The following is a 144,179-nucleotide window of genomic DNA, read 5'->3' as shown; positions in this document are numbered from 1 at the left end:
TGGTGAGGTGGATGGACCTAGAGTCTGTCATACAGAGTGAAGTATGTCAGAAAGAGAAAAACAAATACCGTATGCTAACACATATATATGGAATCTAAAAAAAAAGAAGAAAGAAGAAAGAAAAATGGTCATGAAGAACTGAGGGGCAAGACGGGAATAAAGACACAGACCTACTAGAGCATGGACTTGAGGATACGGGGAGGGGGAAGGGTAAGCTGGGGCAAAGTGAGAGAGTGGCATGGACATATATACACTACCAAACATAAAATAGATAGCTAGTGGGAAGCAGTTGCATAGCACAGGGAGATCAGCTCGGTGGTTTGTGACCACCTAGAGGGGTGGGATAGGGAGGGTGGGAGTGAGGGAGACACAAGAGGGAAGAGATATGGGGACATATGTATAACTGATTCACTTTGTTATAAAGCAGAAACTAACACACCATTGTAAAGCAATTATACTCCAATAAAGATGTTTAAAATATATATATATATATATATATATATATCTCCACATCACCAAAAATAGGTTATACAATTAGTAGGATTTCAATACATTTTTAGTAACATAAAAATAAATAAATAAATAAATAAATAAATAAATATAAATATATATATATATAAGATTAGTCCTCTAAAAAAGCACACTTTTCTATAATGGGCCAGATAGTAAATAATTAGGTTTTCTGGGCCATGTGGTCTCTATTGCAATTACTCTGCTCTGCACTGTAATGGGACAGAAACCAGAAACAATGTCTAAATAAGTGAGCATGGCTGTGTTCCAATAAACTTTATTTATGGACACTGAATTTAAATTTCATATAATATTTATGTGTCATGAATGATTCCTCTTCTTTTTTAACTATTTTATAATGTAAAAATCCTTCTTAACTCATGTGGTCATATAAAAACAGATGGCAAGAAAGATATGGCCCATGGACCATAATATGCTGACTAGAACTCAAAATTTACCACATTAACAACTGCCATCCCACTTAGCCAAATGCAACTTCTCCTTGTAATTTTTTCAGTATAAGTAGGAAAAAAAAGGAGAAGAAGAAGGAGATTTTATATATATATATATATATATATATATAGAGAGAGAGAGAGAGAGAGAGAGAGAGAGAGAGAGAGAGAGAGGAGGATAAGAGGAAGAAGAAGAGAAAGGGAGAAGGAAGGAAGGAAGAAAGGAAGGAAGGAAGGAGGGAAGGAAGGAAGGAAGGAAAAGTGGAGAGAAGAGAAGGTAAGGGAAGGAAAGTAAGGGAAAGAGAGGGAAGGGGGGAAAATACTCCAGAGAGCAAGAAAGTTACTCACATTTCTTCTCTTGGTCATGGGAACTTGTCCTGGTTTTGATCACTAGTTGCACAACTAGTTATACTAGTTGATACTCTGGTAGATGAGTTTAATCTACTGCTCTTTTCCAGTCTTTGTATCAAAAAATTGCACTTATATTTGCTATTCCAACTGAAACACTCACTGCCCATTGAAAGCCACTGACCTCCTGCTAAGTGAAGTAATCTGCGATAACTTGGCATGGTGTGACAGGTTGGTTCAGATGTTAGTTCAGCTGACCACTAGCTGAACTATCTTGAGTCAGGTCATTAATCTCTAGATAGTTCTCATTTTAGAGATAGGATAGTGATGCTCAAAACAATCCATGTAACCATACTAGGGTGGACCAGCTGAATCTCAGCCCTGTTAATTCTCTAATTAAAAAAAAAATTACAGTGATAATTAAATGAAAGAATTGTATAGTAAAATTTCTAGAAAAGTAGAGTTGTTTAATAAATTAGTGTCATCGTACTGTCCTGTTAAAAGAACACATAAAAGTATGATATTCTACAAGCAAGGATATAATAGAAGGGAAATTCTTGTAACCAGAGAGGGTATTGAATATTGTTTAGGTCGACTGTTAAGCTAGCCAATAAGCAGAGTAAACTCCTATTTCTCAAAACAGTGTTAATGTTAATAATGGTGTTTTCAGAAACGGAGAAGTGAATTATACAGAGCCATATTGGAGGGTCATTTTCATAAGACGTGCAGAGGAGAAAGGAAATATCAATGCCTGCCAATTGCTTTGGATTTTTATTAAAATTGGCAAGGAATTCTTATTTGAAAAGAAAAAAGACATAGCATCAAGTAAATTTGTGGTTTTAAAGAGAGAGAAGAACAGTGAAGACAATCTTGTTCATTTTCCCGGAAGCATTATAACTAATTTGGCTCTTGGTTTGTATTAGAAAAAAAGTACTAAACACAAGGTAGTTCATATCTGTGAGTCATAGGAAGTTCTGTAGTTCAGGGAAATTGTATCAAGTAATTTTATGATCTGCTGGGCAGTAATTCCATTTAATAAAGACACAGATGTATGCTTTGCCACACAGAAAAAAGTTTTCAAGTGTTTTCATCATAACTTTGGTTGGTGTTTAGATTTTAGTTCTTCTGGCCTATTTTTCATTTATTCCTACAGCAAATTAAACTTTTATAGGATAAAAAAATAACCTTTATGGAAAAGCCACTTCACTTAGTTACCCAAATTTGTAACCACATCCCAGAGCTATAATCCAAGCCAGGGAATCATATCCATTGACGGGTTGTTTAACAACTTGGAAAACATCTTGCATATAAGTACTTCAGTTCAAAGAAAAGCAATGCCCAGGTATACCATTTGGGAAAGAAAGCAGTGTCTTCTTTACTAAAAATCATAAAACCAAATAAAACATCTAGTAAAAAAATTATATTACACAGTGACTCTAATGCCTTAGGATAAATAATACTTACCTCAGGGAATAAAAACACACTACTCATCATTACAATGTTATACCAAAGACAATAAATGAGCAATTAAACCTGTATGACCACAACGACCAGTTTTACCTACAGCATAAAAAGAGCTTGGAAGTTGTCACTCCCATCCTTACAACAATTAAAAGGTAAACAGACTGAAAACCAATGTCTTTTCTTGGATGCATAAGACAAGTTTCATGGCAAACTGCCACCACAAAAGCTGGAGAAACAGGTGACTGCAGATAATTAACATCTGACATCTGCTTGCCCTGAGCAGAAGTCTCTGGAAGCTAAATGTAGACTAGCATGAAAGAGCCAACTCCTGGAAGCCAGTCTTAGGGGATGCCACACTTTCCTGGGCTTTATTTTCAAGACACACATAAGGTTCTCAATGTGAAAATCCAAGAAAGATGGCTATATCAGAGGTCAAGAAAGAATAAACATTGTGAAATGCACCCAGGACCTTGTCCATAACAAGGCCTATTCTCCAGAAGGAAAAACATTACCAGAGCCTTATCCCCTGTAGAGTAAGGTCATTTCTCTGATTCAAGCCTCCTCTAGACTTACTCTCTAAACTAAAGCGGAAGAAGCTAAGGAACACGTGTGAAGGTCACAGCCCAAGGAGACAGGCCAATGAAAAGACTGAGATTTAATCATAAGATTATAGAGTGCTTCCTTTCCCCCATACCTTACACAATACCAGTAAGTCTCTAGTATAATGGCAGTGACATGGTAGTATAATACAACTCAAAGGGCACTAAGACACAGACTTTATCTAAGGTAGAGTTCTTAGGGAAACCCAGAGAAAACAAGGGAGACACAAACAAGGACTCTGAATCCTCTGACACCAACAGTTAAAGAAAATATTAAACACAACCCAATGCATACCCAGATTAACATAAAAGCTCACACTAGAGGCCTAGTTACCTCAGTTTTGATTACTAGACAAATTTCTGGCTTTCAACAAAAAATTAGAAAGCATGTTAAAAGGTAAGAAGAGACAGAGTCAGAAGAGAAAATGCATGCATTAGAATCAGATTCGGACATGACTCAGATTTTGGAATTATTACATAGGGAATTTAAAATAATTATGATAAAAGTAGACAACAGGTAGGAACCGATAGGTAACAGAGAGATGGAAACTCTAAAAAAGAATCAAAGGGAATACTAGACATCACAAAAACTCTACCTAAATGAAGAATATTTTTCATGGGCTGATTGGTAGACTACACACAGCAGAGGATAGAATCACTGAGCTTAAAGATAGATCAATAGAAACTTCCTAAACTGAAATGTAAAGAAAGAAGAAAAAATAGAATATCAAAGAATGGAGAGGTATTTCATGTTCGTGGACTGATAGACTCAATAGTATTAAAATGTCAGTTCTTCTCAACATCATCAATAGATTCAACACAATCCCAATCCTAGAAAATTGTATTTTAGCTATCAACAAACTGATTTTAAAGTTTATACGGAAAGGCAAAAGGCATAAAATAACCAACATAGTTCTTAAAAAAAAAAAAAGTTGAAAGACACACATGAGCCTATTTCAAAAGTTACTATAAAGCTACAATAGGGCTTCCCTGGTGGCACAGTGGTTGAGAGTCCGCCTGCCGATGCAGGGGACACGGGTTCGTGCCCCGGTCCGGGAAGATCCCACATGCCGCGGAGCGGCTGGGCCCGTGAGCCATGGCCTCTGAGCCTGCGCGTCCAGAGCCTGTGCTCTGCAATGGGAGAGGCCACAACAGTGAGAGGCCCGCGTACCGAAAAAAAAAAAAAGCTACAGTAATAAAGACAATGTGGTATCTGCTGAAAAAAGACAGATCACTGAAACAGAATAAAGAGAGCAAAGATAGGCCACACAAATATAGTTAATCTTTGATGAAGGTACAAAGGCAGTTCAATGGAGAAAAGATGCTTTCAACGAAGGTTGCTCGAACAACTGGACATCCATATGCAAAAAGTTTAAAAAAAAGAAACATAGACAAAAAAACCTTACGCCTTCTCACAAAAATTTACTCAGATGGATCACAGATCTGAATGTAAAATTCAAAACTACAAAATGTCTAGAAGAAAACATAGAAGAAAGTATAAGTGGTCCTTGAGTTTAGTGATTTTTAGGTACAAAATAAGGAAGTGTGGTCCATGAAAGAAAAAATTGATAAGTTGGACTTCATTAAAATTAGAATCATCTGCTCTGTGTAATACAATGTTAAGAGAATGAAAATACAAACCACCAACTGGGAGAAAAAATATTTTCAAAACACATATCTGATAAAGTACTCGAAGCCAAAATATGCATAGAACTGTTAAAATCAACAATAAGAAAATAAACAACCCAATTTAAAAATGGACAAAAGATCTGAACAGGCATCTCACCAAAAAAAATATACAGATGGCAAAAAAGTATATTAAAGATGCTGAATGTCATTTTTCATTAGGAAATTCAAAATAAAACAACACACCTATTAGAATGGCTAAATTTTAAAATAATGAAAATACCAATTTCTGGCAAAATGTGGAGCAATAGAGACTCATTCATTGTTTTGGGGAATGCAAAATGGTACAGCCGATTTGGAAGTCAGTTTGGTAGTTTCTTATAAAGCAAAACATAGTCTTACCATATAATCCAGCAATTGCACTCAAAGGTATTTATTTACGCAACTGATTTTAAAACATGTGCCCACACAAAGACCCCCGCATGAATGTTTATAGCAGTTTTATTTGTAATTGCCCCAAACTAGAAGCAACTAATATGCTCTTCAGTAGGTGAAAGGATAAACAAACTGTAGTGAATCTCTACAATGGAATTATATTCAGTAACAAAAAGGAATGACCTACGTGTTTTAAAATGTAGGCTTTATTATTATTCAGGTATGGCAAGGCCAACAGAGCTGGAAATGATTGCCATTTAAAAGATAGTCTGGGGCTTCCCTGGTGGCGCAGTGGTTGAGAATCCGCCTGCCGATGCAGGGGACGCAGGTTCGTGCCCCGGTCCGGGAAGATCCCACATGACGTGGAGCGGCTGGGCCTGTGAGCCATGGCCGCTGAGCCTGCGCGTCCGGAGCCTGTGCTCCGCAACGGGAGAGGCCACAACAGTGAGAGGCCCACGTACCGCAAAAAAAAAAAAAAAAATAGTCTGTTATACAGATATCATGTCATGGCATATCGTGGGGGGCCACATAGATAAGTTAGGAGGCCAAGGAGCAAGGGGCAAATGTGGACAAGAGCCTTTATTGTGATTTTCACAGGAAGGAATCAGTAGGCAGGGTAAGCAGGCTAAGCAGGTTTAAGATTAGTTTGAATAATGTCAGCAGCCTCTGGGCTGGAAGGCTGTCCCTAATTTTCTGGTACCTGGCCCTGTGTGATTAGGGCGAGGAGATAGTGGTCTAAAATGTGACAGCCCAACAAAGAAGACAGTTGGGGGTGTGGGCTTTGGATTGGTTAGTTTACATATGAAAGGTATGTTCAAAGGTGATTTGTTTGCTCTCTCTAGGAACTAGCTAATCCTGGGAGGGGCAATCCCTCCAGGGTCAGCAAGGACCCAAGGTGTCAAAGCATCAAGTGGAGAAACTAGGAAACCTGGTCATCACACTATGAAGTCCTGCAAAGTCATGGATGACTCTTTTTTTTTTTTTTCGGTATGCGGGCCTCTCACTGCTGTGGCCTCTCCCGTTGCGGAGCACAGGCTCCGGACGCGCAGGCTCAGCGGCCATGGCTCACGGGCCCAGCCGCTCCGTGGCATGTGGGATCTTCCCGGACCGGGGCACGAACCCGTGTCCCCTGCATCGGCAGGCGGACTCTCAACCACTGCGCCACCAGGGAAGCCCGGATGACTCTTAAATTTATGTTACTGAGTGAAACAAATCAGTCTGAAAAGGCCGTACAATTCAATTTATATGACATTCTGGAAAAGGCAAACTAGAGAGACAGTTAACAGATCAGTGGTTGGCAGAAGTTTCTGAATAGGTGAGACACAGGAGATTTTTGCCATGGCAGTGAAACTATTTGTTTTGTCTAATGGTCTGATACCATAATTGTGAATACACAACACTATGCATTTGTCAAAATCCACTGACCTGGGCTTCCCTGGTGGCGCAGTGGTTGAGAGTCTGCCTGCCGATGCAGGGGACACGGGTTCGAGCCCTGGTCTGGGAGGATCCCACATGCCGCGGAGCAGCTGGGCCCGTGAGCCATGGCCGCTGAGCCTGCGCATCTGGAGCCTGTGCTCCGCAACGGGAGAGGCCACAACGGGAGAGGCCACAACAGTGAGAGACCCATGTCCCTCAAAAAAAAAAAAAAAAATCCACTGACCTTTATAACACAAAGAGTAAATCTTGATGTGTGTAAACATTTAAAAATCATTTAGGATGTTGGGGAACTTTAGGTTGGAAGGCAGACTGTGACAAAAGAATCTAAATGTATTACAAACGTATGAAATAATTCCTTCCTTCATTGAAGGGAGTTGCAGGGGTAGGGAGGTGCTGACCTAAGTAACTGTAAGACTAAAACAAAAGAAAGTGTATATAAGCGTTGTACGTTAGTTGATAAATTTATCTCCCATGGAAATACGGGTTAGCAATTCTCAAACCACTACATGTTTTAGTCTGCTCAGGCTTTTATAACAAAATATCTGAGTGGCTTAAACAACGGAAAGATATTTTTTTCTAGAATATTATTAATTTATTAATATTTTACCAATAGGTTATTAGTTTTTGATTATTATTAGTTTATTAGTTCTAGAAGCTAGAAGTCTAAGATCAAGGTGCCAGAAGGGTTGATTTCTGTTGAGGCCTCTCTGGCCAGCAGCTCATTGTATGCTCACATGATTTCTTCTCTGTGTGTGTGCATGGGGTTGAGGGGAGATGGGGGTCTGAGATCTCTGGCATCTCTTCATCTTTTTATAAGGGCACCAATCCTATTAAATTAGGGTCTCATCCTTATGACTTCGTTTAACATTAATTATCACCTTAAAGTCTCAATCTCCAAATACAGTCACACGGGGGATTAGAGTTTCAACATGAATTTTTTTGACGAGGGGGCAAAAACATTCAGTCTACAACACTTACATGCTAAGATAGAATAATTGGGTAAATATAGGACAAACGGTAGAAGTAAGGTTTCTCATATTTGGAGTGGGAGTTTACAGAAAAGCAGGGGAAGAAAGCTAAAATGATCCATGTGATAATAGATTGCAATTCATTAGTATGAACGCGGCTTAATATAGAAGCAGATGGTTACATATAGAAATATTTATGAATATGTGTATATACACAGTTTGGTACACACACACATATATTTTGCTCTGTCATCTGAGAGCCTAGAAACAATGACACTATAGAAGCATTGATTGAGTACACCTAGTACCCAGATCTTGGTTTCTAATACCATTCTCCAATAAAAGAAACCAAGGCCTTGGGGAAATGTCTGATTCTAGGCCTGAGGCAAGAAATATACAAGATGAGCCTGGAGCCTCTTGTAATGACAGAAAATGAGAAAGTATTCAAAAAATTCACAATGATTATGGTATGTCAAAGAAACACAGAGACAAACTCAAAGAGCTCCTAAGGACCAAAGAGGAAACAATTTGAACAACAAAATATAGTATTGGATTATAACACAAATTACAAAATAAATAATCATGACCCTATATGTAGTTCAATCAAAACTGAGTAAATAAATAAATGGGGGAGGAGAGAGAAATCTCCCATGCAGAAGAATTCCAAATAATTTATCATTTCACCCACAAGTGAGGAGCATAACTCTGTACATCTTAAATGTGGGCTCTGCATGGAGACTTCCCTTCCCAAGAATACAGCCTGGAAAGGTGGTAAAGGACTAACTTTATAGGGGGGAACCTGAAAGACATTCCTTCAGTCAGATGATGAAGGTTAATGTCGACGGTGATAAATCATGTTGATGTTTGTGTATCTTCTTGAGAAGATGTGATGAGAATGACATTTTACCGCTATGGTCCTCCTCCCAAGAACACGTAACTCCAACATATCTATAAGAAAAATATCTGACAAATTCCTGTGTAAGGGCATTCTACAAAATACCTGAGCAATATGCCTCAAAACGTTCAGGGTCACCAAAAACAGACTGAGAAGCTGTCATAGCCAGGAGGAGACTAAGGAGAAATGACAACTAAATGTAATACTGGATCCTGTATGGGATCCTAGAACAGAAAAGTGACATTAGGTAAAAAACTAAGGAAATATTTAAAAATATGGACATTAGCTAATAATAATGTATCAGCATTGGTTCACTATTTATGACAAATGTACCATACTAATGGGACATACTAATAATAGAAGAAACTGTATGTGGGGTATCTCTAAACTATATTCACATCTTTTGTGTAAATCTAAAACTATTCTAAAGTTTATTTGATCACATCCATTCCCTATAATAAATAAAACTTTCAATTTAAAGAAAAACTGAGTAATTTATCTGGGTACATAAGGGTATCAGGGTTTATATAAACAATCATATATATTTAATCCGTATCTTCTTCTACCTATTCATACAAGTGAACATTTGTCGCATTTACAATTATTGGTTCATTCTTTGTTCAAGTATTAATTCAACCAATTTATCGTGTGACTGCATGCTCAGGGTTTAGAAGGAGTGTACAGACCCACTGGTTCTCTTTGTTATTCATCTGCATCTTTAAAAATGCTCTAAGGTTTTTAGTTGATAAGAAACTAAAAAAACAATCATAATAAAAGAACAACTTTCAAAAGTGATCAGAAAAAGCAATGTGTGTGCCACTGACAAAGAAAAAGCTGACTAGCTATTTTTCCAAAGCCTTCACAGGTATCCATATCCTGCTGAATTTTTAAAATCCAGTCTTGTCCTTCCGTCGAAACTTAGAAGATTTTCTATTTGTCAGTACACTGAGTGGGGCACAGCATAAGAAAAGGCTGTGCAACCAGTCCAGGCTGCCAAGCCAACTGCTGTCAGGCTGTATGATCCAGCAGATATGATGGTGCTTGAAATATCTGAAGCAGACAGGCATGAAGCAAAGAGCTTTGGGCAGGATTCCAGGTGAATTACAGTGCAGATTTCTAGGATTATGGAGCAAAGCTATGCCATCCTCTATCAATAACTCCTATTTTGAGGAACGGCTTCTGGCTTACTGCTGGACCCTGGTATAGACTGAATGCTTAATCACGGGCCATTAAGTTACCGTGTGACTTGAGCTACCCATCGTTGGTTGGGGCTGTCTGACCTACAAGGCCAGAACGTCTGCACGGTAGCATTCTATAACCAAATGAAAGTGATATAAAAGAGGAAATGTAAGCAGATTCTGAAGGCATAGATTAAAAAAGGTGGCCAGACATATCTTGTTCATGGACAGTGATTAATGGTTTAACTGGATCCTTAGGGGCTTGGAAGGAACAAAACTGAAAAATTGGGCTTCCCTGGTGGCGCAGTGGTTGAGAATCCGCCTGCCGATGCAGGAGACACGGGTTCGTGCCCTGGTCCGGGAAGATCCCGCATGCCGCGGAGCAACTAAGCCCGTGAGCCATGGCCGCTGAGCCTGTGCGTCCGGAGCCTGTGCTCCGCAACGGGAGAGGCCACAGCAGTGAGAGGCCCGCGTACCGCAAAAAAAAAAAAAAAAAAAAAAAAAAAAAACTGAAAAATTGTCCATAAGGAGATCTTGGGAAGAGGTATGTGGAGAGAAGACCCTAAATGGGGGGTAGTATAGAGATATTTGTGTCCTATATGAATGCTCATCAATGGATGCCCTCAACAGAGGAGGACCTTGATGATCAGGTGGATAAAACTACCCTTTTTTTCTGGACACCAAGCAGACTCTTTTCCCAACTACCACTTTCATTGCCCAGTGGACTGATAAAGTGGTTATGGCAGCATGATATACATCATGCATGTGCTTAACGATGTGGACTTCCACTCACTGGAAAAGTTATTTTATGTGTCAATTTGACTGGCTCATTCAGTGCCCAGATATTTGGCCAGACATTTCTGGGTGTGTCCCTGAGGGTACTTCTGGTTGAAATTAGCATTGGAAATGGTGAACTGAGTAAAGCAGACGGTGGTCCCCAGCATGGCTGTTCATCATTCTATTCCTTAAGGGCATGAATAGAACAAAAAGTTGAAGGAAGGAAGCCTCTGGCTCCTCCTGCCTGATTGCAGGAGCTGAGACATCAATCTTCTCCTGTCCTCATTGCTCCCGGTTTTCAGGCCTTCAGACTCAGGCGTTGAATTATACCACCAGCTTTCCTGGATCTCCAGCTTGCAGATGGCAGATTCTGGAACTTCTCTGTCTCCACAATTGCATGACCATTTCCTTATAATAAATCTCTTTCCACATAGGTATACTATTGGTTCTGTTTCTCAGAAGAACTCTGACGAACACATTCACCAAGGCTGATCTGATAACAGTGCCGAAACTGCCAACACCATAGACCAATAATATCCTTGATCCTGCCAATCTTCCCTTTCTGGTGGTCTGAGTCTTGCATCAAGAACATGCACAGCCCATGGCAACAGGTTTCAGTTTCTTTTCCAGGTCATCCATGCGAGCGGTTCCAGGTGATGAGAGACAGATATAGGTTTCAGTTTGTTCTTATGCGTTCATCCTTTCTGGTTCCAGGTTTCCTTGTTTCTCTACATGTCCAGCTCTTCTTCCTACCTCTCAGTCTGGTTGACTCATAAAGGTTTCAACATCAACCCAGACTCAGAGACAGCAGCCTTGTACAGACACCTCCACCAGCACCCACCACTGAATAAGGTCTAAACCTTATTATAATAAATCTCTTACCCTTTATCACTTATAGTTCTACTTCTCTGAATGAACCCTAATTGATACATTATGTCTTATTCTTCAGTCTGAAAGGAGGAAGGTAATAATCAAATACCAAAAAAAGAAAAAAAAATCATATATAGAGTGAACATGAATTTAACTACTATTGTAAAATGACATTTCTGGTTTTTTTTCATGGCCTAGAAATAAAATTTTAATCATTTTTTTCTTAATACAGCTCCTGCTAAAACCACATGGTATGCTGGAAGTTTCCAGCCAAAAGGAGAGAACAAGCTGGGACTAGTTTTAGGTGAAACCAGGACACATTTACTAGGAAGAAAGGATTGTCCCCATCCGGGAAAAGAACATCAGTCCAAATCAACCAAACATGAACCTTATCTGGAATAAGCATCTATTGGGCTCACTGAAGGACTTGTCCAGGATTAGGCAACAAAGGCTGCTGGTCATCTGGCAACATTGGTAACATCAGCAGATGCTTTATTTATAGATTAAGGAGGCCAGTCTTGTCTAGACATGGAGAAGAATCAAACCCTTTTGTGTCTATTAGCTGCAAGACTTCAATAGTGTCCATATCTTATTCATCTTTGCATTCTTTGCACCAGCAATGTAGTAGGTACTTAGTCATATTGTTGAATGAAAAAACAAATGAATGATTTTCACCAGACAGGCTAGGGACAGGCAGGAATTGACAATATTAAAGACTGTTGTCATAAATACCTGCTATTGAGTAGGGTGACTTAAAATGTGTTTCTTAAATAATGTGATATCATTCTCTCTCTACATATATTTTTTCCATACACATATGTTTACATATAAAGATATATTTATAACTCTTATATGTATGAAATTTTTAAGTTTATAAAACTAATAGGTATCAGTAAGATTTCTTCTAGCTCTACATTTCTAGACATCTAGCTCTAGATCTCTCTCTCTCTCTCTCTCTCTATATATATATATATACACACATATATCTACATATCTACATATATATGTACACACATATACATTTATCTCTATATATAGATATATAAATAGATAGATATAGATAGATAGATATAACAGGTATAATTCTCTCTATATATCTATACAGACATATATAGAAAGAGATCCCAAGTCATAAATGTTTACAGCTAGAAGAGACCCTACCTGTATTTATTAATTTAACCCCTCTGTAAGATAGATAAAAGGAAGTTTTATTTTTCACAGGAAATTATTACCAGCAAAATGAAATCTAAGCAAAAACTAGAAAGTAGAAAGGGAGCATAGATAATAGACATGAGGAAAATTAGATATTCAGGTAGGACCCTTTGTTTGCTCTTGTGGCACGAGCACTAAAAGTCACCTTCTGACTGCCTCACCTCCTCATTGGCAGGCCCAGCCCAGGTTAGTTTCTAAGCTTATCTAAAAAATAGAAGGACAGTATATCAGCAGTGGACACTGGAAGTAATCTCACCCACATAAAATAGTATCTAATATGTCTGGGGAGTTTTAATCATATTTGTGAATTCTTCCCTTCCTTCAGTCCCATTGTATATACATAGCCTTCTCCTATCCCTAGACCCCACTGTGCTGGTCCAACCTTGGATATTTTGCTTTTGATTCCCTGACTCCAGCTTACCTAGTCTTGACACCCTTGAGAGCCTCCATGTAGACCTGGCCTTGCTCCCCAGATCTTCAGTTGCTCACCATCTCACTTCGGATGTGCCTGTCTGTCCCCTGGACTTTAATGCTAGTCCCAACCTGCTGGATTAAGCACTCTCAGATACAGATGTCTGCTGATACTATGCAGTTTGCCCACTTAGCTTTGAATTTCCTGACTGCGCACAAGGTGCCAGCTGCATGGTTTGGTCTGTTTCTTCTCTCAGTGGTCTGATTATACACTCCCCAGCATGCATCCCACCTGAACATGAAGTGAAAAATGACACCAACCAGATGAATTTCAATAGGTTATTAAACAATAAATGCCAGGGTGAATGAATGATAAATCAGATTCACCACAGCAGTTTCCGTGTTCTTCTGGCGAAACAGGCTCCATCCCTTCAGGTGATTTTCAATTCACATGCTGCTGCTCTACACCCTCACCTCTACAACTTACATTCTGGAAGAGACATGGGTTTATCCTTTTACCACCAAATTTATACTGTACCAGGGTTCCAAGACATCTGCAAACATAATCATCTTGATCTATCCTCCATGAGAAACTATTTTCAAATAGCCTAATACTCACACATGAATTCTATTACAAGACTATTGCAATTGGCTTTCTCATTACTGTGCCTCAGGAAGAGACAGACCAGGTTAATTTAACATGCCCAAAAGAAGAAAAAGAATTAGGGGAGGGAGGAAGGAAAAAGGAGCAAATAGTTCATAATCTGACAATAGGCAAAATCACCTGAAACCAGTCCTAAAATTATATGGTGGTCCTTTCCTTCTTAGTCAACATCTATCTGTTTTAGATGATGAGTAATTAAATACATCTCATGAATAAATCTCATGCCACAAAGGCACTAAAAATGACAATCAGTCCTCTAGGGTTAAGAAGGATTGGAAATTTATTTTCCAACTACCCAAAAGTAGATTATTAAAATTTATATTTAAAAAGTGCTACTTCCAAAACATATTTAGATCAAATTCAAGGAAAAGTAAAATAATGATTTACTCCATAATATCAAAAAATAAAGAAGAAAATTGGTAGCTCAAGAAAGAAAATAGCACCATGTTTTTTTCTGTTAGTAAATTGCAAATAATGAGTAAACGGTGAAGACAGGAGTATCTTGTTACATTGAGTAATAAAGACTTAGAATATTATAACGAATGTATTTACTAGGAAGTCATTACAGGGCTTGCTAATTGCTCTATTAGGGTCCTGAACATTTCATACATACCCCTAATACTACAGATAAAAAGTACAGTTAATTATTTGCATGTCTATATTCCCAACCAGAAACTAACATTCACAAAAGTAGAAAACATATACTAATAATCATCCTTATAGTCTCATTAATTAGCACAGTGTATACCAAATAACAAGTACCCAGTACATCTTGATGGACTAAAGGAAGTGTTTAGTTGATATAGTATCTGAAATGTCTCATAATATGTAACCCCAGAAGGTTTTGAACTTGCTCAGAATTGTTCTATTTCCCACTTGGGGTGCAGACCCTTCCCATCCTTTTCCTTCTAAGTCATATCTAGGCTAAAATAACTTAGGAGGTGCAGAAATGAGGGCCAAGAGCATCAGAACTATGAACAACAGAAGAGTATAGTCCACATTTACAACTACCAGATAAGTCTTACCAGACATAGTACACATGGGATCAGACTAAAACCAAGAGCTCGGTGACAACTTTGTTCTGTCATTTAGCTAGAGACATCTTGATATTTACCTGCCCAGACTTTCTAATTGCTTCCATCCCTGCATGCAACCCCACATTAAAATGTCAACCTGGCTTGTTTTCTTGTCTCTCTCTTAGTGTTCTACCCACTGCCACTCTTTTATTTTAATCTTGAAATATAATAAGGTCTAAGCTGTGCCAAAACCCTCTCAGCCTCCCTCCTTCTCAGCCTTAAGCTAGGATTTGACAGGAAAATACTCCTTTAGAAAATCACGGAGAATAGAGCAGGAAATGTCTCTTAATCAAAATCCATTAATATGAATAGGAAATGGTAAGTATCAAGAGCAGTTTTAGCAGAATAAGTTTAAATATGTGCTTGTGGGAAAAAATGAAAAGTAAAAACAAGGCAGAAAATTTTCCTCTTACATTTACAAGTTTTTATAAGTTTAGAGGAAATAATGTTGAAAGATTCAGAAACTTTATTTTAATAAAAGCCATAATGAATGATGACTTCCAAAGTCTCAACTCACAAGTAAAATGTACATAAAGTACTAAAATGTGTAAAACATATTTTTTAAAGTTAGAATTTATCCCCTTGGAATCCTAGTACAAAGACAATATGAATAACATTGAGACTTTGTAAGTATAATAAAAAGTACTTAAGGAAGTGACTTCTGCTCCCAGTTACGACAGAGTAATAGAGACCAGATTTATATACCTGTCTAAAAAAAGTCAAAATATATAAATATAAACTGCTATAAATAACAGCTTTCGGACATTGGACAACAGATAAAATCATGACAATGATTTTTTGACTCAAACTACTAAACCAAACTAAGAGTCCTATGATTACCCCAGATTACTGCCTGGAGCGAGTTTTACTATCTGGCCCTTGAGAGGAAAATGTTTGCCAACTCTAGAGTAAAGACCGCAAAAGTGTATTGCTTCACTAGTTGGGACAAATTAACTCTACACAAAAAGCTGCTCTTAATCCACATAACAAAGGTAAAAACAAACTTCTAAGTAATGTACCTAATGTAATGTCCCAGAATATAGATCAAATAAATATATTTAAGAAAGTAAAAGAAAATCTGAAGTCCAAACATAAAAATAACAATAATTGAAATACAGTTATACTTTATCAGTCATGAAACGAAGCAGAAAAAATATAACTAATAATAAGGAGAAAAGTTAGTCAACAGGGACAGACTCAGAAAGAACACAAATGATAAATTAGTGAATAAAGATGTTAAAATAGTTACTGTAAATATAACTCAATATGTTCAAGAAGATGGAGGAAAGCATGAGCATGATAAAAAGATTGATGGAAGATTTTAAGACATGAATTTAACTTCTGGAAATAAAAATATAAAGTTTAGCATAAAAGCACCCTGACATGATATTATGAAGAAGAAAATAAACTTAGAACTTAGAAACATAGCAAGAGAAATTATCCGAAATAAAACACAGAGAAAAAAGACTGAAAAATAAACAGAGTAACAATGAGCTATGGGCAATATCAAACAGTGTAACAAATACATGATTGGAATCCTAGAAGAAAAGGAGCAAGAAGTGAGACAGAAAAAAATTTTTGAAGAAATAATTGCTAAAATTCTCAAAAATTTGAAGGAAACTATAATCCCACAGAACTAAGAAGCTCAAAAAACCCCAGCAGAATAAACATGAAGAAAATCACCAGAAGACACATCATAACTCAATTATTGCCAAACAAAAATAAAGTAAAATTGTTAAAAACAGCCATGGAAAAAAGACACAGAACACACAAAACCACAAAGTTAAAAATGATGATAAACTCCTAAGCAAAAACAGCACAAGCCAGAATGCAGTGAAGCAACAGTGTTGAAGTACTAGAAAACAAAGTCAACCTATAATTCTATGCCCAGCAATATATCTTACTATCTTATGATATGCATGGAGCAGTATAACATTATTAAAATGAAGACTGTTATAAATTAAAAATTATATGTATATGTAAATGCTAGATTAAAAAGGCAACAAAGGAAATAAAAATCAAGTTATGAAAAATATTAAATTGATCCAAAAGAAAGCAAAAAAGGAGAAAAACAAAGGACTTACATATGGGACAAATAAATAACAAGATGGTAGATTTAAAGCCATGCATATAAACAATTACATTGGATTAAAGTTTTACTGAGCTCTGCCCATCAGAGCAACAGCCAGCTCTACCCACCACCAGGCCCTCCCATCAGGAAACTTCCACAAGCCTCTTAGATAGCCTCATCCACCAGAGGACAGACAGCAGAAGCAAGAAGAACTACAATCCTGCAGCCTGTGGAACAAAAACAACATTCACAGAAAGATAGACAAGATGAAAAGGCAGAGAGCTATGTACCAGATGAAGGAACAAGATAAAATCCCAGAAAAACAACTAAAAGAAATGGAGATAGGAAATCTTCTAGAAAAAGAATTCAGAATAATGATACTGAAGATGATCCAGGACCTTGGAAAAAGAATGGAGGCAAAGATGGAGAAGATGCAAAAAATATTTAATAAAGATCTAGAAGAATTAAAGAACAAACAAGCAGAGATGAACAATACAATAACTGAAATGAAAAATACACTAGAAGGAATCAATAGCAGAATAACTGAGGCAGAAGAATGGATAAGTGACCTGGAAGACAGAATGGTGGAATTCACTGCTGTGGAATAGAATAAAGAAAAAACAATGAAAAGAAATGAAGACAGCCTAAGAGACCTCTGGGACAATATTAAACGCAACAACATTCTCATTATAAGGGTCCCAGAAGGAGAAGAGAGAGAAAGGACTCAAGAAAATATTTGAAGAGATTATAGTCAAGAACTTCCCTAACATGGGAAAGGAAAGAGCCACCCAAGTCCAGGAAGCGCAGAGTCCCATACAGGATAAAGCCAAGGAGAAACATGCTGAGACACATAGTAATCAAATTGCCAAAAATTAAAGACACAGAAAAATTATTGAAAGCAGCAAGGGAAAAAGGACAAATAACATACAAGGGAACTCCCATAAGGTTAACAGCTGATTTCTCAGCAGAAACTCTACAAGCCAGAAGGGAGTGGCATGATACACTTAAAGTGAGGAAAGGGAAGAACCTACAACAAGATTACCCTACCCAGCAAGGATCTCATTCAGATTTGATGGAGAAATCAAAATCTGTACAGACAAGCAAAAGCTAAGAGAATTCAGCACCACCAAACCATCTCTACAACAAATGCTAAAGGAAATTCTCTAAGTGGGAAACACAAGAAAGGAAAAGGACCTACAGAAACAACACCCCCCCAAATTAAGAAAATGGTAATATGGACATACATATCGATAATGACCTTAAAAGTGAATGGATTAAATGCTCCAACCAAAAGACACAGACTTGCTGAATGGATACAAAAACGAGACCCATATATATGCTGTCTATGAGAGACCCACTTCAGACCTAGGAGCACATACACACTGAAAGTGAGGGGATGGAAAAAGATATTCCATGCAAATGGAAATCAAAAGAAAACTGGAGTATCAATACTCATATCAGATAAAATAGACTTTAAAATAAAGAATGTTACAAGAGACAAGGAAGGACACTACATAATGATCAAGGGATCAACGCAAGAAGAAGATACAACAATTATAAATATATATGCACCCAACATAGGAGCACCACAATACATAAGGCAACTGCTAACAGCTCTAAAAGAGGAAATCAACAGTGACGCAATAATAGTGGGGGACTTTAACACGTCACTTACACCAATGGGCAGATCACACAAACAGAAAATTAATATGGATTCACAAGCTTTAAATGACACAATAGACCAGATAGATTTGATATTTATAGGACATTCCATCCAAAAACAGAAGATTACACTTTCTTCTCAAGTGCGCATGGAACATTCTCCAGGATATATCACATCTTGGGTCACAAATCAAGCCTCAGTAAACTTAAGAAAATTGAAATCATATGAAGCATCTTTCCTGACCACATCGCTATGAGATTAGAAATGAATTACAGGGAAAAAATGTAAAAAACACAAACACATAGAGGCTAAGTAATACTTTACTAAATAACCAAGAGATCACTGAAGAAATCAAAGAAGAAATCAAAAAATACCTAGAGACAAATGACAATGAAAACACGATGATTCAAAACCTATGGGATGTAGCAAAAATAGCTATAGAAGCCTACCTCAAGAAACAAGAAACATCTCAAATAAACAATCTAACCTTATACCTAAAGGAACTAGAGAAAGAAGAACAAACAAAACCCAAAGTTAGCAGAAGGAAAGAAACCATAAAGATCAGAGCAGAAATAAATGAAATAGAAACAAAGAAAACAATAGCAAAGATCAATAAAACTAAAAGCTGGTTCTTTGAGAAGATAAACAAAATTGATAAACCATTAGCCAGTCTCATCAAGAAAAAGAGGGAGAGGACTCAAATCAATAAAATTAGAAATGAAAAAGGAGAAGTTACAACAGACACTGCAGAAATACAAAGCATCCTAAGAGACTACTACAAGCAACTCTATGCCAATAAAATGGACAAGCTGGAAGAAATGGACAAATTCTTAGAAAGTTATAACCTTCCAAGACTGAACCAGGAAGAAATAGAAAATATGAACAGAACAATCACAAGTAATGAAATTGAAACTGTGATTAAAAATGTTCCAACAAACAAAAGTCCAGGACCAGATGGCTTCACAGTTGAATTCTATCAAACATTTAGAGAAGAGCTAACACCCACCCTTCTCAAACTCTTCCAAAAAATTGCAGAGGAAGGAAAACTCCCAAACTCATTCTATGAGGCCACCATCACCCTGATGCACTGTTGGTGGGAATGTAAACTGATGCAGCCACTATGGAGAACAGTATGGAGGTTCCTTAAAAAACTAAAAATAGAACTACCATATGACCCAGCAATCCCACTACTGGGCATACACCCTGAGAAAACCATAATTCAAAAAGACACATGCACCGCAATATTCACTGCAGCACTATTTACAATAGCCAGGTCATGGAAGCAACCTAAATGCCCATCGACAGATGAATGGATAAAGAAGATGTGGCACATATATACAATGGAATATTACTCAGCCACAGAAAGGAATGAAATTGGGTCATTTGTAGAGATGTGGATGGATCTAGAGACTGTCATACAGAGTGAAGTAAGTCAGAAAGAGAAAAACAAATATCGTATATTAATGCATATATGTGGAACCTAGAAAATGGTACAGATGATCCTGTTTGCAGGACAGAAATTGAGACACAGATGTAGAGAGCAAACCTATGGACACCAAGGGGAGAAAGCGGCGGGTGGTGGAGGGGTGGTTTGATGAACTGGGCGATTGAGATTGACATGTATACACTGATATGTATAAAATGGATGACTTATAAGAAAATACATAAATAAATAAATATTTTTTTTAATTACATTAAATGAGAATTATAAAAATATACCAATTGAAAGGCAGAGTTATACAGATTAGATGAAAAAGGACAGTCAAACTACATTCTATGTATGAGAAGTTAACATTAAATATAAAGGCTTACATAGGTTAAAAATATAAAAATTATATCATGCATGTATACTCACACTCACACATACATACACACAAACAGGAGTAGCTACATCAATATCACACTAAGTAGGTACAGAACAACCAAAAAATATTACCACTGACAGAGATGGTCATTGCAAAATGATAAAGGAATCATTTAGTTAATAAAGAAGAAATAAGCAACCTAAAAATGTATTCACTTATTAACATGGCTTTAAATACATCAAATAAAAACAGTGAGTACTAAAAGGAAAAAAATAATCCACAATTACTGTTGGAGATTTCAAATTCTTCTGTCAATAATTGATAGAAAGGAAGTGAGTGAAAAGTCAGGAAAGTTATAGATAAGTTGAATAATACTATCAAGCAACTTGACTTGATGTTTAGAGACCATTCCACACCGCCACAACCAGAAGAATGCATATTCTTTTATGGAATATGGAATTTTTCCAAGATAAACCATATTCTTGTCTACAAAACAAGTCTCCATAAAGTAAATAAGTCTCAATAAATGCAAAATTTTATCATTAAAATTTTACAAACATAATTGAACACAATAGAATTAAATTAGAATTCACAACAAAAAGAAATCTGAAAAATATTCATGTATTTGGAAATCTAACATCCAATTTCTAAAGGAAATTGGGTCAAGGAATTACCACAAGGGAAATTAGAAAATATTGTGAACTAATGAAAAGGAACACAATACAGCAAAATCTGTCAGATCAAGGTAAAGCAATGTTTAGAGAGAATAGGTGACGTTAAATGCTTATGTTAGAAAAACTGAATAGATTAAAATCAATGATCTAGGCAATTAATCTTTGCTAAAGGAGGCAAGAATATACAATGGAGAAAAGATACTCTCTTCAATAAGTGGTGTTGGGAGAACTGTACAGCTACACGTAAAAGAATGAAATTAGAACATTTGCTAACACTATATACAAAAATAAACTCAAAATGGATTAAAGACCTAAATATAAGACCAGATACTATAAAATTCCTAGGGGAAAACATAGGCAGAACACGCTTTGATATAAATCACAACAATATTTTTTTTGATCTGTCTCCTAAAGTAAAGGAAATAAAAGCAAAAATAAACAAATGCGACATAATTAAACTTAAAAGCTTTTGCACAGCAAAGGAAACCACTGACAAAATGAAAAGGCAACCTACTGAATGGGAGAAAATATTTGTAAATGATATGACCAATAAGGGATTAATATCCAACATATATGAACAGCTTAAACAACTCAACATCAAAATAAACCAAACTACCTGATTAAAAAAGGGGCAGCAGAACTGAATATACATTTTTCCAAAGAGAACATGCAAATGGCCAACAGGCACATGAAAATATGCTCAATATCGCTAATTATCAGGGAAATGTAAATCAAAAGCACAATGAGATATCACCTCACACTTGTCAGAATGGCTATTATCAAAAAGAACACAAATAACAAACGTTGGCAAGGATGTGGAGAAAAGGGAACCCTTGTACACTGTTGGTGGGAATATAAATTGGTGCAGCCTCTGTGAAAAACAGTATGGAGGTTTCTCAAAACTAAAAATAGAACTACCATATAAACTAGCTATCTCACTTCTGGGTATATAGCTGAAGGAAATGAAACCCCTCTCTCAAAGAGATATCTGCACCCTCACGTTTGATGTATCATTATTCGAAATATCCAAGACATGAAAGCAATCTAAGTGTCCACGGATGGATGAATGGGTGAAGATAATGTGACATGCACAATGGAATATTACTCAGCCACGAGAAAGAAGGAAATCTACCACTTGCAACAACATGCATGAGTCTTGAGAACATTAAGTTAAGTGAAATAAGTCAAATAGAGAAATACAAGTACTGAATGAGTTCACTTATACGTAGAATCTAAAAAAGCCAAACTCATGGAAACAGTGAGTAGATTGGTGGTTGCCAAAGGCTGGGGCATCAGAAAAATATGGGCATGCTAGTCAAAGAGTAAAAAATTCGAGTTATAAGATGAATACATTCTGGGGATGTAAGGTACTGCATGTGAATATAGTTAAAAACATTTGTTTTTAAGTGTTTAAGTGTTTTTAAGCGTATAGTTAAAATACTTGTAAATTGCTAAGAGGGTAGATCTTAAGTCTTCTCCCCCCCCCCACACGCGCGCGCACACACACACACACACACACACACACACACACACACAGGTAATTATGTGTGGTGATGGATATGTTAACTAATTTAATTGTCAAAATCATTTCATAATATACATGTGTATCAAATAATCACATTGTATACGTTAAACTTTCATCATGTTATGTGTCAATTGCATCTCCATAAAGCTGGGGAAATAAAGAATGATCAAACTTGAAATTCATAGAATAGAATTGAAGTTTGAACAGAGTTTACTGAAAACTCTAAACCCATATTCTGTCAATAAGTCTGGATGACACAAAAAAATCTCCACGGGGCACTTGCACATGAAGATATTTGGAACTCCTGCGTAAAGAGTTCCGCTCCATGGTTATCATTCAATTCTCCATTCCTTTAGAAAGTAGGCAGAGAAGGTGGGTGGGAGAGAGAGGTACAAGTTCTTTTATTTTTATTTTTTTTTGCACTATGCAGGCCTCTCACCGTCGTGGCCTCTCCCGTCGCGGAGCACAGGCTCCGGACGCGCAGGCTCAGCGGCCACGGCCCACGGGCCCAGTCGCTCCGCGGCATGTGGGATCCTCCCGGACCGGGGCACGAACCCGCGTCCCCCGCATCGGCAGGCGGACTCCCAACCGCTGCGCCACCAGGGAAGCCCACAAGTTCTTTTAAAAGAAACTCTGAAAAACCTAATTTTAAGTTCCCAAACCTTTCACAAACAAGCCTCCTTTCAGGTCCACGAGTATTTTAAAAACTTCAGCCTCAGCAGCAAGAGAAATTTAAGACTTTGCTGTGTTCCTAATATACTGGACAGTTTCCATAATCAGTGGAAGATTTTTCTGCTCCATGCATGTTGGTTCATTGCATCTAATTAGATTTCTGCTTTCTAATTCTTACCTGGCACTGAAGGTTCCTGCTGGGCCTGGAGATCTATCTGCATCTCCAGCTGGGTTGAATATTGCTTGGACTCCCTACCACACTGTCTTATCAGTGCCTTTCTCTAGAAGGCTGGTACTTGCTTCCTAACATTTTAGCTTTTCCCTGATGCTGCTGCAAGCATTCTAAGTACCTGGAAACCAATGGTGCCATATATCCAATTAAAAGTATTACTAATATGATAAATGTCTTTTTGTCTTATAGCCCATGTTAGATGATGCCACCTTAGATGTCTACTCAAGCCAGAATAAAACCATACATTTGTCATGATTCTTTGTTGACTATATTGGCCAAAGATAGATAACCTTTGGAGACAAGTCCTATATCCTTATAAATGTTTCCACCCCTTCTCCACCTAATCTCTTTTCTTTTCCTCCCATTAGTCAATATCAAGCATCCAGAATAGTTTGAGGTTGAGATTATTTATACATGGAACTCTCTATTAAACTCTTCTTTCCCTGATCCCAGATATTCATCAACTGCCTTCTAACCTGATTGTAGTTTCACACATATGACTGTGATGGGAAAAATATTTTCTGGCTCTAAAGTAGTCCTTTAGCTTCCTGGTTTAAAAAAAAAATTCTTTCACAGAGGGGTCTAGATACTGTAATAGGTTGACTATAATGGTTTCACAGTTTAGAAATTATAAAGCCAAGTTTTGCAATTCGGAGTCCCTTTCTAAAGATCTCACCTACACTGTGTGTGACCCTTTACTTCACCACACGAGTCTGGCTCATTACCCCAATCTTGAGGGAACCATTTTCCTAAGCAGGGGTAAAATACAGTCCAATGATAAAGACATATTAGTGTACAGATTAAGTTCCTTTGCCACTCACTATAAGACTCCCCAAATTATTGCCTGAAGGCAAAAAACTTCTGATAGACCTTAAGAGCAGAGCCACTAGTGTTCCAAATTTTCCATTGAGTTCTTTTCTCATTATATGGGTAACTTTACGTATTGCGGTATAGTTTTTTTTGCACAGAGGTGCATATTATAATCTAGGGACTTTCATTCATCAACACAATGCTAGGCATCCTGCCAAAATGATGCTCTGCTCAAAGAAATCCTGTCTGATTGATCACCAAAAGGGAAGACAATCTACCTAGGAAAAAAAAAATATTTTGACATTTGTGACACTCGGTCCCCTGATAGCATGATGAAGAAGTAGGCAAATGGGTGGAAAAACTTCAAGATTGCAATAGTCTCTCTGTCCTCCAAATGTTGTGATTCTGCTTTGTAAGTTTTGACAATTTTATAAGGAAACAGTCCACATAGATATTGACCATAGACTAACCAAAACCTATGCTTGCTGCGTAGATTTATTCTAAGGACATCCCAGATTCATCTTCTCCATACTCAATTTTTTGGGGGGTGGACAGAGAATATAAGGGAGAGCTCCAAATTCTTGAACTCATCCCCAGCCTATGCTAATATTAACTAGAGTCAATTAGATGACCTCATCACTGAGTTCAAACACTAGCTTTTACTAAACCAAACAATTAGGGAGATGGGCACTCTCCCAGGGCCAACACATGTAAAGTGTTTGATCCCAGGGCTAAGGCTAGCATAGCAACAGCTCACAGAGTAAAAATGTTCTCTGGCATGGTGTTAAGGAAAAACTACTTCCAGCCATCAGATAGTGGCTGAGCAGGATTTCTTTCTTTTTTCCTTCCTTTTCTTTTTTTTTTCCCCCCCAGTTCTAGGAATTCTGGCTACTTAAGAAAGATAGTGATGTGACAGTGCTCATATCTAAAATGATCACAGTAAAAAGGAAACTGCTGTTTCACCATAGTTTCTCGTGTTTTTAACATTGCACTTTCTGTATGAAACCAAGAATCGTGTTGCAAATTGTGCTTTTCGACATGAAAAAATGGGACAACAGCATCACCTATAGTTGTTCTGAGGATCAAATGAAGTAAAATACACATAAATATTTCTGCCACTGCATCTAATGTAAACTCCCTTTTGTTTCAAATTAGGAGTTAGATACGATTCCTTTCAATGAATGTAGTATTCCTGCCTGATTTCACTCGCTGCTGTTGCCCCAGCTTCTCAGTGCTCTGTTTGCTGACCTTCTACCATAAATCTTAGCCTCTCCCTGGTCCTTAGCGTATCTTCAAGCTCCTCCTGGTTCACCATCACTGCAGGCTCAGTTCATCTAATTAGGCTTTAGTCTTAGCCTCCATTGCAAGTCTCTATTCCAATTCCTTTCTATTCATCCCTTTCCTATTTGAGTATTATGCTCATTTCATGTCCCTACAAGGATCTGCTCCTATCACCTTGTGAACTTGAGTACTACCTCACTCTCAATGCCAACCTCGTGTCTAAGACCTAGCTATCTATGGACTTACACCTTCTCCTTTGGTCCATTTTACATTGTTTTTTATAAAAATCAAAGAGGAGAAAGAGCCACCTTAAAGAGTTCTGATGCTTGATGCTGGCCCCAGACCAAGGAGGAACACTTCTCTTCATACCCTTCTTTAGCCTCATTGATCCGAGGTCTGCCCCTAGTGACTGAGGCCTGAGGCCAAGGAGAAAAGAGGGTAGATTTGGGACTGGGTAGGAGTGGTGACAGAGGGGAACAGATGGCTTAAGACACTCTGGAGTCCATTGAGGAAGGGAATTCCACAGATGAGAGGCTTCATTTCTGGAGAGAAGGGTGACCTGTTGATAAGGTATAGATGGGAGGTTCTAATGGGTTAAAGGAACACTATCAATTCCCCATTAAATAAAACAGAGACTGTCTTATATTGTTGCTTAAATTAAGTGAAATAAGATGACTAAAAGTCTTAGCACAAAGATTAGCACATTGTAGGCAATCAGAAAATGAGAGCTGCTGTGATGATGATAATGATGTTGGTGATATGACGATGACGATGACGATGATGATGATGTTGATAAGGGGCACATCCATGTAACTTCATGCACAAGAGAAAAGAAGCACATTTCCCACTCTCCAACTCCCAGAGAAATGACAGTTCTCAAGGACAAAATATTAATATTTAGCACCGTGGACAGAAATATGTATGATTTGACTTCACTCAACCAAAAAGCTTGGTCATTCTAATCTATATAAGGAAGGACATACAAGGTAACTTGTTGAAGTGTTTATTTGCTATTATAATCCTCATTCCTAACTATAAGATAGTATGTATATCTTTGCTGTTGCTCTAGGATTTCTTTCATATGTGGATTTCTTCCATATATACACACATTTATATTCCACAGATATTTGTAAAGAAACCTCCATGAACTAGGCATTGTGCTAGGGATACATAATTCTACAAGATGGACACAGTTTATGCTCCCAGAGAGCCTATAATATAACTGGGAAGACACAAAATTAAACAACTAATTATAATAAAATGCAATAAGCATCAGAACAGAAGTTCATGGTACTATGGAGACACATAGCTAGGGAGATTTTACTATTTTATAGAGAGACTACAAGATCTCCTGGAAGTAATAACGTTTACACACATTCTTGAAGTTAGTTGAGTAAGAAGATGGAGGAAGCATTTTCCTGGCAGAGAAAATACAATAATGTAAAGGTATCTTGAGTGAGCGAGCACAGCATGTTGGGGTAAGTGAAGGCATATGGAGAAGCAAAGAAGAGAAAGAACATGGGGTCTTCTCAGAAATGTTAAATTGTCATTGTTTCCTAAAGGCAAAAAAAAATCATTGAAGCATATTTAAGAAGGATGACATGATCAGATCTACAATTATGGTCACTCAGATTGATGCCTCTTCGACTTTTTTTAAATATCAGAAGGTTTATAGATTATAGTTCCCAATTTGTGACACTTTCCTAATCGAAATCCTTTGGTAGCTCCCCATGGTGCACTGAATAAAATCCACCTCCTTGTTTGATATTCAAGGCTTTTCACTACCTGGCCTCAAATACCTTTTGAGATCTATCTTCCTGTACTCCTCTTCATACATTCTATTACCTGGCAAATCATTTCCAAAACTCAGCCTGGGCTTTCGGACTTTGCCTTTGATTTTATTATTCGCTGAGACTAGAAGATTCTTCCGTGTTGTTTTTACTTGCCTATATCATTCAAGGTCCCATTCAAATGTCTTCTTTCCCCTAAAGTGTTTCTTGATTCCCTGAGGTGGTATTAGTCTCTTTCCACAGAACGTCAATACTTCTTTAGTCTTTTATCCTTTCCTACTAAATATTTGAATCGTATAAGTTTATGTCATATATTTCAATCTCACATATGTGAAGGTACTTGATCTAAGGCACTTGATAGCAAAGGGTAAACTTTATTAATTTTAGTGTCTTCTGCGGGTCTAAAGCCTGTTCCTTAATGATGATAGCAGCACAATTAATTAGTGAATAAATGGGTGAACAATCGCTTTACCATTAAAAGAAGAGAATATGTTTCTGTTTCAAATCTATACACGGCATTATAATTTATGGTTTCACTTTCCCAGAACCTTGTAATCGAGTTTCTGTATTATGAAATGTCACAAAATGCTTGAATTTATATCTATTTTTAGAATATTTATGAGTTATTAAGATAATAATAGAGGAAAAGTCTCAAGAGTTGGATTATTGTGAGAAGCAGTGGAGAAACTGAAGCATTTTTATAAGTATTAAGTGTATAAAAATATGAACATTTAGTATACATTTAAACAATATTTTAATATCATTTCTTGTATTGCATATTGGCTGCCTGATAACACCACCTATGAATAGATTATGCATTAGATCTGTTCCAGATAAATCATATGTACATCTTTTTGTTGTTATTAATTATATAGCTTACAAAATGAGCCTTGGTATAATGAAAAGAATATGGAACCTTGAGTCAGGAAAATTGATTTTAATAATGAACCTATATATTACTTCTTACTTATGTGCTGTTGGGCAAATAATAAACTCTCTGGGCTTCGATTTTCCTATAATGAGGACGATAAACCTACCACCTCATAATATGTTAAGAAATAAGTGAGATAATAACTATAATAGTGTCTGTGTAAAAAGGAGCATTCTTTGCAAATGTTAAGTTTATTATTTCCACTGATTCATTGAAGGTCTTAACACAAATAAGCTATGCTACAAAACTTAGATCAAAAGTAGAAAATATCTCCCCCAATATATCTATTGTATCAAATGAGGCCTTTATATTTTGGCTCTGTTTCTTGAAAAGTACAGTTGGCATACCTGGAATGGTTTTTAAGGTTGAGGTGGGCAAAACACGAGATGTATAATGGACTTAAATGTTTCTTGATAAGAACAATAGAAAGGATAGCTATAGCTGGGACATGAAATAAATATTTCTCAGAGTATTATATATTTCTAACCATAAAATTTCCACCAATATTACATTTTAGTCAAAGCTCCATTACATTCTGATTTTAGAGAGCCAACATAAGCAAATTAGCTATGATATATTTATTCTATAGATTTTTATTGAAAGCCAACATGGGCCCCCTCAAGTATGCTGGATACCTGAGAAATAATGATAAGGTGTGGTTCTTTCTCTTAAGAATATTGTGAATACAAAAATGTAAAATACAATTTTCCAAGTGTCCAAATAAAGGTCTACATAGAGTGTTGTTATAAGAGTATGAAGGAAGACCAACTCTGGAGATAGAATGGGAAAAGCTTTAGAATACAATAAAACATTTCCTATGTCTTAAAGAATAAATAGGAATTTTCTAATCAAATGGGTCAAAGGGTAGATGAGAGGAGATTCCAAGCCGAAGAATTAGCATGTGGAATCAAATCCCAATATATGTGAGGAAATGGAAATTCTTTCCTCTAACAGGAGTGGAAAGCTACTAAGTGGTGATTATGGCATAGACAGACATAGTCCTCTTTCATCCTTCATTTTATTTAACATTCAGTACTTAAATCTTCCTACCATCCTTAAAAGGGAGAATGACTCAATATGACAGAATTGATGCTGACACATATGCTTTGCTTTAATAACAAGCTAATTACTACAGCACTTACTAATTACCTATATTACATGTAAACTTGACATGTGCAACAGGATATCAAACGAGATGTTTTCTCATCATGTTAATATTGGTTGGTTCCCCAAACCTGAAACCAAAACATAATGAGTAGCCAAAGTTCTAAAGGGAGATACCAGATCATCTAACAGGTAGTCCGGCAAACAGGCTTCGCACACAACCAGGAATGCTTGACAACTGGGGAAGAGGTGTTGGAGAGTAAGCATTTCCTTAGCAAGAGCATTTCAAGATGCTATGTTTCCTTTCTCCCACCTCATCCCCATCCAAATAAAATGAGTTTCAGAATTCTTGACGCAGGTTCTCTAAAGTTTGGGGGAGGGGGCTGGTACCTGACTTATAACCACCTCCACAATGACAACAACAACAAAAACTTCTAAAGGAAAGAAGCGGTTTAGAGCAGCTTGGCATGACAGAGAATAGATGGGGTCCTGTTAAGAACATCTTTCACCTTGAGAATTTCTCGAGTTTCAAGGACAAGAAGAGACATAGGCACTGGGGAGGGGAACCGGACATGAGTCAACTCAAAAGGAACCCTGCCCAAAAGGTAGGCTTGGAGGGATAAGTCACCTTCAAGAAAGTTATTTTGAGTAGATAGAAATGGGCTGAAGGAACTCTTAAGCAACCAGCCATGAAGACATAGGGAAGAGCAGAGGGAAGATTCCCAGAAACAAGATCCTCTGAGAAACAAAAAAAGAGCACAAGAGAGAAAAGGCCAGCATTTTCCTCTGCTACACTAGAAAGGCACCAATACCAAGTAAACCTATGCTAGCAAGAAAGAGCTTCTCTGTCTTTTGTGGTCTCCCCATCTCCAGGCTTCACCCTGCAAGAGCAGAGGCAGTGTGGTGAATGAGGGAAGGAAGTGGAAAAGAACAATGCGGGGCAATGTTGAACAAGTTTCCCAGAACCTTCTCCCAACCACGGTTTTTCTAATCCGAGGCAACGTCAAGCTGGACACAGGAAAAAGATCAGAATTAAATGAGAAATGAAAGTTTTGACATTAAAATGGGTTGGACTTTTTAACACCTGAAAAATGAGACTATATGCTAACACTTAAGAATGATCAGAAAACACGTTTATCTGTTTGAGATTTCAATCAGGGGAAATGAAGGAGTCAGCAGAGCAATTATAAAGAAACGATGGAAACAAAGAAGGAATTAAGTGGCCTTCTGCTCATATTCTATTGAGTCCCTAATGCTCAATAAATCAAATATATATGATATCTCATGTAATTGTCATGAAATCCTATGAGTAACGAATGCATCATTATTCTGATTCTGTAGATGATAAAACTAAGTCTTGCATAGATAAGGTAAACTGTTGAGAATCAGCACCTGTAAGGGTGGATTTAAACACAGGCTTGCCTAACTCTAAATCTGGCATTTAACATCTAAGCTATTCTGCCTTCTCATCATATACATTATAAACTTAAGTTCTCAATACCATTAAACATACCTGTCTGTGAAGGTTATTAATATTCTACTTAAAACCCACGTTCCAGAAAAGGATTATAGAGATATGGGAAAAAAGGACTAGAGATAGCTAAGAGGTAAATAAAACATATGTATATTTGGGCTAGAAGTACCTTCACAAAATCCTCCTGTTTATTATTTAAGATGCAGATCGAGTATATTGATTTAACAAATATTCATTGAGTTCTTCCTATGTGCTGGGTATATATGTGACACAAAAATGAACACGGTTTCCACCCACATGCAAATACAGAAACAGTGAGTATTACAGACAAACAGCCAGTATGTTATTTTACTATAATGTAAATGTACAAGCACCCAGGAGGGGAGCTGACCTTGACTTGGTTATCAGAGAAAGCTTCCTGGAGGAAGTGACTTGTAAGCTGAGACCTGAAGACCTGAAGGCAAAGCAAAGAGGGTGTAGAAGGGTTTTCACAGCAGAGGAAAGAGCACTTGTGAAGGTCTAGATGTAGGGGAAGATATGACAGGTTCAAAGAACTGAATAAAGCTGAGAAGTGCTGAGTCACATAGGGTGAGGGGAAGATGGTGAGAGATGTGGCTAGAAAAGGAGAGACTTTATGGGCCATGTTAAAAGCATTTGGACTTTATTCTAAAAGAAGTGTGAAGAAAAGTCTACAGCAAACAACTCATGGGTTTACACAAATTCCTGAAATCATATAAACAATTCAACTTCTGAAAAACCTCTTCCTCTGAACTCAATCCAAACCACAGCTCTCATCCAAAAAATGGGGAAAATCGGTGGAATGCAATGAACTGAATTTAATCACTCATTTCATAAAAGCTGTTCTTTTTTTCCAGTCTGCACCTCATGCTGGCACATGCTCAGGGAAAGGTTCAGTTCCATTGAAAGGACCATACTACAACTGATCCATGAATTTAGGCATCCAGATAGATACAGATAAACCACAACAAAAACAAGACAAAAAAAATCTTGTCATTAAAATTTCTAAAGTTGTTGGAATTAAAATTGAGAAGCACTTTCCACTGTGAATCACAGACATAATTTTGTCATGTTGATTACGATACACACTTATTGATTATTATTATTATTAAGTATTCTGCCATGGTACAAAGCCTTTTGTGTGTGCTTCTGTTTGTTTGTTGTTGGTATTTGCTTTGTTTCGTGTAGAAACAGAAAATTGCTGAACAGAAACACAGATCCAGGACTCTGTCTAATTATCAGTTCAAAGTCAAAACAGCTAGTCTCTTGTTATTCCTAAACTGCTTCCCTTTCATTCTTTTCCTTACTTTTTCAGGCACCAAAGGAAAAGAAATCAGCTACGGGAATGTGCATTTATTTATACATAATAAGTTTTTAAAACAGTAAAAAAAAACCTCTCATTTATTGAGCTACTACTCAGTAAGAGGCACAATACTGGATGTTTTGTATATATTATCTCATTTAATCCTCTCAAAAATCCTAGGACATAGGTAATAGTATCTTTATTTAATAGATGAGGAACTAAGGTTCAGGAAGATTTACTTAGAGGTCGCTCTGACTTTACGGGCATCATACATTCTTAGTTACTCTGGAATAGTCAGAAATAAACTTCAGTTCCTTCACAATTTTATTCAAGGCTAGTCTTGGGTAGATTGGAGAGGGATAAAATAAGGGTATTCTTCAAGACGTGGAATGTGTTAACTTTAGAGAATATCTGCAATATTCAAGAAAAATATGCAAAACTACAACCTTATTCTTAATCCGTATCGTTAATTTTGATAAAGGAGAAAATAAAAATGTTCTTTCAACTCTGCAAATCTATTTTTCATTAAAAGCAGACATTCCCTGAAGTAATATTAAATATTGGGCAGGCAACCAAAATATATTGCCAAATTCCATTCTTAATTTGGTTGTGTGAAGCTATTTCTAATTTTCTCTGACAGCAAGTTTTCCAGGCTGACAATTGCTCAGCAAAATTGCATTATGATAAATCCTCCAACCTTAAGAGATTTTGCAATAGCAAAATTAGAAATTTCAGAGCTAAATCTCATGAAAGATTTCATTTTAAGATGAGACACATGCAAATAACTACTATAAAAACACATAGTGAAGTGTCCATAACATTTGCCTTTCCAGTGATAATTATCAAATATTCAGGTTTTGCTTTAGAGATGTCTCAGTGTATATAAATGGCCTCAGAACAGAGAACTTTTTGTAAGATACATGTCACTTTGAGTGTAAGGAGACAGCTAGATGTAGATAAACTGAAATTCATTGTTTTGTGGGTTGTAATCTCTAGCATTGATGGGGTTGCTTTGTTAATCTCTAAAATTTTAAAATACACTGAGAGTATGATATTCATCAAATAACCTGAAAAGCTTCAAACCTGGGATTTAACCTAGAGACTGGGGAAAAAATAAACAGATTTAAGGATCTAGATGGAAATCTGAGCACACAGGATTAAAACCACCCTCCTCTCTGTTTGTTTCCAATTTTTTCTACAGTAGACAAAGGAAATAAAGGGAAATCTATATGATTACAGAAAATGAGAGGACTATACACCAAATAAAAGCAGAGATGGAGAGTTGTCCAATTTCAGATTAATCGTAAAGGAGGGCTAACCATCCACTGGGAAATAGATGGAATAAACCACCAGTCTTTGCTACCCTAAATTTAGAGTGATATGTTTATGGGATAGCTGTTTAGGGCAAGTGTTGGGATTTCTAAGGTCTTAAAGACATATCAGAGAAACTAGAGTTTTGACAAAGCAAACTTCCTATTCCAAGGATTACTTCTAGCTTACCCTAGGTGTGGATGGGTTGCTTGCTAAATATGACAGGGGGGTGTCATGGCTATGTCATAACAAGAGAGTTATGGCATTTAGAGAAGGTTGCCACCACAAACCCGTTAAAGGAATAATTTGCCCCAAAGATAAAGATTTATACTTAGATATTGCTAGTTATAGCTTCCTCTTTACTCTATAACAGTAACTATATTTCATAGCTGTATACAATATACTTATATGTACCTATATTCCAGCAAAGTAAAGACAAATTTTATCTGACAGATTCCAATAATGAATCACCTAATTGCTGACAGAACTCTCTCAATAAGCAATTAGACCAGCTTAGACCCCCTTTGTCAGGATGAGTCAAGCATAAGAAAAGAGTGTTGCATTTTTAACTAAAGGACCAATCTAAAAAATTAGAAATAGTATTTCTTTTCATTAAATAGTTGCTTTAAAAAGATAACTTGTTAGAACATCTTTAATTTTTTATTTTTAATTAAATTCAAGAAAGTATTAAAATTCTTAAGCAGATGGAAACACTGACTTAAATGAAAAAATCATTAGACCAAGAAATATGTCTTTTGGAAATTTAACAAAAATTAAGATTACTTAATTTTGAAAGTATAATTGGGACAATTAAAAGCTGATTAATTATTACAGAAATTGTACTTATGAATAAAGAGAAAAACTTGAGTTTCTCTTTGAAATAATAGGAAAGGATAAAGATGAAAATGATATGAGTCACTCAAGAAAGAGAAGCTCCTCTTCGCCCTCAGCCATGCTAAGTAGCAGAAGCTTTACTCACAATAAGTGTCAATGGTTTAACTTGCAAATAAAGACCTTAAAAGTCATCACTCCTGTCCTTACAATAAGAGCAGGGTGGACAAAATAAAAATCCTAATAACTTTTCTTGAACCCATCAGGGATTTAAAGTTGCAGGGAAAACCATCACCTCAAAATCTTGAAGGAGAAGTATATCCAGAGAGCCACATCTGAAATCTGTTTACTTGCAGCAGAAGATGCTGGAACCATAACCTGGTAGGAACCCTTAAGTGGTAATTCAGATGAATTGTTGGAGCCTGAATGTGGGCTACTGTGAGAGTAAGAAAACTACTAGGGAATGCAGTATTAGGAGACCCCTCACACACACACACACACACACAAAATTTCATGGGTTTTACTACCAGGAACACCTCCTCCTTGTGGTTCTGATGGGAGAACGGAAGGATAAGCACTGTAAAATGTGCCCGGTTCCCTCTTCATAACATAGCCCTACTCTCCAGTTAAGAAACTTTTCCAGAGCCTTATCCCAGATGGACTACTGGACATTCCTCCTGCTCTAGCCTCCTTTAGCCTTCCTATCTCACATAAGTGGCAAAAACAGAGTTAACATGCCTCAGGGCTTCCAGGAATTAGATTGGGAGTTCTGCAGCCATAGAAGGGAAAAATAATGTCTTGGAATTTCCCAAAATTAATGACAGACATCAAACCACAGATCCAGGAAGCTCAGAGAACATTAAGCAGAATAAACACCAAAAATTCTATATTTAGGCAAACTGTATTCAAACTACAGGAAGACAAAGACAAAATATTTAAAGAAGGCAAGGGTGGAGTGGAAACTTACTTCTAGAGGAAACGGGACAGGAACTACAGTGGACTTCTCATCAAAAACCATGCAAGCAAGAAGTGAATGGGATGAACTATTTTAAATATTTTTAAAAGAAAACCAACCTAAACTTCTATATCCAGCAAAATTACCTATCAAAAACAAAGGAAATATAAAGACTTTTTCAGAAAAACAAATTCTGAGGTAATTCATTGCTGTCACATCTGCTCTGCAAACAAATGTTAAAACAAGTTTTGAGGCCAGAAGGAAAATGATATAAGTCAAATATTGGGTCCATGTAAAGAAAAGAAAAGCATTGGAGAAAGAATAAATGAGAGTAAAATAAAATTTTTATTTCTCCTATTGTTAATTAATCTAAAAGATAAGTAATTATCTAATTAATGATTAGGTTCTCAGTGATGTCAGCATCACAGTGACATAAGATTTTTAGGTGATAGTTTTCTCTGCAACTTTAAATCCCTAATGGGTTCAAGAAAAGTCATTAGAACTTTTATTTCAACCAACATGCTCTTTGTCCCCATTTTTAACAACTAACTAGGCATCCGTTCATGAACAGAAGTGCTTTTGTGAGAGCTGTGGAACCCAGCACCATAATCTGACAGACCAGGGAGGAATCTTGCCCACCTGTGCATCCAGTAGTAGACAGACAGGCCTCCATTCAGGTTATGGAATGAGGAGGAACTGGCAAACCCACCCCAACCCTTCTCACCCACAGTCAGGGAAATTTTGAAGAGTGCTGACTTAAAAAGATACTTATTGATGAGAGAGATTTTGCAGAAGTCCATTCTTCTAGAGGGAATATTCCAGCATGCCACTGGAACCATATATATATATATATATATATAATATATATATATTATATATTATATATATATATATAAGCAACATGTTCAGGATGCTGCTGGAGAAACATGTTTCTCTCCAGCAGTACCCAGAACACTGAGGTGGGAACTCCATGGCTGGGGGAAGGGGGATATTGGAAAAGAAGCAGATAAGAAGATCAAAAGGCATTAAAGAGATGCAGTTCTCACTGGTTGTACTCAGGACTTCAGCAGGAAGCGCACCCACAAGCCTCTGGGAGAACCTCCCCCAAGGACCCCTCCCCACCAGGTCTGCAGACACACCCCAAAGTGCCAAACCTACACCTCCTCCCACTCTGCAGCTGGCTACCTGGGCACACTCCCTAGTGCAGCAGTAAGAGAGAGCACCTGTAACAAAGTGCTTTCAGAAAAACACACCAGATCGGTGGGCAAGAGAGGAACCACAGATTTAAGCTATAGCTTCACTTTCTGGGAAACAAAAGAAAGGTTTCTAACAGCTAGCCTGGTGAGTTGAAAGAAACAAAAGACATAAGAACTTAAGAATTCCTCCACAAGAGGGAGCAATAAGTGTAGAGCAGGTGTATCCATACAAGGTTGGAGAAAATTCCAGATATAATAGGACAAATAACAGTTAATTATTAAAGGCAACTAGTAATGATTTGACAATCCACCACAGAATCTTTCCTAAATTTAACATCTGTATATACTGAGTTATCCATCTTTCATTTCTAGCTTATTTCCTTTCTTCTATTATACAGACTATAAAAACTAAAACTCCATTTCCAGCCTTTCTGTGTACATGAGACACAATTCTGGCTAATGAGATGTACACAGACATCTGATGGTGTTACCTCTTCTGCTTCATTTTTTTCCTGCCTGAAGTATGAACCCAGGATAGGAAACTAAAGCAGTCATCTGGCAACCGTAAATTAGCATAAAAACAACAGCCCTTGTGTTAAAAATGATAGAACAGAAAAAGTGGAAAGGACCCTGGAGTTCCACCACCAGCCCCAGACTATATATCCCTAAACATCCTGTGATACAGCAGAGCAAGGGTCTGCTTAGTCAGTCTTTGTCAGATTTTCTCTTAACACAGAAAAACTTTCTAAGTAACGCACTGAGCCTGGTAAAACCCAAAAGGTAAAAAGTCTGAGTGATGGATTTTACCTGAAAAGAATTTAAACTTTCTGAATATTAGAAGACACCATAAAGTCAAAAGATGAGTGAAAAGTCTGAGAAAAAAAATAATCAACAAACAACACAAGCTTAAGAACCTAAAAATATATAAAAGCACTCATACAAATTTAAAAAAATTGCTAACAGCCAAGTAAAAAAAAAGAAAAAGAATATGACCAAGAACACTCACAGGAGAAATGTAAGTGGACAAGGTATGTTTGCCTGTTTTGCTTACTGCTGTATTTCTGGTGTTAGCACAGGATGGGCAACTAATAATGGTTGAAAAAAATGAGAAGTGAATGGAGGCAGTTGAAAGAATTGTCAATATTATTTGTAAGCTAGGGGAAAAAACAAGTTTTAAAAATGAGGTATTTTCTCCCATCCAATTATCTTTCCTTCACAATATATAGAAAATAAATATGAGATGTATCATAGACACAAAGTTTAAGTATAAAACAACATAGTTTCTAGAAGAAAACATTGTAGAATATCTTCATGAACTTGAGAGAAGCAAAGATAAAGTACTAACCATATAAGAAAAATTGATAAATTGAGATTCATTAAACTTAAGAATCTTCATTCATCAAAAACATGATTAAGTGAGAAAAACAGGTAAGCCATAGGCTGGGAGAAGATATTTGCAATACATACTCTAACACAGTATTTATAGCCATGACATAAAAGGACTCCCATGAATTAACAAGGAAAAGACAAAGAACTAAACATAAAAATGTTTAAACATAAGCACAAAAGAGAATTTCTAACTGGCCAATGGGTGTATGAAAAGGTACTCAATATTGGTACTGATCAGGAAAGTGCAAATTTAAACCACAATGAGAAACCTCTACAAACAGAGTGCCCCAAATTTAAAAAGACTGACAATGGCATAAGATGATGAGAAAGTAGAACAATTAGAACAATTGTTTGACAGCACCCACTAAAGCCAGAAGCACGTATACCCTATGACCTGGAAATTCTGCTCATATATACAGAAACTAGTGAGCATGTCCACCAAAAGACATGTTCATAGAAGTTTTTTTTTATAATAGCCAAAAACTTGAAAAAACTGAAATATTCATCAATAGTAGTAAGCATTTTAAAATTATAATATATTCATACTATAGAGTATAATGAAATATTGTGGAACAATAAAAAAGGAAAAAAACTATGAATTCAAGCAACCGTGTTGACAAATGTCACAGATATAATGCTGAGTAGGAAATCCAGGCACAAATGTCAATATATAGTAAGACTCTATACAAAGTTCAAGAACATCCAAAACTAACCTCTGGTGATAAAAGTCAGAACAGTGGTTACTTTTGTGAGGGTCAGTGTGGGAGAAGGAAAGGAAATATCAACTCAAAAGCTATATGATGGAGCTTTCTGGGCTGTGGAAGTATTCTGTACTTTAATTTGGATGATGGTTACAGGATATATGAAAATTTTTTCCTTGATCTGTACGCTTAAGATTTGTGTATTTTATATACTATGTTTTGTATATTTTAGACTAATAAAAAGAATAATCAATAATGAAATAATACTGTTATTTTCATTTTAAAATGCATACAATACTCTTGAAATCAGAATATTCTTTAGAAAATTAAACTGCACACATAGCTCCAGGATTATAAAAAGAAGAACATTTGTGTTCCAAAGATATGGACTGCAGAATTAGTTCTTAGTAGGCAAGTGACTTTGAGAAAGCCACTCACTTCTCTTTGTCCTAACTTCTATATCTATGCAGTGAGGTAATAAATCTAGCACTGACATTGTGCAAATCAGGCAGGATAATGGGTGTGGCAGTGTTTTGTATATTCTAAAACTTTATTAACATATATTTTTGTTGTTGCTTATGCATTTCAGAAGTTCATCACTGACCAAAAAAGCAGAGCAGTAAAACAGATTCTGATTTTAAACATGAAATGTTATCTTGGTCTTTCTTTAAAGGAATTATAACAGGTGATTTCTAATACGTCCCTGTATTTAAATGTTATAAAGCAGGAAATAAGCCCCATATAAAGTCATATATTATTACTGGCATAAATTCTGTTTTTAGTCCACATATTAAAGTGTGAGCTATTTGAGGAAAGAAACTGTATTTTATTAATATTATATTTCCACACAATGCTTAACACAGTGCCTGGTATTCAATCAGACCTCAGTTAATTGTTGGATAATGAATAAAAGAATTTTTAAAAATGAATGAACCACTTCTACCTGCCTTTGACTTTCTTAATTAATCTACATGTTCTCAGACATCTTTCTAACTCCACCTTTATTTTTCAAATTACTTTTTAGTCTATCTTCCTTTTTCTTTAAGGCACTCTTGCCCTTCTCATTTTCACAATTAACTTAAATCAGCTAGGACAATTTAGGATGCTTGTCTGTTTGATTTTTCTTAAGACTGCTTAGTAATATCACTAAGATTCAAGAGCTTCTTTCAAAATATCTCCATAAAAATATTGAGTTAGAAATTCAGCACCAATTTAAAAGAAAACAAACTTAGCTTTTTCCCCATAAAATTATCCTTCATTTATGTTATGAAGTCAAACACTGACCTTATGAACAATGAAGTCTGGTAAGGCCAGTTTGGGTAAGGGTTTAGGGTCTGGTATTATAATAAGGAGGAACGAATCTGACTCCATATTGGATCTGTTCTTTTTACTTCAATCTTTGTACTTTGTTGCCTGTGCTTAGTCATGGCTGGTCTGCATCTTTTGTAAAAGAATTCTGCCTGTAGCCTGAAATATAGAGGATGGCTTATTCTCAGGGCTCTGACGTTTAAGAGTCCATTCATATAGAGATAAGTTGAAGAACAGAGAATAATATTTGTCTTGTTGGAGGTTTACAGGAACATTGTGACCTTACTTACCTACGTAAACAGCTGTAAGAACATAGGATTCCGACACCAAGAAGTTTGCAACAACTAACTACATCCCTTCCTCACCTTGCCTTTAAAAATGCCTTGCTGAAACCCTTCAAAGAGTTTGGGAGTTTTGGGGTACTAGCCACCCATCTCCTTGTATGGCCCTGCAATAACCCTTTCTCTGCTCCAAACTCCAACGTTTTGGTTTGTTTGGCCTGACTGTGCATCAGGCACATGACCTTGTATTTGGTAATAGTAGGTTGAGATGATCAAAGTACACACTTGAGGTTCACTTTAATATCTCTTGAAGTAAACACCTATTGAACCAAAACACTTATTAGTGATGACCTGGCTTCCTTCAAGTAACCTGGTTGGATTCTAGGTTCCAACCTAGAATCCAACCAGGATTCTAGGCTTATATCTTTGATTTCTCTTTCATTCTCCTCCCCACAACCACACACACCTGCAGATACACATACTCTACTTTGTGTATCTACACATATGATGCTGGGCACAAGGTGAGTGAATGCTTCTTGACTTTTCTGCTGCCCTCTCATTTTTCTAAAATAAATTTACTTATTTTATTTATTTATTTTTGGCTGTGTTGGGTCTTCATTGCCGCACGTGGGCTTTCTCTAGTTGTGGCGAGTGGGGGCTACTCCTCATTGTCGTGCGAGAGCTTCTCATTGCGGTGGCTTCTCTTGTTGCGAAGCAAAGGCTCTAGGTGTACAGGCTCCAGTAGTTGTGGTACACAGGTTCAGTAGTTGTGGCACAGGGGCTTAGTTGTTCTGTGCCATGTGGGATCTTCCCAGACCAGGGCCCAAATCTGTGTCCCCTGCACTGGCAGGTGGATTCTTAACCACTGGGACACCAGGGAAGTCCCTGCCTTCTCATTTAATGCTGTGCAGCTCAACTTAGCTTTCTGTTACTTACAAAGAATTATCCTTATTTTTAAATTTCTATGGCTCTATTGCACATGCTTATTTTGGTAAAATACCCCTTAAGATTAAAAAAAAAAAACTTTGTGGATACTGCTGATGTTAACAAGGAGGTGGATATTTTCAAAGCCAAAATTTTAGGTGTGTTGGTGGTATCCACATGAATTTAATCTTAGAGTTTTATGGATACCTATTCATAAATGGGTTTGGAAATGACCCCAGAAAGAAGAAACAAAAGTTGCATGTAGATATCATCACATGTTAAATGAAAAGCTTGGATTACGTGATCTCTAAGCAACAATCCAGCTTCAATAATGTACCAATCTAGATAGCATAGCTGTGAACTGATGACTTATTTTATTCTGGAAGAGAGTATGGAAGGGAAGGAAATGTTTATTGATGCAAGCAGATCTTTTTACAAGCCAGGGCAATGGAAAGACCAAAGATTGTCCATGTTAGATGCTGTGCCAACTCATTCTATATAGAAAATTTAACTTTTCATTGGTGTGAAAAGGAGACATTTTATAACAATAGAAAATGTCTTTGAAGTTATAGTCCTTAATTTTTAAGGAGAAAGTTAAAAATTATATTTCCAACATTCTTAATTTAGCTGATTTCTTCACTTAGGCAACTCAAGACTCACTTGGTTACAAATGAGTAACAGAAAATAGTGTCAAACATATTCTCTAACTAAGAACATAATTTTTATCTTAAGAAAGGTGGAGAGTTATGCAATTTTTTAAAAAGCACACCACATAATTTCCAAAATGACTGCATCTATAGTTATTTAACCCCATTAATAGTAAGTATCAAGCACAAAATAAATCAAAAGATGCTTTTGAGCATTGTAAATCTGTTCTAATGATCTGGCATATTACAAATGAAGGTGATTAAACTTGAAAAACTGCTATAAACTTCCTGAAGGTTAATGGAAAGTTAACAGCCACTTTGTCTTCCTGCTTGTGCGCTGGGCAAAATTAAATTCACAGAAGAGTCTAGGATCCCTTTAAATTCCAGCTAGTTATATTCTAGGAAGGCATACGGATGCTTGAACCCCTCCTACCCTGTCAACCTCCCTTCCCCCCAGCCTTTGATGTGCTCCCAGCAATAAAGGATTAGAAGTTCTCAGGCTGCTTCGTGCTACCCCTCCCCCAAGCATCTGACTTGTTTGTGCCTTTCTTTCCCTGCGATTTCACTGTGTGTTTAGCCCTCCCAGAGCAGCAGTTTCCTTAGCAACAGGCTTGCCCTTTTAGAGGCTCAAATGATGACAGCGGTTTATGGGCCTGCGTTCTCCCAGGCCTCCTTGCGGCCTTGCTCCTCTGTCTCCCTCATGAATGCTCAAAGGTCAAAAAGTAAAGTCCGTGTTGTTTCACTCTTTTCAAACAAAGGGCAGGAAGCTACAACAGGTTGGGAAAACATTTTCACTAGGATATCTCATGTACAAGTCATATTCTAAGGTTTAGATGAAAAAGAACTATTTTCTCCACACATGAGGACAGAGAGGTGGCAACAGAGATTACAAAGGATCGAACTGGAGGGCTGGCTACGTGGGGAGATACGGATTGGGAACACAGGATGAGTTTGTGGGAAAACAACGTAATCTGTTTCCCCCTTTCTATTGATCTTAGAGTCACAGAAATAGAAGCAATATTGGGGACCAGTGCAAGACCTGGTACAGAATCGGCTCTGCAATTTGGGGGCTTTGTGCCTTAGGCTCTGAAACTTTTTATTTAAAATTCACCTTTTAGGTATGAATTTTGGATATTTAAAAACTGTAATAAAAGAAACACTCAATGAGCCATTTACTGAATTTTAATAAAAAGCCTGGAGACCATTATGGGTTGTTAGATCGATATTATATTTCTTTGTATACAATTTGTAATTTATTCACATAGTCATCAAATATTCATTAAGGGCCCACTACATGCCAGGGAATCTTCTAAGCTTTGGGGAACATCACTGACCAATACAGACCTTTAATTTTTTTTTTCTTTCCTTAATAATATATTTCAATTTATATTTTTGCAAATGTGTCAAGATTGCAGCTTTGTACTTGTCTTTAAAAATCACAGATGGAATTGTTCAGGTGGGAATACCACTAACTTAACCTGTGCTTATGAACCAGGCAAATGGCAGGGAGCCTTCTTTCCATTTGCTCAGTAGTTATTCCTGCCCATGGTAGTGGACAGAATCAGGTGAGCAATAACAAATCTTCTCAATTATTTTCATGATGCCATTCTCCATTCACAGACCGGTGATTTCTAAATCTCCACCTGGATCCTTGAGTTCTACATCCATGTACCCTAATCTTTACTAGACACCTCCACGTGGGTGTCCCACAGGAACCTTGAATTTAACCTGCCCCAAACTGAACTCAGCACCTTCTTTTCTGATCTGTCCTTTCTCCTGGGGTCACCATGACAATAAACTGTACCATTATTCACTCACTGTACCAACACTGAAACCTAAAGTCATTCTGAATTCTTCTCTCTGCCCCATCTCCAATGTATCACCACTTCCTGTAGATTCTACTTCTTTAAGCTTTCTCGAATTTGTCCACTTCCCCTCATTTGGCCATGCTGCAACCCCTAATTGGTCATCCTGCTTCCCTTCTGGCCTTCTCTCCCCAGTCCATTCTTCAGCTGAAGCTAAATGAGGCTTATAAAATGCAGATCTGATTATGCCCTCCCCTGTGGTTATAGTCCTTAGGTCTTAGGTGACTCCTTACTCCCCTCAGGACAAATATCTTAATTTGACTTATAGGACTTCATGGTCATTATCCTCTCTCATTAAATCATACTCACTACTAGAAGTTTTCTTAATACCCCATGGACTTCTTATGGGGCCCTTATATATGCTCTTTCTTTGTCTTAAAGTCATACATATCTCATCCACCACTGCTGTGTTCTTTAGATTTCCAGGTGAGCTTCCTCCGAGATGTATTCCCTAACCTACAAAAACTAGATTGAACATGGTCCCCATGTGTGCTAAAGAACAACTACTAACTACCTACATCACATCGATGATGTACCATTTCTCCCACCACACTGGAAATTACTTGGGGGCAAGGAACATGTATCTTGATCACTCGTGAATCCCTAGTACCTAACTGATATTTTTAGCATAAAATTTGTTCACTGATTTGTTGATTGAATGAATTAATGCATTCTAGATGTTTAGAGTTGTTAATTTGACTTGAATGATATTGAGCTCATGGATTATTCCCATATGAGCTTCTCAGCATTGAATTCTTTAAATAAAGGACAAATCTAAAAAAAAAAAAAAACCTTCATTTTCATACCTAGTCTTATAGAGAAACTGGCATCTTAAAGAACTTAGTTACTGTTGTTATTTGTGTCTTCCAAATTCACTTCATCTGAGGTAAGTTTACAGATCAATCATAACAACTAAGAGTAACCTGAATGAAGTGTTTCTTAAGGAAACAGAAGGAAGGGTGTTTTTTTATTTTTTATTTTTATTTATTTTTTTTTTTGCGGTATGCGGGCCTCTCACGGTTGTGGCCTCTCCCGTTGCGGAGCACAGGCTCCGGACGCGCAGGCCTAGCGGCCATGGCTCACGGGCTTAGTTGCTCCACGGCATGTGGGATCTTCCCGGACCAGGGCACGAACCCGTGTCCCCTGCATCGGCAGGCGGATTCTCAACCACTGCGCCACCAGGGAAGCCCGAAGGGTGTTTTTTTAGACTCCAAAAGGGAAAGCCTTAAATAGTTAGATGTTAGGTAATACAGAGCTAAATATGTTCACTTTTTGGTTAAATGGTATATTATACTACACAGTTTTTATATCCTGAGAAAAGAATTCTTTCCAATCTGCAGAAAATATAATGAGATAATAAACACTTTTAATTAAATTCAAGAAAATACTTACCCCCTGAGTGTCTTGGTACCTATGTCATGTACAATAGCTTCAGCTAGTTTTTCAAAATATACCCAAAGCATTCAATAAAATATTCTTATATTGTCCTTCAATAAATGTCAATGACACAAAATTACATTACAATGCAAACCTTATGGTACCTGGATAAAGAAACGTGATTCAAATGTGTGACAGCAGAATGAGAATAGAGTGACAATAAATAATTCTAACTCATCATTTAGGGGAAAACAAGGTAGGCTAGCTCTTTATTTCACCCAATATAACATAAACCTTCTAGATGTATAAAAGATTAAACTTGGAGAGAGAGAGAGAAGAATTGAAAAAATATAAGTGAATATATACTCAGTGGTTTTGATTTGATTACATAAAATAACATGTTTGTTTAGATTTTTTGAGTTTTTTAAAATTCAGGACATCAAAAAATGTGAATGAGGAGTGAAAACTCAGTAGCATCTTGAAAAAATATTTGCAACATAAATAATGGTCACAAGATTAAGTAAAGAACTCTAGCACATCAACATTGAAAAATCAGAAATGAAAACTAAGCAAACCAGAAACAGAACTCTGAAAATCAAACACTGAAACAAGCTAACCATTCATGGCTTTAAGTTCTACCATAGTCCAAAAGGGAAAATAAAAGCCACTCTAGGTATCTCAAACTGAGAGCATTTAATACAGGAAATTGGTTGCATAATGATGGAAGAGTTGAAAAGCCAAAGGAGGGGTGGTGACATAATGAAGACATTGTAACCCAGTCAACAGTTGTGACCAACCTTAGAATCGGAGGGACTCAGGGCAGAGATAGTATTACCATAACAGATAAGCCGGGGCTGCCTGGGGAAAGTGGTATCACAAGAAAACTACCTGGTAATAGCTCAGACCATAGAGATGGAGAGGAGTACTCCTTCCCTCAAGTTGCACTTATTTCAAGTCCTCAGACGTGTTATGATCTCTATTCTCTGGAACAGTTTCTCTGCCTAGTACTCTTCCACCCTCTGACAGTTCTGGCTAACTCCTAATCAATCTTCAGGAGTCTGCTCAACTCATCGTTCACTCTTTCTAGGACACCTTCCTTCATTCTCTAGCCTAAATAAACTCCCTCTGTAAATACTTCATGTTAATCCTCTATTGCAACACTTAATATTGCTGTAATTATAATGGAATTGTCCACCTGCCTGGACAGACTGTAAGCTCCATAAGAACACAAACTTAAAAACTTTGATTTGTCTTGTTCCCTGCTGTATGCTTAGTGCATAAAGCAATTTGGCACACAGCATGGGGATCAAAAAATAATGATTAGTCAAATGAATTTCCAATAAAAGAGATTTGATGCATTCTCAATTTTGCTTTGAAAACTCACTCTTACACTCAATCCATATGGATTGGGTATATCTGACTCTACTGTTCACCACTGAAGGAGCACATACATTTTCACGTGTGGCCAATCAATTCCATCACCGTGACGAACGTGGGAATGGGCAAATAACCACATTGGCTTAAATGGACTCAATCTCGTGGCTTCCTCTGAGTTAATACTTGAGAGATGTTCTTCTGCTGAGATTGCTGAGCTGAAAGATGTAAGCCTGGAGCTGATGGCAACTATTTTGCCACCAAGAGGGTAGAATCTGCACCAAATAAGAAAAAGAGCTTTGATCTCAGTGAGAAAAGTGAATGACTGAGTTCTAATGGTGACATCATTTGAACCTCTCAATCCATTCATATCTAAAGCCAGGCATACACCTGAATTTTTAGCTACATGATTCAACAAATTCTTCTCCAGGTTTAGCCTGTAAAGTTTCTGTCATTTGGAAGTGAAGAGCCCTCTCTGATTCTTTTATCAAGCACCAGGAAGAACTCTGACCTCTTCTCATGTATTCTGATCTTATTCCTCCACCACTATTTAGACTTAGGCTCTGTCTTATATTCTCTGTGACTTAGATACCACGACCAAGGAACTTATTTCTTCAATACTTATTGGCATCTACAGGCAATATAATAGACTCCAGTGATACATAGGAACCAAGATATTTACAGACCCTAGATGTTAGTGAGTAAGGCAGAGGCTCTCCAACATGCAGGGCAAAAGCAGCACCTGTGGAGCTAGCTAAAAATTAAAAATAAAAAAAAAAATGCTATTTCATCTTCAGATCCCAGTACAGTACTTGTGAAGGTGGAGTTTGAGGATTTAAATTTTTTTTTAGTAAAAAATCACAAATGATCTTGATCAGGGCTGTCTTCAGAAGAGTTTACTTTATAAACACCAGAAGGAAAAGGAGATATTAAATTACTAATGACCAAGGAAATGTGAGTGTTTTGGGAGCTGGTGCTAGTCTGGAGAATCACAAGCCTCTCCCTGAGGCCTGAATTGTGCTTAGGAAGAAAGCTTGGCAGAAAGAGAAGAGAGAGTGGATGGGACAGAAGGCCTGCATGTGTAAGTCTCACTGAGCAAGAATGATGAGGGCACATCTGGCTTGCTGACAGATGACCGGAATGGCTGGAGGATGGAGCATAGAGGAGAGTGGCTGGCCATCAGTCAGGAGAAGTGGGCAGGGACCACCTCCTGGAGAGCCTTGTAGGCTGTATGAAGGTGTTTGGACTTCAGAGTAAGAAAAGCCAGTGGGGAACTTCCCTGGTGGCACAGTGGTTAAGAATCCGCCTGCCAATGCAGGGGACACAGGTTCAAGCCCTTGTCCGGGAAGATCCCACATGCCACGGAGCAACAAAGCCCGTGCGCCACAACTACTGAGCCTGCGCTCTAGACCCCACGAGCCACAACTACTGAGTCCGTGTGCCACAACTACTGAAGCCCCCATGCCTAGAGCCCATGCTCTGCAATAAGAGAAGCCACCGCAATTAGAAGCCCGCACACCGCAACGAAGAGTAGCCCCCGCTTGCTGCAACTAGAGAAAGCCTGCGTGCAGCAATGAGGACCCAACGCAGCCAAAAATAAATAAATAAATAAATTTATTTTTTTAAAAAAAGAAAAGCCAGTGAAAGGCATTAGGCAGAGAATGATTTGTGTTGTATAAATTGCTTTGAAATAATATTGGGTATTTTCCTTTTGGTTTGTTCATTCTTTTCCAGTGCCCTTATGCTGCTTGGAGCTATTTCCTGCCCGACCTTTTCACTTTTCATTACACTTTCAGTTCGCTCATTCACTTAACCAATTGCTTTGAGTACATTCTCCCTACTAGCCATTGTTCTACATATTTGAGAAAGAACGGTAAAAAAGCAAAAACAATCACTCATAGAGCTTATATTCCACTGGCAGGTATGGGGCTGAATACAAGCAAAGAAACAAAACACACTAATCACGTGAGGTGGTTTCAAATTGGGATAAGTGCCCTAAAGAGAAGAAAACAAAATGACAGCATAGACAAGAAATTGTGAAGGAGCTTTAGAGGTGGGTCAGCTACTTACCTATGATGGTCAGGGAAGACCTCTCTGAGGAACTTGCATTTAGCTGAAATCTGGGCAAAGAACATTTAAGCAGAGGGAATGAGTACAAAAGCCTACAGGATACCAGATTAAGGAGGATGAAGGGCTCTGGGAAGGAAGTATCTTCAAGAGGCTTCATTAGGATGATCAACAAAACGATGTATTTGAAAAATGTTCAGGTTATGATGATGCCATATGACATAATTTTTAAAAACTAAGAAAAAATAAAATCTAAAAAGGAAATAAAATTATGGCATACTAGTTATCTCTGCAGTGAATATTTACATGGTAGCAATAGTTGAACATTGCCACTGATTTAAACAAAAATGTCAAGACCAGGAGAACAGTGTGTGCAAAAAGAGATCCTAGGGAATCCCTGGTTGTCCAGTGGTTAGGACTTCATGCTTCCACTGCAGGGGTCCCGGGCTCCATCCCTGGTCAAGGAACTAAGATCCCACAAGCCACGGTATGGCCGAAAATTAAAAATTAAAAAAAAAAAAAATTTAAAACCAAAACAACAGATCCTGGAGAGGGAGCATTTACGTGCAAGTAATTCATCGAAGACGTGCCTCTATGGAGAAACCACGAAGAGAAAGAAGGAAGCAGGATACGGATGGTTTCAGGCCCAGTCTCCACTGAGCATGACTTAGGTCTGAAGGAGGAAAAGAAGCTGGGCTTTCATAATCCCTACATATGGCCACCTGGGGTGGGACATTAAATTCCAGGGACTTTTGGACTCTCTGGGTGGCAGGAAAGCTAAGTAGCTCAAGTGACCAGAGTCCAGTGGAGAGTGGGCAGTGTGACTAACAGTACAAAAAGCACACAGAAGCCTTTAGGGAGCTGCACGAGAGTGGGGAGGGATGGGAAAGGGAAAAGAAGTAAATGTGATCTTACTTTGTCACCATAACAACACGGCATTTGCCATGTACCTAATAATGCCAGACTCTGTTAGGATTGGCTCTCATATGTATTAACTATTTAGTCCTGAAAATAACTCAAACCCTTTCCCCCTCTTAAATTCCATTTCCAAACTTAGCTGTTTCATTTGGAACTATGCTCAGAACTTGTCATATGTTCTTGTGAGTATCATCGCGATTTTCAGAAACAGTCTAAATCCATTCAAGGCTGGATTTTCTAATGTTTTATGCAATCGAACTCAGTTAAAAATTAAGTGGACTTTTAATATGCTAGCACTAGTTTCACTAGGTAACTAGTGATGAATTTTAAGGACAATTCAAAAGTAGAATTGATAAAAAATTGTCCTGAGCAATGACAGTATTACTGGTATAAATGCATTGCATTCGAAGGGGCCTCCCTTAAAGGAGACTGCATGCGCTCACACAGCATATTCGTTTATTGTGAGAAAACAAAGGCCCTTCATTCATAGTCATGCCTCGGTGGTATCCCTTTAACCAAAGATGCAGATAGAATGTAGGTGATCAGTTGCACAGCCTGGAATGTTCTCTCCAGCCTGCTAATTAGGTCAATCTAGCATGATCAATGATTAAAAAATGAAAACAGTCACCAATTATTCTGACGTCATTTTATCAATGTTCTGTTACTACCTAGTTTAAAAAAAAGGTGGGGAGAGGAAAGGGATCATAAAGACTTTTTTTTATTCTTACTTTGCCTTTGTAATTATAGTCTCGATAAAAGGTGGGAAAGTGGGAAAGCAACACACTTTACCTCAAATGGCCCCAACATACTGTGTGGTGCTTGTTAATGAGGGGATTCTTTAACTGAGGAAATAATTAACTTTGGCAATGAGAAAATGGTGGAATAACAAAGGTATGGGTCAAATAAAATCAGAAACTTGGAATTAAAACCCCAGTGCCCAATTTGCCAATTTTCTGTTTTGAACCAATCTGCTTCACACTTTCAGGAATAATTGATTATGGCTTCAAGGTGAAGTTTTGCTAAAGCCGAGTTAAACATGTTCCAGGACTAGCCTGGGGCTATTCAAGGCTAAGAAAAAAAAGAACAGTTAGACTCATAAAAAACTACTCTCAGGACCCAAATGACTCCATTTAATTCCAAACACAGTATTCAATTACCTTAGTCTCACTAAATATATCATTATTAATAATTATTAGCAATACTTTAATGAGAGCAAAAATGCTTCTAGTATCATTAATAAATTATAGTTAAATAAATTTTAATGTTTTCATCTTTATCTCATAATACTTTATTTGAATTTTTATCTTTGAATATATTTTTCAAAGATGATCAAGACACTCGTACATGTATATTACTTATGAATTATGCTGAACAGCTGAGTTACTGTTCTGGATCACCTCAGTCATGATGCGAATGAAGATGGCTCCTCTTCCATGACCAGAAGCTACTCCAGCCTTTCCCATGGGAACCCAGTGAGGCTTTCCCTTCGACAAAAATCCAGAAATTGACCAAGAGAGCCCAGAAACAGTATGCTGATTAATTGTATTTGTCAGCGTGACTGGGCTAAGTGATGCCCAGATAGCTGGTAAAACACTATTTTGAGGTGTGCTTGTGGGAGTGTTTCTGGAAAAGATTAGCATTTAAATCAGTGGACTGAGTAAAGATCGCCCTTATCAATGCAAGTGGGCATCATCCAGTCCATTAAATGCCCAAATAGAACAACAATGGCAGAGGAAGAGAGAATTTGATCTTTCTGCTTACTCTGAGACATTCATCTTCTCCTGCCTCGGACATTGGCCCCCTCGGTTCTCATGCCTTTGGACTCCAAGCAGGACTTATACAAGCAGACTCTCATTCTCAGGCCTTCAGACTCAGGCTGAATTACACCATCAGCTCTTCTGGTTCTTCCACTGGTCCTAGTTCTCTGAAGTACCTTAACTAATACAAATGGTTCATGCTCTGACCAGATAAAGAAAAATCCCACCTTTCAACATCTGTAAATCCACAGAAGGAGAGACACTGAGCATCCTCCAGAGTAAGGGAGAAGCTTCTCACTCGGTACAGGAGGCAGTGGTGGGGAGGTGACAGTGCTGAACTATCAGCACAAGATTCCTCAGAGGTGAGACGGAAGTTAAAATACCAACATGTTATTTGAGTGATTGAAAATAAATGTGGAAATTAGAAAAATGAGATCAGAAATATTCTTAACTTGCTCTGTGTTATGAGAGTCCCTGAATACCAGGGCTCCTCCACAGTGGGGCACCAAACCTCGAAAGGGCTTCAGTATCCCTCCCCACTAACAGGTCTACTATTTCATCACGATGACCTACTCTCTCACATGGTCCCTCTAAGGTTGTATCAGAACTCCTCTCTCTCCTCAAACTTTCCAGAATCCATCCCCCAAAATGTACACTTACTCTCAGATGATGACCTCACTTTTTACTCCACTGTTGAAGAAGATAATGAAGGAAAACTGCATCCAGTTCTCTTAACCAAAAATATAAACACGCGTGCACACAGCCCTCTCTTCCCCTCCTTCTCTGTTATTACGTTGAAAGAAAGGTCCTGCTCTGATTGAAGGCATTTTTTTCCACCTGAGATCTGGAAACCATCATCTCTTGCTTTCTCAAAGACTCAGCCTCTTCCTTTATCCCTTCTCTACACCCTGTGTAATCAGTGTCTCCCTCTCTATTGGGCCATTACCATTGGATACAATATGTTTCAATATCTGTCACTAAAAAACACAGCAAAAATTAAAAAACCCTTAACCCTCACATCTCCTACCATTGGCTGCTCAGTTTCTTCAATGAATTCATAGCCAAATTTAACAGTTGTCTCTATTATCTCTGTCCACTTCCTCAAGTCTCCCTTTACGCTATTTCATTCTGGCCTGTGTTGTCTGGTGACCTCATGTTTCCACATCCAATGAATACTCTTCTGTTCTCATCTGACTTCTTCTTTGGCAGTATATAAATCCTGTTTACTATGCTTGCCTCTTGAAACATTCTTCTGTTTTCTTCTTCTGCAGTGGATGTCTACTGAATTTCCTCCACAGGGATCTACTTTTTCTCCTGGTAACAACATTATTTTGTCCTCCTCTTTTTCCATTGGTCCTATCATATCAGCTGGGAATGACCCTCTACCTCAGCCCCAGACAATCAAATAATAATAGTGCATTGTATTTACTGTGTGCAAGACATGTATTGTGCTAAACATATTAAGAATATTAATTCACTTAATATTTATAATAATTTAATGAGGTAAATACATTAGCCAATTCTGGCAATAACAAAATTGAACCACAGAATAGCTGAGTAAGTCCAAGTTCGCTCAGCTTATAAATGGTGGTGCTGAGTTGAATCCCATACTCTGAATCACTGTACTATCCTCTTTCTCACATTCTTTGACCACAGTCCTTGATTCAGCATGGGCATTGGGAAAGAGAAACTCTCTTGCCATTGGAATTTGTAAGTCAGAGGAACATATTGTGACCATGCATGAGTCTGCCTAAGAATAAGGTGAAAAAAGAGGAAAATAGAGCCAAAAAATAATAAATGACATCATTTGAGCCCTTGGATCTAACCATGACTGAAACTGGCTAATCTTAGAGCTTGCGATTTCACAGTTCAATAAATTCTTTCTTTTACCTAATCCAGCTAAGATTTATTTTAGTCATCACTTGCCTCCAAAATGCATTTATCAATACAGTCTCCACGACAGGACACACCCCAATTTTTTCCTACCTCTCAAGCCCTTCTTTCTCAGTCTCCACAGCGGATTGCTCCTTTTCGAACTGATCATTAAATGCCTGTGTTTGTTGAGTATTAGTGCACAAACCTCTCCTCCTTTTTTTCTCTACCCTCTTCCTAGGTGAGCTAATCTAGCTTCATAATTCTAAAGGTCAACTATATGTTGGTAATTCCTAAAGTCACTTGTCAAATTTAGTTCTCTCATGATTTCTAGACTCATCTACCAAATGCTACTTAATACCTCTAGCTGGATGTCTAACAGACATCACAAACAAACTCAATTTGTCCAAACTCTTTCTCCTCCAGTCTTTACTGTCTCAGGAAATGGCACCACCATCTGCCTGGTTGCTCACACCAAGTATCTAAATCACCCTTTTGTCCTCCATTTCTTTCACCTTCTTATCAAATCATGACCCTTGGGTTCCGTTTCTAGATTTTTTTTTTCAAATATCAAACTCATTTCTTTATTTCCATCCCCACTGCCACCACCCTTGTGCACTCTTGCCCCTCTTCTAATTCATTCAGCCCACAGAAGCCAGAGTGATTTTTTTTAAAATAACATTCTCTTGCTTAAAATTCTTTCATTAATCCCCTTTGTTCTTGGAATAGCTGCCAAACCCTCTCTCTGTTCTTTGAGTCTCTACCTGATCTGGATTATCATACCTATGAACATCATAGACAACATTCTCCTAACTCTCAGTACGTAGCTACATTGGCCTGTCTTTCAGTCCAAACACACCAATTCTTTCGTACATCTTGGAATTTCCACTTGCAGTTTCCTCTGTCAGGAATGCACCTCTTATAGCTCTTCATATGGTGGCATCATTTTCATTCTTCACATATCTACTCAAACCCCATCTTCTGGAAGCTGTGACAGACTTCGTCATTCCCACCCATGTCCTCTCACCTCTACCTTGCAGGCCTGACTTCCAACCGCTTGCACTTGCATTTCTTTAGCTGAGGGTTTTTCCCTGGGAACATGTGCAGCAGGGTGGAAATGCCAAGGAATGCCCTCGTTAGTGTCCTCCACCCCCAGCCATTCTCAACCAATAACTGACAGTAGTTATTTTGTAAATATCCCAAATCTCGCTCTCCTGGAATGGTATAACTCAGAGACCATGTTCAACATCATTTCCAAGAGTTCCCAGGGAGATTCAGCTGCAGTTGCCCAAGTGATATAACATGATCAATAAATCATCCTTGATTGGCTCCTTTCCCTCTGTCTCACCCACTGTCTTTCCAGTGATTCTTGGGATTACCTCCCAAATAAACTACTTGTGCTCAAATTCTTATCTCAGAGTCTGTTTCTGGAATAACCAAACTGGCTTTTCATGGCCACTCTCTCTACAGAGGTTACCCTCAGTTACTCAAATTCATTACCTACTTTATTTCTTTCATAAAACTTATCACGACCTCTAAAATCTTATCTGTTTTTTGTTTACTTGTTTTCTACTTGTTTTCCTGAGACTTTGTCTATCTTCTCAACTTCTGTGTCCCCTTACCTAGCTCAGTGCCTGACAGATTAATAGATACTCAATAAATATTTGTTAAATGAATAACCAAACGATTGAAACAGTATACTACTTCTTCCCTGTCATGCCATGATTATGAAGTAACTATATTTTTATTAAAAGACAGGTAAATTGTCTTAATGAAGACTTTTATGCTACTTCCAGTCATGTCAGGTAACCAGAACACTGAAATATTCTGAAGTGTTCTGAGAGTATTAAGGGAACAATACAGAGAGGGATTGCAATCCAGATTTTCTAAATCCAAGCCTAGTGGGAGTTTTACTGCCCTTCACCATTACTAATTTTGTATAGATCCAAGTTTTCTTTTCAGGTATTGAGATGAATCTGTATCAAAACATTCACAGCTCTGGCTTGCCTGACTTTCCTTGTGTCAAAAGTTATTCAATGTCAAGTGGTTGTCCAAGGCCAGGGATGCAGCTGTGTCCAAAAAAAATACCAAAGCATTTATTATGGAAGACTAACTGGACCGAATGACACCTGAACCCTTGACCATGGCTTTGCTAAAATATCCTTCAAAGGGGCTGCAACCAAAATCTGCAATCCTTATCTTTTTATTTCTTCCCTCCACTTGGCTTAAACACACTTTGCATTTCTAGCCTAAAGAGCCCTTCACAAAATATTCTGTCCCTCTTATAGCTGTGAATTTTATTTCCTCCCACAGTCAGATTCATATATTCATTGTCTCCAGGGCTCACAATTCATTATAATCGGTCTATTTTTCTCACCTCTCCTGAGGAAGAAGTCCCCCACTAATCTCCAAATTGAAGTATCCTTCCATATTAAAATGCCTGCCTACCCCTGTTTTCCTGATATTTTTCTTTTTGATTACACTGCCAAGGTGAGCACATTGTAAATATTCAATAAGTACCTGTAGTCTGGCTATGAGAAGGCTCCTGCCTCTGAGGCTATTTCTCTGTCTCCTTTACTGTATTCCCATCCTTATAGAAACATTTCCCAAGACTGTGTCCTTGGTCAGAACCTTTTAAGCAGTGACCAAGGAACCACCTATGGGTACTTTGGCTATAACATATGCTATATGGAGAGATGTTTATAGGAGATATGGATGAAATGGCTGATGAATAGAAAGCCTGAAATATTAGGCCATCAAAGGTGGCCTTGATTGTATAAGCAAGAGGGGTTGCTGATGGTTCCCCATGTACATAACACTCTCCTGAATGTTATAGGGATCTAAACAGATACAAAGCTATGTTTCACACCCCATGTATGCACACACCCTCACAAACATCTATCTACTGGAGAATCTTTATTATACTGTCTTTTCAACTTCTTCAAAATTTTTGAATCAAACTCCCATTGTCACATAGAAAACAATGTTGTACTAAGACAATCTAAATCATACAGGTGGGGAAAATGCATATTTATATTCTTCTTTAAGCAGAGGATTTATAATTATATCAGTTTCTCATTTCATTAGCATACAATGTGATAAATATCAAAGGCTATTTCTAAATCACTCAGTGTTTTGCAATTCTGCATGAAATGGTTATCTCAGGTAAGACCTTTTTACTTAGTGAAGAGCTAGGTAGGGTTAAGAACACAAATCCCAATGTTAGACCAAGGTAGTTTCTGTCCTGAATCTGCCACATCCTACATATATAACACTAAACAAGCCATTTAATTTCACAAAGGCTCACTATACAAACAAGAAGAGGTGTTTGTAGAAACTGGAATTCTAGGTCTTTTTTTGTAACTTTACTGAGATATATTTCACATATTGTAAAATTCACCCACTTCACATGTACAGTTGAGTAGTTTTTCCTATATTAACAGAGTTATGCAACCATAACCACATCCTAATTTCAGAACATTTTCAATAGATCAAAAAGAAACCTCATGCACATTAGCAGTCACACTGTATTCCTGTTCCCCGACCCCATTCCAACCCAAGACGACCCTGAATCTACTTTCTGTCTCCATGTATTTGCCTATTCTACACATTTCACATTAATGGAATCATATACTAAGTGATCTTTTGTGACTGACTTCTTTCACTTAGCAAGATGATGTCAAGGTTCATTTATGTTGTAACATATTAGTATATTTTTTAATTGCTGAAAAAACTCCATTGTATGAATATACCAATTTTGTTTATCCATTTATCAGTGCATGGATGTTTAGGTGTTTCTACTTTTTGGCTATCATGAATAAATCTGCTGTGAATGTTTATATACAAGTTTTTACGGACATATATTTTCATTCCTTTTGAATATATACCTGGGAGTGGAATTGCTGGATCATATAAAAACTCTATATTTAGCATTTTGAAGAACTTTCAAACTATTTTCCAAAGTGGCTTCACCATTTTACATTCCCACCAGCAGTGTATGAGTGTTCCAATTTCTCTACATTCTTGCCAACACATTATTTTCCATCTCTTTTTATTTTAACAATCATCATTGGGTATGAAGTGGTATCTCACTGTGATTTGATTTGCATTTCCCTAATGACTAAGAGTGCATGTATCTTTTGGCAATTTGCGTATCTTCTTTGGCTAAGTGTTTATTCAAATCCTTTACCTACTTTTAAATTTGGTGATGTGTGTTTCTATTGTTGCATTATAAGAGTTCTTTATATATTCTGGATACAAATTCCTTATTAGATATATGATTTCTGAATATTTTTCCTATTTTGGGTATTTCACTTTCTTGTTAATAGAAGCCCCAAGTTTCTACTGGGCTGAAGCCCCAAAATTTCAATTTTGATTAAGTCAGATGTATCATTTTTTCTTTTGTCACTTGTGCTTATGGTTTCATATCTATGAAATCATTGTCTAACTGAAGGTCACAAAGACTTACACCTATGTTTTCTCCTAGGAATTTTATAGTTTTAGCTCTTACATTTAGATCTATGATACATTTTGAATAATATTTGTGTTTAGTGTGATGTAGGGAACCAAATTCATTCTTTTGCGTGTGACTATCCAGTTATCCAAGCACCATTTGGTGAAAAGAATATTCTGTTCCCCATTCATTTTCTAGACACCCTTGTCAAAAACCAACTGACCATAAATGTAAGGGTTTATTTCTGGACTCTCAATACTCTTCCATTGGTGAATACATATATCCTTATGCCACTACCACACTGTCTTGATTACTATAGGTTTTTTTTTTTTAACATCTTTATGTCATACATCTTTACGTAATATAATTGCTTTACAATGGTGTGTTAGTTTCTGCTTTATAACAAAGTGAATCAGTTATATATATACATATATCCCCATATCCCCTCCCTCTTGCATCTCCCTCTCACCCTCCCTATCCCACCCCTCTAGGTGGTCACAAAGCACCGAGCTGATCTCACTGTGCTATGTGGCTTCTTCCCACTAGCTCTCTAGTTTACATTTGGTAATGTATATGTGTCAACGAGGAAGCAGGATATTTTGAACTATTCCTTGGGGTTTCCTTCCCCATCCCCCCAAATCTTGATTCAGTGAGTCATGGTCACTGTCAGTAATCAGGAACTCTGCTCTGAGTTGGTCTTTGATCTTAGGTTCCTCTCTTCCTATCTGCTTAGGCTTTAGGCTTTTAAGGTCTCCTATGATCTGTCCAAGTCATAGGGCAGATGTGGATTTGTGGGGTAAGGCTCCTGCTGCTTCCTAAGTTCTAAAAAAGGCAAAGAGGTGCAGTTGACAGCTCTCCAGAAATAATTCTAACAACTAATGACATATTCTAACCTCTAAACAAAAATTCACTAAAAAAAAAAAAAAAAAAAAAAAATTCACTCAAAAATTGAGATACTATGGTATGCCAGGCTTTGAACACAAGGGGTATAAAGTGAATCCCTGCCTTCAAACAGTTCCCAATCTGGAGTTGTAAAGGTAACTTTTTAAACTGTATGAGGTGTTCCACTTGGGTGTACTCAAAGCCCTATAGTATGAACAAGTTGGAAAGGATTGTCAGCTTCATTTTATAGAGAAGGCACTTGGACCTTGGAGATATTGTCTTAAGTGGCAGAACTGGGGCCAGCACTCAGGTCTCCTGACTCCAAGGCAGAACCCTTTGGCTCTACCACACTTGAAGCTCTAACTCAACCTAACCAGAATTCTTACTGTTGCACATGATTACTAAAGTTTTGTGGTAGGTTTTGAAGTAGCAAAGAGTGAGTTCTCCAACTTCATTCTTTTTCAAGATTGATTTGACTATTCTTGGTCCCTTTCATTTCCATATGAAATTTAGGATCAGCTTGCCAATATCTGCAAAAAAAAAAACCCAAAAGCAAAACAAAACTTGGATTTTGATAAGATTGTGTTGAATCTGTAGATCGGTTTGGGGACTGTTGTCATCCTAACAATTAAGTCTTCCAATTCATGAACACAGATGTCTTCCTTTTATTCATTTATCTTTGCTTTTTTACTTAGATCTTCCTTATTTCTAGCAATGTACTTCTCATTGTACAAGTCTTGCACATATTTTGTTGAACTTATTTCTAAATATTTCCCTTTTTGACGCTATTGTAAATGGAATTGTTTTTAAATTTTATTTTTAAATTGTTCCTCATCAGTGTACATAAACATAATTTCTTGTATATTGAACCTGTATCCTGCTACATTGCTGAACTTGTTTATTAGTTCAAATATTTTTAGTGGTTCCTTATGAATTTCTATATATGAAATTATATACAAAATCATTTGGAAATAGAGATCATTGTGCTTCCTCCTTTTCAAATTGAATGCCTTTTATTTCTTTTTCTTCACTAATTGCCCTGGCTAAAACTATTAGTACAAGTTTTTATAGAAATGGCAAAAGCAGCATCCTTGTCTTATTCTTGATCTTAGGACAAAGGAATAGTATTCCATCTTTCACCATTAAGTATGATGTTAGCTGTGGGTCTTTCATAGATGCCCCTTATCAAGTTGAGTGATTCTTACTTGTCAAATGTTTTTAATCATGAAAGAGTATTAGATTTTATTAAATGCTTTTTCTGCTTCTGTTAAGATGCCCATGTGTTTTGTCTTGATTTAGTTTATTGCATTGATTTTCAAATGTTGAACCACTCTTTCATTTCTAGGATAAATACTACATGGTCATGGTGTATACTTTTTTATATGTTGCTGGATTTGGTTTGCTAGCATTTTTTTGAGGGTTTTTGCATCGACATTCATAATGAATATTGGTATATGATTTTATTGTGATAGCCTTGTCTAGTTTTGGTAAAAGGGTAATACTGGCCTTATAGTTGGGGAATATTACCTCCTCATATTTTCTTGGAAGGGTCTGTAAGGGATTAGTATTAATTCTTCTTTAAATGTTTGGTAGAATTCACAAGTGAAGCCATCTTGTGCCTGGTCTTTTCTTCGTTGGAAGGGCAATTAATTACTAATTCAACTTTGCTTGTTATAGGTCAATTCAGATTTTTATTTATTAAGTCAGTTTCAGTAGTTTCTGTTATTTTAGGAATTTATCTATTTCTCTAACTTATTCAATTTGTTGGCATACTGTTACTTACAGTATTCCCTTATAAATCATTTTATTTTTAAAAGGTCAATAGTGATGCCCTCTCTTTCACTCCTGGTTTAATCATTTCAGTCTTTTTTTCTTCTATCAGTCTATTTAAAAGTTTATCAATTTTGTTGACCTTTACAAAAAACCAACTTTTGGTTTTATTGATTTTCTCTATTGTTTTTCTATTCCCTATTTCATTTATTTCTGATGTACTATTTATTATTTCCTTCTTCCTGCTTCCTTTGAGTTAGTTTTTATGTCTGCCCTTCTAGCTTCTTAAGATAAATGGTTCATTTATTGACTCAAGGACTTCTTTTTTAATATGTTTGTTAACAACCATAAGTTTCCCTCTAAACACTGCTTTAGATTCACTCCATATGCTTTGGTATGTTGTGTTTTTGTTTTCATTTGTCTCAAAGTATTTTCTAATTTCTATTTCAATGTCTTCTTGACCTATTATTTATTTAGAAGAGTATTACTTAATTTCAACATATTTTTTTAATTTCCCAAATGTTTTTCTATAATTAATTTCTAATTTAGTTCTATTTTGGTTGGAAAACATATTTTGTATGATTCCAAACCTTTTAAGTACATTCAGGCTTGTTTTATGGACCAGAATAGAATCTATTGCAGAGAATGTTCCATGTATACTTGAGAAGAATGTGCATTCTGACATTGTAAAGTGACATTTTCTATAGATGTCTGTTAGGTCTAGTTCTTCAAATCTTTCATTTCCATGTTGACTTTCTGCTTAGTTGTTTTACCCATATTGAAATATCTAAATATTATTATTAAATTTTCTATGTCTCCCTTGAATTTCATCAGTTTTTTCTTCCTGTATTTAGGGGCTATGTTTTAGGTGTTTATGTTTATAATCATTACATCTTCCTGAAGGACTGACATTCTTATAAAATACCATTTTTTGTCTATAATAACACTTTTTGTCTAAAGTTTATTTAGGATAGCCACTTCACCTCTTTTTTGGGGTGCTATCTGCATGTTATGTCTTTTTCCATCCTTTTACTTACAACTTATGTTTTTGAATCTAAAGTGTTGCTTGTAGATAGCATAAAGTTGCATCATGTTTTCTTTCTTAAATCCATTTTTCCAGTCTCTATCTTTTGACTGGTGTATGTAATCCATTCACATTTAATATAATTGCTGATAAAGTAGAATTTAAGGCTGTTATTTTGCTTTTTTCTGCATATGTCATTTCTTTTTTCTCTATTCCTCCATTTCTGTCTATTTTTGTGTTAAATAGATATTGTCTAATGTACCATTTTAATTCCCTTGTCAGTTCTTTTACTGCATACTTTAAAAAATTATTTTCTTAGTGATTGCCTTGGGGATAACTATTTACATCTTAACCTTTAAAAATTTAGTCAAATTAATACCAACAAAATTTCAATATTACACAAAACCTTTGCTCTTCTATAGCTCCATCCCCTCTGTTGTGCTATTATTGTCAAATACATTATGTCTTTATACATGGATGGGCTTACAACAAATACTTTTATAATTATTACTTTATGCAGAAAACGTGTGGAAGAAGAAATAGTTGCAATCAAAAATATATTTATACTGTCTTTTATGATATCTGTCATTTATCTTTACTGGTGCTCTTTATTTCTTTATATGGATTTGAGTTACTGTCTAGTGTACTTTTACTTCAGCCTGAAGGATTTTCTTTAGTATCCCTGTAGGGCAGGTCTGTAAGTAACATTTTCTCTCTCTCTCCCTCTCTACTTCTCCTGGTTTAAAAATATCTTAATTTTTCTTTAGAAAAAACAAAAAGAAGAAATTATCCAGATTCAGGATTCTTTGTTGGCAATCTTTGACTTTCATCAATTTGACTATAATTGATATGTCCATGTGTAGATAGATATCTTTAAGTTTATCAAGCTTCCTGAATGTGTAGATTAATATATTTCATCAAGTTTGAGAAATATTTGGTCATTATTACTTCATTTAGTTAATATTTTTCTGCCATTTCTTTCTCTTACTGTTTTGGGATTCCCATTATGTATATCTTTATGGTTTCCCACATCTCTGAGACTGTTTATTTTTCCTTATTCTTTTTTCTTTCTGTTCCTCAAACTAGGTAATCTCTATTGAAAGGCTGTGAAGTTCATTGTTCCTTTCTTCTGCCAGCTCAGATCTGCTATTCCCCTACAGTAATTTAAAAAAATTTCTTGTTATTATATTTTCAATGGCAGGATTTTTTTTTGATTTGAGTATTTTATTTATAAATGTGCATTTACTATAAAAGCAGTTGCATTTTAGACAACTTTTTAATGTTTATTTTTTACTATTTCTCAGAGGCATTTTAGAATAAATATTTTAAATGAAGTTTAGTGTAACTGATATAGAACATTGGCCCACCCAGAACAGTAACATCTTTTGGATGGACTCACATATGAGGTGGATCATTTCAGCCTGTTAAGTCTTACACTGTGTATAGATAACTATAATATGTATTGCATTATAACACTACATAGAAAGAATGAACACATGTCATGAAAGTTTGCAAGTGACAAACAAAGAGCTACCCATTTTTTTACTTAAGAAAGAGAAGGGACAAGTTTTTGAAGTATAAGAAAAAAAAGGATATACTTCCTCAGGAACAATAAATCGTTCACTTGCCTCATCTGTTTTTTAAACAAACACATTTACATTGTAGCTCAACAGAGCAGAGCACTTTTTTCCCCCCCTGGGATCTCAAAGATTATTTGAAAAGAAATAGATCATACTCATTATGCTGCATTGGAAAATACAAGATCTAGTCTGCCTGAGCTGTCATGTAACAGACTCCAAATGAAATATAAATCAAATATAAATAGAAACAGTTGGCAATTAGAATTTAGAAAATGTTGGAGATTATTCTGTACTGGTGACTATTGTTCATTATGGAAAAGCACACTTTGCAGTTGGAGAATGGGGCTTTAATTTTTCTTGACTTGATTCTAGCTTCAATACATGTACATTGAGTCTCACTAAGAAATATGTATAGGGCTTCCCTGGTGGCGCAGTGGTTGAGGATCTGCCTGCCGATGCAGGGGACACGGGTTCGTGCCCCGGTCCGGGAAGATCCCACATGCCATGGAATGGCTGGGCCCGTGAGCCATGGCCACTGAGCCTGTGCTCCACAACGGGAGAGGACACAACAGTGAGACACCTGCGTACCACAAAAAAAAAAAAAAAAAAAAAGAAATATGTATAGATGAGTTTGTGAAACCAGAAGAGAACGTGCAATATTCATATAATCCTTACATAACAGATGGAGTTCCACATGTAAAAAGTATTCTATAAAAGTCAGTTATGAATAATCTTATTATACATGTTTGTGCATTACTGGTGGTAAAGTACTCTACTAATATGCAAAGTGTAAACATCCACATTATCAAAATATGTAATAAAACATGCAGGTAGTTAATCAAAATATTGGACTTAATCTGTACATTTTCAAAACTTTCTTTTTTTAAATTTTTCTATTTTTCTTTTTCTTTTTTAAAATTTTTTCCCCTATAAAACAGCAAACACCTCCATGAGAAGTCTTGAGAACTTGGAGGTGACTTCATCTCTCTTCATTGTATATATCCTTAATTCATCACTGACTATGTGCAACAGCTTCTATTGGGTTATTTTTTATAATGTTTAACAGTTTAATAATATCTTCTATTTAATGTGACATTATTGTCATCTTTTTTTTTTTTAATTTTTTTTTTTGTGTGTGTGGTATGCGGGCCTCTCACTGTTGTGGCCTCTCCCGTTGCGGAGCACAGGCTCCGGACGCGCAGGCCTAGCGGCCATAGCTCACGGGCTTAGTTGCTCCGCGGCATGTGGGATCTTCCCGGACCAGGGCACGAACCCGTGTCTCCTGCATCGGCAGGCAGATTCTCAACCACTGCGCCACCAGGGAAGCCCATGTCATCTTTTCCTTTAATTTTTGAAACGTAGTTTCCTTTAGTTCTTTGAGCATATTAAAAATAGCTGATTTAAAGTCTTTGTCTAGTAAGTCCAACATCTGGTTTCCTCAGGGACTTACTAGACAAAGACTTCATTTTTTGTTTAAATTGGATTTCCTAAATAATATATTGTAACAACTATGATATCAGTTTCCTCCACTCGCTGAACCCCAAGTTTTCTTGTTGTTACTCTTATTTTTTTCTTTTTTCTGATTATTGTTTAGCAACTTTGCTAGATTCTGTATTCCCTGAAGTGTGTGACCTCTGAGTTCTCTGCTAGTTTTTTTTTTTTAAGTTCTTGTTTTTATTTTTAAGTCTGACTTCCTAGGTGTCACACCTGGTTCAGTATAATTTAGTGGTCAACAAATAGTTGGTCAGAAAGTTTTATTAACTCTTTTGTATTTAAAACCTCCAACCTTTTTCAAGGGGATCTGTGTAAAACTTCAAGCTTTAAAATTTGAGGCAGTTTACAAAATAGTCTTACTTTTACGTCCTACTTGCTTAGGGCTTCAAGGTCATCCAGAAGTGAGTGACTGGTACCTCTTCCTTTCCCAGGTCTTTCCTGGGCATTTGCACATGTGCAGCCTTTTAGATTTCCAGGAATATGTCTGAGTTTTTCAATGCTTGTTGTGATTTTCAAGTTCTGCAGGATTTGCTTTTAAAACAAGTCAGGCTCTTGTTTGCCCAACTGAAATCACAACCTTAGCCAACTGACACTTTGCCAGCAGCTTGCTATTGTTTCGATAAAGGCCTGAGGTAGGCTTCTCTCTCCACACACAGACACACACACACACACACACACACACACACACACACACACATACACACACTGAGAAAGCAAATAACCACTACACTCTGAGAACAGAGGTGTCCCATGGTTGATGTTTGGACAAAATATTGACTGTGCTCTGGGGATGGTGCTTTTAGCAAATCTCAAAAAGCAGTCAGATCTTTCCATTATTTGCAATGTTACCAAATTTTGGTTACCATACTACTGAACTGGGGAAGGTGAGGGAAAAGAAATAGCTCCAAGTTCAAATGTCACAGACCCCACTGTCTCACTGAGTTTCAATAGTTTCTCTTGGATAGATGATTTCCAGTTTGCCCTATGGCTTTGATTATTACCAGATTTCTTCACTTAATTTTGGATTATTGATTTTAGTTGTTTTTGCCATAATTCTGTTGTTTTACAGGAATAGAAAATTCACTGAGATCTTTACTCTGCCATTTCAGAAGTTCACTCTCTAATTCATTTTTCTTTCAACTGTTAAAAAATTTTGTTTTGTTGTACTGTTTCACCAACTAAGGCAGATTTTCTCTCTGTGCTATTTCTTTCACCCATAGTGCATGCCTGACAAATGCTATACATTGTAAAGGACCACAGAAAAAGTAAGTATAAAAAAGTCTAGGGCTTCCCTGGTGGCGCAGTGGTTGAGAATCCGCCTGCCAATGCAGGAGACACGGGTTCGTGCCCTGGTCCGGGAAGATCCCACATGCCGCGGAGCAGCTAAGCCCGTGAGCCATGGCCGCTGGGCCTGCGCGTCCGGAGCCTGTGCTCCGCAACGGGAGAGGCCACAACAGTGAGAGGCCCGCATACCACAAAAAAAAAAAAAAAAAAAAAAAAAAAAGTCTAGAGAATTGTGCTAAGTTTGTGCGTAAACACACACACACACATATATATGTAGGTAGGTATGCTTTCCTTTCTTTGTTCTAAAAAATGATTTAAAAGAATAAAATTTATTTTATCATGATGCCTTCCACTGACAAAATTGGCTGGAATAATTTGGCAGCTGATAGCAAAGTTGGGTCAAAATGCTACATGATTTTTCAAAGTTTTAAGACTTATGGAGATAATCACAAAGTAACTTTATTTTTTCTTCCACTGTTTCTTTAATGGTATTCAGTAATTTTACAGGTTTTTTTCTGCCCTTGTATGAAAATTCAGTTAGCTCCTCTAGATTCTTTATGGTAATAAAAAGGTTTACCATCAGTTTGAGTCACAAACACTCTCTCAATTCAGTAATCAAAGTTATCCAGCCTAAAAATTTATACTGATTAAAAGTAGGACTTATTCCCATACCCTTCCCAAGCTAACCCTTATTGAAATCAGGGTATCTGCCTTTAGGAAAGGGATTTCAGGTAACTTTTTCTCCCTCATTTCTATCCTTTACACACCAGCTGCTAATTCTAATCCCCTCTTCTGAGGTTGGAGGAAAGGAAGATAAAAGAAGTGATATGAACAAAAACAATGTTACCTGACTATCATCATCATAAGCCACCTTCTGGCCAAAATATAGTTAAATCTGAGTCTTTTTCCTATGAGGTTTCCAAGTTTGTTTGGGGTTTTTTTTGTGATACCCTCAATGCTTATCCTCAATAGCTAGCTGTTCCTATGACCTTTTGCTAAAGACGCCAGCTTTGCAATAAAATCCCTTGATAGGCCACTTGCACTTCTATGGCTGTACCACCCCAAATGCTCCCATTTGCCTAATCTTACAAGCCAGCTGTTATGGATAACCAGCTTATATTACTACCTTTCCCTGCTATTTAACTATTCAGGCATCATTTCTTGACCTATGAATCAGACCCTAAGCTTCTTACAGTCAGAAATGATGTCCTTATGACCTTGAATCATCTTTATTGCTATCAGCATTTGAATAAATATATGCAAAAATATACACCAACGAAATGCTAGCTGATGTAACAATAACTAATAGTCGCTAACATTTACTGAGCACTTATTAGGTATTGCCCAAGAATATATTTATTTACTTCACATTTATTGATAATTTACATATATTATCATATGTAATCACTTTATAGGGTAAGAAAAGCAAACCTTTAGAGTAGGTAATATCTCCATGCTGTACATGAGGAAGATGAGTTCCAGGAAGATTAGGCAAATTATTCAAGAATATATAGCTAATGGGTGGCAGAACCAAAGAGTCCAGCTCCAAAATCCATATACCTATACCCTTTGGTATTTGGTATCCCTAATATCCTACTGGCTCTGACACTAACTTTTTGTGTGGTCTTGAAACAGCTGTCTCATCTCTTTCATCCTCTTTTACAGAGTTGTCCTCTCTATAAAAGGAGGAGGACAGACTGATCATCAAGGCCCACACTCTTGCTCTGTCATTCTATGGTTCAATGAAGATACCTCTAATCACAAACTCTCTATAAAGCTCTGCCCATTCAAACTGTCACACACAATTTGGCTTGAACAACAATATGAAAAACAATCTCTTCTCTCCATGCCCATCACCTTACTTCATCTTTACAGCATTTCTCAGTGATACTGAATCTCTAGGAATAGAGCCTCAAACACAGGTGCAAACACAGGTGCAAAACTAACAAAAAAAACAAACAAAAATGCTGCATTCTGACTCAAAAACTTCAATACTTTAGTGTTTCCTTGACCTTGAGATACTTGAATTCAGCACATGAACTTATCTGGCCTTGCAAACCTAACAGTAGGATCAGAATAAATAAGAAGCACACCAAAAAAAAGTGTAGAACACCATTATCTTCTAACCCTTAAAAAGAAAATTCCTCCCTATCACTTTCTGCAGGATGAATTTTCTTAGTGGTTATATTTGCTCTGCCCTTCTCCCATCCATCATTCTTCTCTCTCTTTGGTTTTCCAAGTTCCTCCATTCTTGATAAATAAGCAGGTTTGCATTATCCTTTAAAACACACATCTTATTGTGCTGGTCTGAACTTGACACAAGACCCTTGTTTGTGAGCTGTCTGAAGAGGACCAACAGAGGTCTTGTCAATAAATAATAAAAGCTCAGCACATGCAAGTTTGAATTTTATGTGAAGTATCCAGAAAAATTTCTCAAGTGTGAACAATGCAGGCTTATTTCCCTAGAAAACATGAATTAATCTCATCAAATTATCACTTGACCATAGGTTATAAATCAACTATGGAGAAGCAGAGGAGAGGCTTGGATCTGATGCCATCTTCAAAGTCAACATTCAGCCTAGAATGACAGGCAGCACAAAATCAGCTCTATAGCTCACTATCATTAGAGTTCCATTAATGGGATTTGTGCATCTGTTCAGTATCTTGCACCCATCTCAACAGCTTCTGGCATGGATATCCATAATAAGTTGATATGCAGCAAGGCCAATAAACACAGCTGGTGGAGGTTTAGGGATAACAAGTACATGAAATGTGTCCATGTGAGACAAAGAGCTTTACTTGGCTCCAGAGATCCAGTCCGTATCTTGACCAGCTATGCCTGTGTATTATTAGCATTGAAGGTCAGGGGCCTTCATAATCTACAATGAGAAAATAGTACTGGGTTTGCATAATATGATAAGCAAGACAAGTTTGAGTCTATAGTCAACTCCAATGATTCATGACAACCAGGGCCTGCTGTGATTATCCAAAAATCAGTTCAATTTGGCTTTGGACTATGTCATCTAGAAAGTGGATAAAGCAAATGTACTTAAGAGGTCCACAGTTGTGCAGGTAGTCAATGATGGCCCTGAATCCAGAAAACAGGTCTTCCGACTTCCATTAAGATGATCTTGTATTTTTATCAGATTACTTTCAATTTGTCAGCAAACTCTAGCATTTGACAGAATAAGAAATAAAATAGATATGGCTCCAAAGAAAGGAAGAAGAAATATACCTAGGGTTCTCAAAAAAGTTAGATCCATTGAAGACAATAATAGAGGAGAATAAGAAAATCAGCTAGCATGTTCCATGCAGAAGGAATCAAACACATCTACTAATTGTTTTAGTTATTATTTAGCTATATTATTATTGAACATTAATCACTTGCACGATTGTAGGACTTGGCAAATCAGTTTATTTCTTAAAATTCTGTAAGTCAATGAGTCCTACATATGCCATTCCTGTTTATTATCGCCTAAGAAACTTAAGTCTGAATGTGGCATTCTGTCACAAAAGTTCATATAAGCCAACCCTTCAACTGTGCCTTTTTCCTTTGAAACAGCAGATACAGCTGAATTGTTGTGGCTGGAAGTCTAAAGCACTTCATGGAAGACTTTGAGGTCAGCAGAAAACTTTATCACCATGTTTCTTTTCTAAAGCTTTCTCTACTCTTGAGAATAATAAAGGCCAGAATAATTAGATCACATTTAATAGTAATGCATGCATTAAAAACTCAATATAGTGTGAATGATAGCTGATATTTATATCTTAATAATTATAAAATAATTTCTCCACCTCCTCCCATTTGATGAGCTTCTTCCTCACATATCCATTAGTTATCAGTTTCTGACAAGTGCTGCTGTGGAAAAGAAAAAAAGGAAAGAGACAGAGAAAAAAAAAAGACCTCTTCTCAAAGTTTGAGATATTTAGTAACAACAACAAATTTCACGCCTGATGGGTTTTTTTTTCTCACATAAGTATTAAATTTCAGTGGAATTTATTAACTCAGTTCAAAAATGTTTCCAGGGACACAGCTTCTTCCCATCTTCTGGCATTGCATCTTTGATCTGTTTTCTTTCAACTTCATGCTTGTTCCTCATCATCACAAGTTAGCTGCTGCAGTTCCATGCATCACAGGAGTCACAAAAAGATTGAGCAATAGAATAAAAATAGTTCCTCCATTGTCAATATTTACCAGTGAGAAAAAGCTTGCAAAAAATCCTTCAACAGACTTCCTCTCATATCTCATCTGCCAAAATTACATTAAATGTCAATGTTTACATCAGTCACAGTCAAGGAAAATGAAATTACCTATGATTGGTTAAAACTCATCAAAATACACCCCCTCCTTGCTGCGATAAAGCCAAGCTTGCAACCCTGCCTGTGTTCAAAGGAATAAAAAGAACAACCAATAGCATCTGCTCATTTGATGAAGGCAGGATAAAAACTCCAAAGAGCGAAACAAGATGAAAATCCAAGAGATTAGGAATCACAGAAAATGGGTAAGATTTGAAATATGGAATAGGAGTTACAATTGCAAAGTATGAATAATTAAAGCCAGCAGCTGCAGAAGTTTTTTAAGGTTATATAGGAAACACAGATATGGCTAACCTGAGACCAGATACTACTGGCAATTTACTAGTGTGGAAATGTTACCATGTGACTGTGTTTAAATAAGTTAAAAACATACACCTTCCATCACACGTCCCTCTCCACTCCCTCAGAAAAGACTCAAACTAGATTTTCCATGTGCCACCACTTCTAAGAACATTATGATACTTGGTGCCAATTTTCATTATTATGAGATGACGTTACATTGAAAACGGTGCTAAATGTCACTTAAACAGTGTTTTTTAAATAAAATTGACATTCACTAGAGTGATCACCAACTGCCACAGAGGCTCCAAACCATGGATCAGACATTTAACTTGGAGCAAAAAAGAAAGAAATAAAAAGAACAAGAAAGAAAGTAAAAACATTAAGATAATCAGAACGACATTTGGGAACCTATCAACAATACGTTTATCCACATAGGCACTGTAGGCATCCAGTGTAGGCTTCGGAAAGTGAATTGTAAATTTAATGGAGGTTTTGGGATAGGCTGTTTGTGACGGTTGAAAGAACTTTAGGTTTAGAATCAGACAAACTTAGGCTTACTCCCCGGCTTTACTGATCACTAACTTTAGACACATTCTGTACTCTTCGTGATCATCAGTGTACTCATGCAGCAGGAGGACAATAATGCAGGAGTCTTGGATGATGGGAAGAGATGTAGAGACAATGTCCAGCACAATACTGATCATAACAGCCAAGAGTGAGAGCAGTAATGGAAACGGAAGTAGTGTTGGTGGTGGCAGTGGTTGGTGGCAGTGGTTGTGTACTGCTAGAGGTGGTGGCAGTGGAAGTGTCGTAATGCCATGTTAGCAACCATACAGGGCATCTGTTTACATATCATTGACTATACAGAAGTAATATACTATTGACTGCAGAATAGTCTCCCTATATCAATGAGAATCATCCTATCAATAAAATGTTCTCCTTGAGAAATGCCATGAAATAGTAAAGGGAGAGGAGAATAACCTGCACGGCCACTCAGATGGTTCCATCAAAGAGGTGATAGACCATTTCTATCAAGCAACACCTATGGAGTGAGGTCACTGAGCAGGTCATGGAAATATTAATTAAGGCTTAAGAAGCAGTACAAATTGTGACATGAGGGATGAATCAGAGATATATTTAAACAAGAGAGAAATCTGATATGCAGTGCAGTAGAGGGATGAAAGAAGAGAGCATGAAACTAAGAAATATTTGTTCTTCGAAATAATGCCATTTACAGCAACATGGATGAAACTAGAGATTCTCATACTAAGCGAAATAAGAGAAAGACAAATACCATATGATATCACTCATATGTGGAATCTAAAATGTAACACAAATGAACCTATCTATGAAAGGGAAACAGAATCACAGATATAGAGAAGAGACAGGTGGTTGCCAAGGGGGAGGGGTTTTGGGGGAGGAAGGGAGTGGGAGTTTGGGATTAGCAGATGTAAACTATTATATATAGGATGGGTAAACAACAAAGTCCTACTGTATGGCACAGAGAACTATATTCAATATCCTGTGAGAAATCATAATGGAAAAGAATATATAAAGAGAATGTATGTAAATGTATAACTGAATCACTTTGCTGTACAGCAGAAATTAACATAACATTGTAAATCAACTCTACTTTAACAAAAATAAAGAAGAGGAATATTTGTTCTTCTTTTTCAAGCAAATTTTTCTCAAGTCTAAAAATGATATTCTCCACTAGACTCATTATTACTTTTTCAATAACTTATTAAATTCTCTGCCTCCCAGCTCTGCTTTCCTCACTCCAGTAATTCATTAACAGTTATTAGATGCAAGGTTTATGAAAGCAGAGCTGCTTTTGGAATGCTGTATAACAAATCACCATTACCTAAAAGAATGGGATGGAATAGCATAAAAGGACAAAGCTGTAGAAATACAATTTGTAAAATAATGAGACGGTGTTCTGCAAAAACCATTGTGCTTAATTTTACAAAAGTATTATGCCAACCTCTCCAAATTTATATTCTAACATTTGTAACTCAAGTCCCTCATTCTAGTCAAGCTCATTTTCACCAGACTACTTCTACCAAATCCCAGAGTTGCCATCTTGCTCATTCTTGTTTAGTTAATAAAATTCTTTTGGTAAATCCTTCTTTTGAGTTCCATCCTCTTCATGGAGCTTTTCTTGGTCACTTCAATCCATGCTGATCTCCTCTTAGTTTATTTTATACTTGGTATCTGTTCTGGCCATTAGACTTTTACCACATATATTTCTTTGCTCTCTTACAGTTACTTTTTATTTAAATATGTTCCATATTCTCAAGTAAACACCTAAGGATGGGGTGTATGTCTTAGTATTGCTGGTATCCATCACAGTATGCCTTTCCAAATGGTATAGTGGGGATGAATCTGAATCTAGAAACAAATTTTGATTTAAACTTTTGTACAAGACAAAGAACAGAATAATTGAAATGGAAATTTATGTTGTAAGAGTCTTAAACCTTCCATGAAATGGTAGTCTGTGATAAGTTAAAGATTCATTGTAAACTTCAGAACAAATGCTCAAAAAATAAAACAAGAGATATCACTAAAAGACAGAGTGGAGATAAAGTGAAATTATATCCAATACTGAATTAGTCCAAAAGAAGTGGGGGGAAAAAAGAAAAATGGGACAGAGAACAGATGAAACAAATAGAAAAGAATTAGTAAGATGCTAAATAAAAACCAAACTATATCAGTAATTATGTTAATATAAATATCCTAAACACTCCAATTTAAATACAGTACTTTTCAGACTGGCGAGAAAAGGAAAACCCAACTATATGTTGTCTAGAAGCATCTCACTTTAAATATAAAAACACAGATCAATTACGAGTAAAGGGAGGGAAAGGGGACGCAAATACTAATCAAAAGAAAGCTGGGGACTTCCCTAGCGGCCTAGTGGTTAAGACTTCGCCGTCCAACGCAGGGTGTGCAGGTTCGATCCCTGGCTGGCGAGCCAGGATCCCACATGCCTCACGGCCAAAAAACCAAAACACAAAACAGAAGCAATATTGTAACAAACTCAATAAAGACTTTAAAAATGGTCCACGTTTATGGGCTTCCCTGGTGGCTCAGTGGTTGAGAGTCCGTCTGCCAAGGCAGGGGACAGGGGTTCGTACCCCGGTCCGGGAAGATCCCACGTGCCGCGGAGCAGCTGGGCCCGTAAGCCATGGCTGCTGAGCCTGCACGTCCGGAGCCTGTGTTCTGCAACGGAAGAGGCCGCGATAATGAGAGGCCCGCGCACAGCGATGAAGAGTGGGCCCCCCTCACCGCAGCTAGAGAAAGCCCTCGCACAGAAACGAAGACCCAACCCAACACAGCCATAAATAAATAAAATTTTTTTTAAAGTCCACGTTTAAAAAAAAAAACTGCAATGACTACATTAATATCAAAAAAGTAAACTTAAAGCAGGAAATATTACCAGGTATGTAAAAAATTATTATTTTAATGAGTTATGTGAATCTCTCTATAGATTCAATAATTCCCATCCAAAATCTCAATGGGTGTTTTGTCAAAATTGACAGCTGACTCAAAATTTTAGATGGAAATTGCTGGGTTCTAAGGAAAATATTAACCTTAGATTGGAAGAGAAAATGTTATTAACTAAAACAAAAAGAGGATATTAGGACAAATGCACAAAAATAAACTGTGGAGCATGGAAAAAATTAGTCACGAATCCCACATGGTGGCTGTAGGCAATGAGGTCATCAGCTGAATAAGCAATTGGACAGTAGCCTGAAATTTTTAAAGAGGGGGTTAATATGTTGGTATATCCTCTGAGTTAATGGTAGAATAAGTAGGCTAAGGGCACATAAAAGGATTTTGAAGTGAAGTCTGAGACCTGGAGTCAGGTGGGAAACATGTATTTGTAGAAGAACCACTTTGGTAATTTATCTCCAGCAGTTCTGAGAGGCTAGGGTATTGGATGGTTTACATGACGGTAAATTTGGGGATTTATAGAAAGATTGTACACTCCAAGGTCCCAGTGGACATGCTATAGTGATCAAGAAGTTGGTAGATGATGACAGCAAAGTCAAGGGAGTGTGAAAAGTATATATAGCAGAATGAATGGGCATCCAAAAGTATTTGTATTTTCTTTTCATGAGCTTGAAGTAGACAGAAAAATGCTAACTTCTATATATGGATCTCTCTCTGTCTCTTTCTCTCTCTCTCTCAAACAAAGACACACATGCACACATGCATAGGCAGACATGACACTGATTTAAGACTTAATAGATCTAAGAAACCTTACTTTGGAATGGAATCAGCTAGAGAGTCCTATTGCTAGATGTCAAGCCTCTTTATAGGACATACCAGCACATAATATTAGAAATACAGAACAATTTGGAGTCCACGGAAATTAACCTTTCATATTTACAAATGAGAAAGTTATATTCAAAGAAATTTTCCACCATGCATATAAAGCCATCTATCAACAGTAGTAGAAGTAAACAGCACCAGTTTTTGGAATCTCTTGGATCTATTCAAAATAATTACTTGTATTTGGGTTTTTGTAAAAACATGAGCAAATAGAATTCTAGCTTGGGATTTGTTTCAGCTTGAGATATAATTGCTTTCACCCTTACAACAATGACAACCAAAAAAAAACACCAAAAAACAAGCAAACTGTAAATTCACAACTTTTCATAAGTCCATCACAGAGCTAAGGTTTTAGGACAATGACTAACAAGAAATCTAAAGAAGGGCAGGCACTTAAAAGGCATTTGCAGGGAGACACAGAACTGTAGCTCTACTTACCTAGGGCAGATGTAGCCAGAAATATTTAAGAAAAATTCAGACAAAGTTGTCAATGTTAGGGTCAAGTGTGAGCTATCAAGAAAATATAGAATCGGTGGAGGCTGAAGATATAAGATTTACTTTAACTTCCGAGCTCTTCTCCACTCTCCAGAAATCCCGTCCAAAAGAAATAGAAACTTATGTTTACCGCCCTATCTATATGAGATTGTTTATAGCAGGTTTATTATCAATTGCCAAAAACTAGAAATAACAACACCCAAACAATGGAAGACTATTTAACAATAAAAAGGAACAAACTGCTGATACAACATGATAAATTTCATATGCATTTTTCTAAGTGAAAGAAGGAGGGATAAACCAAAAGGCTGCATACCGCATGATTCCCTTAATATGACATCTGGAAAAGCCAAAGTTATAGGAATGGAGAAGAGATCAATGTTTGCCAAGAGCTGGGTAGGGAGAGAAGTTGACTATAAAACAGCAGTATTGAGACTGTTCTGTAACTTGCTCAAACTTTTACATAGAATACGGGTCACCATTCCCAACAAACTCATATTCCATTGAATCATTTTGGAAGATACTGGTGTGATAAAGAGAAAATTGGCTTTGGAGGTCCAAGGTACTCAAGTTAGAATCTCTAGTTCTTGCAGAAATATGACCTTGAGTGAGTTATTAAACATTTCTGAGTCTCAGTTTCCTCATCTATTAAATAAGAGATGTCATCAGGATTAACTGAACAATTGAAGGAAAATACTTAAAAAAATATTGATTCATTTCCTTTCTTTCCCTTGCTTGTTTTGAAAGGTCACTCCTAATGTCAGCAAATCCTGGCATTATGAGCCATCCCCTGTCCTTTCAAAAATCTAATTTGCTGTTTCCATGCAGTGTGCAAAGCCAGGTAAGAACACACGTTAGGATGTGTCTAATACATTATCACCTATGTTTAGATTGAAGGTCCGAGGGTCTCCTCAATGAATAAATTATGCATTCTTTTCTGGGATTTATGTTTTGTGGAAGCCATCAATGGATTTAGCTCTGAGGCACTTCTGAAGCAAGAAGCAGGGGAAATGAGCAGGAACTGAAAAATCTTGGATATTAAAAATAAGCCCCCAGAAGGCAAAATGACCTCCGTTTGTTTATGCTCTCAAGCCCACGCTGAACAACCTGCCACCAAGAGCTTTATTATACAACTGCAGAGCAAGATGATTTCCCCCACATATTTAATAATGACTTGGAAATTAGAAAATGAGAAAGAAAAGTTAAGGGCAATTTCTCACAGTATCCTTGAGTCTCACACAGAGAGAAAAGTAAGTCAGGAGGAAGCTACTGCTGCAGCATAGGTGACAGTCAGTGAAGAGCTAAACTAGAAAGGAGGGAGTGAGCCAGCACAAGGGCATAACCGACAGGGAACCAGCGGGGAAGCATCCTCAGTGCTGGCACTGCCTTAATCCTGCCTTCACCTTGATCCCGTGCATTAAAGATGATTCTGTTATTTCAAGTGTGGCACCCTCAACAGAAATGGAAAAGTTGGGAGGAAGGGTTGAATGAGGGAAAAATTGAGGAAGTTTTTTCAAGCAGGTTAAGTTTAAGGTACAAGTGGGATGGCCAGGTGGAGATTCCAGAGGACAGTTAGAAATAGAGACTGGGGGCTCTGATGAAGACCTGTGCTTGAGAGATACACATGAGAGAAATTCCCTTAGATACAGTAGTTGGAGCCCTGGATGCGGCTGAAATCACCAAAACAGAGAGAACAGAAAAACAGTCGAGGGCAGGAAAAGAGAACAGGAAGAGAAGCTCGCAAAGGACAAAGAGCAGAGGTCAGGGTGGAAGCTAAGAGAGGGCAAATTTCAAAAAGGCAGCACTAATCAACAGGATCGAGGTGAGGCTACACCGAGCACCTGTGCTTGTTTCTCTGATTCCATATAAAGCCTAGAGACTGAGGAAGGCACTAAAAATGGCCACCCATGACTCTCTTTCCTTGGGTTACTCACTCTAGCATAATGAGCAGAGGATGAAGCTATCCCCAAGATGGAACCTGGGTCTCACACACAATAGAAAGCGTATGACAACTGCTGAGGTTAAGTACAAAAGGAAAATCGAGCCAGGCAAGAAAAGGACAAGAAATCTCTGCTTCTTCCACTTTCTTTTTTTTTTTTTAACATCTTTATTGGAGTATAACTGCTTTACAACGGTGTGTTAGTTTCTGCTTTACAACAAAGTGAATCAGCTATACATATACATATGTTCCCATATCTCTTCCAGCATTTCACCCGAGAGAGTTTGTTACCACCTCTCGGGCAGATGTGGAAAAAAGCATCCGATCTTACTAATTTGATTCAAAAGATGGTATAGTTTACTCACTAAATGCAAGGCCGTCTGCTGGGTTCTAAAGCAGCAGTTCTCAAACTTAAGCTGGCCTCAAAATCACTTGGAGGTCTTGTGAAAACACAGATGGCTGGGTTCCACCTCCAGAACTTCTGTTTCAGTAGGTCTGGGTTGGGACCTGAGAATAATGATTCTTAACCAATTCCCCGGTGTTGCTGCTGCCGATGCGGGTCCACGAACCATACTTGAGAATGTTGGACCTAATGGCTCATCATCAGTGGAGGGGCATTTTTAATTCAGAAAGAAAAGTAAAGAAAAAATGTTGCCATATAGCATGATGGTGAGATGGATCCATTTCAAACTTAGTAAGCTCAACATTCTTTTTTTTTTTTTTTTTTTCGGTACTCGGGCCTCTCACTGTTGCGGCCTCTCCCGTTGCGGAGCACAGGCTCCGGACGCGCAGGCTCGGCGACCACGGCTCACGGGCCCAGCCGCTCCGCGGCACGTGGGATCCTCCTGGACCGGGGCACGAACCCGCGTCCCCTGCATCGGCAGGCGGACTCTCAACCACTGTGCCACCAGGGAAGCCCAACATTCTTGAAATAAACATCACAATCGACTCTCTTCATCAGAGTTCACATACTTCTCACTTTAGAGACAAGGGCTGGGAAAAAATCCACTCATATCACATACAGATGAAAAGCCACTCATCTTACCTACAGAGGAAAATGCACTCATATCACCTGTAAACTAAAAAATAAAACAAATAAATTGCACCTAAATCTCCTTATCTAACACTTCCTGGATCTCCAGAAAGAAACGAAAAGATCTCTGCTTTGTTGGTTAATTCTTTTTCTCCCAATGCAGTATAACCAGATCTAATTCATTGAACTATTTCTCACATTTTTACTCAGCCTTTTTTTCTAACTCACTTTGGATAGTGAATTTCTTGAGAGCAAGGATCTCATTTATTTAACTTTATCCACCCAGTAGCAGGCATAGGATGTAGCCCAATGTGTAACTGAGGAAGGAAGGAAGGAAGAAAGAAAAGAGGGAAGGAAGGAAGGAAGGAAAGGAAGGAAGCAGGGAAAGGAGGGAGGGAGGGAGGGGGGGAAAGAGGGAGAGAAGAAAGGAAGAAGAGAGATAAAGAAGAGAGTGTAGAAGGGAGGGAAGGCAGAGAAACAGGAAACAGGAAGGAAGGAAAGAAAGAAAGAATAGAAGGGGAAGGAATCTGATTTAGTTCCTGGACCCTCTCCTCCAGTGACCACGGCTGACTAGGTAGTTCATCTTTGACACTGTTCTTCTCTCTCTGATCATCAGGCCTTGCCATTGGACATTTCTCCTCTGGGCCGGTCTGTTTTCTTCCTTCAGCTTTTCCTTGACTTCTCCATCATCCTTTCTCCAGTGTGACAGCTGTCCTGGCATGAGCTCTCTCCCAGCCCGCCCCTGCTTGGTGGTTTTGTCATTGAGCAATCCTAGTCAGTACCAGTGCCATACTTGCAAATTGCCTATCACTCCCCCTACCACTCAGGCCCCAATCCCAGCTATCTTTAAGTTCTCCATCTCTTCTATGGCATATTCCCAGGCAGTCTCCAAAGCCTCTTCATTCTTCTTTCACGTTATTTCTCGTTGGTTTCTTCTTTCCCAGCCCCATTAGTACTACATTCACGGCTAGACTGTTCAAACGACCTTGTAACTGGGCTCTCTATTCCACTACTTCCCTCTTCCAACTAACCCTACCCACGATTGCCACAATAATCTTCCTTAAATACCATTTTCATTATCATAGTAGCAGTTATTCTTCATTAAGCACTTAATATGTGTCCAATTAATGCCAGACATTTTCTATGTATTAAGTCATTTCATGCTCACCTCATGAGATGTGTATTATTATCCCCATTTTAGAGATGAGGTAACTAAGGCTTACTCATCCATAAAGGCTGGCTTAAAGCACTGTTTCAGGCCTTCCACAATTTAACCTGCATTCCTAATACTTTCTCTCACCCTTCTCTTCAAAACCTCTGTTCCAGTCAAACTGGTCTACTGATGCTTCCAGACATTCGCTCACCTCCCCACCTCTATTATTGAGTGCATCTCACAGAGCCAACACAGACGGCCAGCCACCCAAGTGCAGGGCCTGCTGAAGATTCACAAGCCCAATCCTACTGTATAAAACATATTCTGCTTGCAAGAAAGCTCTGAGCACTACTGACGCATGGAACTTGACCACTTGTAGCCATTCAAACAAACCCAGCTCAGGCTTAGTGAGTAATGTTCTCCTATTCCTTGGCTGCTGAAGCTTCTCCGCCCCTGGTTCCCGCTTCAGAGCATTCCTGACGCTCTGGAGGAGGATTCAATAAATCCTATGAATATATTATACTTGCACCGTCATCTGGGCTGAATGGCCATCCAGCTCACCAAGCATTCAAACAGGCAGAAACTCAAAAACTATAACAATATACTTTTGATTGATAGATAGATGATAGGATATAGAGATATGTAGATGATAGATGATATGTGGCAGAGGATAGATAGATAATAGATAAATAGATAGAAAGATAGATTAGCTAGATAGAGATATAGAGAGAGATACAGAGGTAGATAGATAAAATATTACTGCTCTCTAGGGAAACAGAACATTTATATGTGTGTATATATATATATGTATATGTATATATATATATACACACATATATGTATATATATACATACATATACATATATGTGTGTGTGTATATATATATATATATATATATACACACACACATATAAAGGAGATTTATTATGAGAAAATGGCTAATGTGATTGATTACGGAGGCTGAGAAATCCCAGGATCTGCTGTCTGCAAGCTGGAGACCCAGGACAGCTAGTGGTGTAATTCAGTCCAAGTCTCCCTTGAGAACCAGGGGAGTCACCAGTGTAAATCTCAATTGGAGAGTAGGAGAACATGAGAAAAAAAATGTCCCAGCTTAAACAGTGAAGCAGCAAAAAAAGGGTGAATTCTTCCTCCTCCTTTTGTTCTATTCATGCCCTCAGTGGACTGGTTGAAGCCACCCACATTTGGGGGGGCAATCTACTTTACTGAGCCCATCAATTCAAATGCTAATCTCTCCGGAAACACCCTCACTGACACACCCAGAAATAAGGTTTCATCTGGGCACCCCATGGCCAGTCAACTTGATACATTAAATTAACCATCACAGATAGATTAAAAAAGTATATAATCCCTTCTTTTTTAAAAAATATTTATTTATTTATTTTTGTACAACTTGGGGAATATAGCAAATATTTTATAATATATTTTATAATAGCTATAAGTGAAGTATAACCTTTAAAAATTTTGAATCACTACATTGTACCCCTGTAACTTATATAATATAGTACATCAACTATACTTCAAGACAATTTAAAAAAAAACAAAAACAGAAAACTAAAACAAAAAAGAAAAAAACAAAACAAAAAATAATAAAAAATAGGGCTTCCCTGGTGGCGCAGTGGTTGAGAATCCGCCTGCCGATGCAGGAGACACGAATTCGTGCCCCGGTCCGGGAAGATCCCACATGCCGCGGAGCGGCTGGGCCCATGAGCCATGGCCACTGAACCTGCACGTCCGGAGCCTGTGCCCCGCAACGGGAGAGGCCACAACAGTGAGAGGCCCGTGTACTGCAAAAATAAATAAATAAATAAATAAATAAATAAATAATAAATAAAAGGCCCTCAATAAATATTTGTGAGGATTGTTCACAGAGGGGAAGATGATTATAAAGTAATAAGAAGGAATAAAGCCTTATTTATTTTTGGCTGTGTTGGGTCGTTGCTGCACGTGGGCTTTCTGTAGTTGCCGCTAGAGGGGGCTGCTCTTCGTTGTGGTGCACGGGCTTCTCATTGCGGTGGCTTCTCTTGTTGCAGAGCATGGGGTCTAGGCACAGGGGCTTCAGTAGTTGTGGCACGCAGGCTCAGTAGTTGTGGCTTATCTTAATTCAAATGTATGTACAGTATGAGGTTTTCAATTATATAGAAATGAGTGAGACTGTTAAGAATAACATCCCTGTCTTTTCCAATTTTTCAGTCAGTGTGCATTTAACCTGTTCCAGCTCCACTGTTCACCTGGTAGCGTATAACCAAAGTGTAGCTATAATTTCTAATTTCTTGTAACAAGGAAGAGCTTCTGTAAGATTGTCTGGCCATTTGAAACCTGCTTAATGTACAGACTGGAACAGATGTCCAGGTATCAAAGGATGGTGACGAGACATGTGCCTGTCCTATTTCATGCCTGTTGGTAGGAGATGTTTTTTAAGTAGATAATAAAGGGAAATAGAAAATTGAAGGGGAAAACAGAGGCTGAAAAGTAAGCACAAATGATTCAAATTTCCTCAGAAAACAATGGAGTTTTCTTAAGGATCTGCCTGATTTCAAGATAAAGCTGAGCTTTGCATGTCACACTCTCCCCAGGCCATAACCACCAGTGTATTCCCGTATTTTCTTTATACGCCCATGTGGCAAAGTGTTACCGTTTCAAGATATAATGATGACAAAATAATTGGTGGTGATGCACCCTATCCTGAGCACGAGACAGCTGTGCAAACCTTCAGACAGACCCAAGGGACGCTCAGGGCTTCAGTGTTTCCGAGCAAACCAGGACACTCTTTAATCAACCCCAGGAAGCCAACACCCACCCTCTTCGACATCGTGCTCCCAGGAAAACCACAGACAGATCCATGTCAGGAACATGCTAGCCAAGGTCCATGGTGAATAAATGGAGAAAAGCAAGAGAAAGCCCTGATGAAATAGCAATGGGGAACTGGCCGCCAAATACAACTGCCCCTTTCTTAAAGGGTGTTTGTGCAGATGTGAGGTCAGCCAGTTCTGAAAGGGGGACTTCCCTCGGGCCCACCCTGGCCACATACAGTGTGGCCTCGATGCACCATGGCTTAGCCAAAAACAGGCATGCTGGGGAAGCCTACTTCCTTACCTTAAAATTAAGATTTCTCCACTGTTTGTAACATTGCTCTGTGTTTTGTTTAGTTTGTTTCTTACTTTGTGATACTTTGGGAAAAAAAAAAACAACTGAGGTTTTTTTTTTTGTTTTTTTTTTTGCTTTTTCCTCTCACCTTTGTTGTTTATAGAATGAAGCCTTTGAAAGTTACCAAGGCAACAGAAATGCAAGCAAATAGAGAATGGTGTGTAGTGAAGCTAAAACAAATCCAATCAATCATTGATTTGGCACCTACTACATTCAAGGAACATAGTAAATGGACACTTAGAATGATGGAACAAAAATAATCATAGCAATTAGGACCTTTTCTCAATTAGGTATTTTTGAAATTTCTTCTACCACCTAGAAATCAAATAATGACAATTAAAACTTTTAAAAGGACATATCTTCTTTAAAATTAACATTCCAATGAAAATTAGAATAAAGATGTTCCAGAAAAAAAACAATTCCATACACTGTTTCTATCTTCTGTTTGCCCCATCTAGATCCACTTTTCATCCTTCCTCCTTCTACTTTGTGCCCTAAGACGCTGGTCTCTAAGGAGTCTAATTATAATTAGTCATCTTTTGTCCATTGGCTTCTGGTTGTGTGTGGCCTATGGAAGTCTCTGGCAGGAAACTGGAGGGAGAAAAACAAGGTTGGGATATTTATTGCTTAGAAATCTTCCTATAGAGTCAACTAGGACTAGCTCTGTCCCTTGACCAACTCCTCTGAAGTTGACCCTACCCATATAACTCTTTTCTGGGTTCCAGTAACTGCTCAGTTCCCTCGCCCCTCAGCCCTATGTGTCTACTGGGCTTGTAGTTTCCCTGCAGTCTGCTCATAGCTTTGCAAATACAGCTGACCCTTGAGCAACACAGGTTTGAACTGCACAGGTCCACTTATATGCAGATTTTTTTCAATAAATGCGTACTACAGTACTACAAGATCCATGGTTGGTTGAATCTATGGATGTGGAACCTGGAATCTGGAGGGCCCACTTTAAAGTTGCAGGTGAATTTTTGACTGTGCAGAGGGTAGGTGCTCCTAGCCTCCCTAAGTTGTTCAAAGGTCCACTGTACTCTCTTAATTAAACTCTCTCCAAATTGCCCTGTCTGCTTCTGCTAGGACCATGGCTAATGCATATCTCAAGCCTGGTAACAGAAGATGTGGATCACAGTGAGGAGAAGGAACGAGTGGAGCTAGGAAGACAGAAAATATGGAAGACAAAGCAAGAAGTGTGTGATGCGATCCTTATCTTGGACTAGAGAGAAGAGTGTGAGTCCAGAATCCAGACATAAGAATGAGTCTTGAGCAGAGCCATCATCTTCTTGGACTGCAGGAGAAGAGACTACAGTAGTTGCAGATATGTCTATTTGTCAGTGTGGGCAGAAGATTAATTTATACCTTATAGTCATGATTTTCTTAGTGACGTAGGAGTTAAAGTCATTTGCTAAGAGCAAAGGAGATAGGAGGAAGGTAAAGGACTTGAGGATTGTAAAGAAAGTTTGGAATTGCCACTGCAGAAAGGGAAAGAGTTTTCTGATAAGGTGCATGTAAACTGCATTAACAGAAAAGCCCAGGTGATTCTGCAGACCATGATTCTGTCATCGTACCAAGCACCGTGGTGATTTTTCTCCAGCAGCAATCAGAAGTCCTGATATAAGTGTAGAAAAAGGAGATGACGAAAATGATCCAAGGGGCAATTGCAAGGCAGGTAAGAGGAAACAGCTGAGATGTCAGCACAATGATTTAAAAGAGTAGTGGTTCTGGAGCTAAACAGAAACTCATAGTATAACTCTTCCCAGCCAGGTCACCAGATGCAAGGTATCTTACCTTTCTCAGTCATAGTTTATTCATCTATAAATTAAAGATAATGGAAGTATCTAACCATAGAGCTTTTTATTTAAAGAATGACATATCATCTATGTAAAGTGGTCAGTAACATACCTACCACCTAAACATGCTAATAAATGTCACCTTTTTTTTCCTTTCATTTATTTTATTTATTTATTTATTTTTGCGGTGCGCGGGCCTCTCCCTGTTGTGGCCTCTCCCGTTGCGGAGCACAGGCTCCGGACGCGCAGGCGCAGCGGCCATGGCTCACGGGCTCAGCCGCTCCGGGGCATGTGGGAATCTTCCCGGACCGGGGCACGAACCCGTGTCCCCTGCATCGGCAGGCGGATTCTCAACCACTGCGCCACCAGGGAAGCCCAATGTCATCTTTTGATACTACTAATAAAGTATTGAGAATGATAGAAAAAACTACTAGTTAAATAATACGATGAAGGTCTAGGCTAGACGGGGAAGAAGTCAAACCATGAAGGAGGCTTATGGACCAAGAGAATAAAAGGAAATAAGCTATTTGAGATCAATCATAGTGAAGTCCGATCCCAGTGTACTTGGGGTAAGTAGAAGGACTACAGGCATAGAGAGTTGCGGGTAGAGAGCAGTTATTGGAGTTTACGATTTCAGAGGCAATGCAGAGCTGCTCCAAGCTAGTATTGTCAAACATGTAAGATACATTGCTCCCCTCCACAGCCTGAAGAGGGCAAGCAACCTTTATAGCACACAATCCTGTCGAAGATGGAAGAAGACAGTGAGTCAGGTGGCAACGCCCTTAACTAATAAAGGAGAATTCCCGAAATTCACACAATTGTGGTCAGATTGGCCAAGGGAAGGAAGAAATTGTTGATGGCATATTTGTGCCATCACAAATATGAGGGGACAGCTGTCTCTACTCAAGAGAGCTGCAAGAAGACAGCATCCTTATGAGAAGAGCTAAGTTTCAGTTAAAATGGAAAGTGAAGTAATTCTGAACATTAGACCATAAAGTGTTTTCTTGATGAAGCAAATATGATTAAATTTCAACTTAGTTTCTAAAATAGATGTGTTTTAATTCACAGTAAAATAAAAAGTAGGCTTCATTTTTTTCAATGGGAACAGTTAAAATGTACATATGATAAACTATTTAAATATGTATAGGTAATAATCTCTATTATTTATATATATATGTAAATTTCTATTTTTCTCTTTCTTGGCTGGAGAATCCAATGTAAAATTGTATTTTAATGAAATGTATAATATGAACTTCAAAAGTATGCTGACACAAGCAAAACATTTTACTTGAAGGCACTTCTTTATCCCATACCATTCAAAAATAAGCAAATTCTAAACTCAAAAAATTAACTTATTTACAAAAGAGAAATGAGTCACAGATGTAGAAAACAAACTTATGGTTATCGGGGGAAGTGTGGGGAGGGGACAGGAATAAATTGAGAGACTGAGATTGACATATACACACGACTATATATAAAATAGATTAACTAATAAGGACCTACTGTATAGCACAGGGAACTCCACTCAGTAGTCTATAACGGCCTATAAGGGAAAAGAATCTAAAAAAGAGTGGATATATTTGTACGTATAACTGATTCACTCTGCTGTACAAAAGAAGCTAACATAACATTTTAAATCAACTATACTCCAATTTAAAAAAATTTTTTTAAAGATGACGCAAAAGGACCAAAAGAATTATGAAATATTTTAAAGGGGGATCATACGTTTTAAAATATAGTCAGGTTAAGCAAAGTTAAACAAAGGTGTTAGGAAGAATTTTGTAAAGATGTGAAGACAAAGAAAAGCTTGTTAATCATGTCATTCTACCAGGAATGGTGAGCAAGAGGGCAGCAAAGAGAAGAGTGATGTAGCAGTTAGCTTGGGGGTGAGAAGAGTACGAAGTGGGAAGATAGGGGCCTGGAGAGGCTGCATTGTAGATGACATGATGACAGAGATGAAAAGCGACGTTGGGACTGGCAGGACTCAAGTATTCACTGGTGGCAGGCAGAGTCTTCCAGAGGACAAGAGGCATAATGAATTCATAGAGTGTGGCCTGGCTAATAGACAACAAATTTTATTTGTTCTGGAATCCATACAAAACCCTGGTGAGATGTTATTTTGGTGGCCCTAAGGAGGGACACTGGAGATTGCAGTAAGAGTGAGAAACCACCACGCATGAAGGCAGACTCTGCACTGCTAGTGGATATAGCTTCAGGGACCATCACCTTCTAGAATTCACTGTGGCTGCAGTGATTTGGAGGTCTGAGATTCACATCACGGCCCTAGAAAGTGTCTAAAGGGACAGGAGGCCCTGGGCTCCAAAGAGGATGCCTCTGGCCACAGGTTAAACAGAGGAGATTAAAAACAAAGATCAGGGCTTCCCTGGTGGCGCAGTGGTTGAGAATCCACCTGCCAATGCAGGGGACAAGGGTTTGTGCCCCGGTCCGGGAAGATCCCATATGTTGCGGAGTGGCTAGGCAAGCCCATGAACCATGGCCGCTGAGCCTGCGCGTCCGGAGCCTGTGCTCCGCAATGGGAGAGGCCACAACAGTGAGAGGCCCGCATACCACAAAAAAAAAAAGAAAAAAAAAACAAAAAAAAAAAACAAAGATCAACTTTCAATGTCTTTCAAATCTCTATGAAAAACAAGGAAAGGGGTTTTTTTTAAGGCATAAATCTACAAGGACAAAAAAAATAGAAATATATAATTCTCCTCCCCATCCCCCCAAAAGAAACCAGAAGACTGGCAGCTTCTTAGGCAGTGGCGTAAGAATGTCTTAAAGGAACACCAGGCTCAGCTGAGGACCAGAGTCCTACATAGGGATTACAGGAAAGTAAACATACTGAACAGTGAGACTCACTGTTCCATCCCTTATTTGACTCCTAGAATAAAAACAGCCAGCTTATAAGCCCCCAACAGAAGATTAAAAGACTCTTTTCTGGAGAAATTGACCAGCCTAGTGAAACAGCCTGCCCCGGTCATCCTACAGTGAACACACCAGTTGACAAGCCTCACACAGAGGGTTACCTTTTAAAATTTCACTCCCAAATATTAAATACTGCCGTGGATCATCAGATATTTGAGGAAAGCCAGAGACCAAAACAAACAAAAGGTTCTGAAGGAAAAAGAGGAAAAAATGTTTTTCAATTATTGATTAATTGTGCAATGTACAGTCTGTGCCACTTATAGTAGCTCTGCCTGAAAATGATGTAAGTAGGTAGAGGTGACGTCTGGGCTATCGCCTTATGGAAGCCACTAGCTTCCCCATAGCCACAGGAGGAAGGGATAGGCCCAATATCTAACCCTATGTAGCATGGGCACAAACCAATCTTTACCTACTCCAGCACTTGATTGATAGTTTGCTTGAATAAAGAATTCTTGGTTGAAATTGATTTTCCCCAAGAATTTTAAAGGCTGTGCTCCATAGGCTGTGCTTCTAGTATGCAGGATTCCTCTCTAAAAGACTGGTGTATTTTGATTCTTGATTCTTTGTATAAGTTTTAACTTTTTAGATAGTTTTAGGATCTTTGGTCCTGACGCTATTAAATTTTCTAGATTCTGAGTTGTCCTCTCTCCTGGGGTACTTCTTTATTTTGGCAGACGGCATTACTCAGCAGCTTGGGAGGTCAATTACCCAACACACTTCATGTCTGAAAGTATCTTTATCTTCGTTCCTAGTTTGGTATTTTGGCTAGGTATAGAATTCTAGGTAAAAATTATTTTCTCTCAGAATTTGGAAGGAATTGATTCATGGCCTCATAACTTCCAGAGTTGCCATCGAGTAGGCCATTGTTATTCTGATTTCTATTCCTTGATGTGATTCGTATTTTCCCTTGGAAAATGTTTTGGTTCTTTTTATCCTGGGAGTTCTTGAATTTCATAATGAGATGCTCAGGGGTGACTGTTTTAAAGATATTTATTATGATGAATGCTTGGTAGGTCCTTTCAATCTGGAAACTCATGCTCTGTAGTTCTGTGAATCTTTTGTATTACTAATAAATTAATTCTTCTTTCTGGGTACCAACATATTTGGATATTGAACATACTGATCCTTCAACTTTCATAGTTTTTTAGCTTCTGTTTTTTAATCTCTTTGTTTATGTAGAAGATGGAATTTACATAAAGCAGGATGTCAGTGATACTCTCCGGAGCTGTTCAGTTTGGGAACTGGTTGCAATCACAGCCAAGCATGAAAAGATAAGCGTGTAGCAGTTTAGGTTTGCACAAGCCTGCAAAATGATATTCAGTATCATACGTTTGGGAAAGAGCCAGACAGCAATCTGCCACTTAATAAATAAGTTCAATTATCATAAACATAATGCTGTGGATCTATGCCTGCTGACTATTTCAACATATACGTGCTGATGATATTTTCCCCTTTTTACAGTCTATCAATTCTAAATAAATGTGGAAAGAGTGTGTAAGCAAAGGTTTTAGATGCTTCAAAGAATTATCCATTCTGGATTTTAAAACATCACCCAAACTGTTATCTATAATTCATTAGTAAAAGCACATACTATGATCTCTTTGGGTGGGGTAGGGATAAAAGAATGAAGTACAATGTAGGATTCACTGGATTGCATTTCAGTGGAAACCTCTCTGGGCTTGATGGCTAAGTTAGCCAATCTGTAATTTAAAACCACAAAGCAAGGCACACACCAATTAAAATTCAAAAGAAAAGCAAATAGAAGATATTTCATCAGAAAATTTCAAAACATCAAAAGATATTACAAACTGAATATCAGGATATTCAAAGGCCTCTCAACCAGATAAGAATTTATAATATGACAGTTATTTTAAACAGCATTCAAATACCACCAAGGTTATGCATTTTTTCCATTATTCAAATCTCCTAAATGTATCTTGCCTATTTCACGCTCTCCACCTTTACATAAATCCTACCCTTCACCTGAAGTATCTTCCCTCCCACCCGGATCCTACCCAACCTTCAGAGCCAAGTGAAAAATGTCAGTATCTCCACCTAACCCCTTCCTGATCTCCCTGTCCCATAATTTTTGCTCTTATATCCTGTAGCATCATTTATTTGGGTATTAAGGCATATCTAATGATGCAGAAGGTCTTATTTCTTCAAGTAGGTTTTAAGCTTCTTGAGAGCACAGACCTGACCTTGACCTCCATGCATCCAACAGTACTTAGCTGAGTGCTGGAATAGAGTAGGCACTCAGTAGATCCTCACCAGTTATTTTTTTATGTGATAAAAGAGAAAAAGAATGTTCCCTTCTTTGCATCTGAGGAAAGTATTTCTTTAATTCAGATATCATGAACAACCATTGATTATTTAAAACCTTGGCTAAAGTAGCTCTGACCGAAAAAGAAACAGAAAACTCAATAACCTTATTTTTACATACATTTACATCATTTTTCGATGATAGCATTTTATAACAATATAAAAAGTGTCTAAAGCATGGCTATAGTTTTACCAACTACAGAAGCAGCATTTGAAACTTCATCTTGACACACTTCCGGTTTTCTGTGATATTACACTCTCTTAGCTTTCCTCCTACCCCTCTAGTTATTCCTCTTCTGTTTTAGTTAGGAGCTCTTCATCCACTTGATCTTAAAAAGTGGGAGTTCCTCTAGGGTCATTTTTAAATTCATTTTTACTCCACACTACTTTCTAGGCCACCTTTTACCTAAGCCCATGGTCTCGTATACCATGACCTTTCTAAAATTTACCTCTGCAGCCCAGACATCTTTTCTGAGCTTGAAAATTATACATCCAACTAGCTCCACTGTTTGCATGCCTTACAAGCACTTCAGTTTAACTTACCCTAAATTGAACTGAAGATCTATTCTTCTTCTCAAAATAAAAGAAGCTCAGTGAATGACCTTACCATCCTCCTAGTACTATAAGCCAGGAACTCTGTGATTATACTTGAATCTCTCTATCATTCAGTCTCCCATAACCAATCTGTTGTCAGATCCTCTTTTCCATAACTAACCTGATGCACACTTTCATCTCTTCTGCCATCATACAGTCCAACCTATCTTTATCTTTTACCTGAATTGCTGCCATAGCCTTGTAGCTGGTATTTCTGGAGCCAAACCTGCCACCCTTCCAATCTATCCCTCTACGCAACAGCCAATATAACCTTTTTACACAAATATGACATTACTTACAGGTTGAAAACCTTCCACTGCTTTCTAACCAGACTTAGAATCATATCTGGAGTGAATGCCATCGTGTGCACCAAGGTTTTCCCACTCAGGACCAAGACGCACATTCCCCTGGCTTCTGGCATGTAGCAGCTGATAGCTCTCAGCTGAATCGCTCTCCAGGATTTGCCCTCAGAGAAAGAAAGCTACCTCAACCATGATCACACACCCTTTCTCAGGGAAGCTCCCATTCAACCAGTGGTCAACTGGCACTTGAGAAATTATAAAGACCTAGCCTTCTTACCTAAACTTGTAACAACTCTGAAGGGCTCTCGCAGTTCCCTCTAGGATGGACTGATAAGTTACTTGTGACTGTATTATAGTCCAGCTTATGTCTCTGCCCAGACAGTCTTACTTTCTCCACCTGCCCATAGATACTGATCCTTAGAGTACTCACCAGGAAACTTCCTCCCTGCTAATCTGCATCTCAGAGTCTGCTTCCTCGAGAGTCCAACTTGTGATAGTATCCTTAACATGATCTAGAAGATCGTATGTGACCGGACCTCGGCTGACTCCTATCACATACTTCCCCAAGCTCTCTATACTCCTGCCACCCTGTCTTTCTTTCAGTTCCTTGAATATGGCATTTTTCTTCCTATCTCGGGATCTTCATATGTCTTAGGCCCTCCCTGGAACATTTAATGCCAACTCACATCTACTGCCCAATTCTTTTTTCACCGTAACTTCACCTCTTTGCCTTATCTATTCTTACTCTGTATTCAAATCTCAACTCCAGCTCAAAGAAGTCTTTCCTTTCCCCCAAGACATGTTAGTTGCCCTTTATCATCCTCCAGCCTACTATACTTCTCTCTCAAGGTAACTTAAAGGAACTAGAATGAAATATTCTGTAATAAATTGTGAAATATTTGTCTCCATTGATATAACATCAGATCCACGTTTCTCTTATTTGCTACTTTAGTTCTAGCACAGAACTTTGCACATAGTAGACATTCAAAAAGTACTAAATCATCATATGTAACATGTTCAATAATCAGTGATATCACTGGAGCTATATCATCCAATCCTCTTACAGTAACAGTAAATAAATGAAGGGATACAAAGCCAACACCAGAGTCATATTCATATATGTATATACACAGAAAGGATGTGTCTATAGCTTAGTCCAATTCCTGGTCCTCCTGGTAACAAAAGAACCCATCTCTCCCAACATTCCAACAAAGAATTCCAGAAGTTACATGAGAAAGTATAATTGCCAAACAAAATTGCCAAACCCCATCTTTTAGAGGTAAAAAGAAGAAGGAGGTCAGTATTCAGTATGGGTGAGGAAGGAGATTGGCTAACCCAAAATAGAACAAAGACCCTGAATAGTAGGAAATGTCCCAGGTTGAAAACAGTTGAGAAAACTAGGGATAAAGATGCTTAAGTGTGTTAAGAGTTGCTGTGAAAGAAAGTGTCTTTTGTAGGTATATATAATCCACTTTTTGTTTTTATAATATGGTAGATGACCAGCTTGAATGTGTCTGCTTCACCTGTCTATACCTAGGGTATAGACACAGAAGACAATAATAAATCAGTTAACTGTATGGCAAGTCTGATCTTAAAATTGTTGCAATCACTAAACATGTCAATTTTCAGATTCTTCTAAAATGTGGTTTTGTACATTGAGGTTGAAGACAGAGTTGGTCGACATGGACAAAGCTTTCATCTAAGTCTTCACACAGTACAACTCTGGGAAGCACCATTCACGTTGCACCCTTTGTGAACTGAGTGCCCTGCAGTTGTGCATTGTGGCAGCCCTGGTCTTGGAATGTGGCTGATTAATTCCAGCAGAAGTTATCATAATTATAGCTTTGGGATTCCACGATGAGTCAGCAAATAGATGTACTGCAGTAACTGTTTCACCACCTGCCCTGCAGTCAAGTTTCACAGTGAGTAACCTTAAGAAGAGCTGGAGTCAGGAGCCAATTTACGTAGAAAATCTGGAATCAACCAAGACTAACCCTGGGACAGTACATGTGAAGCAGATAAGAAATGATGCATCAGCATTCCGGAAGGAAAGAGAGTTCCTGTTAAGGTTTTGAATGCAACTATGAAGTCAGTACAAGGGATGGATAGGGAGAAATATATGAAACCGGAAGCTGAATGTCAAACACAGAAACCAGAGATGAACTGCACGTAATTCCAGAATAGACCTTAGTTAATTTTGTTAGTGCTGTACTTAGAAGCCAGTGGACTGGGGGCTGTGAGGCCTCAGAGGGGCTGCATTAGAGGCTTTGCTGCGAGGCGCTCCTGGAACTGTCCTTCCAGCCCTTTACAGCGTTGTGCCTTTTCGAGGCCAGAGAACAATGTGGGCAGCTGATAAAAGCAAATATATGTCTTGAGCATCAATTATACTCATTCATTGAAACAGGCATCTTGGCTCATTCACATCCAAAATCACCTTCTTTTTTGACAGGGAAGTTGACTATGGCAATTTTTTCTTTAACCCAAATAACTTGAAGAATGGCCTCAACTTTTCTCTCCCTTTGTGCCAAAGGCAGACCGAATGCAAGAAAAGCATCTGTGACTAATCAAAACAGGTGATGGAGCCTAAACCTCATTACAGAGGGTTTATCCAAGGCCTCCAGGAAGAGGAAAATGACCCATGGCCACTTCAAGAGAGCACAAGTGGACAGACAGTAAACCCCAAATAAACAGCACTCTTTCAAGGCACTCATCTTCAATGTTGGGTCCACATAAAACTTTGAAAAGGTGGAAAAGGAATTGATGTTTGAGTATACATACTCTTCGGAGATCAAGTCTCCTCTGCATTTATTTTAAACTTAATACAATAGGATGAGCCCTACAGTGTTACAGATGACAAAGAGAATTAAGAAATCTAGGGTTTGAGAAAAGCAAATACTAGATGGGAAGATATGAAGAAATACCACTGGTCCATCTCCTTCAAAGGCCAAGGCCCATATACACACTCTCACAGAAAGTTCTCTATGCATCTTACATTTTCAGCAGAGTGCCAAGCTGAGCTTGCTCTCCCAGCTATCCGATTCCAAAGGCTGAGTTTTGTTTTGAGCCAAGCTTCCCCTCAGTAATGACACCACAAGGATGGGAAGGATCCCAGAAGCAGTTCCTGGCTCCAAGCCATTTCTTTTATTACTTATTAACTTATTTTATATAGCCTTCAGCATGGCAAGAAAAGCTTCCTTTAATTATCAACAGGAATGAAGAAGCCACAAGGGGAAAATCAGAGCCAGAGAACTGCGGCTGCGCTGATTACACCCGGGCTCTTATCAAAGCTGATACAGGGGCCAGGCTGTGCAGACAGCATGCCGGGAGCCGTGGGCTGTGCGTGGGAGGCAGCGCTCGGTGCCGGGTAACTGTGCCGGAATGAATTCTCAACCAGGAGGGTTCTTCAGTTCTTCTTCTTTCCTCTTCTTCCAGTTCAGGGAAGTTGAACACCACAGTTGCCAGAGACAAGACAGGGAAGATACAACCTTTATGTGCAAGGGGACCAAGCTGGCAGAGCAGAATGGAGCTTTGAGGTGGTGATGAGGTAAATGGAGGCACTGGCTAAAAGGCAGCCTCAAGACTTTGCATAGGGCTTCCCTGGTGGCGCAGTGGTTGGGAATCCGCCTGCCGATGCAGGAGACACGGGTTCGTGCCCTGGTCCGGGAGGATCCCACATGCCGCGGAGCAACTAAGCCCGTGAGCCATGGCCGCTGCGCCTGCGCGTCTGGAGCCTGTGCTCCGTAAAGGGAGAGGCCACAGCAGTGAGAGGCCCGCATACCGCAAAAAAAAAAAAAAAGACTTTGCATAAGTACTGAAAATTACCGTCAGAGCCATCTTATGAGCAAGCAGAGAAGGTGAGAAATGTAAGGGCCTGGAGAACACCTAGGAAACCCTGCCCCGGCCCAAACATGTCTCTTCCTTGGAGATTCATGGTGTCTAAGAAATCATCATGGGAGGATCACATCCAGCACTGCCTTCTCCCTAAAGCTACTGACGCCTTCTCATGAATGTCTTTGCCCCAGTTCTAACAGCAAGAGCCCTTTGGGGAGAGATGTGGAAAGAGGCACAACAGAATCTCAGAAAGAGATGTTGGGAGTACTGACAACAAACCACCCACTCCCTGATTTCCCAGCGCCACGAAATTCCCAGAATGTTAACATCAAGGCAATCTTCTGATTTTGTGCAACGGTACAAGTCTCTTGTGAAACATTTCTTAGGCCACGCTTCCAGTTAGCCTCCACGAAGAAGACATACCTAATGCAAGGCAAGGGGAGTGGAGGAGGAGAAGCAAATGCAGGGCAATGTTGAGAAGGACCTGTCTCCATGGGCGCCTGCAGAAAGAGAGTTAGCTCTCCCATTCGCAGGAAACCCCGGCACACATGAAAAAGGCCTCGAGGACCTGAAAAACGCTCACCCCGCAAAACTGAGATGTTGTCGTGGTAGAAAAAACACTCTGCCGAGAGTCAGGTCAGCCCACCTCACGTGATGGTGAGCACGATAAAAGGCTAGATGGTGTGGGGAGTGTGCTATGCATCACACGGCTGGGGAGAACTTACGCCACTCCGGAGACGGAGAAAGGTCCCTGCCTAAAGTCCGCTTGTAGAGAAGAGGTGAACTATAAAATTTTGACAGTGAAAAATTTGGAGAAACAGAGCAACATTTTAGGCTAGAACAACTTTGTGGGGCTGTGTTGAAAGAAAATGACCGACGGGGTCGGGGGCTGACATGTTCATGATCTCTGACAGGACAGATGCTGAAACCCATAGGCATGTGTAGAACAGGAACTGTAAGAGGAGAAGGTATTAGGGGAAAGAGAGAAAGAAGAGGTGAGAAAAGAAAATGTGCATTTTTTCAATTTTGATAAGAACCTAAAACGTAATTGTAAAAATGTTTGCCTTGCTGGACAGAGGGAAAGACCTACAAATTTGTATGGCATGTAAGTGTATTTAGAATAGGAAATACGTGTGAAATCAAGTACTTTGAAGCACTTTGACAAAATGTTACATATGTTATTAATACAACTGAATGTGTCCCCCTCATTTTAAATTTTTCTTTTTTTTTAACCCTTTTTTGGGGGAGCTTCTTTCCATTTTCAAACATGTTCTGAACTTCCCTATATTAAAAAGGACCTCCAAAAAAAAGCTTTATTTTAGTGTTTTCTCCTTTTCTACCAGCTCATCTTTCACTCTCCTAGCATAGCTGAAAAAGCTTTGCACACATGGTCATCATGTGCTACCTTCAGTTTCTCTGCAAATCCTCCTTCCTTCTTTTCCTTATTTCCTAATCCCCAGCAATCTGGCTTTTCCCTCCCGGCTGCTACTTAAATGTATTTGTATTGAACTTGCATGAGGTAGTGGCCTCCTTCCAACTAACCCCACACTCCTTTTCAGCCTTCGTTTTTTTTTTAGTTTCTCTACCACATTTTAAACTGTTGAAAGCCCCATCCTTCTTGATGGCATTCAATTCTTCCCTTTCTCCTTTGTTGCCAGTACTACATGGATTTTTTTTTTTTTTTCGGTCATAAATAACTACAGTTGTGTGTGACAGGGATGGGGGATTGTTGAATCTGCAGATGCAGAACCACAGATATGGAGAAACCGCTTATAAGAAGGGGCCGACCATAATTAATACGCGGATTGTTGCTAAGCAATGGGTGGACGCCCCAACCCTTGTGTTGTTCACTGGCCAACTGTATAGCAAACCAAGGCTGTTCCTCAGAGCCTTATGCTTTGGAGATACATTTCGGTTGTTTCTGACCCAGACAAAACATTTAAGGACACGGATCTAGGTCAGCGTCCTGGGAAATTCCTACATTTCCACATTGCTGTTGTTTTCCTTAGCTTTACCAGGACAGATATAGATCACCAAAACCTAAAAGATACATTCACTCTGATCAGCCGTGATTCTTTTCTGTCTCAACTTTGTCTCCACAAATAGTGTGGCTTTGTCAATAGTGTAATGGATGGCTGGGAGGAAAGCAGGAGACTAGGTTTTCTGTGTTGCCCCTACTTTCTTTTCCCTGAATTTTGAAACAAGCCCTGAGTTTTAGTCACCAGCTTCTATACCAAATGTAGGACAGACCATCAGTATACATGTAGGATAGACCATCAGCATACATCAGTATGATGTATACTATATACTGTACACAAAACAAAACCACCAAGCAAACAAAAATATTTTTGACGGTAAATGCCTCTAGGGAAGAAAATTGGGAAGCTCAGTAAAAGGCACGGGAGAGAGATCTGCTTTTCACTGAAGCTTCTGTAACTTTTCGCCTGTGAGCTGTGTGCACGTAGTCTATGTTCAAAAGTCATTTTTATAGAGAAGATGTGTAAAATACTTGTTAGACACTGCCAATCTAAAGAAGTGAAGATTCCTGGTCCCAAGAAATTTACAATATTATTAGGGAGACAGAACATTATTTTAAAAGAAAAGGACAATCGATATTTTTATACTGGCCCCTCCACTAACTGGCTGTCTAATATTAGCCAAGTTATTTAACTATTTTGACTTCAGTTTCTTTACTTGTGGAATGGGGAGAGTGCATAAAATCATCACCTATTACATTCCATTCATTCATTCATTTTATTTATCTATTCAGGAAATTTTTAGTGAGCACCGTATTAGTTGGCTTTTGCTTTATAACCACCCCAAATTTAGTACTTTAAAACACCTTAGCTCACAGTCTGTCAGAGTGGCAATTTGGTCAGGGCTCAGCTGTGTGGTTTTTCTGCTAATCTCCATTGGGGGTCTTTCCTGTGTCTTTGGTCAGCTGTCAGCTAAAGTGGCTCTGCTTCTGGGGTTTGGCTGGCTATCAGCTGGAGCAACAGAGGCATCTGAGCTGCGCGGCTCTCGTGTGGTCAGCTAGCCTGGACTGGTTCACATGGCAGCTCCAGATTGCCAGAGTAGCAGGAGGGCAAAGTCCCAGTGAAGATGTACGCTTCAAGTCTCTGCTTGCATCACGTTAAGTAATGTCCCACTGACAAAAATCAAGTTCAGCCCACGTTTAAGGAGTGGAGAAAGAGACTCCAAATGTGACAAGACCTATAAAATCAATCACAAGGGGCTGTAGAAGAGGAAGAAGAATCATTGGTGGCCATGTTTGCAATCTACTACAATCACCTTCTTTGCACCACATCCTTACCCTCATGGAGCTCACATTTTATCCTCTCTGCCACTAAGTTTCTACTGCTAGCAAATGATAACTAGGAAACTCTGGGATGAGATAGGTGAGATGGATCATGGGGCAAATCTTGGAAAAGAAATGATTAAGGGTATAAAATTATTAAGGTTAGGTAAACAAAACCTTTCTGAGAGAACTATCTGAGCCAGACTTTCCCAAATGTGTATTCAGATTTTTTGGTTAAATTTTTGACTAAAAAAATCTATTTACAGACCAAAATGTCAGCATTGCTGTGCTTGAACTCCTTAAGAGTTAAAGGGAAGCAGCAACTGTGAACTGATTTCCCTTATTGGGGCTCATGGATTTTTTAAACTGCAGCTTGCAGAACAATAAGACATACGACCACTGGGAATGACATAATCAATCAATTAACAATGGGTTCTAAACACATGCAATGTCTGCTGGCCAGACACTGCGGGGAGAAAATGAGGCAAAATACTATTCCTTCCATCTGGAAGCTTGGCACGCAGTTGGGGGGTGGGGGGAAAGCTAATACATCCAAAGAAAGGTAACAAACAATACCAGGTAACAAATGAAATGAAGACATTGAATCCACAGTTCCCTCCAAGTATAAAGTTTCTCCAGGTGTTCCAGCTGTTCTTACACTATCTACTCCTCCATTTCCTGCTGTGTCAAGTGTCCCATAGTAAATTACCCTGTGGGGAGGAAATGTTACTCAGCCTGACATCACTGTGCTCCATCACACCCTCTCACACACCTGCTCACAACCTCACATTCCTCACACACCTGTCATCACCCACCAAACACTCCTCTCCTCTAGCCTATACATCAGCCTATACATTCACATCTTCATCTTTCCATGTGGATAGGACATTCCTCCCAAACATGCAAACCCAGAATGAGGAGGCGATGTCACTTTGTAAAATAAAAGGACTTGTGGGAAATATGTCCAAGCAAAAGTTTCTACCTTTTCTCCTTTTTTTTTTGATTTTTTTAATTTTTTTTAAAAAAATTTTTTAACATCTTTATTAGAGTATAATTGCTTTACAATGGTGTGTTAGTTTCTGCTTTATAACAAAGTGAATCAGCTATACATATACATATGTCCCCGTATCTCTTCCCTCTTGCATCTCCCTCCCTTCCACCCCTCTAGGTTGGTCACAAACCACCGAGCTGATCTCCCTGTGCTATGCAGCTGCTTCCCACTAGCTGTCTATTTTACGTTTGGTAGTGTATATATGTCCATGCCACTCTCTCACTTTGTCCCAGCTTACACTTCCCCCTCCCCGTAGCCTCCAGTCCACTCTCTAGTAGGACTGCATCTTTATTCCCATCTTGACCCTAGGTTCTTCTGACCATTTTCTTTCTCTCTCTCTTTTTTTGTTAGATTCCATATATATGTGTTAACATACAGTATTTGTTTTTCTCTTTCTGACGTACTTCACTCTGTACCTTTTCTCCTTTATAGTAACTCTGGAGAGAAACCAGAGTGCATGTGGATAATGACACAAAAGGCAGAAGAACCTTGAGAAGGGAGCGTTGCCTAATGCAGAGAACGTTTTCCTGGGGATCAGAGGCCCTGAGTTCTAAAGAGGACATTGATATTTTCTGATGGTATAATTTGGGGCATGGTCACTGTGACTTTGAGCTTTCTTATCTTTCAAACGAAAGTAACGTCTATTATTGATACACCTCCCCCATCTACCTCATAGCGTTGTTATACTTTTCCAATGTAACAAGTATGTAAAATCATTCTATAAAATGTAAATGACTATAGCCATGGGTGAACAGCTCTATCTAAAACCGGCGATGCTACTCAAAATATTTATTGACTGATGCGACATAGGCATGGACTCATCAAAGAGGACTCCTAGCCATCAGAATAAACACTGACCAGCAGAATATCAGCCTCGTCTCAGCAGATCTACAGGTAATATAGTGGGAGGAAGTGCTATAACCAGTAAGATACGTACATGGACAAAGTCTTCTGTGGGGCCTGCCCCCCTTCAAAAACAAATATATATCAAGGCCTATGTAGGTTCCTAATGGTAATATAATTTTTTTAACTCTGAAACTTAAAAAATTTTAAAGCATGAGGATAATAAAAACTAACAAGATGAATAAAAATGTGATTTCAATAGTCACACATCAGGACTTCCCTCGTGGTTCAGTGGTTAAGAATCAGCCTGCCAGTGCAGGGGACATGGGTTCGAGCCCTGGTCCAGGAAGATCCCACATGCCACGGAGCAACTAAGCCCATGCGCCACAACTACTGAGCCTGCGCTCTAGAGCCCGCGAGCCACAACTATTGAGCCCATAAGCCACAACTACTGAAGCCCCCGCGCCTAGAGCCCATGCTCCGCAACAAGAGAAGCCACCGAGATGAGAAGCCCGTGCACTGCAACGAAGAGTAGCCCCCGCTCACAGCAACTAGAGAAGGCCTGCCCACAGCAAGGAAGACCAAACACAGCCAAAAATAAAAAATTAAACTAAAAGCAAACAGTCTTTGAAAAAACTTTTACAAGAAAGGAGTTTAGGGCTTCCCTGGTGGTGCAGTGGTTGAGATCCGCCTGCCGATGCAGGGGACACGGGTTCGTGCCCCGGTCCGGGAAGATCCCACATGCCGCGGAGCGGCTGGGCCCGTGAACCATGGCCACTGAGCTTGTGCGTCCAGAGCCTGTGCTCCGCAACGGGAGAGGCCACAACAGTGAGAGGCCCACGTACCACAAACACACACACACACACACACACACACACACACACACACACACACACAAGTAAGGAGTTTTAAAAAAAAAATAGTCACATTTCCACATACTTTTAAGCGTTGTTCACTACGTAAAAGCATAATGACTGTCCAGGAGACTTCATACTTTCACCTCCAAACCAGCTAAATAGCAAATGGCTAGCAACTGCCACATAAGTGCTTTGTCTTAGCTGATGCCAGTTGAAATTTTGTTTCCTTCAGACTAATGATCAAAGAGGTTTCAGAAAACAAACCTACCCATCAGCAGATCCCATCTTTTTGCATGTTACTATGAATCAGATATGTGGCAAGCTAAACCAGTAGACTTCTGAGTAACTAATATGTGAGATGCATTCTCATATGAAAAAGTCTGAACTTGGGCCCCATAATCGCCTAAAAGCCCCACTGTTAGGACTGATGCATATCTAGGCATGTCTGGCAAACCAATGTGCTACACTTGCCAAATGTCTATTTGAATGAAGGATGAAGAAACCTCCCAGGGGAGAATTCATTCCAAGGGAAAAGAAGGTCAAACAGATAAGCATGTCCAGTGGGGTCAGGGAAGGGACAATCCTCGTGTTGGCATGGTATTTGTCACTAGGCTTTGCATTCTGTGAATGTGATGGGGGTAGATGACTGTAGGAGGGGGAATTTGGAGTTTTCAGCTGTTAAATTTGGGGCCAGAAGCCGTACTGCTTTGGGAAACCTGTATGCCCCTACATACACACCACCACCATTCCACCCACTTCTGAGACCTCACGTACCCCGGACAGCAACAGCTCTGCAGGAGACAGCATCATGGCATCCAGAGAGTGCAGCTGTACCAGGAGAAGCCTCATGAGTGCCCAGCAGATGGCAGTGGTGCCTGGCTCAGGTAGTGGAGTCTGCGAATGTCCTGCACGGCAGAAGAAAATTGCTTGGCGTCCAGCAGACACCGCATGGCAGCTGATTGATTCCGGAAGCTGGACTGGAAGTGGCTTGCAGGGAAGGGAAGCCCAAGGATCCGGAATACAAATTGATTATTGAGAATGTTGGATTGGCCCCCTTAACTCAAGGGCTCAGACGTGGGACTTTGTCTCTTTTTCCATCTCCTCCCATTTTTAGGTCCATCTCAATGCCAATGACTTCAGTGTTGTATCTCCACCCCCAAAGCTTTCTACTGCCCTCCAGACTCATATATCTAACCGGCTGCTCGGTATCTCCATGTGGATACCAAATGGAAAATATCCAGAACTGAACTCCTAATCTTCTCCCCTCAAACACATCTTCAACCTGCAGCCTTCCTTATCCCAGCTGGTGGGGCCATCAGCCACCCAACTTATCAGGCCAAAATTCTTGCAATCATTTTTAACTCCTTTCTTTTCCTTACCTTTACATCCAATCCATCGGCAAACACTAGAATCTAATAACTTCCGGTCTCTGCAGTTTCTACTTTGATCTAAGACACTGCATCTCTTGCCTGATCACTTCAGTACATTAAAGCATGGAATTGGAACTCAAATGCTTCTCTAGCCAGTAACTTGGTTTCAATTAAAACCCTGAAATTTGAAAACTCATGAAGTGTCCTCTCTAAGGATGTGCATGTTCAATACCCCTCAAGTAGAATTAATGACACAGGGTCGCTCATCAAAATCCCGCCATTGCTTTTAGGGCTCAGCACACTGCTGTCCTCACCTGTGGTCTTTCTTAACAACACTAACCTTTTCTGGCCCTGAAACACTGCAGAACCTAGAGGACATATATTTTGGGGCTTCCCTGGTGGCGCAGTGGTTGGGAGTCCGCCTGCCGATGCAGGGGACGCGGGTTCGTGCCCCGGTCCGGGAGGATCCCACATGCCGCGGAGCGGCTGGGCCCGTGAGCCATGGCCGCTGAGCCTGCGCGTCCGGAGCCTGTGCTCCGCAACGGGAGAGGCCACAACAGTGAGAGGCCCGTGTACCACAAAAAAAAAAAAAAAAAGAGGACATATATTTTGTCTAGCATTTGATTAACTGGATTTTTCAAAAGTAGAAATAAGTAGCATGGGTCCCTATTGAATCAGGGATATCAGAAGTCAAAATGGGGGTCAGGTCCAATTTCTAGCAGTGGAGCTGGGAAAGTCATCTAACCTCACTGAGCTTTCGTTTTCCTTAAAATAAAAAGATAGTAATTTCTAGTCTGACTTCTTTGAGGGTTGTCAGGGTAAATAACTGAGAGCATGTAGGTGAAAATGCATTTCAAACTATAATGCACTATGAACTTAAAATATTATTATTCATATAATAATGTTTCTAGGAGACTTCCCTGGTGGTCCAGTGCTTAATACTCTGCATTTCCAATGCAGGGGGCACAGGTTCGACCCCTGGTCTGGGAACTAGGATCCCACATACCCCATGGCACGGCCGAAAAATAAAAACAAAACAGAACAAAACAAAAGAAAAAAAATGTTCCTATATGTATAACCTAAAATTGAAGATTGAGACACTCATTGGAATTTTTCTAATTTTACCTCATTAGGTAAATATTTACCTCATTAGCTAAATAACAAAATATAGTTGATTAATCATCCAATTCACCTTGCATCACTGAAATTTAAAAGAAGTCCTAAGAAATAAGCTCTTGGTCTTATCAGGTGTCTAAGGCCAGTTACCTATTATTGAAATGCACCCCCCCGCCAAATTCCCTCAGCTCTGCTAGCACATCTCCCCTCTATTGGACTCAGACCTGAACCCTCAGGCTGAGTATCTTTCACATCAAACTCTGAGGGAGAAAATCACAATTTGGAGGTTACCTTATTACCTATAAAATGAAAGATATCCTTGTAAGTTATCTTGTAAAATATCCTCCTTAGAGTCTCAATTACAGATGATGCTTTGTAACCTGCAAACATGTTCATGTCACTGGGCCTCTTATTCTATTCTCATGTGTCAGTCTCCCAATATGACACCTAGAGGGCTTTGCTCAGGACCTTCCTTCCCTGATACTGATGTCTTCCAACAGGAGAGACAGCATGTCTTAAGCTTCCATTCCTTAGGGAAGAGATGGCCTAATGGCTTTTCCTAATATTATATTTATCCCAGTTTCCAACCTAGGGAAATTAACCACATCTCCTACTTTGGTTCTGACACTACATAAATAACAGACTAATACTCTGTTCCCATCAGGCATTTTTTTCTTTTTTTTTTTTGTTGTCTGACCAGGTCATTCAATTTGTGGCATAATCTCACAGACATTACAAAGGTCTGGAAAAAGTACATTCCTCCTTATATCGACTTTTAATTTTTATTTCTTTCTTCATTGGTATATAATTAAAAAGCAATAAAATACACAGATCATAAGAGATTTTAGAGTTTTGACAAGTGAATTCACCACATAACCAGCTGAAAGGAGATGTCAAATTATGGGTATTAGAGACACCCATTGCAACACTGATGACAAAATGGTCAATCTGGGTTTTCCACAGCTTTTGTCTGCATTAGCTTTTATGGCACACAGAGTGGATTTCCCGAGCCAATGAGATTCGAGTAGGTTTGTAGAGTAAAGACTCTCAACACTGATACTGTCCAATTCTGAAGCCAATTTGGGGTTCAAACATTGAAGAAATTTGTACACATCTGTAGATATTTTCTGATTATAAAGGTAGCTCATGGTTATTGTAAAAAAAAAAATCAGAAAATACAAAAATCTAAAAAATGAACACAAATGGCTATTTTATAAAATCAAAATATTATTTCTTTGTAAGAAAAAAATAATCCATAATCCTATCACCCAGACAAAACCAGTATTAGCTCTGTGTCTTACAATCTTCCTTTAAACAAATATTTTATAGATAGATAGATAGGTGTGTATGTACTTTTTCAAAAAAGTAAGATCTTACTATGTATACTGTTTTATGTTGTTAGGTGAAATAAGGAGTTTCTGACCTGAAGTTCAGCACCCACTGTCCAGCCTATATGTCTTTCTCTGCAGAGACTCTGGCTCCTTGGAGAAGCCAGGCTTACAGTGGATCTCAAGGCCACCTAGCCCAGGACCCAACCTCAGGAGAGGTCTGTAGCTAAAGCCTGTCCAGCATCTTGTAAACTGTCTGGGAAACTGACAAGAACATTCTGAATGTCAAATTCAAGACCTGTAAACCATTGCAGGAAATTTAGACATCAGTATGCATAAGTCTCTGTCTTCTGGCCAGTTACTGAGCTCCCTATGTGAACAAATGCTTCTCAGCAGTTCCTGGCACAAGTCGCCTGGAGCTGATGCCATAGACGCCCGCCTGTGAAGATCAGCGTGGAGTTCTGCAAATACTTCTAATCCTGTCATCAAAACTCAGTGTGATTATGAGGCTGTGCACTGAGAGATTCCATTTCCACGACAAAACAGCTAGAGCATAAACCAACAAGATGAATTTCTATGGGCAAATTTATCGAGGTCACTGTTTTTTCTGTATCTTTGGTTAATGTTTCCACAGACCTTCAAACTCCATGTTTCCAATTTTCTTCACCTTCACTGTGAAATGCCTTTTTACAGTCTTACAAAGAAACATTAGCTTTTTAATCTTCAAGTAGCAGTCCCCCAAATATATATATATGTATATATCTATATATATATTCTCCCTCTTGAGTAAAGCATAGATCCCAAGAAAAATGAAGTAACAAGAGATTCTCTCCAGGCAATATGGAAGCCAGGGGCTGTGTTGACAAAGGGTGGGGAGGGAGAAAAGAAAAAAGAAAGGAGAAATTTATTCCAAGTGAATTCAGCAAAAGAAAGCCCTGTGATTCAGCAAAAAAAAAAAAAAAAGCCATAGACGATTTTGTTTAGCTGGTAGACACACATATAACTGCAGCTGGGAAAATACTGCACCCTAATCTCAGCTTTCTCAGCCTGCCAGAATTAAGGAACATTTCTCATAAGCTATTCTTTCTTTCTTTTTTGGAAAGCAGCTCCAAGGGAAGATCTCATGCTGTCTAAAAGAAGCTACCTATGAAGAAAAATGAGAACAATTAAGCCCTAAATCTGTACAAGAAACTTTAACAGCTGAGACTCTAAAACGAAAATGGAGGTAATGCTAATGATTATGTTTTATAGCCCCAACATGCCTTACATCTGGAAGAGTTCCAAAGCCCTCAGCAGGTTGTCACATTGATAGAAGGGGCCCCTGCTGAGACGCAGCTGCTTCTGGGGAAGAGTGGGCATCTGGAGAACAGCTGCATATCAATCCCCGAAACACACAGAGCAGGAAGGCAAGAGAAGCCGCCCACAAGGGCACCCCTTCCACCTGGAGCCTCCCTCCTGGCTCCCAGGATTCAGACAGGCTGAGGCATCACATTTCCTAACTAATGGAAATGCAGTAAAAGCTTAACCATCTGTAAACTGGGCAGGAGCCAGACAGGACAGTCAAGCTTTCTAGTTGGTTGAAGGGTTTTGACACTTTTAAGCACCAACTTTTTGTTTAACCATTAGATGAACATTTTTCTAAAAGGTATCCCTGGATTCCCTTTCTCAAGTCAAATTAACCATACATTCCTAACATTACACCTTCAATTCATCCATTATCCATTAGCGTGAAAAGATTTCTGGTGTGTCATCAGTGGGAGTTTGTTAGAGAGAGGCTTCCAAAGCATCCTCTATGTACACCGTGGTACGCATACTTGCATACACACGTGCACACCCTCACCTGTTCGTACACACATACTCATACTCAGGCTTTGGGAGAAGGAGGGAGGGAGGAACGGAGGGAGGGAGGGAGAGAGAAATGACATCGTAACAGAAATTTGCAGACTACTAGCTCCACCCTTCCATTAAATAGCAGTATGACCTTGAGTTAGTCACATCAACTTCCTGCACTAAAATGAGGGAGGATCTCTAGATGTTCTTTAAGGTCTGATCCAATTTTAATCTTGGTGATTCTTTATGCATTATATTACTCCAAATTCGTCCCTTCCGTCTCCCTCCTTCTCTTTCTATTCTTTCTCTTTTTGTCTTTCCTTCCTCCCTCTCTGCCTTCCTTCTTTCCCTCCTTCCTTCCTTCACAATTAATATCTCTCTCTCTCTCCCTCCCTCCCTCTCTCCCTCTCTCCCTCCCTCCCTCTCCCTCCCTCTCTCTCCCTCCCTCTCTCTCCCTCCCTCTCTCTCTCTCTCTCTCTCTCTCTCTCCCCCTACCCTCACCCTCCTACCCCGCAGTTTTCATTATTTGAAGTTTTACAACAAATGAGCCAGGTAAACCTGAAATGCAACATGCTTAAATGAACTCCAAGGTGTAAGATTTGTGCCTGACACTGAGGGTCACACTTTCAATTAGGTGGCATGTTAACTGCCCTCAGGGATCTTAAATCTTGTCATAACACTGTTGTAACACCTTTTAATGATCACATTTCCTCTGTTTCCCCTGGTCTTCTGGAACTACGTGTGTTGGGAAGACAGGAAGGGGAGAGAACCCACCATGGGCCAAACTAGCCTGAGAAGGCTTCTTGGAAGCAGTGTAGGACATACGTAAGATTCGGATTGGAAGAAAAGGGTGAGGAAGATACACTAGCTGGGGCTGCAATACACAAGGCAAAGCCATAGGGTTAGAACGTATCTGGGCTTCACAGGGCACGAGAAGACCCAGAGCGGGAATCACACACTTGGATGCCCACAGGCACCGCAGGCAAGAGCAGCGTAGACTATAGTGAACTCGAGGGCCGGAGCCCAGCTTCAGGACTTCAGCTGAAATTTTCTAAAATATTAAATATCTATTGAGCAAAACAAGTAGGTCTCCAGGCAAGATAGGCCCATAGGATCACAGTTTGTGACCTGGCATAATTATTTAAATTGCTTGCTGCTTTATTTTTTTTTTAAAAAAGAACTAAAAGGAATCCAAATTACATGGCTTTCATAAAAAAAAGTCCACTTAAGGTCTTGATGAATAAAATGTGATGAGGTTAATTTCAAATTCTTTTTATGTTATCTGTCTCCTGGAGAAATTCCCATTGTCCTTGTACAATAATGCGAGTTATCACATAGATTTTTTTGGTTCCTCTATAAATAGCTCCTTCACCCTTAACCCAGGGATGAGAGCCTAGTTTTATTATTTAAGCATGTCTCCAGCTGTGAAAAAAACAGTTCCAGGAAGTCCAAACTGCCACAGCAATATTGCTGTCAGCCCGAGATGCTATGCTGGGCAAATGTTGCTGTAGAGAAAGCGTCTTCTCTGAGGCTTTTTCCGATTCAGCAAAAGAAGGAAAAACGAGAAAGAACACTGGCACCATACAGCTAGGAAGAAATCTTCACAGCCAGTGCTAAGGGTAATTACCCAAATCAGGAGCCAGAAGGGTTCATTTTTTCTTCAGAGGGTCCCCAGGACTCAAGAAGGGCCAAGAGAGAAACCAAACCATATTTCAAAGATCCCTATTGATAAACTACGTTCCAAGTTAAAGTTACCTTCATCTGTGAATTTGATTTGTCCCTCTGTGAGAAACCTGGTCTAAGAAAGAGGAAGCTTTAGCCATCAGAAGTTCAAGATTTCCATTCTAGAGTGAAGTTATCACTAAGATAGAGCTGGAAGCAAAGAACAGTAGGCTGTCAGGATTGAACATTTCCAGTTGTGTTGGTGAGGCCAGGGCACGCTCTGAGGCTTAGGTACAGCCCTCCAGCACCCCACTGGTGGCTGCATACCCTGCGTCATGTTTTTTGTTTTTTTTTTTTGCGGTATGCGGGCCTCTCACCGTTGTGGCCTCTCCCGTTGCGGAGCACAGGCTCCGGACGCGCAGGCCCAGCGGCCATGGCTCACGGGCTTAGGTGCTCCGCGGCATGTGGGATCTTCCCGGACCAGGGCACGAACCCGTGTCTCCTGCATCGGCAGGCGGATTCCCAACCACTGCGCCACCAGGGAAGCCCCCTGCGTCATGTTTGACTACACAAGATCCCAACAGACCAAGCTCAAGAATGGCCCCACCACTGAGAAGGGCTTGCGACTAGTTACAAATATGGACTCCCAGAAATCTTGGATTCGATTGTGCACTTAGGTCAGCCTTGAGAAACCAGGCATCTGAGCACCAACGTGCTGTCTGAGACGATCTTCACAGGCAAGATCGGTCCCCTTCGTCCTGTCCGGGGAATCTGTTGCCAACAGCATCAAGACAGACCACTTCTCCCTGGAGCCTGCCCCCAAATTAAAACTAAACTAAAACTGGGACTTCCCTGGTGGTCCACTCAGTGGTTAAGACTCCACACTTCCAGTGCTTCCACTTCTGGCGGCCGCGGGTTTGATCCCTGCTCAGGGAACTAGGATCCCATATGCCGTGCAGCACAGCCAAAAACATTTTTTTTTTAAACATCAAATAAATAAATAAATAATAAGCTAAAACTGAGAATACACAATTAATCCAGAATGAAGTTACCTCCCTTCAGGGAGACTGGCTTCTCTACATCTACCAGAGAGGAGGAATCCCTTATAAATGCAATTAATGCAGGTCTTCACTGGCTCATTCTGAAGCTACTTTCAAATTTTCTCTCCCACGGTTTGGGAGTTGAGACCTCAGACTCTAGAGTCGCAAGGTCCGGGGTAAAACCCTGTTCTGCTCGTGGCGAACTGTAATGGCGCAATTCATTTCTGCCTCGGTTTCCCCATGTGCAAAAAAAAAAAAAAAAGATGACGTCATCCTAGTACCTCCTCATAGAGCTGTCCTGAGAGCAAACTGAGGTCAGTCATATGAAGGACCCAGAGAAGGGCGTGGCATATAAAGTGCTCAGTAACAACTGGCTCTTCTTCTTTTCATCATCTTTCAGGGGACTGCCAGGACTTTTTCTTTCAGAGACTGCGGCCCCGCTGCACTCACAATGTCTCACAGCCCTGGTTATAACCACACACACTGTCCTCTCCAGCACTTCATCCAACATAGCCACGCGTTCCTGCTCCTCTGACCATGCTGCCAAGCCTCTCTTCCCTTCCAGAACTTTCTGCCACGCCCTCTACAATTCCTCTTCTGTGGGATCATTTTTCTCCCAATCGCACATCTGCCATCAGCTCAGATGACTTAAACATCTCTATGAACCATAGTACTGCATTGGCCAAAACATCTTGCGGAACAATTTATGGAAAAACCCGAACGACGTTTTGGCCAACCCAATACATCCAAATGTCAAATCTAGGATGCAAACTCACATGGCAACAAGAACAAGGCAGAAAGTGTGGTTGAGCAAAGTAAGCCAATCGGACAGTGTACATGAGACAAGTCGCGACGACGGCAGTGGAGTTAACTGAAAGTGTCAGGGAGGGGGATAAACGAGAGCAAAGACCCTTCAGAAGAAGGCAGCCCGTCTCAGCACCAGCAGGATGTGCCATGTGAGAATGCAAATTTTTTAAGAAAATAGAAATCCAGGACTTTTAAACACTGGCAACTATTTCATTAAAAAAAAAAAAAAAACAGAATTCAGGCCAAATAAAATAAGTCCATGGGCCAGATTCTGGTGATGAGCAGCCTGGCTGAAAACAATGGCCCAGCTCCCCATCTCCTAGGCAGCATCCTTTTCCCCCAACTTCCATGTTATCCCTACATTGGCCTCTATGTCTCTCTTCTAACCCCATTTTCATCCAGTTAATTCTTACACATCCTCCAAATCTCATCTTAAACTTTACCCCCAGCTCCTCATTTCCTAGGGTATTACAATTTGCTATTTTTAACTTCCTGTTGACTTAATTGAATTTTTCTCTAGGCTGTAAGCAGGATAAAGACAGGCTCCTTGTTTGTCTTATTCACCCCCCGAATACCCCTCACTCTGCAGAGTGCTTGGCACATTGGAGATGCTCAGAATAAAATTCTAAAATGAACCAAAAGAGAACTCGTCAACTCCTTGTTTACACTCTAACCTCAATCCTGAATTCCATACACACATTTCCTAAGGTCCACCAACTGTCTTCACCTAGAAAGACTCTCAGCAGCTGAAACTTACCATCTGCAGTGATTTTAAAAATCACCTTACACCAGTCAGAACGGCCATCATCAAAAAAATCCACAAACAATAAATGCTGGAGAGGGTGTGGAGAGAAGGGAACACTCTTGCACAGTTGGTGGGAATGTAAATTGATACAGCCACTATGGAGAACAGTATGGAGGTTCCTTAAGAAACTAAAAATACCGCTACCATATGATCCTGCAATCCCACTCCTGGGCATATGGCCAGAGAAAAACATGGTCCAAAAGGATGCATGCACCCCAATGTTCACTGCAATGCTGTTTACAATAGCCAAGACATGGAAGCAACCTAAATGTCCACTGACAGAAGAATGGATAAATAAGATGTGGTACATATATACAGTGGAATATTACTCTGCCATTAAAAAGAATGAAATAATGCCATTTGCAGCATCATGGATGGATCTGTAGACTGTCAGACTGAGTGAAGTAAGCCAGACAAAGAAAGAGAAATACCGTATATCGCTTATATGCGGAATCAAAAAAAAATGATACAAATGAGCTCATCTATGAAACAGAAACAGACTCACAGACTTAGAGAACCAACTTATGGTTGGCAGGGGGAAGGGGGGAGGGGAGGGATAGTTTGGGAGTTTGGGATTGACGTGTACACACTGCTATATTTAAAATGTATAACCAACAAGGACCTACTGTGCTACAGGGGACTCTGCTCAATAGTATGTAACAACCTAATTGGGAAAAGAATTTGAAAAAGAATAGATACACGTATAGGTAACTGAATCACTTCCTTGCACACCTGAAACTAACGCAACATTGTTAATCAACTACACTCCAATATAAAATAAAAAGTTAAACAGAAATATGTCCACAAATTCTCTCTTCTAGAGAGGTGGAGCTTAACTTCCCTCTCTTGTGGTAGAGGCTGGATTTTGTGACTTGCTTCTAACAACAGAAGGAAGTGGGAGAGTGTGTATCCATTCCAAGATTAGATTACAGAAAGGCTGTCTTATTGATAGTTCCTTCGAGCTGCTGTAACAAAGTACCACAGACTGGGAAGTTTATGAACGACAGAAATTTATTTTTCACAATTCTGGAGCCCCGAAGTCCAAGGTCAGAGGGCCAGCATGGTCCATGGAAGGCCCTCTTCTGTGTCGTGGACTTCCCATAGTATTCTCCCTGCAGGATAAGTAGTGGTGCAAAGGAGCATGGGATCCCTCTGGAGCCTCTTTTATGAGGACACTAATCCCATTCATGAGAGATAATCACCTCCCAGAGGACCCACCTCCTAATATCATCACCTTGGGGGTTAGGTTTCAACAGAAGAATTTGCGGGGGACACACTAGGGACCACAGCAAAGACTATGGCTTCCTTTGGGTTCAGGCTCTACCCCCCTCCCTCCTTCCCTCTTCCTCACCTCTTCCCCTCCCTTTCCTTCCTCCTCTCACCTCTTTCTCTTTCATCACTTGCCCTGGAGGAAGCCACACTGAGAGAAGTTCACGTGGCAAGAAACTACCACCTCATGCCAACAGCCACGTGAGTGAGCTTGGAGGAGGATCCTCCAGACCCAGGCACATCGTTAGATAACAGCAGCCTGTGCTGACAGCTCGACTGAAACCTCAGGAGACACCCTGAGCCGGAACCATCAAGCTAAGCCGCTCCTCCATTCCTGACCTTGAGAAACGGTGATATAATAAATGTTTGTTTTAAGTCACTAAGCTTTAGGATACTTTGTAACACAACACTAGATAACCAATAAAACATCTCAACACTGAATTCACTATCACCCATCCTCTCCCATCCCCTCCCTCACTTCCCAACTAAATCCCCCTCCCAAGTCCCCTGGTTCTATTAATGGACAGGTTTTCAAGTCACGAGGGCTTGCTTACAAACTCAGGTTTCTCGTAGGCTCTCCTCTGTACTTCCTTGCACCCCCAATCTAGTTAGTTGTTAAGTTCTGTTTATAATAATCCTGCCAACATACTTTGCCCAGGTCCCCTTTCTCCATTGCCATTGGCATTTTCCTACTTTACACCCTGCTTACTCTTTTCCTCGGTTTCTTAAGTGATTTTTCTGGCCCCGTTTTTTTCCTCTCTGATGCACCAGCCAGATTTCTAGGTAATTTTTTATTCAAATAGGTCATTCTCTTAATCAGAAACTCTAATAGTTTTCCATTATTAATGGAAAAAACCCAAGTGTCTTAGAATAATACAGTCTGGCCTGAATTCTCTTTCCAGCCTTACAGTCCACTGCCATTTTTCGTTATCTTCCAATCTTCCTGCAGCAAACACTTCTGGAATAGTATTGTGGCTCGGTGGTACTTATTCCAGTTATCCACTGCAGCTTAAACGCTGCCCCCCAAAACTTAGTGACTTAAACAACTATTTTTGTTTGCTCATGATTCTATGGGTCAGGAATCTGGGAAAGATTTGGTAGGTTTGTCTCTGATTCACGTGGCATCAGCTGGGCTGGGGAATCTACTTTCAAGGTGACTTTTACCACCTACGTGTCAGCCATCTTGGTGTCCTTTGACCTTTCTCTCCACATGACATCTCACTTTCCTGGGCTTCTCCACATGACTTGGGTATCTCCCAGCAGGATGGTCCTCAGAATAGCCTCGTGCTTATCCTCTTTACATGGTGCTAGTTTCCAACGGGGAGTTTTCCAAGGCTGAAACTTCCAAGAGATTCAGGAAGAAACATGAAAGCTTTTTATGACTTATTCCTGGGAGTCATGCAGTATCACTTCTCTATTGAATGAGTTTCAAAGATAGTCCAGATTCAGAAACAGCGGGCTATACAGGAGTATGATTAAGGTGAGGCATGATTCTCTGAGGGTGGGAGGGTGTTTTTGAAGACTGTCTACCACTGTACTCTTTACACATGGGGGAGAGCCCTTAGGATGATTTGAAGATTTGGGGAAGGGAGAGAGAAAGAACAACAATGGACAGTTATTAATACACACATAAACTTTTCTTTCCCTCAGAACTCAGGAACAAGAAGTGGTGAAACGCACCCCCAAAATGTGATTTTTTGATTAAAGGGCAGGAAAAAAAAGCACAAGAAATGGAATTAGGTTTTAGGAAAACAAATTGGGGACCGAAATACAATAAACTCATCAAAAGTGCACACTTAGTCCACCCACCCACATACCACCTCTACTAACTAAAATTTCACTTTAGATAGTAACTCCCTTAACCCAATTCACTTATACCTGGGATGGAAATGGACCAAATTCTTCCTCTCTATTGCTCATCCAAACGTTATTACTCTTTAATACTCAAATGAGTCCCCTCTCATACATCAAGTCTTCCAGGGACACCCCCACCACATCATGATTCTTCCCTTTCTTGGAACACATACAGTCCCCGTCTTATCCTCACAGTAGGTTATAAACCATCCAGCATGGCTGTCTTGTGTTTCATGGAATTGGAAAACAAGAGCTGGAATGGCAATGAAATATCATCTAGGCCCATTCTTTTCAGATGGGAACATGAAGACTCAGTATGAGGCCAAGTGACTTGAATAAGGTCACACCAGGATCAAAAGGCAGAGTTGATCTCCAAGCTCCTTCTTGAATACTCCATCCCCACCAGAGCACCTGTGTTCAATGGTCTTGTTTCTCTAGAAAAGGTAAAACTCCCTTCAAGAGTTACAACGGGCCTTGTCTTTTTGTCTCTTGACAGGGCACCTAGCAGGGTAAACAGTAAGAGCTCAATGTGTCTTCTGTGACTTAGGTGCTGAAGGATACATTTTCATTTAGCCCAGCTATAAAATTAGTTAAAGAGGATGGTGCCAGAGTTAAACCAAGCTGCCATCACTCTTGCAGACAGGTAAGGGAGAATAAAGATCCCTGAGAATTGAATAAAATAGACTCTAAACAGCAACATGGTTTGTGAGTAGAACTACCCCTAAGATGATGAGTTTATCACAGGGAAAAGGAGAGCAGCAATCCCTCTGTAGAGTCCATGGCGGGGGTCACGATGGCAGTCACCGAAACACAGCTGTGACACAGAGAGCAAAATCGTGGTGGCCAAGCAGGAGGAGGTGGGGAAGGGAAGGACTGGGACTTGGGATTAGCAGATGCAAACTATTATATTTAGGATGGCTAAACAACAAGGTCCTACTGTAGAGCACAGGCAACTATAGTCAATATCCTGTGATGAACCATAATGGAAAGGAATATGGAAAAGAATATCTATGCGTGTGTAACTGAATCACTTTGCTGTACAGCAGAAATTAGCACAACATTGTAAATCAGCTTTACTTCAATAAAATAAAATTTTGAATAAACAAAATGTGATGGAACCATGAACCAACACGCCATTACTCTAACAAATCTGGAAGAAAATTAAAAAAAAAAAAAAAAAAAAAACACGGCTGTGCCTAGGAGACCAGCAGTTCGCAGATAAAGACCCCATGGAATGTTACACAAACAATGGGGCAAACTCCCAGAAGTAACTGGGGGACACTTGGGGTAGGATGGGGAGCTAAGTTCCCACAACAGTGCAATAAGTGTTTGTTGAATTATAACTTGAGTTACAAAAGTTTTAACTGTGTTCTAGTTGTAGGCTCATAACCATGATTCACCTTATCCCTCCTTGACTGTTGGTAGTGAATATGGCTTTCAAACCGTTTACCCAATACTGGGACTGCTAATCAGCTTGTACCCACTGGTCCAGCAGGACAACTGTTTCATGCCAGAACCTGTTCTGATTGGTCCGTTACTTATTGTTGCAATCTGGTGAATTTAACCCATCCTTCAGACATCTACCACGTAGGGTCTTATGTTACGGGTATCTGTGTTCTTTGCTTGTCCTCTAAGATAGAAAACCCATTGAAGGCATAGAGCAAGACAGCACAGCATCTTCAAGAGCGTGGATTGAGGAATTCTCAATAAATCTTTGTTTAGTTGAAACAGTACAGTCAAATGTAGACAGACTTGGGTTCAAATCCTGGCTCTGACATCTAGTACTGTGTGACTATGAGAGGCTAGTTATGTAACCTCTGTCAGCACTAGTTTTCTCCTCTGAAAAGTGGGGTAATAATACCCCCCTCATAAGTTTGTTTTGATGATTAGATGAGAATAAATACATGGAAAACACAGTAAGTAAAGCATAGAACCCAGTGAAAAAATGAAGCTATTAGTATTTGGGGTATGTTGCCTATTCACCATGAGCCAGTCACCTCCCTCCCCCCTGCCCCCATTAGAGGTAGGTCTAATCCTAAAGAATTTTAGGGACTGGGAACATTTATGGCTCTCTAATACCAAGGCCCAGAGATGGGAACCATTATGAACTTAAAAACTGATGTTAGCATTAATCCCTCAGCTGGGCATGCTATGAAAGACATACAGGGCTTCCCTGGTGGCGCAGTGGTTGAGAATCCGCCTGCCGATGCAGGGGACACGGGTTCGTGCCCCGGTCTGGGAAGATCCCACATGCCGCGGAGCGGCTGGGCCCGTGAGCCATGGCTGCTGAGCCTGCGCGTCCGGAGCTTGTGCTCCTCAAAGGGAGAGGCCACAACAGTGAGAGGCCCGCGTACCGCAAAAAAAAAAAAAAAAAATTAAATTAAAAAAAAAAAAAAAAAAAAAACAAAGACATACCTCATGGTCCTAACATAAATCCACCACTATCGTGGTGTGACGGAAAACCACTCAAAAGTGTTTCCTACATGAGCCCACATGCTGGCTGAAATAAATCTTTCAAGAGCTCTATTCGTGAAGCAAATTCTGCCTAGCCTGCCAGGAAAGAGATCAAGGTAAGGAATCGAGGGAGGGACACACTTGATTCTCCATGCCCCGTGCTGGATCCTTCTTGCCCCAGCAATTCAGACAGGGTGTCCAGAGCTTTCCACATCCTCCTATTCATGAAGGATTTTTTTTTTTTTTTTTTTTTTGTCTTTTCCCCACTGCACCAGAAATGTCCTGAGCAAAGCTTGAGCAAATTAACTTCCTCCTCAGCTTTCGGGACTGAACACAGAAAGCCTCTCCCAGTTAGTTTAGTTTCTTCAACCCCATCTCTCTTGAAAAAGGCCAACTTCTCCATGGTGTCTGCAGTACAACCCAGCAGCACCAGGCCACGTGGCCCTCCAGAAATGCCTTCCTCAGTGACTTTACGTTCTTAACAACTCCAACCCTGTAATTTTCCAGATGACTTGAGGTTTTGAAAGCAAATGAAGCAGTGAAACTGCTTCAGCTGCTGAATTCTTCCTGGATTCATTGGGAAATGACAAGAAGCTGCCATAGATGGTAACTTGGGTTGTGCAGACACTTTCCTTTAGTTTTCCATCCGAAGTCATTAGCCGATCCCGATTTCCCTGGAGATCAAGATCGGCTCTGCACTGAGTATATCAAAACAGATGTGGAGCCCCTTTTTATTGGGCTATAATCAGATAATAATATTTCTGGGGCATTTTGTAATTTACAGGGCATTTTAACAGATGTTAAATTCATTTGATTGACACAACCAGTCTGTCAGGTAGGACAGGCGTTATTAGCCCCATTTATAGACCAGGACACTAAGGCTCAAGTCTTGCCTGACGTAAGAGCAGGGGTATAAAGCAGAGCTGAAACAACTCCAATTTTCTGATTTCAAGTGCAATGCCCTTTCCAGTCTAACACAGCTGCCCAGAGGTCCAGACTGAAACTCATATGCCTGCAGATAATGTGACCATTTCAGTTATAACTCTTCATTTGTTTATCTGTAACTCCCTCCACCTTCCCCTCTGGTCCCAATTTTGGATAGTATTTAGATACTTAATGTTTTGTCCAAGTTGATATCTTAAAGGAAGATATTAGGAAGAAACTCTGGTTTCTCTTCAGATCATATAATTTTTCACATTTTAAGGAAGATATTAAGTAGGTGCTTTTTTAATCTTAGATTTGCTCAGCTCTTTTAGCAAACCTAATGGCACACCAGCCATAATCTTTCCTTTAAGCACTGAGAAGCACAAACTATAATTCCTGTTAGATGATAAGAGAAATAGTGCCCTATCTTGTCAGAAATATGCAAAAAACTGGAGGAGAGGAGATCAAACAGCATCCAAAAGTGTTATGGAAAAAATGGATGTGATTGCTGCGGGGCAGAGAATCTGTCTATCCCAGAGGGGCCAGACAGCACAATGAGATGTCCCCCTCATGTGAATTGCTCTTATCTGAAATCTCTGAGACGTCCCCTTTAAGGCCCGAATCTTTTGGGGCTGGAGCAACTCAGCCAAGTGTGCAGGAAACCTGGGAGGTGGGACCCCTCATTGCCTCTTCATACTGCCCTCTACCCAGTCCCTGCATCTGGGCACCTGAGACTGGGCAGAGGCCCTGGGACCAGCAGCCGGTCAGGAGCCTCGAGAAAGTCCAGACACATTAATAAGCAGATGAACTGCAGCCAAAATGTGGCTGAAGGTGACTCAAAGATGTCTTACCTCTTAAATAAATTAATAAGCCTAAGGGAAGTTTCCTCCCACTGAAGATTTCATTGTGATCAAGCCTATAAAGATACACAGGATGATCCCTGTAATTTTTTAAATGATAAGCGTGGTTCCTAGCTATGGAGTACTGACTCTTTGCATTGCTTTAGGTACCTTATCTCTTATCCTCAGAGTAATCCTGAGAAGTGGGTAGCACGATCATCATTTTACAGATAGGAAACTGAGGCCAGAGAGGTTCAGCAACTTTCCCAAAGTGACACCTCTGATAAGTACTAGTGCCACTCAGAAGCCAGTCCTTTCACTCAGGTATGCACTTGGAAGTGGGAATGGGTGCTTACAGCTGCTGTGATGATTTTCAGTATGGCCGGTCTATTCCTTGGCTGGTAGAGTTATCTGGCTGTCGATGTTGTAAAACAGAAGTATGGTGGGTGGTTGGCCCAGTAACAATCCTGAGTTCTCCTTCTAGAACAAGTTTCATAACCAATCGTCTTTAGGAATAGCAAAGGGAGAGAGTAGGGATCATTCAGGCCATTTCTTTGATTAAATTAACCTACTTTTTCTTTCTAAATGATGTATCCGGTAGCCCCCATAGACAAGAAAAATGAATAGATTAAAAAGATACATTGACTCCTAGATGTGTCCCAGGGGGCGACTGGGGAGACATTCAACCCCCTCAATAATTTTCAAGCTTCTTTGGAAACATTTTTTCCCCCTGTGGATATGAAACCAAGGTCATGAAATTTCTGAGTGAATGGAGAAACTGAAATACAATCTGAAATTCACCATCTGGCATCTGCTTAATAAGTGAGTCTGGGGGAAGGGAAGAGAAGTAGAATTTTTTAAATTTTCCCAGACAAACCAACCTGATAGAGAAAGCCTTATCTCTGGCATCTGTGCTGCTGGAATCTGGGGAATAATGACCATGCCGTTCCCGCCAGACACAGCCGGCAGGGAGGTGGAGGGAAGGATCTTTGATTCAATCTCAACTCTGGAGCTGGTCATGTTGAGATATTAGAAAAGCAGCCTCAACTCCTGTATCAATACGATAGAAAATGTTATTAGGTTTTGCCTCTCCCTGCGTTTTCTTACATCTGTAAGTAAAACTGAAAGCATATAGGGCTAAAATTCTGGCTTACTCACACAGTCATTACCTTCTTTGCCAAGGAATCACAACTGAACCATGAATTAGCAGTTCCATGTGGATAGATACAAGAGAATGTTATAAGGATCAAAGTCTTTTCTAAAAAGGATGTTGGAAATAACTCAAGTGGAGGAGGACAGCAGGTAAGAATGGAGAGAAAGACAGCGACAGCCAAGGGAATTACCAGTATTGAGGGGTTAAGAACCAGGCAGAATAACCTGATTAAAAAATACCAAAGTGTAAGGCAAAGAAGAAAGTAACCATGGAAACTTCTGCATTGCTGAACTGCCGTGACGACCCGTTCAGAAACTGGGTGGCTTGAAACAACAGAAATGGATCGTCTCAGAGTTCTGGAGAGCAGAGTCTGAAATCAAGATTTAGGTAGGGTTGGCTCCTTCTGGGGGCTCAGGGGAGATTCTGTTCCATGCCTCTCTCCTAGCCTCTTCTGCTTACTGACCGTCTTTGGCGCTCCTAGGCTTATGGCAGCATCACGCCAACCTCTGCATCCATCTTCACACGGCCTTTCTCCCTGTGTATTTCTGTGTACCCTCTACTTTTTTCATGGGGACATCAATCACTGGATTTAGGACCCACCCTAATCTGATACGACTTCATCTTAATTCCATCTCCAAAGACACTATTTCCAAATAATGTCACGTTCTGAGATTCCGGGTGGACAGGAATTTTGAGAGAATGCCATACAACCCACTACAGCAACTGAACTGTGAAAGTCTTCTTTTAGTTGGATTTCACTGGGCAGTAGCCCCTAAAGGGCCACAGAGAAAATCAGAGTGGTCCTTTAGGTTCGTATTTTACAGCATTCCTCATTTACTTTGTGTCTTCTCCCACAGACAAAGAGGTCCTTAATGGAAGGGGCAATTTCGTATTAGTTTCTGTATCTCAGCATCTGGCATATAGTAGGCACCAAATCAACATTTGTTGAGTGAATGAATTTTCACAGGAACAGAATCTCTAAGCCCTGCCTTATTTCACTGAGATTTCTGTGTGAACCTGAGATCAATGAGTCCTCACTACTTTGATGGCTGGAATTACTCAGATCGGCAGAGTAGTTTCCTTCTCTTTTTTCTCTTCAAGGAGGAAACGAAAAACATGAATCAATCCATGGGAACACCCCTCTCCATGGCGGAGACCAAAACTCCACGTGACTCAACTGGGGCAATAAAAGGAGGGTCTTGCCATTTTAAAGTAAGTTCTTTGTCACCATTTCCTCTTTTTTGCTGATAATCTATTTTGAGCTTTCCTCTCCATTCCAGGAACTCCACAGCAACCTGCTGAATTATCTGAAACCTCCTTGTGCTACCTGGTATTAAAGCTCTCTTCCCTTTCTTGAAGTTTGTTTGGGTGGGAGGTAAGAGGAGAAACCGCAGATGTGTCACTGGGAAGAAAACATATCCCTCCTATTCCTGTGGGCTGAGTAGTACAAAGACAGAGTTAAATTGAGGAAGTGCAATAACTTAATTCATGCCTGTTTCTAATGCTGCCAGCAAATATGTGATTTGGGCTCAAAAAGGTTACTGGAGAGGAAAAAAGTTCCCACCGGCCCAATCCACGGTCAAAGTACATTTTCTAAGCCTCCTATCATCTATCCATAAGTGCAACACCAAGCTTTGTCAGACCCTTGTGCAAAACCAAACCTCCAGGGAAAAAAATGCAAGTTAGGGGCTTCCCTGGTGGTGCAGTGGTTAAGAATCTGCCTGCCAATGCAGGAGACACGGGTTCGAGCACTGGTCCGGGAAGATACCACATGCCGCAGAGCAACTAAGCCCATGCGCCACAACTACTGAGCCTGCGTCCTAGAGCCCACGAGCCACAACTACTGAGCCTGCGTCCTAGAGCCCACGAGCCACAACTACTGAGCCTGCATCCTAGAGCCCACGAGCCACAACTACTGAAGCCCGCATGCCTAGAGCCCGTCCTCCGCAACAAGAGAAGCCACTGCAATGAGAAGCCTGTGCACCGCAGCGAAGAGTAGCCCCTGCTCACCGTAACTAGAGAAAGCCCACGCACAGCAACGAAGACCCAACGCAGCCAAAAACAAAAATAAATAAAATAAATCAATTTTTTTAAATGCGAGTTAATGACTCACTCCAGACTCAAGTCCTTGGGAATCAGTCCTCCTCTCCCTCCGTAGAACATGATGCTTTCTGATGAGGCAGGGAACTGGGCCTCAAATCAATGAAGGCAGCAGAACTGGTCCTTGGTTATTCCCACCTTGACTTCCCACCTCTCACCCTAAGCTGGGCCAACTTTCCTTCCCTGATTTCCAGCCACACAAATCAAAATAACAGTTTAAAGCAGTGGCTTTCCATTTTTCTGTGCGCAAGACTCATCAAGGGGGCTTGATTTTTTAATGCAGATTTCCAGGCACCACCCTTAGATTTTTCTGATGCAACAGATATGTCGTGGGCCTGAGCATTGGCACCTTCCCTAGGCAATTCCATGGACCCCAACTAAAGCTCCAGACCGGAGGATATAAAGCCTCCCCATCATTCCCGAAACCATACCCCCCCTCAGTCTTGGCAGAAGCCCCCTATTTCACACAATAGCAGGTGAGGAAAACTTTACAAAGAACAGCCGCTGATGAAATATGAATAAAAATGTCCCCTTTGATAGAGACTGTTCCCAGAATTCTCCAAATCACTTTTACTGTTAGGCAAGTGAAGATCATTTCAAAGAGATTTTGGAGCACAGAAGTCCCCAGGAAGGGACCTTCCCAGAAAAGGGCACCCTATGAACTTCAAAATTCCTGAAAGTTCAAATCACCTAATGTGTGCCAAATGCTGGAGTGGAATCTCCTCATACATTATTCCCTTTCATTCGTACAGTAACTCTGAAATGCCAATCCTATAAGGCAGATGTTGTCACCCCTGTTTCAGTAGATGAAGATACTGAGGTTCAGAGGGGTTCACTGACTTGCCCACGGCTATCGCGGTAGGAAGTGGCGGCATCCAGTTTTATTCCAAGGCTCCTGACTTGAAGTCCCCAAAGTGTTGTATTTTATCCCGTGGCTGCCTCTGATCACTGGCCCAGGCATAGCTTGAAGGCAGTGACCTAGGTACCAAATCACTGAAGTGAATTAGAGTTAAAATTAGACTGCTGGATGACTGACAGGCCAACCCCAGAGATTGTGACTTGTTTTCCAAAGTGCAGTTGCTCAGCCTTGTTGCCCTTGACTTCCTTCCCCGGGATATGGGGATGTGACTATCCTCACCCTCCCCTATATAACCCAACCCACCCCTCCACACACACACACATACAGAGATTCATCCATACTCAAACTACTAAGCCAAGACTGCGGGGCTCTAAAGGAGATGCCTTGGGCTTCCCTGGTGGCGCAGTGGTTGAGAGTCCGCCTGCCGATGCGGGGGTCACGGGTTCATGCCCTGGTCCGGGAGGATCCCGCATGCCGCGGAGCAACTAAGCCCGTGAGCCATGGCCGCTGAGCCTGCGCGTCCGGAGCCTGTGCTCCGCAACGGGAGAGGCCACAGCAGTGAGAGGCCCGCATACCGAAAAAAATAAAAAAATAAAGGAGATGCCTTAATCATTGATACATAACAAGACCCTGGACGCTCCTTTATCTATTGCTCAGGGAACAGTCCAGCAGAATCCTTCACTGATGGACTTTAGTCTCTCCTCCTACAAGAGCTGCCCTTGAAGGCATGTTAGCTCCCACCTGTACAAAAGAAAAAAAACAGGGGAGAGAAGAGCACAAAATGTGATTTTTTTTCCCCCTGAACCCCACAGCTTCCAGAAATAGCCCTGATCTCCAGCAATAAAGTAAAGATAACATTTTCAAGGTCTGGGATGGGGAAATAAGTAAAAAATAGAATGTTTAATCAATGCAAACATTCTTGGAATCTGAAACATCTGGGAGAGCTGGGGGGAGTGTGTGGGGAGCCGGAAAAGGGGGGGAGGGGTGGTTAGACTTGACATTCTTATCCACTGTTTATCTAAAGCAGGAGCTGAATAACCTGCTCTTAACTGCCCCCAGGAAGCCCACGTGGTGGCTGTTCATTTTTGTTACTAGATGTAAGGATATCTCTCATTTTGAGAAAAATCCAAGACTCAGTCATCTAACTTTACAAGATTAATAAAATTAGGGACTGATTACTTATCTAGGTTTAGAACTACCTAAGCATATATAATCCACAACTGCCCTAGTGGGTTTAATAAGTTTCTTTTTTTTTTTTTTTTTTACATGTTACTTCTTAGGAAACCAATTGCTGTGCAAAATAAGACCTCTCTGCACACTGGCAGCTTAATTCAGAGATGAACTTACCTGAAGGCAAATGACAGTCTTGTAGGAGTCTCTGGGCTAACTAAACAGATATCCACAAACTGACATATTAGTTATTCCCTCCATTCCTGTTTTATAACACTCAGCCCCAGAATATTCTTGACGGTAAAGCAAATATATGATGAAATACATATGCCAACTTAAGTGAATCAAGTGAAGATAAATAACTCTTGGTATGGCCCATGTTTCCTAACCTGCCCTCCAACACAGATCTGGCCCCAGGCTGCAATCCAAGCCCCAGATGAGCTGTGTTTCACCCTAATGTGTGCTGCCGCAGACTTGACCTTCTCCACGCTGCAAGGGCTGTCCTGCTCTCTGCTAGATCACTGGGCCCTAGCGCCTGGTAAGTGAAAAAGAATCATTGAAAGAGTAGTTGCTTAATAAATGGATGAAGAAACATCGTTATCACTTTCTTTCCTCTCCTCCACCTTTCCCATGTTACCGCACTGATCCTCACCTCAGCCCGGAGAAGGTGCTATCATCTCCATTCTACAAAGGAAGTTCCAAGAGTAGAGTAACTTGTCCACGGTCACACACAAGGAAGGCAGAGAAGTGAGATTTCAACCCTGATTTACTAGTCACACTTCTAGGATTACACCATGCTGTGTTTCTCCCATCACACATTCTTTCTCCTTGACCTTTGCCCACAAAGCCATGACCCGAAGTTCTTATGTCTGCTTCTTCCATCTCCAAGCCAACAGCTTTTCTCATGAAATAGGTCATCTTCATGGTAAAGAAGGAGCAGCAATAATGCAGGAGTTTCCTTGTGTTCTCATATCTGTGCTGCTCTATACTTAACACAATATCCTATACTGAGTCAGTATAATAAATATTCAATGAACGCCATTAGTATCGTCCACTCAGAGAGGGGAACAAAAGGACAGAGAGGTTAGGGCAATTGCTAAGCCCACACTTTGTCATTGCCTTGCTGGGAGGAAGCTCTGTCTCTTTGACATGAAGGTCCTCACAGCCTCGCTCAGAAGAAGCCCTACCCGCCCCCCCCCCCCCTCATTGTGGCTACCCTTTCAGTTGGTCTGTTGCTGCCCCAAATTCTCAGTAGCCAGCAGACGCACTTGGCCACCAGAAGACTCTCCATTTCCATCATGATGTCGCTCCTATATTCTCTTTATTGCACTTACACAAAGAGATTGAGAAGTAGGAGACTTTGGGGGAAAAAAAATGACGAATGTTTTCCTTTCACTAAAGAATCCATGATATTATAGAATAAATCCATGACCACAGAATGAGCTGAGAAGTATATCTGTATAAAGTAAATGTTATTTCCCTATTGTTTCTATTTTTAAAGTGTGTTATGATGACCAAAGTTTCACATTAGGCTACGTTGACAATGTTCGGTGAGGAAGGGGTTAGAATTTTGCCAATGATATGGCACGTTAGGTGTGTATCACAGTAGGAGAGTCACAATGACTAAAGCTACAGCATCAGAGATTTGTGAAACTTGGATTCCCGTTCAGAGGTTAACTTTTCCTTGGTAGAATTTCTAGTAACTCCCAACTCTTTCCTGACTCCGGACATCTGCAGTTCATCTGCTCTCCTAGATCCTAGCTAGTATTTGTCCCCATAGTGGGAGACTGCCTGACTCTCTACTCCAAATTCCCAGAATTGGAATTTTGTTTCCCTCTTTCCTTTGTCGAGATATTTACAATGTTGGCTAGAACGTCAGTCAGGACCATAGATTCACGGTATGTCTAAAGCTTAAGGTTCTGCAAAGTGGATAACTCACGATTTTCGCAATAGGGTCAGTCTGATATTTACTAGACTGTTTCCTTGGAATGGAGGCTGCCTCTAAGGGTGTTAATGTTTTATATTGATTTTTAAATGTATTTGTATTAAGATTCCCTCGGTGATTAAAAGTGTCACTCTATGCTGAAAGGTAACAAAACATCTCGACTGTTTTTCTAACACTGAATTGTCTCGTAAGTCACTTCCAAACCTGATAGTATATCCTAAGAAATTAACTCCCATTCAAATGTACAGATCAGTAGACCCCAACGTATTGCTAACTTCTCGGAGCAAAAAAATCATTTTATTTAGTCCTATTAAAGACTAAAATTGTATTTAATATAAAAACATGACCACCAGACAGTTCAGAGCAGAGCCCACTTTCCACGAACAGAAAGTAAGCAGCTAAGGTTAATGTGGACCCATGAGAATGGCACTCCTCTCTCAACTCTGAATAACTTTTTTGACATTAACTACTTGAGAATTTTACTAAGTGTTTTATGTACACTATCTCTTTGACATGGTAACTATTATTTCAGGTCAGTATTAATTCTTTTGATGATAGGGTGACCCTCCATCAGATTTCAAAATATAGAAATAATGTGTTTGGTTATGGATATATAGCATTGGATTTCTCAGCAGGGTATATAGCTAGATAGATATACTACTAGAAATACGGGCCTGAATGTAGATATAGGCAATAGCAAGGCTAAATCTCTCAAGATACTGTGTTGCATGAAAGAAGCCAGACCAAAAAAGTATACACACTCTGTTCTATGTATCTGAAGTCGAAGGACAAGCAAAACTGATCTATGGTCAAAAAGTTTTGAAAATGGTTCCTTCCAGAGGATGGTCCTGCCTGACTGAAAAGGAGGATGAAGGGACCTTCTAGGAAGCTGGACTGATTTTATATTTTGAACCAGATAGAGAACACACGTATGTAGAAACACAGCAACTGTACACTTAAGATGAGCACCTGTTAAGGACTGAATGTTGAAACTCTAATTCTCAATGTGATTATATTTGGAGGTGGGGTCCTTTGAGAGGTGATTAGGTCATGAGGGTGGAGCCCTCACAATAGGATTAGTACCCTTATAGGAAGAGGCATGCTCTCTTCTCTCTCTCTCTCTCTCTCTCTCTCTCTCTCTCTCTCTCTCTCTCTCTCTCTTTTTCCCTCTCCCTCTCCCCAATGTGAGGGTACAAGAACACAATCTACAAACCAGGGAAAGGGCCCTCATCAGCAACCAACAACACCTTGCTCTTGAGCTTCCTAGTTTCCACAACTATGAGAGTAAATGTCTGTTTTTTAAGCCACCCAGTCTGTGGGTTTGTTGTTAAAGTGTCTTAATCTAAGACAGCACCTTCAGCACACTGGTTAGGTATGTGTTAACTCAACTTTTTAAAAAAGGGGGAGAAAAGTAAATCTAGGCCTAGGATTCGAGAGTGAGAAGAGGCCTGGAGACACAGATTTGGAAGTCCTTGGCAGAGTTGAGACTTCTCAGGAAAAGCAGGACCAACTAACTGCTGTAGAACTCAACTCCATCCCACTATCACTGGAGTTGCACAGTTCACAACCTTCACTGCCAAGTGCAGTGGGCCTCAGGAGAGCACACGAAATGAGGAGAACATTCTGTGAATGAATGAGGAGGCTGGAAACCAGGGGAACATCAGAATGTGCAGGACAGACAGAAAAAAATGAAACATCAAAAGGGGCACAATTTACCTCTGAAGTCTGGCTCACTGCCTACCAAGCACACCGATTGGTACACACAGATGCTGAGTTAATGAACGGATGATGCGGGAAGGAGCAAATGAGACAAACCACTGAGGCTTCACATCTGGGAGAATGAATGTGGTAAAATTGTTATGAGACGCCGATGGTGAGAAAGCAGTCGTAAAGATGAGAGGCGAGTAAGGTACTTCCCTGGTGGTCCAGTGGTTAAGACTTCGCCTTCCAGTGCAGGGGGTGTGGGTTCGACCCCTGGTAGGGGAGCTAAGATCCCACAAGCCTTGGGGCCAAAGGAACCAAAACATAAAACAGAAGCAATATTGTAACAAATTCAATAAAGACTTAAAAAAAAAAAAAAAAAAAAAGATGAGAGGGGAGTAAATGAGTCCAGGGCCTGGTTTGGAGACGGCAGGGCAGGAGGGGGTGAGGACCAGAAGCGAGGACTTGGGTGGGCTGCTAGATGGCTGGGTCCTTAGGAAGAGCAACGGGCCTTGGGAAGGGAAAATACACATGTGCCGGAGATAAACCCCACTTTCTTCACATTTGCCTTGAACACCAACTCAGCTTAGCAGAAAGAAAATGAGAAAAACTGCATTCAAAGCATTTACTACCTGAAGGGACTTCAGCTTTAGGAGAAGAGCACTCAGGCAGTAAGTGTGCAATTTAGGGGAAATGGGAGCTGCTTCTTGGAATCTATGACAAAGCAAGGTCGCTGGAGCAACAGTCTTGCGGGTGTTTCTTTTTTCTCTTTTTTTTTTTTTTTTTCTTTTAATGGGTCATCTGGTGGGGCCTTAACACTCGCATTACATCTTTCCCCAGGCAGAAGAGCTGCTACCTGCAGAAAGTGACTGACTTCTGTCCGGGCTTGTAACGGTGCAGCCTGGGGATGAGCGCGTTCAAATGTTCCTCTGGATGAAGTTTGGCTCCCATTGGCCACCTTTCATCTGGAGCATCGCCTGCACTTTACAGGAGATAGTTAATTAGGCTTCCTGAGGCTTCGGGCAGAAATATGCATGGCAGACTGCACTTAGGTAGGCGACTGCCTAAGAAGACATGCTCACAGACTAATTACTTTGTATCTGTATGTATCATCTCCTTTCACACGGGATCTCAAGGCAATTTCCCACGGTAAGTAGGGGAGTTAATTGCTTTATTCCTGGGAGGTCTCTAGCATATCTGGGACAGGAGGGTCTAGTCACAAATTATTTCTTCCTGTACTCAGGTCGACACAGGGGTCCTTGAAACTTGAGAACCCAGAAGAAGAAGGATGACTAAGAAAAAGGCAAAGCTGTCCACAGATGTCCTGTCATGGAATCATAGAACGTTAGAGCTGGAGGTGCCTTCAGACATCATCCTGATTCGTGCTGTCCAACGTGGCGGCCGCTGACCACGTGGGACCACAGAGCACTTCAAATGTATTGGTCCAGTTGAGATGTGCTGTGTACACTACGCACTGGACTTTGCAGAGTTAATACAAAAAGGGATGTAAAATATCCCATTTGTAAATTTTACACTGATTACCTGTTGAAATGGTAATAATTTAGACATAGGGGGTTGAACAGACCATTATCATTTTACTTGTTTCTTTGGACTTAAAATGTGGCTGCTAGAAAATTTTTAAATCCATATGTTCCTCACATTATATTTCTACATGACTGTGCTGATCTAGACGACTTCCCTTATTTTAAACATAACTAACCTAATACCTAAAAAGAGGAGAGTCTGATTTGCCTACAATGAGACTGTTAGCAGAGCCAGGGCTGGAACTCAGATCTACGAACCAACTTCCTCGGTGAAGTATTGTCTGTTATACTTCAATGAGCAACTGCCCTGGCTTCTCCAACTCATCTCCTCTTAAGAGTTGACACCATGGAGTTGCTGACAGGGCCTGGCTGCCCTCTCCCATAATCAGAATCAGCGTGCTCTCCAACCCACCCCAGGGCAGTATAGTCTCTAAAAGCAGTGTACCTACTACACCCAACAAACCCCTGACCCACCACACTCTGTCCTACCCCGACCCATACTTGCAAGCAGGTTGCTACCCAAGGCCTCTCCAATGTAGAAATTCTAGAGTCAATACTGCCTCTTTCTGCACACTCTTGCCCAGCCAAACTTAAAGTCCAAGAGCTCACCTGTAATCATAAAACCAATGACTGTCTCAAAAGTCAATTATGCATGGTCTCAGCAATGTAAACTTTCCAGAGTAATGTCATAAGGAACAACAACAAAAAAGGCTTTCCTTCTCTAAAAGAATTTTAGCCTGATATCAAAAGAATTTGCAATTGAGCAATTCCCTTCCACAACAACTCAATTCTCTTCCTCTGAGTCATCCCAAAGAAGGAAAAGTGGCAGCTGAGCCAGAGATGGCTGTTGACCTGATGTTCCCAGATGTTCAAAATTTCACTTTGGCTATCTCAAGAGCGACCTCATTCTCATAAGTCTGTATTTGTGACAATTAGACTAGTGTGCTCTGCAGTATTCCAGGGGGCTGGAATTTCCATACACCTGGAAAGGAAACAACATAGTCCTCCTATCATTATCAGGTGGACTTTGGCAAGGAACCAGTTTTTACCCTGTTTTTCACTTGGAAAAACTGAAGCAATTGTGTCATTGGAGCAATCAATATCATCCATGGCCATCAAGCCCACTCCACTGAGAAGAGAACAGGAAGGAAACTAGCACATATTGAGAACCTCTACTTCTGAGCCCCCTAGAGGTTACCCTTGAAAAACCCACCAAGCAGGGGGATGGGTCTTCAAATATCTAGTTTCCCCATCAGCCTGTTTCTCCCTTTCTGCCACTTCCAAGCCCTTCTTCAGTTCATCAATGTCTTGAGGTCTTTATGTTCCAGGAATCATACCTAATGCTTTCAGATACTTTATCTTACCTATGTCCTCATTAAATACTATAGAACAGATCCACTTTATAGAAGCCTCTCATTTAAAATCACCCCTTGGAACCCTTGTACACTGTTGGTGGGAATGTAAATTGGTACAAGCACTGTGGAAAACAGTATGGAGATTTCTCAAAAAACTAAAAATAGAACTACCTTATCACCCAGCAGCTCTACTCCTGGGTATATATATATATCTGAAAAAAACCCAAAAACACTAATTCGAAAAGATACATGCACCCCTATGTTCATAGCAGCATTATTTATAATTGCCAAGACATGGAAGCAACATCAGTGTCCATCAACAGATGAATGGATAAAGAATATGCAGTATTATATACAATGGAATACTACTCAGCCATAAAAAAGAATGAAATTTTGCCATTTGCAGCAACATGGATGGACTTGGAGGGCATTATGCTAAGTGAAATAAGTCAGACAGAGAAAGACAAATATTGTATGATATCACTTATATGTGGAATCTAAAAAATACAAGAAACTAGTGAATATAACAAAAAAGAAACAGGCTCATGGATACAGAGAACAAACCAGTGGTTACCAGTAGGGAGAGGTAAGCGGGGAGGGGCAAGATAAGTGTAGGGGATTAGAAGGTACAAACTATTCTGTATAAAATGAGCTACAAGGATATCTTGTACAACACAGGGAATATAGCCAATATTTTACAACTATAAATGGAGCTTAACCCTGAAAAATTTTGAATCACTATATTGTACCCCCATAACTTATATAATATTGCACAGCAATATTTTATACTTTTATACTCCAATAAAAGATTTGTTTAATAAAAATAAAAAATAAAATCACCCCTTAACCTTGATGCCCTGGCATCAAGGGCTTCTGACTCCTAGGCTGGTAGAGTTCTCTTATACTAAACCACCACCATGATTCTTCCTTGGCTCTACCCAAACCTCCAAATAAGCTCTTCAAAAAAGCTTGAGCATGAGTTATTTTTACTCTTCCTTAAGATATTAGGCTGCCTGCGTTCTGTAAGAGAATTGTTTTAAAACAGTGTCTCTCATTTTGAAATAAAGGGATTCAGCCCCACAGACGCCCAAGAGGGGCGTGAGCAAAGCATGAATAAAATGTTTGGTTAAGCAGGACTGCACGCAGAGTAGTTTAACATGGTAAGGAGGGGGGTGTGGGCGTCTCCCTAAGAGGTGATTTTACTAGGCAGGGAAGACCACTCAAAAGGAGTAAGACCCCTGCCTACCGGTCAAGGTGAGCTGAACACATCATCTTGGGCTGTGGGTAGGCCAAATCCTCCTGCAATTAAAGCACGAGTTCTACAAGTGTTCATAGATGTACTTTGCTTTCATTTCCCACCATGATGAAAAATGTGCGCCTTTTACAGTGGCTCAAAAGATTCATGACAATTTACGAGACTGAGTTCCCCTGTTTTTCATAGACCTGTCACATTTCCAACAGTTGTGAATACTGTCCTCTGCGAGGTGGTAGGCTTGTGCCCTTCTCCCAATGAGCTCGCTTCTACCTGATGGATCTTGATGAACTCAGGCCTGGATTAGGAGCCCCTATGAAACCCCAGCTTTGGTAGCTGAGGGCTCTGCACCATCCCTGGAGAAAATTTCTGTTTTCCACTAGGCCACCGGATAACTGCCTGCCTGCAAGTTCTCCTCCTGGCTGGAGAAAGGGTTCTGCTCATTCCTTTGGCTTCTGTCAGGTCTCAGTAATTGTACTGGTTTTGAAACAGTTCAAGAACATTAGGAAGATGGTATCACTTATATGTGGGATCTTAAGTCCAACTCATAGAAACAGAGAGTAGAAAAGTGATGGTCAGGGGCCGGGAGCTGGGAGAAAGAAGGGAGAGATTGATAAAATGGTACACATTTCAGTTATAAGATCTGGGGATCTAATGTGACTATAGTGGAAAACACTGTATTGTATTTTGTATTTGTAACTGAAATTTACTGAGAGTAGAACTTAAATGTTCTCACCAAAAATAATACAAATAATAATGTAAATATGTGAGGTGACAGATGTGTTAAATAACTCGATGGGAGTATCCTTCATGATGTGTACGTACATCAAATCATCACATTGTACACTTTAAATATCTTACAGTGATACTTGTCAATTATACCTCAATAAAGCTGGGGAGGAGGTGGGAGGAAAGAATTTCATCTGACTCTTGCTTTGACTCTAGGGGAATAATTTAATTGGCTCAAGCTTCAGTTTTCTCATCTGTAAAATGGGAATAATGATGACAATTTTATGAGACTACTTTAGGTGTTCAATGAGATTACATACATGAAAGCCTCAGATATAAATCTTTACATATAATAAGCTTTCAATAACTACCCACTGAACCTCAATCTGAAGTATTTTGAATCTTTCCAATCAGGATTTTGTTTGTTTTATGTGAGATAAATGTGTCATTAATTCTGATAAAAAACATCTTTTAAGAAATGTTGCTTTTTCAAGGTTTTTTTCTTTTAATCTTCCCCACACTATCAAAAAGGTACTATGTTTCCTTAGAACCTTTTATTCAGCCTTATAGTGTTAAAAATGCTTTCCTAAAACCTGCCATATTTTGTCCATCTTCCATTGTCATCTTTGCCCCCATTTTCTTGAATTTAATCTTTGTTTAAAAGTAAAGAAACATGGGCTTCCCTGGTGGCGCAGTGGTTGAGAATCCGCCTGCCGATGCAGGGGACGCGGGTTCGTGCCCCGGTCCGGGAAGATCCCACATGCCGCGGAGCGGCTGGGCCCGTGAGCCGTGGCCGCTGAGCCTGCGCGTCCGGAGCCTGTGCTCCGCAACGGGAGAGGCCACAACAGTGAGAGGCCCGCGTACCACAAAAAAAAAAAAAAAAGTAAAGAAACAAACAAACAAAAAAAAGTAAAGAAACAAAGGACTAGGATTCATTTCGCAACACCTCAAATGCCTCTCTCAATTCTCTCATACTTGTGTGAACTTTCTCTCCCTCCCCTTTTCTCTAAAGAATTTGTGAAGTGCACAGACCATTGAGCGCAAGTCAACGAATGTCTCTGAAAAACAGAAGACGAGTAAAGTTGACCATTCTCCGATGCTCAAACACTAGACGTCCAGAGGAGGGGTGATGTGACTCGCCCACACACAGGCACAGTCACCTACCCTTTCGTGCGGAAGGAGCCTGCTGAGATAGATGTATTTGTTGGTGATGTGTCAACGTTGCTCTGCACAAAAAGGTCCACACATCTTCTCAACTTGTGAAATCCCCAGAAATATCCTCTCACCTGAAAGGCTGATGGTCTAAAACCGCTCCTAATGAGACAGTCCATGACGATGTGACTTCAGGTAACTGCATGTGTCTGGTGGGGAGGAGCGGGGAGAGGGGGGGGGGGCTGCTGGAGCCATAAAGCAAGGTAACTGAAGGAGTAAGGAGGATTTTTTTTCCCCCTAAAGACAGATGGGACTGTTGGGGTAAAATGAATGGGGAAAGAAGATGAAGAAGAGAGCAGGTGTTAGCTGTGATGGGACCTCAAAGAGCTATAGGCATAAGAAGTTGATTGTAATCCCCCATGGAGAAACCTGGGAATCAAGAAGAGTACAGGACAGCATGCAGTGCTTCTGCCTCGAGGGTCAGATTGTTCAGGCTGTCCCTTCTCATCCTGCGGAAAGAGCAAGGTGAAAGCTTGATTTTACGGAACTGGAACCTGTTGTTGACCCAGAGATCCTCTGTTTTCTGAGCCCTGAAGAGCCCTGACAGCTAACCAACAGAGCTCATGTTTATGAGCCAGGGTCAAGTGCGTTTGTTTTTGTCTGGAGGGAGGGTCGTGGAAAGGGGTGTTGAAGAATGTACTTTTTCTGCCAGAAGGGAACACAGAGTCCTGCCATGTCTGGAAGAGGCTAGAGCAGGGGCAGAACAGAAAGGGGACAGTAATACAAGAGCCCAGGTGTGAGGTCATCAGAGGACCCAGCCACAGAGAACAGAGGACAAAGGCAGTGGTGAGAGGGAGGGTCAGCAAGGAAGATGGGTGACAGATGACCCCTGGGGAGGGGGGAGCCCCAGGGAACCTGCCAACAGCGCTGCACTCACAGCAGCAGCTACGGCCCCTCCAGGAGGAAGTGCCCTAGGTGGCAGACCAAGTGCTCTAAAACGCAGGGTGCAGCTCATGCACAGAAGTCCCAGAGGGGCAGGGCTTAAGGACCAAACAGCCAGGGCACAGAGCTTGCTTTGGTGGAGTGTGCAGGATTTTCTCATACTAGTTTCTGCATTACAGTTAGCTCTTTGTTTTCCTCTTTAAAGTAGTTCAAAGCAATAGTTTGGCCTCTTTCCAGGTTCCTTCCAGTCCCCCGTTCAAATTCTGAATTTAGACATTCTGGCATCCAACTATGCTTTCAATATTTCCTCTGGACTAGCATTTCAAGGATCAGTAGTATCAAGCTCTCTTAAACAAATTCTTCACTTTATAATCATTCTCTTTTTTACCGTCTTTGGATTTGAAATAGATGTTTGCTTTGTTATCAGTGTTATTTGGCTAGTAATATTATCATGTGTTACGGGATCTCATCAACTTCAATAAAGTTCTAGAGCGACATCTACCACATGGGTCTGGGTGTTGAGGGATTCTTTTATTGCAATCAACAGAAACAAACTTTGACTGACCTAAGGAAGGGGAAAAGATATTTATCACATGAATACAGTAAAGTTCACAGAATGTGGAGGAAGACTTGAAGGATAAGGGGTTAAGTACTGGAATCAACTGCTCCTCTTGAAGGAGAAATGGAGGAAGAGATGTTCCCCCCAAATTAAAGGGGGTGATGTTACTAGGAAATAAGGGAAAAGAGGTTGGCAGACCATAACAACACAGGGACACAATCCAGTCAAATTCAAACTCTTTCTATTTGAGATTTTACTCCTTAAAAAGTGCCTTTGTTTCTCTTCTAGCCACTTACACTAGATGATTTAGACAGAAAACTCAAAGGGCTCATCTCTCATTTTCAAAGACAATGCTAAATAGTCGTCTCTCCTTTTTTCTCCTTTGGATTTGTCCTACTCTCACTTGTTTTTCAAAAGCACAGAGTTCATAAGACTTTTTTTTTTTTTTTAAGTAGATCAGTGTAAAATCAAAACACTACTCTCAAAAAGAGTATATAGAGAAGTTATTTCTCTTTGCTTTGGCTCTCCTTCCAGCTGTCCTCTTACCCCATCTATCTCATAATATTCAACCTGGGGAGGTAGGAAAAAGGTATCTATCTTATCCTCTAGAATAGAGAATGTTTACACCTCTTCTCAATCTTTTCTCTCCTGGATACCTCTCTATTTCTCTTTCTTCAGTTTGTCTTTAACATCTACTATGAATCTTTTCTGAGAAAACTGAGACAAGGAAATAGGTTAGAAGTCATATCAAACAGTATATTCTTTTTACCGCCCATTTTCACATTTCAGGATAGGAGATCAGCATCCAGAAATGCTACAGTGTATTATAGAAAATGTCAGCTTTAAACAAAAAATTTATGAGACATGCAAAGAAACAGTGGTGTGACCCATATATAGAAAAAAAGCAAGCAACAGAAAGTACTTAGGATAGAGCCTGACTGTTACTAACTTAACAGCCCGTAGAGTTGACGCTTGAGCAACACAGATATGAACAGCATGGGTCCACCTATATGGGATTTCTTTTCAGTAAATATATTGGAAAAATGTTAAGATGTGCCAAAATTTGAAAAAACTCACAGATGAACAACATAGCCTAGAAACACCAAAAAATTAAGAGAAAGGTATGTCATAAATGCATAAAATACATGTAGATATATTTTATAGATATACATATATGCATATAACTTTAAAAATACGTCAATTGATTACATTTCAGTAAGGCTTCCATTCAACTAATAATAGTTAAGTTTTGGGAGAGTCAAAAGTTATACACAGAATTTTGACCATACGGGAGGTCGGCACCCCTAACGCCTACATTGTTCAAAGGTCAACTGCACATATGTTCAAAGAACTAAAGAAAGCCATACTTAAAAAATTAAAGAAAGGAACAATGATAGAGAATATCAATATGAGATACAAATTATTTTAAAATAACCCAGTGGAAATGCTAGAGTTGAAAATTACAATAACAGAAATAAACATTTTTCTAGCGGAGCTAAACAGTAGATCTAAGCTGGCAGGAGGAAGAATCAGCTAACTTTAAAACAGATCAATGGAGATTATGCAATCTGAAAACAGAGTGATAAAAAAAATAAAGTAAAATGATCAAAGCCTCTGACAAATGTGAGACAATATTTAAGCACTCAAACATACACTAAACGGAAGTACTGGAAAGGGAGGAGAGAGAGAGGAGCATTAAAAAATTTAAAGTAATCATTGCTGCAAATTTTAAAAATTTGATGAAGAACATTAATCTACCCATCCAAAATTCTCAAAGGACTCAATGTAGGACAGATGCAAAGAGATCTATACCAAAACACATCATAATCAAATGTTGAAAGACAAAGATAAAATTTTGAAAGGAGCATAGAATATTAATTCAGTATATGGAAAAAAAACTCAGTAAGATTAACAGCTGACTTCTCATAAAATAACAACAGAGGCCAGAAGTCATTGGGATTACATGTTCAAAGTGCTGGTTTAGAGACTTCCTTGGTGGTCTAGTGGCTAAGACTCCACACTCCCAGTGCAGGGGACCCAGGTTCGATCTCTGGTCAGGGAACTAGATCCCACATGCTGCAACTAAAAATTCTGCATGCTGCAACTAAAAAGATCCCGCATACCACAAGGAAGATGCCATATGTGGCAAAGAAGCTCCCGTGTGCCGCAACTAAGACCTGTCGCAGCCAAATAAATAAATAAATAAATAAATAAATATTTTAAAATAAACAGGTAACTAATTCAAAGTGCTGGGTTAAAAAAGTCAACCAAAATGTTACATACAGAAAAACTATCTTTCAAAAATTACGGCAAAATAAAGACATTCCAAGATAACAAAAACTGAGAGAATTCACTGTTAGCAGACCTGTCTTTCAAAAAATACTAAAGGAAGTTCTTTAAGCAAAAAAAGAAGTGACACCAGACAGTGATTCAAATCCACAGGTACAAACAAAGGGTGCCGGTAAAGGTTGTCATATCGTTAATTATAAAAGACTAATTTTATTTCTTCTCAAAGCTGATTTTAAAAGCAATTGCATAATACTATATACATATATATATATAATTCATTGTTGAGCCTACAAAATAAATAAAGAAATGTAACACATTTCATGAATATTTGCAGAAACAAAGCTATATTCAGGTAAGGAAATGACATAAGATGGTAACTCAAATGCATAGGAAGAAATTTTTAAAACCAGAAATGATAAATAAGAAGGTAAATATTTAAAACAAAAAAAGCTATAAATATGTATTTACCCTTCTGTCTTAGCTCATTTAAAAGTAAGACTAAAATATATAAAGTAGTACTATCAATAAGGTATAGTGGGTTTGTAACATTTATAGATGTGATATGTATAAAAACAATAGCTAAAATGTGAGAGGGGGAATAGAGCTATATATGAGTAAATTTTCTCTATCTCATTGGAATTATGTTAGTATAAATCTGATTCTGATTGTTTAAAATATATTTTCTGATAAGTTAATATATATACTGTAAGCCTTAGAGTAACCACTGAGAGATTAGCTAAAAAATATAGTTTTAAAAATCATCAAAGCTATTACAAAGTTGCACTAGAAAATATCCATTCAATGCAAATACAGAAATATAGAAAACAAAAGCAAAGTGGCAGACATAACTCAAACCATGTCAATAAGAACATTAAACATGAATGAATTAATACAATTAAAAGGCAAAGATTGGTAGAATGGATAAGAAGACAAGTGCCAACTGTATGCTGTTTATAGGAGACACACTTTTGATTCAAATATACAAATAGTTTCAAACAAAAGGGATAGAAAAAAATATATCATGCAAATTGCAACTCTAAGAAAGCTAGATTGCCTGTATTGTGTCTATAAGACATAATGCCTCTGAAACAAAATAGACTTTAAAACAAAGTTACTAGAAATAAAGAAGGATATTGTATAACTGTAAAAGACTTAAGTGATCAGGAATATATAACAATTATATATGCATCTAACCACAGAGACCCCAAAATATATGAAGCAAAAATGGATAGAATTAAAGGAGAAATATGCAATTCAACAATAACAGTTGGAGACTTCAATACCCCAGTTTGAATAATGGTTAAAATAACTACACAGAAGATCAACAAGAGTGTAGAAAATGTGGACACACTATAAACTGACTAGACCTAAAGACAGCTTTAGAACACTTCACCCAACAACAGCAGAATACACATTCTTCTTAAGCACAGAGAGGATATTCTCCAGAATAGAACATATGATAGGCTATAAAACAAGTGGCAACAAACTTAAAAGTACTGAAATCATACAAAGTATGTTCCCTGACCACAGTGGAATGAAATTAGAAACCAGTAACAGGGAATTTGGGAATTGTACAAACATATGGCTATTAAACAACACACTCCTAAACAACCAATCAGTCAAGGCAGAAATCACAAGGAAACAAAATACTTTGAGACAAATGAAAACAAAAATACAATGTACCACAACTTATGGGATATAACTAAAGGAGTGCGTAGAAGAAAAGTTATGTTTGTAAATACATATATATATATTTTTTAAAGTAAGAGCTCCATTCAGTAGCTTAACCTTTGATATAAGAAATGAGAAAATAGGAGTAAACTATGCTCAAAGCAAAAGGAAGGAAAGAAATAATATGAGTGGAAATAAATGATATAGAGAATAGAAAAACTATAGGAAAAAAATCAACAAAACCAAAATACACAGACTGGATGGCTTGAACAACAGAAATTTATTTCTCACAGTCTGGAGGCTGGAAGTCCAAGATCAAGGTGTCAACAAGTTTGGTTTATTATGAAGCCTCTCTCTTTGACTTCTGTGTCCTCATGTGTTATCCCCTCAGTCTGTGGGTTGTCTGTGTTCTAATTTCCTCCTCTTACAAGGACACAAGTCATACCAGATTAGGGCTCATCCATATGAATTCATTTCATCCTACTTAGCTTTTAAAGGCCCTATCTCCAAATACAGTCACATTCTGAGGTACTAGGGTTGGACTTCAACATATGAGTTTCAGGGGTACACAATTCAGTCCATTACAGTGGTGATACTTGCAAAACTCTGTGAATATACTAAAATCCATTGATTCATGCAGCTTAAATAGGTAAATTTTATAGTATGTGAATTATATCTCAATAAAGCCATTGTTAAAAAAAAAATAGGGGGAGGTATTTAAGATTTTCAAGAAGAAAAGTAAAACGATCCACCTAAGTTGTATAAAACATCTTCCAGGGACTTCCCTGGTGGCGCAGTGGCTAAGAATCTGCCTGCCAATGCAGGGGACACGGGTTCGAGCCCTGGTCCGGGAAGATCCCACATGCCGCGGAGCAACTAAGCCCGTGCACCACAACTACTGAGCCTGCGCTCTAGGGCCCATGAGCCAGCCCGCACACCACAACTACTGAAGCCCACACACCTAGAGCCCGTGCTCCACAGCAAGAGAAGCCACTGCAATGAGAAGCCCGCGCACCACAACAAAGACCCAATGCAGCCAAAAATAAATAAATTAAATTTTAAAAAAAATCTTCCAGCAGCCACCCTCTAGGATGAAAGTACAAGGAAGCTGGAGGTGAATTGAGCCATAGGAGATTATTGCAATAATCTGGTTGGATGTCCTAGGAATCTTAACTAGGCCAGGAGCACTAGAGTGGGAAAGAAGAGAGAAGATAGGAATGACTTTGCCTGGTTAGATATAACCCCTTAACAGAAAACATTTCTAAGGGCAGGTTACAAAGCTGACTCCATGGACTGACGGCACAGACAAACGGTGTGGTGTACAAGATCCTGAGGAGTCTTGGGAACCTTGAAGACCTGACCAACATCAGTGCCTAAAACCTCCGTATTGCTTTGTTTTAAATTGTGTATAATGCTTTGAATAAAATAAAATCTTAGCTAAGCAGCCCATTAACTTATTGGCATTCACTAGTATATTTAGCACAGATGATTCTCAAGGATCTGTGCTCACTTGGCAGGCTCTGAGGGCTGTGACAGTCTCGCAGGTTCTGTCGGGGGCTGGGGGGAAGGCAAGAATGAGAGATGCAGAGCAGGTATGATGGTGGGCTCACAACATGCTGCCTATGTGGCCCAGAAGTGCAAGTGCACGGGTAGCTCAGAGAGGAGGTCAGGCGAGGGCATGGAAACCGCATCTCCTCGGTTGGCATGGGCTGCTGCATTGGGGTATTGGTGCAACCTTGATTTAACAGGGAAACAGCTTTCATCTGCTTATTTTCTATTATTTCTTGTTTACGACTTGATTTTCTCATGTGTTTCACTGCAACCACAAGAGTCCAGAGCATCATCTCTAAAAGGTGATACTTACTCTGTGTTCATGTATGTCTATGTGAGTATGCTCTCTCTCTCTCTCTCTCTCTCTCTCTCTCTCTCTCTCTCTCTCTCTCTCACACACACACACACACACACACACACACACACACACAATTGGCCCAAGAAAACTTGAAGAAGCACATCTTGTCTCTGGGTCCCCAGTCTTCCCTTAGACTGCCCTTTCTCTGCTCTGAAAAGAGCTCAGCTCTCTCCACTCTTCCCTTCCTTCTCCCTCTCACCACCTACTTTTTTAAAAAATTGGATTCCAATCATTTAAAGAGAGAATTCAGCCCAGTGGAGTGAAAAAGAGCAAGAGATTTGACCCTTGAAGATGTCCATTTGATCTATAGCAGCTCTATCATTGGCCAAGCGTGTAACCTCAGGACTCTTACTATCTCTGACCCTAGGTTTCCTCATCCATAAAACAACCATAACAACATCACCAGCTTCACGGGGTTGTTATAAAGGTCTAATGAAATCATAGGTATGAAAGTACATGCAAGGCTCTAAATAAATATGAGGCATTATTACTCCTCCCTAGAGTATTAATACCTGAGCACCTTTACGATTCTGTGGCATGAAAGTCTGGCACTGAGCCAGAAGGTGGAAGAATATCTGGGGTGAGGGCAGGAGGTCTCCCAGACTCCACGTGTAGGCAAGTGCTTCCTTTCGGCCTACAAAGAAGACCTCTTTACACACACACACACACACGTTTTTAATTTCTAAATCTACTCCAAATGTTCTATTCGGGTCTCAAGGGTGCATTTTCACACCCTTCTGGCTGAACTCAGAAGTGGAAAATTCCCAGAAACGAAGTTCTCTCCTCAGCTGTCCAATTTCGGGTTTGATAAGCTGAATAGACCACGATGAAGGGTGTTTCATTTGTTTTGCACCCTCTGGTGGACTGTGCCTGGAGGTACAGGGGCTGCTCTGGAATTGCCAAGAAGCTGCAGCACCCTCCTGTCATTGTCCCAGGGCACGAGGAGAGGCGGGATAAGGCCAGGGTGCTGGCAGGCTAGCCAGCGTCAATGAGAAAAGAGGCTCTGCAGAAAGCAACAGAAGAGACCCCTGCCCCCTCTTTCTTGAACAGTAAGTAACAATCTACAAGTAACTGAAGGGGCACCTCTTACCCCTACACCCCTAAAGGCTGGCTGGCAGCTCCCTTCTAGGTGATCATACTCACCCTGGTTCTTCTTACCAGAGTGTAAGCCTCTTGAGGGTAGGAAGACATCCACATCGCCTTTGCACTTTATTTTTCCCCTTCCACTCCCACCGCTACACACACACATACACGCAACCAAACTAGACTGAGGCTAGGACTGAGCAGATGCTTACTGTTACACTGAATTGAGCCAGCAAAGGCCTCTTAGGCCTCAAAAGAGGTTTTAGATGAGGTTCTCTAACCACCTTGAAGTGTGTGGGGTTCCCCCATCCCCTTTTCGAGCCCCGGTGCAATGGAGACACCAGCAGTCACTGATGACGTAATGAGGTCCTAGATGTGCGGCTAAGCCACGGGTTTTATTCAGAATCCAGCAGATCCATCCACAGACATTTACTAAGTGCACGATCTACTCTGAGCATTGTGTGACATGCTTTAGGCCAACGGGTAGGAGGGAAAAGGGGAAGCAGAGAATAAGACGATTGTGCTCACGCCTTCCAAATGCTCTTAGGCCTAACGAGGAAACAAGACTCATTCACAGGACATAAACGCAAGCCCAGCACTGTGAAGCGTGGACCAGCTACTCAACCGTAACTGCCACAGCAGAGAAGAGACTAGGGTGGCCAGGGAAGAAGGCGTGGAGGAGGTGCTCAGGCCTCCAGCCACCCCTAGAATCTAACTGAAAAATTCTGCTAAGTAGAGCACCTTTCAGAGTGGCCTGGGGCTTCCTAATGGGACGTGGTAATGCTGCCCCTGGACAAATCATGTGCTTCTTCCAGGCTTTTCCCCTGCATGATTGCCTTCCCCTCTCATCTCTACCTTTTCAAATTCTATTCATTCCTCTGTCCCTACTTGCCACATCCTGGGAGAGTCTGTCTGATCACCCCAAGCTCACTGATGTCCTCTTCTTCTCTAAATGCCTACAATACCTTAAAATCTGTATCACATGACAAAGCACAATATGATAAGCTTATATTTCCTGACACTTTATACGGATGTGCCTCATCTTCTCAACTTAGATTGTTAAGCTTTGTAAGGTAGGAGTGAAGCTGTCTCCTTTGGCCACCCCAGGGTACCTAGAAGGCTGCTGTACACATAGGATGGACCCAGCACAATACATGCAGATGTCACCTCCCTGGGGCCTCCAGCAGAGAAGGGAGGCGCTCCCTTCTGGCTGGGGAAGTGGCTGCAACCAGACTCCTGGGCTGTGACTCAGGAAGTTAGCGGCCAATGAGAAGGGGAGACCCTCCCAGCTACAGTGATGCAAGGGTATCCCTGCCAACAGGCCTTAAGTCTGACCTTCCCCCATTAAGACACTCCCCCTCCTACTCCAAGCTTTGTGGGTTTAGGGCTTCTTTTCCCCTTCAAGGCAAGCTCTAATATCCACTTTAACGGGCGTTCACCTGGACAACAACAGAGGAAAGAAGAGACATCATGATTTGGTTGCCTCAGACTCCAAAAGGCTTATTCTGAGACCCACGGGGCTTCGAAAAGAGTTTCTGTGGAACTCTCTTAAGGATGCCCTCCCCAAAGCGTGTTTCTAAAAATACTTGTTTTGCTGGAATGCACAAAAGGTAGTCTTAAGTCAGATACGTTTTGAAACACTGAGTTAGAAGAATTGAAAGAGAATTTCTGTTTTGTTTCATTTTTCCTGCAGAAAGTTCCAGAGCCCTTAATGGGCATTATAATTCTCCAAGAAGAGGCTGAACCACGTCGCTCCAAGTGTATTTGGGCAGGCAACGTTTTTTCCAAGACCGCTTCCCACAAAACACTTTCGGAAATGCTGTTTAGGACTTCCACTTCAATCTTCTTGAAAATTGTCCACAAGGTTTTCAGAGCTGCTTCCCCCCAAGCATTTTATTTCCTTTAGGAATTGTGATATAGATACATACAAATAAAATTAATTTCTTTGGATACCAAAGTTAGACACTCATGACAGAAAATTTGGAGAATGAAGAAATATACAAAGAGGAAAATCTAAAACCATGGAGAAGAGAATAACCTTCCAGTCCCACAGGGGTTCTTCTACTGAAAAGGAGTTAATCCTACAGAATTTCTGCTACTTGGAGGGTCCTGTCCAGACACAACCTTGCCTTTTGGCCCTACAGGTCACAGGTGTACCTCTTTCTCCATTTCTTCTATTGAACCCTGCTGAGCAAAGGTCACTTGCTCCTTACCCAGCTCCAATGTGCTCTAGTCCTCACCAAAATCAACACCCTCAGAAGTAAAACCAAATATAAAATCTGAAGAGGTGCTGACAACATGAAGAAATCACCAATGAGCTGGAGGAGAGACCCAGGGCTCAGGATGAAGGCCATCCAGGCACCTCCAAGTTATCCAAATATCACTAGCATTTAATGGAGCTGATTTCCAGGGTGAGGAGACCAAGGGATAAAGAGGGGGGATGTGAATTTTGGTCTCCTTATGGGCACAATGAAGAGACTGGATTACACAATATCTAAAATCACTTTCGATGTGACTAGTCGATACAATGACCATTGCTCAATTATTAGACCAAAACTAGTAACTTGGTAAATGCCTAAGAGAAAGCAGCGCCAATGACAAAGAAGTCCAGATCTACCATATATCTCAGAGTATTATAACTAAATTCTCTCTCCTTCCCATATTTTCACATATTTTACACCCAGGTGAAATCGTATTTTCAAGTAAAGTATTTAGAGGATAAAGAAGTTACCAAAGGGCAGCACACGAGCATCTGGAGAGTCTTTAAGAGGAAAGACACGCATAGATGCCCCACTTTGCTTGGCACCAACTCTTGATTGCCTCCCTGCCCATATTCTTCTCTATTCCAGGCGGCCTTCCAATCAGGATTTTCAACTGATTATGCAATAACTTTAGGCCAACTAGGAATAAAAGTATTAAATGAGATACTAGGTAAGTACTAAGGAAAAAAAAGTTAGTCATTGTTATTTTAAGTGTATGTTTTCAGGAAATTATAATATTCTAAAGCCTGGAAATCAAACAAAGGAGAAAATACACAAACATTGTTTGGCTTTAGTAACAAGATGATAAGGGAAGCTGTTCTCCTTATTAGCCACCAGGTAGGTTCTCCCTGCAAAGATCCAAGTGGGATGTCACACTAGAAAGGCAACAGTCAGGAAATGATATACTAGCAGTGTTACTCTTCAATTCCTTACACCCCCTAAGACCAGTCCATTTTCTTTAGAAGTGTCTTTTAAATCAGTTCTTTATGATTTTCCTCCCCCGTGGTCAACCTAAACAAGTTCAGCCTCATTACTGTAATTCTAGCATTCCCGTGCTGCTTTCTGACTTCAGCCTTCCGCGAGCCTGCCCAGTGCCACCAAATTGTCTTAATTTGCCACTTTGATTTTTGATC

The sequence above is a fragment of the Kogia breviceps genome, chromosome 8 (assembly GCF_026419965.1).
Source record: "Kogia breviceps isolate mKogBre1 chromosome 8, mKogBre1 haplotype 1, whole genome shotgun sequence".
Lineage (NCBI taxonomy): Eukaryota > Metazoa > Chordata > Mammalia > Artiodactyla > Physeteridae > Kogia > Kogia breviceps.
Note: the sequence above shows the minus strand (reverse complement) of the source record.